At 38.8% G+C, this 143,678-nt stretch overlaps 6 protein-coding genes across 15 annotated transcripts; 3 read left to right on the top strand and 3 right to left on the bottom strand.

Moving 5' to 3' along the window:
- Positions 1–19,466: 19,466 nt before the first annotated feature.
- SLC40A1 (solute carrier family 40 member 1) lies at positions 19,467–35,899 on the bottom strand. 2 transcript variants are annotated; one of them, XM_005530333.3, is made up of 8 exons: positions 35,664–35,899; positions 35,370–35,437; positions 31,011–31,170; positions 30,061–30,176; positions 29,624–29,750; positions 26,374–26,616; positions 23,870–24,529; positions 19,467–22,780 (listed from the first exon to the last, which is right to left on the bottom strand). In XM_005530333.3, the coding sequence occupies exons 1-8, from the start codon at positions 35,701–35,703 to the stop codon at positions 22,461–22,463; spliced, it is 1,734 nt and encodes a 577-aa protein (XP_005530390.1). In that variant the 5' UTR covers positions 35,704–35,899; the 3' UTR covers positions 19,467–22,460. The 2 variants fall into 2 exon arrangements, with proteins under 2 accessions (XP_005530390.1, XP_014114541.1); XM_014259066.2 differs by lacking the exon at positions 35,664–35,899 and adding an exon at positions 33,594–33,783.
- Positions 35,900–60,719: 24,820 nt separating this feature from the next.
- On the top strand, positions 60,720–64,137 carry ASDURF (ASNSD1 upstream open reading frame). The gene is made up of 4 exons (XM_005530334.3): positions 60,720–60,882; positions 62,769–62,822; positions 63,342–63,417; positions 64,001–64,137. Exons 1-4 carry the CDS (start codon positions 60,808–60,810, stop codon positions 64,069–64,071), a joined length of 276 nt encoding a protein of 91 aa, XP_005530391.2. The 5' UTR covers positions 60,720–60,807; the 3' UTR covers positions 64,072–64,137.
- ASNSD1 (asparagine synthetase domain containing 1) lies at positions 64,094–67,802 on the top strand. Its single transcript, XM_088059259.1, has 3 exons — positions 64,094–65,566; positions 66,450–66,631; positions 67,473–67,802. Exons 1-3 carry the CDS (start codon positions 64,094–64,096, stop codon positions 67,732–67,734), a joined length of 1,917 nt encoding a protein of 638 aa, XP_087915385.1. The 3' UTR covers positions 67,735–67,802.
- A 255-nt stretch (positions 67,803–68,057) lies between these two features.
- On the bottom strand, positions 68,058–72,977 carry OSGEPL1 (O-sialoglycoprotein endopeptidase like 1). 4 transcript variants are annotated; one of them, XM_088058504.1, is made up of 8 exons: positions 72,727–72,977; positions 72,340–72,578; positions 71,318–71,705; positions 70,175–70,379; positions 69,946–70,094; positions 69,269–69,399; positions 69,052–69,123; positions 68,058–68,195 (listed from the first exon to the last, which is right to left on the bottom strand). In XM_088058504.1, the coding sequence occupies exons 2-8, from the start codon at positions 72,549–72,551 to the stop codon at positions 68,105–68,107; spliced, it is 1,248 nt and encodes a 415-aa protein (XP_087914630.1). In that variant the 5' UTR covers positions 72,552–72,578; positions 72,727–72,977; the 3' UTR covers positions 68,058–68,104. The 4 variants fall into 4 exon arrangements, with proteins under 4 accessions (XP_087914630.1, XP_005530392.1, XP_014114535.1 ...); XM_005530335.3 differs by having other exon boundaries at positions 72,340–72,589; positions 72,727–72,975; XM_014259060.2 differs by lacking the exon at positions 72,727–72,977 and having other exon boundaries at positions 71,318–71,703; positions 72,340–72,563.
- Positions 72,978–73,414: 437 nt separating this feature from the next.
- On the bottom strand, positions 73,415–79,982 carry ORMDL1 (ORMDL sphingolipid biosynthesis regulator 1). Its single transcript, XM_005530336.3, has 5 exons — positions 79,858–79,982; positions 79,579–79,635; positions 78,297–78,477; positions 75,795–75,946; positions 73,415–74,869 (listed from the first exon to the last, which is right to left on the bottom strand). The coding sequence occupies exons 3-5, from the start codon at positions 78,468–78,470 to the stop codon at positions 74,734–74,736; spliced, it is 462 nt and encodes a 153-aa protein (XP_005530393.1). The 5' UTR covers positions 78,471–78,477; positions 79,579–79,635; positions 79,858–79,982; the 3' UTR covers positions 73,415–74,733.
- On the top strand, positions 79,898–123,495 carry PMS1 (PMS1 homolog 1, mismatch repair system component). 6 transcript variants are annotated; one of them, XM_088058500.1, is made up of 13 exons: positions 79,898–80,009; positions 82,254–82,405; positions 86,086–86,268; positions 88,191–88,293; positions 89,405–89,568; positions 100,502–100,618; positions 104,304–104,426; positions 105,564–105,707; positions 106,909–107,804; positions 111,756–112,211; positions 112,766–112,893; positions 121,154–121,314; positions 123,073–123,495. In XM_088058500.1, exons 2-13 carry the CDS (start codon positions 82,259–82,261, stop codon positions 123,262–123,264), a joined length of 2,814 nt encoding a protein of 937 aa, XP_087914626.1. In that variant the 5' UTR covers positions 79,898–80,009; positions 82,254–82,258; the 3' UTR covers positions 123,265–123,495. The 6 variants fall into 6 exon arrangements, with proteins under 6 accessions (XP_087914626.1, XP_014114563.2, XP_014114562.2 ...); XM_014259088.2 differs by lacking the exon at positions 79,898–80,009 and adding an exon at positions 80,166–80,248; XM_014259087.2 differs by lacking the exon at positions 79,898–80,009 and adding an exon at positions 80,234–80,326.
- The last annotated feature ends 20,183 nt before the right edge of the window (positions 123,496–143,678 follow it).

Genomic DNA, 143,678 nt, shown 5'->3' with positions numbered 1-143,678 from the left:
CTGGATCCTTTCAGAGAGTGGAAATGAGGGTTGGAGAGGAGACAGAAATTTCATATCACGGATGTAGGCACCACAGGTTCCCAACCAGCTTCTGGTTTTCCAACACCACAAAAGGTGAAGGGGCTCCAAAAGATGAAGCACATGTTACTGCTGTAAAATTGGATGACATTATTTATCTCCCCAAAGACCTGAGCTCCTACATCTACCAAAAGGAAAGCTGGACAGCAGCTCAGCTGCCTGTGCCTACAGCCACATTCAAGACTACAAACAAACACTGCTGAAGCCCATGATGTCAACCAGATGGAGAAGCTGGGCAGAGAGGACCTTTCTGATGAGCTAAAGTCTCAGCTGAGCAAACAGTGACTTGATCTTGCTCGGTTCATGCCTGTAGCACAAAGCAACAATTGAAGGTAATCAGGCATGTAGTTATATTTGTACTTTGTGTTTGCTAAGGTTGAGTTGGCTTAGAAGAATTTACGGCTTTGGAATACCAATGCATATCTATAGATGCTTTTTCACATTTTCCATGATAAAAATACTTCTCTATCTCCAAGCATATGGAATGAAGCCTTTCTCAGAATCATGACAGAATAGGTTACTTCATGTCCCTGGGCTCCAAGTACCACACACATTACCTGACACAGCAGGAGCTGTTATCTACTGCAGGAGCTCCTGACAAGGAGCTAAGGCTTGTAAAGGCAGCCTTTACAACCCTTGAGGGAAGCTCCAACCATTTCATTCTAAAAGAAAAATTATATCACACACCCACAGACCTGAAAGTGAGGCTGCCACCAAAAGGATGGGGACTCCCGCTTCATGGCACTGAAATCATGTGTAGTTTGATCTAAACTTTCTGCATCCTTAAGGAATCTGGCACAAGGTGTCACTGCAATATTTCAGCACTCAAGGAATTTATGAATCATAAATTATGAACAATTGGGAAGAAAACCCCAAGTCCTTGAAAAGCCTTAGACTGTGTCAGGGAGTTAGTAAAGACTTGTTTCTTGGGATATTTTGGGTAACTACCGGCATTAATGCACAAACTGGGGATTCTCTGCTGGAGAATTAAGGATCCCACTGAGAAACTTGTTCCATGTATCCTATGGTTGAAAGGCTTATAAACCTATACCCTTTTAAAAAAAGATGAGAAAAAAAGCTGTTCTGTATTTATGTAAAGGATTAGAGAAATCTTGTACTGGGTGACAAAGGCCTCTTATTGCATATCCAGCTGGAGGCACCAGTGCTTGAATGAGCAGCAATGCCTCTAAGCACACTGGTGGTGTTTAAATACATAAGGTTTGCATTTCTGGAGAAACTAAAGCAATCCGAATTTATAATCACAAACTTACATAGTAGACAAATAGTGCTAGATTCAAATTTCATATGAAATCAGACAATTTTGAGGCCATATATCCCAAAGGCTAAAGCTAAAATCATGATCCATAACTACTTACACTACTGAGAATGCTGACCTTGCATGGGACAATAATGTTGCTCCGGACAGTATGCCAAAGCAGTTTGGTGTAATCTTTTCTAGATTTTAATTTCTCACACATGGTTTTGAAATTCATATTCTGCCACATGAAATATCTTGTCTTTTAATAAATGAAAGGTGAAAAACATGCCAAACTTTGCCTTAATTCTAAGAACATATTCATCCAGATCAAAATCATATGATTTGAGGGTCATTTTTATTCCTTAACCATTACTCGTGGTCATTGAACCAGTCACAAGTCACAGCAGTTCTCACAGTACCTAAAGTGGTAAGAAAGCTGACACAGCACATAAGCTGTGGCTTGGACTGCTTACAAAAGGGGATCTTTCATGCTTAGCAATCCTTGCTTGTGCAGGGAAAGGACAGTTTGACTGACCACAGAAAACAAAACAACTATTGAGTAATACACAGTCTTCATTTTAGTGCTCCCCTGTCCCATTTTAACATGGATTTTTTTTTTCCAGTTTTTCCAATAATTTTTCTTACCTCCCTTATTTAATTCTTCTGCTAAAGAATGGATTACACAGTAGATTAAGTAAGGGATTGTTCTGTTATTTAAGTGGAATATATTCCCACAAAGGCCTCTGGATCCACAGAAACTGCCATAACAAGAAACATAGACAATCCTTAATAGTTTTCTTCCTACAAAGTACACCTTGTGCCATGTGGCCTCATCCTGCAGAACTGTCTATAAAAGCAACTTTTGTCCAGGATAAAATCTACTTTTTGAAAAAAAAACCCCACTCAAAAATAACTGAAAGAAAGCATGAAGTGGGCCTTTTACTGAGTGTTTTTATCTTCAACTTGTGATCTCTGATAACTGTATGACTAAGAAGAAAATATACCTTTTTTATTTAAAACATGTACCTGTACCAAGGATTTTATAGCATGTTTGAGTTCCAAAGAGGAAAGACATTCAGAGATTAACAACATATACATCTCTCAAACTGCATTTGGCTAAATTAATCACAAAAGTAGCTTTAGAGTGTCTGGGGCTAATACAAAACAGGAAAAGTATTTCCTTCCTCCAGCTCCCCAGAGCTGGCTTCCTTCATGGGACGACATGTATTTAATGGGGCTGGGTGTGGAGGCAGCTCTCTTGCCCTCAGCAACACCACGTAGCCAGCCTGACCCAAAATCCATTGTGAAGGAGAAAAAAAAAACCCAAAAAAGCCCAACAAATAAAACAAAACAACAAAAAACAAACAAAAAACCAAACAAAAAAAATGCAGAACATGCAAATTCACCCCATCCACCACTGAAGGAGAATAAGGAAATTATGACTTTCACTAGGTTCTAGTTGCTAGAAACAATTTAAATTTTCAAGTTTTTCTGTCCCTTACTATGGAAATTAGCCCTCAGATAGAGCTGCTGAGGGGTGAGGAGTGGGAGAACTGGAATATACAATGGGGTTAATGGAATATATGTTATTCCCCTTGGATTTGACTCCAGCAAGTCTCTCAGCCTGAACAAACAAGTCAGTCTGAAGGCAGGCAGAGATGTCTAAGGCAACTGAAGACATAAGAAGAAAGCACACTCTTTCAACTGGACTTCTTAGAGACTCCACTTTTATTTCTCTTCCCTAACACCACTCTTGGCCTGGAAAGAAATGCATCTTGCTAAAGAATCAAGAGTCTGTAAGTAGAAAAAGATAACATGGAGGTTTAAAGTAAAATTATAAAATAGAAATGTTAACAGAACTGAATTGCAAAGAAGTAAATACTAAAAAGAAATATTTATTTGTTGGTCCTGATTGGGATTTTACCTGAGATGAAGGTTTGGGGCTGAGGAGAGAGGATTCCCTGTCCCTTTGCCCATGTCAGTCACACAAGCAGGAAGACACAGTTATTTATCTGCAAGAGCTGACATCCTTGATCTGGCTGTCACTGGTGCAACAGCAGCCTAGAAAGCAAAATATTTCTGCTGCCTCAGCTCCTGACCACGAGGCACTAGAGTATAATAGAAAACAATTTTTGCCTTAGTTTTGTTCTTGGACATAATCAGAGCCTAATTACATATAAAAACCATCAAGTCTAAAGAGCCCTTTATAAAGGGCTGTGAGGCAAATGTAACACTGAAAACCAACAGCACTCACCTCTTGTCCTAGGGAGGCACCCAGCTTCTTGAAAGAACTACAGACATAATAGCTCAAATGGGAAGTTTAGTGTAAATTCATTATAGAAGTGAAGCCATTTTAACCTTTCCAGAAAACAGAAACAGTCATTTCATATGAGTTTTGGACTGAGCATAAATTTCAAAAGTGAAATGTTCACAACCAGCATTCTGCAAATAATGTGCAGAAACAGCAATTTCATGGACAGAACTAAGAGTCCCACAGTACAGGAGGGCCACTGTCACCATGGTGACAAACTGTACACAGTTACACCAAATGATCCCTGACAAAGTTTCAAGCTGTTCTACAATCCAATCAGCACAAATAAAATAATATTACAGTTCCCATTTTTTCACTAGTTAACTAACTGAACTATCCTTTTGAGGAAGAAGTAAATTGGCTAACGTGGATCAAAAAATTTGGGTTATTTATGTTCAACAGTTGTCTCTGTTGATAGAGTCTTAGAGTAAAAATATTAATTTTTTTAGTATGAGTAATCCCATTTCTGCTTTTAATTAATTTTCCAAGTATTCTAGTTGTATCATAAGGGGGATAGCAAACAACCTGTTTGGAAAGTTTAATCTATTAAATAAAAGACAACAGGCCTGTTTTTTCAAAACTCTGACCCAGAGGAACAATACAAGCTGCAAAAAGGGTCCTGAGAGACAAAATTATAAAATACAGGATTAGATCACCCAGACACTTCAGCTGAAACACTTGGAGATACATCAGACCACAATCACACTGCAATTACACAGCTGTTAAGGTGTAAAGATGACTGCTTTTACAATTCTCTGCAAAAGAAGAAGGAATTGGTAATCATTCTTCTTTTGAGACAGCAAACCATATTTTCTTTCTGGCAAGCAGCTGAATTATTAATGTTTGTAAAGTATGTCAAGATCTATCAATAGAAAGTGTACCAGGAGCGGAAAACACATCACCACCCATGTGTTACAGAGACCTCCGTTAACTTCACTCCTTTGAAATCCAGTTTGAATTGAGAGCTACATAAAACTTTGATGTAAAGCAAATAATTGTTCTGCTTAAAATACAAGCTGGTTTTGTGCTTTGAAGATGTGTGGCAGTAAAGAGAGGGAAGTCACAAATGATTTCCATGGGAAACATATGACTCCACTGCACTCCTATCATTGCTCAGACATCTACTCCTGGGTCTTCTGATTACACTGTGAAAGGATGTGAAACCTCAGAAGTATTATTTTTGTATATTTTTACATGTCATGAGCACAATGAATTTGCTTGCTCCCAGGGGCAAATCATAGAGCATGCTTATTGCTGGAATCAGAACGCACTAAACTCAGGTTTTGATCTATTAAAATAGGCTATTTACACCAAAGGTTTCCTTTTTGAAGAAACTTCCCTTCTAAATTATCAAAATCTTTTGCACTTATAGAGTTTGATGGTACCTATATGCTTAGATGAGGTTGCACTACTATGCATGGTGCACATACTGTGGTTTTGGTACTAAAGTGCAAAAGCTGATCTAGCATAACCCATTTTCCTTTGAACATGTAAGTCTTCACCAGAGACATCCACCAAACTCTTCACAGAAATCCACATTCCCTGTTTGCAGAGGCAAAAGTATTTTCGAGAGTTACAAAAAAAATGCATTTCTGATGCTGTAGTAAAATAAATTGAGCAAAAAATAACTTTCATTCACCAAAAGGCAGAGAAAATGCCTAAATTTAGCAGATGACAGGTAAGCAAATTTATTCCTACAGCTCTGTATGCAGACAGAATAGGATTTTGCATACCACACTGGATTTTGTCCCGTTCATTTTACACCACCCACCTGTCAAGGTGTCTGAAGAGAGATCTTTGCAACATTTTTTTGCTCAGAGCCTCTTACATAGCCATTCCACAGCTGCTGCCTGCCATCCCTGCCTTTCTGGCAAGTGTCTGCATCATGTAAAAATTACTTTTGGCCCAAAACACTATTTCTACAAAACCAATTTTTAATCAAAATTTCATTTGAGAATCCCTTCTTATCCTAGAATCTGAAGTTACTTGAAACTAATATCATGCACATATTTATGACTCATTAAATATTCCCTCATTAAACCTTCCCTTTTAAGTTGGTCTGGTTTGATTTTAAGCCTCTCTTAGGGGAAAAAAGCGACTTCTCTGAAACAGTGCAAACAAGAGGTAGGGGTTCATTCTAGACCACATGCAAGGTGAAAGAGTGCATTAGCTCTTTTCAAGGACAAAAATAGAGATCATGTGAGGAATTTGCCAACTTTCCATAGATAGCCAATGGACAGTGATTTAAGTTCCTAATTGCATTTCTGTTTTGCCAAGGACAGGGGAAAGAGAAGGACTTCAAGGAAATGAAACTCTGAATGAAATCACAAGTATCAGCATTACATTGGCAATATCTGTGTTGAAAAACATGAGTCTTTCTTTCTAAACACAGAAAGAACAGCAATATTCTAACATGTGACCCTGAGGTAAAGGGCACCACATGAATTTTCCGGTTCATACAGAATTAATGTTCTGGAGTTGACAGATGCCCATATTAGAAGGCACAGTAAGCCCTCCTGATGCTGGATAGGCACTGGAGCAGGCCGTTCAGTGGCTAATGCATCACAACCTTGGAAAAAGCAGGTGAATCTGCTCTCCAGCACTATTTTCTTATCAGTGTCTCTATGGAAGACATTTATTTCATGGCTGAGGTGAAGTTCATTACGTAAATTAAGCACAGACCTGGTAGACTGCAGATGGTGTTTTACATTGCTGACCTCATAACCACATATTTCCAATGTGCATAGAAATGTTCTACTGTACCCTGCATCTCTCTTCAAGGAAAAATTTCCACTATTTTGTCAGTAAATTAGTATCCAAAGCCTAACAAAATATAATCAAGACTACTGATTTTCCTTTAAAATTAGCTTAACATTTTCCAGTTATAGATACACTATGACAGGACTGTGGCCCAGGAACTGAGCCTATGTCACACTGTGTTTAGAGATGCAATGTGCCAGGGAGGATAGAGGGGAAAGTGGGGATGGTGTGGGCAGGAGCTCTGAGACATTTCTTAATAAACCCCTTTAAAGTGCTACTACTTATGTCAAAGTCCAGGGGAGGAAAAAGCACAAGCTTGGATATCAAGCTGAAGATGTCCAGCAGGTCTGAATTTCAAAGTAACCTTTAAAGGTGGCTGACTCCCAGTGCATAGAGAGCTTTTGTATTCACTCTGTTTGAGGGCAAGACAGCTGAAATTTCTACCTTGTCAGTAGTTTTCAGGTAGAAGTTACCAGAATCCAACAATTTTCTGTTGTTTTTCTGCAAAGGGTGACAAACAACAATAATCTGTTCTCAAAACATGAGACCTTCTTTTACAGTGCTGGTTATTGCAGAAAATTTTTCTCGTGTCCACTCCTGTACCTCAGCCAGTCTGGACCCAGACTGTCTGGAAAACTTAGATTTTTCACTAGCAGTCTCTCAACTTAAACTGTGCAGTTTTCCTGGCTTTTGTTTAACTCGGGAAACAGAGCCAATAAAGAGCACTGTTACAGGCAAAGGGAGAACTCATTATTTGAGTAGGAGTGCCACAAAGCTTAAATCATTCTAGTGATTGTTTCCTATCATTCCTTGTGTGTGAAGCCTAACTTAGAAAAGAAACTTGAACCTGCAAAAAATTTTAAAATCCTAGCAAGCAGATTATAACTATTTTACCTCAAAGCAACAAATTGCTTCCTACTTAAGGTTATACATTATTGTGTTCTGCAAGAGCAGTTTTGTGACTTGATAATCAAAATTCAGGTTTGTGATATTTAATGCAATTCAAAATATGTATTATAGTAATAAACCTGTCTGACAGTAGAAAACATACATTTCCTGACCCTGTGAGAACTTGTAGTCTGCAGTCAGAAAAGTGGACTGTTACTCTGTGATCAGATCTGTAATTGTGATTCTGATATACTTTACCAGTAAGACAAGCAAGGATTTTAGTTCCTTCTCATTACTAAAGGTCCATGCAGGGAATGTGTGTAAAGTGCTTGATGCAATATTTAATTTTAAAAATTATTATAAATTAATATTTATATTTAAATAAATTAATTATAAATTGAATTAATTAAATTATTATAAATTAATATTTAAATTTGAAATTAATGTTTAAAATTAAAGCTTACCTGAAAGAAATAAATAATTAGACCTCAAAGAAACAGACTTAGCACATTTGTGGCATTCAACCTTTAAGTTTATATCCTTCTCATTCTAATAATAAACATTTTCAGAATCCAAAAATGAAGTTGAGTGGTAAAGGCATTTTTTTTTTTAACTTTGAAATGCTGGAAGATCCTGTACAGATTTTTCCCCATTTTTATTAAACACTATTTAATGCGTTTACATCACATCCAAGTGAAGTGATTTCAGTGCTTACACCAAAGGGTGTTTGATTTTCCAGGCAGCCAGAACCACTGGCATGTAACAGTTTGAGTAACAGGATGCTTCACACAGAAGAATAAAGCTAAAGCAAGTAAAAGCAAGGCACATCTCCCTCCAGAAGCAGTGTGTGTTGGTAAGAGACTTCCTTACAAGGAGGTAAAAAGGCTGTCACCACCTAGGAATTTCATGAACGACTTTGCTAAAATAATCTGAAACAACTGCAAGATACTGTAAAATAATTACCTTTACCAGTGTTTCTGTCTAACAGAAGGACCTGTTTGTAGTGTTGGAAGTTTCCAACCAAATTTCAATGCTTAAAGAATTTCTCAAGGAACAAACACAGCAGTTCCAAGAGCATAGTTGTAGTTTTTTCTCTATTAAAAAAAGATACAGGTACAATGTCAAACGTCCTCCATCAGCTTCTCAGAGCTAAAGCAGGGAGATGTTCAGCACAGCTGTGGCAAGGCTCCAGCAGTGGTAGGAGGAAAGCTTTGTCCTGCCTGCCAAGAATGTCAGTGATGGAGAGCAGTGAGCTGAACTTTGCCTTACATAGTGGCTGACAAGGCCAGAGGTCTGCACAGCTTTCATATTTTCATTTGGCTTTACTTGCTTACAGAACTGTTAACTCTGTGGGAATCCAGGGGAAAAAAAGCTTTCATTGTAAGTAACTAATTCACACTGTGCTAAGCCTGTAGTCAGAGGTTGGCTTTCATTCTGGTACCCAGCTACTACAGGATTCTTTTAACATACCTTCTCCAAAAGACTACCCACACACACCACTTATTGCCTGATAAGGTGGATTTATTCACCTCATAACCTAAAGAACCCTGATTTGTCAGAAATACAGAAAACTCACATGATATGTCCCACATTTGTATTTCACTGCTGAAGTTTTTAATTTTGTTCATGAACAACTGAGGGAACATGGGAGCCCCCAAACCTTCAACAGCCATTTTCTTGTTACCTTTACCAAAGAACAACTTCTGGATTCTTGGAAGAGTTTTATTTTGCTAATTTCTTGGCTTGATGCTATCTTGGTGCCTTGATGTGACATAACATTCTTTCCATTTCATTTTCATAAAACTTTTACACCTCTAAAATACAAATGGGTGTGCTGGGGCTATTGCAGTAAGGAAGTTTTGTTATAAATTTGGTTTAAATCACAGAACAGTTTCAAACAAAATACACAGATTTTCTTCACTGTAATAAAGAAAAACAAGCAAGTAAGTTGTTTGGGATCTGACATTTCGTAACATTTTAATGTTCTACTTTGCAGAGTTACTTTGTTTAGAGATAAGTTTGTATAAGGCTCAGTATTTTGTCTTTCCCAAAATATATTTTGGAGTGCCTGTTCTTTCGTTCTTAAATTTTTGTTGTTTTTGCCAAGAACATCCAAGCACTTGAGGCTGAGTGAGACCTACATGTTTGGGATGTTTTTCACCTACCCAAGAGTCTCTTTTCCCCCAGCTCAGTCACTGAATTAATATCTAGTTCCACTGACTAATGGACACTTCTAGATCATGGACTGAAGCTGCAATGGCATTTTGGTGCCTGACTCCCACATGAACAACAGGAATAACTCCCTCCACTGAGAACTGTGCTGATTATTTTTCACTTCTTCAGTGAGCACTGCACTATCGAGTCAGATTCCTTACACCTCTCATTCCCAGCTCCTCCCTGCAAAGGAAATACCATGAAGTTTTTTCCAGAGGAACATGTTTGATTTCACAGATACTGGAATTGCCCGCACAGGCTCTTTTCCTCTCCATGCAAGGAACGCGGTGAACATGCCAAGGGGCATCAGATGTGTTTTACCCTTATTTTCTGCCTGAAAATTGTGAAGGAACCACAGAAGCTGAGTTAGGGAACAAGCAGGCTATTGTAGCAAGAAGGACAAAGTCTTTTCCCACAGTACACCACCAAAACAGGATTCTTCCCAGGGAAGGTCCTTCACATGCTAGGAGCCAGCTACCCACTGAGGACAGTAGGGAGAGGGGATCTGTGCAGCATTCAGTGTGAATAAAGAAAGGGGATTTAAACTGCTCAAGTTTCTATCATGTCAGTTTTGTTTCCTTTTTAGTTCTAATCATGATACTTATGGCAAAGGCAACAAGAACACTGCTTGCTGTTCATGAAGCTGTTTTTCTCCTGTACAGAGTGAACATGAGTGGTGCACACCTGAATGCAGATTAAACAAGAGCTTCTCACACACACCCTGTATTTTAAGGTAGTTGAATCCTACCTTTGTCATTTTACTTATGTCCACACACTGTCAGTTCAAATTTCTAGTCTTACAGCTGACCTCTGACCATTGTATCTTTTTCTTGACAATGCCAAATGAGTAACCGCAACCAGAACCCCAATCCTAAAAATACATACAAATTGGTAGTAGCCTTGAGAAGATTGCTAACCCTCCTACCTACACGCAAAGTTAGTAAAATGAATATGGTTCATGGTTTTATTTCATGGATTTCAGCTATCTTTAATTCAAATTAACTGCCTCACAAGAATTAAAGTTTGTTAAAGAGTGCCACAGATAATTCTATTCAGCAGCAACACCTTTAGCAATCGCTGTATCCATTTGACTGAGTTCTCACTATATTGTATAACCCAACGTTTTCCCATACTTACTAATGAGTGATGCATTAATGGAATTACTATATAATCACAGATAAAGGTAGAAAGGAAAACTATTACTAAGAAACATGTGATACCACAAGTCTTAAAATACTCTTGAGATAGGTCTGAACTACTTGCTGGCTAAGAAACTGCTGAATCATGCCTGCAGACTCATACTAAAAATAGCATTGGATTTGGCAAAACACATACAAGCTATTAATGTTCCCTATTGTTCCAACCTGCTGATTAGCTGCTGGTCACAAAGGATGAAAAAGCATTCTTCTACCTTTTCTGTCTCCTAGAGAAAGAGAATAGCAAATATGTTTTCTCCTACGGCAATTTTCCCTTTCACAATATCAGCTTTTAACAGAAAGTTCCCCAAACCATTTCAAAGCATTCTGTGAGCTCTCTGCATTTAACACACCTCAGCAAATGTGTACCTTTTTACACACCTAGAATTGATGGGTAGCAGATGTTACTCATCTCCCAGTTGTATTCCTCCCTGGTGAGACTGATTTTCTCAGTAAAATCTGTAATCTGTAAGTTATTTCTTAGCACTAAGGGGAGAAAAGAACATTTCTTGGTCATTTAAAGACTGTGTTAATATGAGGAAAATGGTTCTTTCTGAGGTCTAGGAAAAAGTGACTGCTTAATGCCCTTAATGAGGAGGGAAAGGTTTTAAAAATCTGAGTTGAAAAGCTCCAGCTGGAGTTAATTATGTTCTCTAAGTGGCTTTGTAATTACTGTGTTTCCTGGCCTTCAGCATCACGTAGGTGGAAGGACAGACAAGAGCTGCCTTCTGAGTTTCTCTGTGTGCCTCATTACCCTCTCCCTTATTCCTTGTGGCCTGGTGTGACTGAGCCCTAGACTGAAGTCCTGGGTTTATCAGCAGCAAGGATGCCATGCAGGCTGCTGGGCTGAACTTGGACACATCTGTCTGAGGTGGCTGGACACCCCTCTTCCAGCAGCACAAGTCCCACACTCCTTCCAGCCCTGGGCCAGTGTGCAGGGCCTCTTGCTTTGACCTCGTTGTACCACAGCTGCTGCCAGCCTTACCCTGGGAGTGTTAAGGATAGGATAGAGATGAGGAAAGGAATAAGTCAGGCAGAGCAGCCCCTCATCAGAACTGCCAGGGGACAGGCAATGCAAAATTGTAGAGGGAAGACTAAGAGGGGAAGACCTATCTTCTCTGCTTAGTGAGGGAGTGCTACTTCCCACCTCTCTGGCTGACTTTACCTCTCTACAGTGGCTGACTGCCATGCTTAAAACATCTTGGTGTTTTTAAGAAAAACAGAAAGTGTTATCTGCTCTGTTACCTTTACCCAAGAATTTGGGTATCCCATGAAGAAATGTTCTCATAACATTTTTAATATAAGAGGGGTAAGAAAAAGGTCTGTGGTGTCACAGCAACTTGAAGTTGCAGCTCTTGCATTTTATCTGTAAATTCCCTATCATTATGTAAATTTTCTTCCAAATAAAATCCATTTTCGAAAAGCAAAATAATCTCTGGGCAGGAACAGTGCGCGGCTCAGCTCCCCAGTCTCTGCGGAGGGCAGTTCACTCAGAAAGCAGAGGGTGGTGTTTCCAGAGTTTCCTTTATGGACCTGTAACTTGTGGGAGGCTGGGCACACGGGGTCTGCTGAAGAGACAGGCTGAGTTAATTTGTTGCTTTAGCAAAGCTGCTGAACCCACAAGGCATAGGGGGTTATAGGTACTTTGTGCCACATATTTCTGCTATACAGAATGAACCCTCATCACATGATAATTGCAGTTAACTTTGTGCTATGTATTTCACACAAGTTCATGAGTAACTCATTGAACTTTTCAGCACAGCTCTAATTAGGTAATTCCTCTTGGTCTCTACTTGATAGGCTGCTCTTTTTCCTGAAATCCACAAAGACGTTTTGCTTTATGCTCCTAGTCTTTTAGATTTCAGCAGCAAGTGTCTAAGATGTTCAGAATCCAGAAATGGTGATCCCATGCAGTCACTGAGCCTGTAATAATTAGCTTTCAGTCAGTGTCAGTAGCATAGTACACAAATGTCTTAGTCCAGGTGACTTCAGAGGCAGCAGGAGGATCTAGAGGAAATTTACTGCAGGGGACCAAGTGATGCTTCAGAGTAAGGGACCAGGGAAAGGTGGGAATGTCCATGGAATAAACTGGAGGTTTGAAGAGTGCAGCTATTTAAATTACTAGAAGAAAAGTAATTCCATGAAACCAGTAATCCTCATTCTGCAGCATGCCCTGTGTCACACAGTCCTGCTGGGCTGCTGCAATTCCTTCTTCCTTTTATCACCCCAGTTTCCCATGCCTCTCTTTTTATCAGTCTTTGCTTCTCTGTGAAACACAGTCAAAACTGTCTTGATCACTTCAAACTAATGCTTGTACTTCAGCCTCCAGAACTGGGTTACTTTCCCCATTCTGTTGTTTTGTGATTGAAGCCAAACTTCTGGCATGATTTATTTAGCATGATGTAACTTAAGAATCCCTGAGTCATCCTCAAACACATCTAATAATGCCTTGTATCACTTCCTCAGAATGGTCTTGAGAAACTGGTCTTTCCCCTTTTACTAACAGTGTCAATTGTAGATGTAACTAAAGTCAGCTGAATAAAAAAGCACTGTAGGAATTGATACAGTCAGTACTACTGAAGTGAGATATTCCTCACTATTTTATTGCTTAAACTTTTACTCAGTAACAGTTTTCACAAGCAGTGATATATAATGACTAAATAGTTTATTATGTATCTAACAAGTAGGAAAACATACTAATATCCTCCTATTCTGAAGTATTAGCAAGGAGGATTAGAAGTGTTATTTTTTGTTCCTGATTCTGTCTTTTAATAAAGAGAATTAGAAGACCAAAATGGTAATAATCATCCACTGAATATTTATTTTTGTTAGTTCAGTACAACATTTGCTTGTTGTCCTCTCCCAATGTAAAGGTTCTCAGAATTTATAATAGCATATGGAGATCTCCACAGAATTATCTCAGGTAATTCACTTCAGTGCTGAAGTGTGATCCCAAGAAATGCTGCACACATTCACTGAACTACAGAAATAAAAGTTGCTATTGTCTGGACCATCATGTTTGGCACCAGGTCACAAAGGTAGTCCATGAAAACCACTGAGAACCCTGCTGGGTGCCCCCAGTTGGCTGTCCTCTTTATCCCTCTTTTCTGGTGTTAAATTTGTCAATGCATACAAAGTTATCTTCAGCAAATATGTGACGCACTGGAAATGTATAGACTCAGAAATCAGCACCCACCCTAAACACACAGGCACAACTTCCATGGTGTGGAGCTCTGTGGATGTGGAGGAATGTGGCAAGGGTTGAGGAGAATGCTGACCTGTGCTTCAATTCCTTTGTGACATTTGAGAGGATTTGCCACAAAGTGCTGAGGTTACTCACATGATCTTCTAGCACTTCTGTTTCCATGCTCTGATACTGATCTAATCTCTATCCTCTGTGACCAAGTGGGAAATGCCTACTAGATGGTAGAGGCAACATGAAAAAGAAGTACAAAATCAGCCTGAAGTTACAGCTTTCTGCTGAACATCCAGCTATCAGCTTTGGTCTCTTCTGTTTGCTCTGTTCCATTTAGATAATGCAACATATTTTAGCACAGCTAAGCAGATAAAATGAAACTGTACATGTCTATATAGCCTTGAACTTCGACTGGTAACCTGTACTAAAATTCCAAGTAAATAAGCAAGTTACTATTTTCTTACTGAAAATTTTCTCTCTGTTAGCAAAGCAGAACTGGGTAAGAATTCATTATTTGTGGAGGGAGAACATACCTAAGCAATCACATTAAGAAAAGGAAAATCTCTTTTCTAATCAGGTTGCCTTTGGTGTGAAACCAAAGACTAGGACTCCTCAGGTCTGATTCTGCTATTCACAATGTCTGTTCCTCCTTGTGTCCACAGTCACAAAAAAATTAAAGAAAATAGAGGAAAAAAACAGTGTGAGAAGAGCTTCTTTTCCCTCTTTTGTCTGTGATAAGCCTTATGATACAGATTCAGAAGAAGAAATGAAAGGTGATGAGATGTATTTTGTTCTTTTGTAGCTACTGCGACTTGTGCGTGGAGGCTGTTGGGATCTGCCAGCACTAGGCACTAATCAGGGTAAGAAAGAAGAAAACAAAGCCAAAGCATGACTGTACTTCTCTGACAACTGGAAATGCCTAACAAGGCTATCCTCGGATAGTAAAGGCATTAAAGGTATAGTTAAAGCTCCTTGATGTGTTCAAGACAAAAATAGCTTTATAATAAGATATAAGAGAAACATTGTCTTAAAGTAAATAAACGCTTCCCAACACATACAAAGTTTCTTGGTATTCAGGAGGGAGAAGAAACTTTTCAAAAGACATTCAGGAGACATTCTTGTACAAAACCTTTTTCCCTGGAGAAGCCTTTTTATTTTCCTTTGATAGGCAAACTGCTATTTTGTGCATTTCTCTCCAAGAGCTGTCTGTATTTCGAGTGCCCCACTGTGTGCAGTGGTTGTAGCAGAGTTTCATACCATCCATTCAGTCCACTGATACCCCTGATGAGACTAAGCTACTGAAATTTGCAGGGGGTTTGCACAAAGCTGCTGTGTCTGTGCTTAGACAGCCACCAAGGGAGCACCACAGCCTGGATGGGCTGCTTGGTGTCTCTTTGGTCCCCAGCCATGTCACAGTTTGCTCCCATCAGGCATGGCTAGACAATGCCAAGGCCAGTACAGGATGACAGGGAATACTATATTGCAGTCAAGCAAATAAAGCCAAAACTGTCCCAAAGAATGGATTCTTTATCTTATTTGGTTATCTTTAGAAGACAAATGGACTGCAGCACACTTCATACTGTAAACAGTAACATTGACTGGCCTTACTCCAGTAGCAGCTGAACAAATATTTCTAATGTGGACATCTCCTACTCCCTTTTTTCCAGTTGGACAGACCACATATTTGTACAACTCCCTGTCAGTTCTTTTATGTGATGTGGTCAGCCAGGGGAAGGAAGCTCCCAGAAATTAAGGAATTCACACATGGCATGTACTTTTTCAGCATCCTGAGAACCAAACTGTGCCTTTCAAGAAGCAGGCCAAGGAAATACACAGTCCCAATTCTCCAAGTTAAGAGTTGCAGCTCTTACCTAAATCAGCAGGGTATCAACAGCTAAAGGAGCTCAAGGAAGGAGGCTGGATACATAAAATGGAGATACATAAATGGAGACATAAAATGCAGGAAGGCTCTGCACAGGAATATTATGTGAGCATTCTGAAAAACAGTGAAGATCTGCTATATTAGTGCTTGTGGTAATTGTGAAGTTTTGAGAGTACTAAAAAGAATACCCTTAAATTCTTAAAAAAACTTACTGAACACTACTAATCCTGTAGAACTACTTTTAAAAGCAAATCCAGAGATTGCTTATAAACTCAAGGCAAACAATAAGACTAGTCCACTGCCTCAACAGCAGTTCCAGAGGAAATATTGAACTGGAAGAACTGCAGAAACACATTACATGCAATTGGAGAAAAACAGAGCTGGAAAAAATGGTACCAGCTCTTGAAGATTCAGGATTGGAAACTCCACAACTTCCAGAGTTTCAAGCATGCTGTGAACTAATTTGGCTAATTCTTGTCTTCTCGAGCAAGATTACACATTATTTCCATCCCCTTTTATACAGGCAGGTATAGTTAGCATGTCACCTCTAAATGTCCTGAATTTTTTCACTCACTTAACAGAATTTCAGAATGGGTAAGGGTAGAAGGGACCCCTGGAAGTAATCTAACTAGCCCAACATCCCTGCTCAAGTAGGGTTCCCTAGAGCGCTTTACTCAGCACTTCCTAGAGCTCTGGCTGCAGCTGTTACACTGTTCTGACTTCTCTCTGGTTATCACTGCTGTTCAAGACAGACACAAAGAAAAACTTGGATGAAAGTCCCCATTTTTTTCAATTTCAAACAGAACAGCATCCTGTATGATACAGTTAATGAAGCATACATGCTATAGATCCCATTTATATTTATTTTTTCACATTTACTTATGTTTTTGGGGTTTTTTTTGTTATGCTATAACCTCACAATTACTTTCTACAACAGTGGATAAGCATTCCCTACCCAATATTTGAGGAGTCACTTGGTTGTGCCTTGCACTGAATTTAATGTTATTTTTTTTCTGGACTACTTCATCAGTGCTGTTGGCAGTGGACATGTTGACATTTCAGACATGACATATTTTCACCCACTTCTTTCCAAGGATACAGAACTTACTCAATCACATTGCTCTCTGCCACCTCCTTCACTTCCTGACAAACAGCTTTTGAACCACTCGGTTAATTCCATCTAAATATGGTGAAAGAGAAAGGTCACAAAAAAGTTTCGCATGAAAGTTTGACTTCAGCAGGTGGGCAGAGGAGCAGCCTGCAGCTGTTTCTGCTGGCTTTGGCAGGGCACAGGCTGCCGGGCGCTGTTTGTGCCGGCAGCCGGTTCGCCCCTCCCGCGGAGCGCTCCCGGGCACCGCAGCTCGGGCTCTGCTTTGCTGTGCCCATGCACCAGGGGAGGGGCAGCGCTGCGGGAGCACCTCGAGAAAGAGACGGGATTACCCGGGACACAACTCGAGCTACGGCTACTGCAGCTGCTATGGGCCGGGCACACGCACACAGAGAAAGGCACGCTTCCTTCGCTGCTGTGCTGCTCAGGGCAGAGCTCGCCTTCAGACTGGAGTAGGGTGGCTCTGGGGTGAGGATATCCTGTTACAGTGTCTCCCTCCCGACTGACATGAACAATAACTCACAATAACACTGGGGTGTTTTCTGAGCCACTCTTTTGCTGCTGTGGGTGAGGTTTCTTGATCTTAATGAATTACGCTTAGGTATCTAGTGTACCTTCTCTTTCCCTTATCTGCCAAAGGAAGGGACTCATTTTCTGAACATAACTCCCCTTGCATTTTACAAAAGGATTAAGAGCTCAACTCTGCATGTGTGAAAACAGATTGCTCCATCACCCTATACCAAGAGTAAAAAGCACACAGTTGCATGCTTCCTTTGTGACCACAAGGGAAATAAAATTTAACTAGAAAGAAATATTGACCCACACAAGGACAAGCTGAAGTATTTGAAAAAGCATTATTGAGCAGCATGCACTTTGTCCATACTCCCTGCAAGCCTTTAAGCAAATCTCCTTGTTCAGTTTTTTCTGCCCTTCAGAGGGGCAGAATAGTGTCTGTTTTAAAGCAGAAGCCAAAGGCATAGTCTTATTCCAGAAATAAAATAATTTTTCTTACACTATGCAGTTAAAGCACTGACAGGCAGGAAAGAGAATGTGTAACTGCAGAGGGCAAGACAAAAAAGGACTATAACACTTGCTACTAAGTTCTCTAGTACTAAGTGCTTGAGAAAGACATGAATGTGGTGTACAGCACAATACATCCCTGGAGAATCTAAAAGTAAGCCAGCCTTGAAGCAGATAGAAAGGCATTACCACCTCCAGAGTTCCAGATTCAGAAAAGCTACACCCACTAATTGCATTCTTCCCTAGCAGAAACAATCTTTACTCTGATTCCTAGGCCATCCACCACTACTTTACAGAAGCAAATATGGAAGTGACTGTAGTATTTTAAAATTACTAGATATGAACTTACTCCTTTGGAATTTGTGAATTAGATTTCTCTCTGAAGAAACAAAACAGTTTAAAGTGAAGGGTCTGAGTTCACCAGTTTTCCTTTAAGAAGATTCAACTTTCATACCCCATTACCAGTGCTCGCATTATGAAAATGCTTTTGAAAACAAAAGTGGTTAAATATTTCAGAGGAGAAGTATACAATAAAAAATATACAATATGCCTTGCCCTCCACAGGCAGGGCTGATAACTACCTGGTAAGCCAAGTAGTGCAACAAGCAAACAAACAGTGGTAGATATCTCCAATCATTTTACCTTTGGTTGCTGAGCAGTGAATTCCTCAGGGGCTTAAAAAACTCAGAACTTTGCAAAATGTTTACAGCTGAGTACAAAAACCCCAAAAACATTGAAACAGTCAAATAGTAAATTGTGAAGGGACTTCTTCAGTTTAAAGAAGTATTCTTTACCTATTAAGTACACAATACCATTCACAAATATTTTTCTCTGTACTTTTATATTTACAGGGGTGGAAATGTGTATCTACATTTTTCAAGTCAGTATTCTAACACTTGTCACAATTAGTAAGTGGCAGTGAAGAAAACAAACATTAACAACTGGGGACAAACCATAAAGGTCTGTTTCTAGGGAAATCTTAGTTGAAAGAGGAATCAGCTCAGACAGCTCCCAGTGAATCAATGCAACATCCTTCTAAAGATCAGTCCTTTGTGCAAACATATCCTAAATCCTAAATATCCTAAAGCCAGAAGCAGTCCTATATGAAACATTCTGGATTTAGTCTTGAAAAGTAGTTGACTACTAAAATTTGACCACTCCTATCCCTAGAGTTCTCACCTACAGGTTGCTGCTACAGGAGGCCATCATCTCAAATTCAGTATGGTAAAGATACATGGAAGGTAAAATAATTTACTTTCTGTGGCTCAGCAGCCAAGACACAAAACTGTTCTATAGCCAATGCAAGTCCCAGGCTGAGGTTGCAAGACTTTCATCTATTTTGTCTAAACTTACCACTGTACATGGTAAATAAAAAGCAATTCACCAAAGAGTCACAAGGTCATTGAAAGATCTTGACTACATTTGTCATTTGCTTCCTCCTCAATGCTATTTGTTTGTGCTTCATGGTAGTTCCAACCCTTCATACAAAAAAGCCTTCTGCACAAGACCCATGCTAAGATACCAGATACCCACAAACTGAAAGATACAGGACAAATAAGTTTTTATGCAAATTTATTAATTAGCTTTAACAATAGTAATACATAAATCAATACTATGTCCAGCATAAGGTTGTATAATAAAATATTCTGGTAAGATTCATTTCTAGTGCGTACATTTTTAAGGGCAGTTTTCATCCAATTTTTTTTTAAAAAAATAAATAAATACAAGGCCAAAAATGCTCACTTAATGAAAGTCCTGCTAAGTAAGACTGCTTCAGGCTCCACACTGCTTCAAAGCACTACTGAATACAGGTGTCTGCACACATCTTGGACTCGCACACAAATGGGCTGTGCTCAAGCAGCATACATTTTATGACATCCAACGCAGACTGATACACACACATTTTCCATTTTAAACCTCCTTATTCCTCTTCAAACTAGCATTCACATTTCTATTTTAGGATTGTCTTGCCTTCCAGCTGCGATGTGCACATAAGAATCCTAACCACATCATGTTTACCAAATACGAAGCTCCAGTCCTCTTCTAATAGTACTGTAATATCTAGTGGAACTATTTATGAAACAAATTGCTACTCAAATTAAACAAGACTAAATTGTTCTTGGAGAAAGGAGAAAAAACAAAAAAAAAAGCCTTAGGGAACAGGCAGGAACATGGCATGCTCCCAGCTCTATTTGTCACATTTTTGGAGCTCTCTAGACTTCAGGAATACATCCTCTCTGGGATGTCTGGTGCTTAGTGCTACAGCATTAAATTTTAGGCATCCTGGGTTCTGTGCACTGTAGACAGCGCAAAAAAAGCTGCATTTTCAGCTTTGTTTCCCTGATGGCCAGTGAGTCCAAGATATACAGTGGCATTCAGATGTTTTTCAAAGTGCAGTATAGAGGCGTTCACTGACATTTGGACTAGCTTTATTTATATTTAACAATATTAAAATCTGGTCCCAACTTAAATTAGATACACATGAGAAAATATATTTGGCAAATCAGAGCTATTTTATTTACTAATGTACTTATATCACATAAGGCTATCCTTTGGGCATATTTACCCTACAAATCTAGATAAGCTTGTTTTATTTGTCTTCTGACAAATTCTGCTGATGGCAAAATTCCCTTTTCCTTAAGTTACACTCAGGATTGAGTCACAAATTTTAAACCTACACTAAATTACATATTTTACTTTATTATATCGAAACAAAACCCAAATGCTTGGTCAAAGTATAAACACTTATAAACCTAGTGAAAACATCCCTGAGAAGCTTTCAGCAACAGAGTAATTATTAGGTTTGGTCCATTAGAGAAAAATTGTTACATCCAGTTATTGAAAACTATGGGCTACAGTGTCCATTGATTGTACATCGGATTCCCATTCATTCCATTTCACATCTCTTACAAAACATTGCATCTGGGACAAAAGCCACTAGAGGTTCTTTACATTCTTTGATAGATAATGTAATTGTTACAAAATTTGTGATGACTGGCCAAGATTCAGCCCTGGTTGTAACGCCTTTAATTTAATGGAGTTCACACACTTACATTCCAGGGTTGAGTCTGGCAGCACATATGACTGTGAAGGACAGTACCTAAAATTTAAAAAAACCCTTAAAAGTTACAGAGGATACTTTTCACAAGTTGCTGACATTATGTTTTCACATACTACTTATTTTGCAAACAAACATTTTACCAGTATTTAAATTTAGAAGTCAGACTGCCAAGCCATAGGAAAACTCAGAACACCACCAGGTTCAACTCTACTGAGAAAGCAAAGTGCGTAGTTTTCACAAAAGTGCACATAGGGTTAATGAGTATGGAAAGTACTGTGTTAGTACACATGCAGGGTGAAAAAAACCCAAACCAAACAAAAAAAAAAAAAAGGCAAGAACTTATTGAACAGAGGGGACATCTTTTCATTGCACTGAAGTTGCTTTAGAGGGCCTCTCAGTCCATCATCTTGTTGGTTTAGCAGTATTTTAGAACTAAGTTAAAATTCACATACACACCAGATAAATGCAAGTAATCTACCTTTTGCATGAAATATTAACTATTCTCAAATGCAGATGTTTTCAGAAACCCTATTAAAGCCTGATATATTGGGAAATTAACTAAAGCTGCTTGTACTCTAAGGCAAAAATTAAGTTAGCACTAGAATTTCTTTCTGTACCAGTATTCCTGACCTTAGCACTTTCTGCTACATCAAACCCGAGCAAACCTGCCATTTGCAATTTAAAAGCCATGCTTTGTAATATTACATCAATAGCTTCTGCTAAATGAGGCTGTTTTACTCTATGAAGTGCAACAAAAGTGTAATACAATATCTTGTACCTAACAGCTGTCTAATTTTTAAGGAAACATGCAAAAAAACCTGCAAAGGTGTTTCCATAAAGTTAAACCAAAACATAAAATACTATAAAGGTTTTGAAAAAAAACCAGAAAAAAAGAGTTTACTAGAAGAATCCAAGAAGGAGCATAGAATATTGTGAGTTAGAAGGGACCCACAAGGACCGTCAAAGCCCAATGTTTAGAGAAGATGTTTATACCAGTTTAAGAATATAGGTGAGCAGAACTGTTCATTGTAAAGGAATATTGGAGAAAAACTCCAAACAACCAAATACTATATAAAAAGTTATTCTGAAGTAATTAAAAGGAAGGATAAGACCTCATTTTACTCAATGAACACAAGAATTATTCAGAATTCATGGTAAATTGAGTAGGTAAAACCACTTAACCACAGTATCACTGTGGGGTCAGCAGTGGAACTTGAACAGTATTTTTGTGATCAAATACCAGACTTGAGACTTGTGGGAAACCTTTGATACTGCAGCTGTCAAGATCAAACCAGGCTGTCCTCTGCCAAACATGAAACATTTACAGGGTCACTGTAAAATGCGTTTTTCTCTCTTGGGACAGCTTCCCCAAACAGCTAAGTTATGTATTCAACTCTAGAGAAACACCTCAAACAGGATCATAAAAGGAAGTATATGTGCTTAACCATGGTATTTGTGAAGCAAAGTTAGTAAGAGAAGTGGATCCTTTCAGACAGTAGATGTATTACCAGGTGGTGAACTGTCAGAGTCTGCTTTGGGGTCAGGAGTGTGACAAACAAAAAGTTGTTTTCCCAAGCTTTTTTGGGCAAATCTGAAGTACATTATGTGGCCCATTGCAACAAAAGACACAGAAATAAGCACCAATAAGCCAAAAGCTTCAGGGTTTGGGGCCAAGATGACCATGATGAAGTGCAGCAAGTCAAGAAGATAATTCATGGAGTTTTGGACACCGTTTATGATGCCTCTTTCAGATTCTATGACGTTTTCTTGGAGTAACTGTGTGACAGTCAAATCAAAGGACCAAAGGCCTATGGAGAGAAAAAACCAGTTAGCCATTCTGCTGGGCTTCTCATGGCAGACTCATCACTGGCACAATCCAATTCATCCTTCCAAGCACTCTCTTCTGCCAAAAATGCACAGGATAAGATATCCTCTTGTTGACTAGACTCACAGTCAAGAGTAATTTACTTTCCTTTTACAAAAATTTCCTGAAATAATACATAAACTTGACACATTAAGTTGCCTGTCACATCCTGTTTCATCATGACTATCGAGCCAATGTTTTACTCATCCTTTCCTTGTTTAAATAGCTGGCTTACAGTTATTTACAGTGTATCCTGCCAGGTGCAATCACTGAAGTTCTGCATAAAAAAAATCAAACATCTTTTAAAGTATGCAGAATACACAATTTCAAATGGTGGACATTAGCTTCCATACTGGTTTAGTCTGTTCATGATTAAGCTTTAGAAGCTTATCTTGCAAACAAACTTAATAGATATTAATCAAGGATTTATTCCTCCAGAATCCAGCAAAAACAGCAGAAACTGAAGATAATGATTCGACAGATGATCTTTACTGTTCATTACATTTATATATTTGACTGCCTATTCTGTTGACAGATACTAATACTATGCTAATCAGCAATGCCTCAAAAGATTAAGCTGTCATCCAAATCAAATAAATAGTCTTGGCATTTAGAAGGGAAATTGTAGTAAATGGATTAATTTAGTAAACTGAAATCTGAAGGTTTTCATAGCAGATGCATTTAGTGCTGTTTCCTAGTAACAAGTGGTTTCATTTGGTTGTGAACAAAAATAATTTAGAGATAAGCTTTCCAAAACATACATTACAATTGCTTCCAAATGTGGTAACTTTTCTCCTATTAGTGACGTACACTATACATGGAATTAGTACTGCAGTCCTTGCCCTAGTGATATACTATAGCAGGATCATTTCATTTTTATGTGAAGTATAATCAACTAGCCCCAGAAACAAGACCTAACACATCAATTATTGCCTCTAATTCTAAAATTAATTGTATTTAGTTGACAGGCATTGTAATTTTTAGAATTAAAAGCAGATAATAAACCAAATTGTAATAGAGACATAATACTTACCAACTCTAGCAGCAATGACTCCTGCAAACAGGAGACTAACAGAGATTAAAGGCACAGGCTCAGGACTCATCTCTGGGTCACTGTTAGCAGGAGCAATAGACCCGTTTAACAAATTGGGCATTCCAGTTGCAAAAATAATTTCAGGTTCTGGAGATGCTATAGTAGGCAATGGTTCATTTTCAAACAGCCTGGCACTGATGTCAGCAAATGGGGAAACACTCAAATCCATTGGACTTCCAGGCATAAATACAGAGATGGCACATAAGATCAGACAAGCAAACTGAGCAGCTCCAGAAATAAGGCCTGTGCGAATGAGGCCACATTTGCGCCGAAGCCAGGTGAAAGCTACTGTTCCCATGATTCCAGTGACTGCAGAGGCACCCATGAGGAGGCTTAGCACGGAGCCACTCAGCCCCTGAGTGTATGCATAGCCTGTAGTGATACAGTCGAATCCCAGAACAGTCATATAGAGAAATGCAAGGCCCATGCCTGCAAGGAACACCGGCTGGTTGTAGTACGCAACCCATCCGTCCCGGAACGTTATGAAAGGTTCGGCAATCCGGGCAGCGCAGCCGACTTCCTTCTCCTGCTGGGGCTCAAAGCCAGTTACATCTTTCTCAACAATTAACTGCACTCCTTCAGCAGGTTTCACGTCACTCTCTGTAAACAGAAATGGAGCTGTCAGATACACTCCTGCCTGCAAAGCACACAGTGCAAAGCAATAGATGATTGTTTGCAGTAAATCACTACTGCAGAAGTGCATCAGTCGAACTCCACTACCAAGCTTTCTCTTAATTACCTAAATTAAATTCATTAAAAGTGTTCTTAAATCCTGCCTGGGGAGTAAGATCGAGTGAAGTTCATTCCTATCAATTTAATTCATTAAACAGTGATAGGACAAAGCACTGCCTGCCTCTAGACTTGTGACTGAATGCTCCAGATCCACAGAGAAATTATTTCCCTGATGAATGCCAATGTCAGTTGGCATTTTAACACAGCTTTGTATGCTTTAAAGCACTGACTGAAAAAAGAAGGGAATACTTAAACATCTGTCAGCATCTCATGCAAGGGCTGATGAACCAAGGCTCAAGCCTGTCCAGAGCCAAAAGCTCTCAAAGCTTGACTTAAAAAAACCAAACAAACCAAAAACCTATGCATTTCTACAATTCCATTCTCACTGTAGTAAAGGACAAAGGCACTTCCAACTGATCACAAATAAAAATCCAAAAACTCACAGGAGTATTTACACTAGTAAGGAGGATAGAAATTCTACAAATGTCTGGATGCCTGAGCAGTGTTTTTACACTATCAAGTTCAAAACTAACTCCACATACAGCGAGACACATGAAGTACTTCAGCAACTTTTAAAAACACAAGTCTTCTAATGAAATCAGAATACTGCAACGGCAAAGATTAAGAAGTGTTTCCTACATATTGACATTTGCTAAATGCTTCATTCTCCAGAAGTATTTAAGAACAAGTTCCAAAGCTATGGAGCCTTCTACGCTCTCTTGTCCTCTAATACTCGACTGCCACCAGCCTGGTGCAACAGCCTACTGGACCAGCTATTACCACCATGGATCTGATGGCTGGGAAGATAGATCTCATCAGTACTTTTAACAGCAGCTTTCTAGCTCACTATATTGAGACAAGATTGTTAGTTAGCATTTAAACAAAACCCAGGAATTCTTCATATTTTGAACAAAACCCAAACAACAAGTCACAACCTGTTGTAGCTGCGAGGCCGTAACATGAGCTTGCAGTAGTATTCATATACTGCTACCTTAAAAATGGGGAAACACTTTAGTATTTCAGTGTCTGTCATTTGTACTACTTCATAATAAAAGGTTTGCTTCTGAATTTAAATTTCTGATATTGAGCCTATCTAAATTAACATTAATATCAATTTTAGTGTTACTTATGGGTAATACCCATAGTCATCTACACTGCAAATACCACTTGTACTGTTTGGCCAAGGAAGCAGAGCTGAAGGCCAAAAGAGTTTATTTTTTTTTCTCCACCATTTCCTGGAGCACATAAAATCATACAGTAATGCCAGAATAGAAATATGACCATCTTTACAACCTCCTGAAAGCCTGTTAGTACTATGTGTAAGCAAGATGAGTTAGCAAGGAGCAGTCTTACAGAGGCTGTAGACACTACAGAACCAAGGGCCTAGTCCAGCTTATCAGCTATATTATAGATGGACAGGAGTATTCCTTATGATCAGCCTGAAGTTACAGGGCAGACTTACTCTAAGGGGTTAATGAAGAGAATTCATTCTTTGGCTGCATTTTATGAAATTCCTTAAAAAGCTGCACAAAGTACTGTTGCTTGGATTAGAGTCTCTGGTATCTAGACTCCAAACCTGAAATCTACAAGCTAGGAGTAGAAAGCTATCTAACCTCAAAGCAGGGCCTGTGGAAGACAAAAGTCAACACTTGGCTTGACTGATGAAATGAGTACACAGTGAGTTAGAACAGTTACTTTTGTGGTTTTAATACCTTTCTTTACATTCAGCTGTTTCAGTTCCGATGCTTCAACTTTTGCAGATTTGCGAGCCAGAGTGGGGGTTTTCTGATAAACCTTCCAAAGCAGCAGATACTCCACACACATTGACATCAGGTTCCAGCCAGAAATGAATCCACAGCCAATCATCGGGGAGCCAAATGTCATTATCTGACCAACAGCCATTGGGGCCAAGATATTGGTCAGCTGATCAATTCTTCTTATTGTGGCATTCATATCTGTCAGAAATGATTTGATGATATGAAATGACTGGTGACCACTTACAGTGAAATATTCACTAACATAATTGTGAATTGCACAAGAATAAAGGCTACAAGTCTTGCTCCAACTGTAACTGGTTACAGGAATAACCAGAGGCACCTTCAGACTGTTTCAATGTTTAAGTTCACTGCAATCAACCAAGGTGTTTGTAAGCAAAATTCCTACTCCTCCCAGTTTTGCCTGCATGAGGTCTTCCAGGTTTAGTATGCTGAGTTTACAGTGGCAGCATGGTCCTGTTCATCATGAGATCAGGTAAAACTGCTCATCACGAGATCAGATCACTTTTACACAGCACTGATACTGTGGACTCTGAGCTCTATATCCCTGTAACACTCAAACCTAGCATGCACAGCTCCAGGAATCTCATAAGGTGGAATTGTTTCTTGGGACGACAGTAATCTATCTCCCAACACTGGAACACGTATTTCTTAGCCTCCTCCATTTACTTCCAATAACTGGTGGCCACAGAACCACCATGATAGCAGCAGAACTTTGAAATGTCTTTTACATTTCCTTGTTAAGTCACATTGGTTGATAGCAGCTGTAGGCATCCTTAGATCTTACTGAGCAAAGTCCTCACTCCTTTCTGGTTCTTTGATGTTTCAAAACAAGCAACCCATTCTCAGCACAAATGCATCTTTTGTTTGCTGCTAGGGAATGCCTCACCCTCCTCAATCTTATCTACTTTACTGTCATTAAACTGCCTGGGCTCCTGTGAGTTTTCAATTAATAGTCCCATTCTTCCACTCCTAAAAGTTGCTAGACAGTGATTTCCCACATGCAGCCCCTTTTAGAGTCCTACTGTAAAATTACAACTTTTAAAGTTTGAATGAAATTCTACATCAGTACGAAGCTGCCTTATTGAATCTGTAGAGAATTACTCCCTGCCATTCAAAGAAACATTCAGATTACTCTATTTCAAAGTCAATTCAATCTTAATATGAATAACCCTCAGTCAAATAGTTAAGTTAGATACTTGCATAATATTTGGCTTTTAAAATTCCAACCAACTAACCTTTGTTTTTTGAGTTATGTGAGGAAGACAAATTATTCCACTCCGAAAAGGTACAAAGAGTGAATAGGAAAACTAATCAAGGGCAACAAAAGAGAAGGTAATTTTTTATTTCCCTATTCCACTAGCTTGCATAACTAAGATGTCTCTTTGAGCAAAGGTAACAATGCAGAGATGGACAACAGTATTTGCTGCAAAGTCAGCAACAGCACTTAATTTTAAGTTAAGGAATTTCAACAGTCTCCAGGTTACATCATTGTTAAACAGAAAACAAACCTGTTCAGCCTGGAGGGGATGTTTCAGATAAATCTGTTGAGCTAAGATGCTTAATCCAGTGGTTGTTTTCATTCTCAATCAAGTCATAAGAGAACTTACAGTAATCTCTTGCCTGATTTCTCAGTACAAAATGTAAGTGGTCATACAATTGTGCCTGAGCTCATGAAGCAGTAAAGAGGCAGGACTAACTCTGACAGAAGTTCTCTGCAGGTGTGGTCTGTACTTTATCTCATACGTGCTATGTGGGACAGGGATGGGAGAGAGGATTTGCTGAATAAGATCTAACACAAGAAGAGTTTTAATAGTTGTCATTAACCTAAGACTTTTACAGATAGCTGCTCTTTTTCTACCTGTGATTCATATGTGTGAAGGAAGTTTACCTGTATTGCTGCTCTACAAAAGGCATGACCTAGTAAAGGTATTGCAAGGTCAAAATAAAAGACTAGGGAGGATAATTTGTAGACTGGGAAATAAAAAGTATGACACTTAATGCATCTAAGAATTAGCCTTTCCTGAATGAAATGGGTAGATAATATTCCTTCATTGGAGATAAACATCAAGTGAAAATCTGGAATACAGGATTGAAATTCCCAAAAGGACTCTGAACTTTGTGGGCAATTTAGGCAGCTTTATACAAAATTAGAGTCCAGAAGGTGAAATGCTGTCTAACCCTGAAGGTATCTAAACTGTGTCAAACTTTAGTTCCAGAGTTAGTGAGCTAGTGAGGTCTGGGTAATGTTAAACTGCTCTATGCCTTGTTTGCAGTTCAGTATCTGTTCCTCTGTCTGAAAAGGCTTAAGTCCTCTTATGGGTTTGATTCAGAGCCCATACAGTCTGACCAAATCCATCACAAAAAATGCTGCTTCCCACACCATGTTACAATCAGAGGAGCAGCACAGCCAAGATTGTTATACAGCCTTTGGTGTAATTTGCCTTGTGCATCCTTGGTGACAGTCCCAATCTCTCCCATGCTAGAAGCGTCATGACTACCAAGCTACAATAGGATATGAATGGGAATGAACTCTCTCTTCTAGTAGCATCAGTGTCACTCACTGCAAGTGTAGGGCACAGGGGGAGAAGCAAACAAAAATATTTTCTGGGCAAAAGATGATTTAGTCTGTAGTTTATGCTCAAAAGCACCAGATGTCAAAGGAAAGCAGAGCTTCCGATTCCAACTGAAGGAAAGAATGAAGAGAAATGCAGGGTTTCAAATGTGCCTGCATGCACAGTATTACCTACTGGCAATTTCCTAATATACCTACTTAACTGTTCTGGACTTCATTCTCATGCATCTTTCTTTGATCCCTATGAGATGAGCCCAGTTACGCAAGAGTTCTCGGTTTCATTCCAGGGACCTAAAAATAAAGTATTGCAACACTTGGCTTGTTCAGCAAGACTCGTTTTCCTACCAGAGCTGCAGCACGACTAAGAAGAGGGCAAAACAAGTTTGGGGATGCCTAGCTGAATTGTCATCACAACAGTAATATGTGATCTCAGTGGCCGTAGTCCAGAGCAGGGAGGAGCAAAATAAAGGCTGCCCTTTTACCTGATGTTTTCTCATAATATCTGGAACTCAAAGATGCACTCATCTCTGTAAAACTCTAGTCTTACAACAAAAATAAAATCAAATTTGGAAAGTAAGACATGCAAGGTATTATAAAGGCAATATATTTCACCTGCCAGTTTGCTTCTGTCTTCCCCTGCAACCACAACAATCCAGTCCCTCTGAATTGTGATCGCTGTGGCAGTGCTGGCCAAATTGGCAATATTTGCTATTGTGATAACCAGGATATAGCACAGTGTCTAGAGAGATAAGGGGAAAGAGTGAGAAATGTGAGAAAACTAATGGAGATCTCCACTTTCTACACAAGCAGAAAATACTTTTATATTTGATTCCATACATTTGAGCAATATTCTTCACACAAAACGAGATCAAGTCTACAACTCCTGGCAGAAAACAATCATCATCTCTGTTTATCTAATAAGCGCAGTTTCATTTGCAAGTTTTGGCTCCCAGAAATGTCTATACAGATCAGAGAAAAAGAAAAATTCATCCATTTCCCATGCTTCCCAAAGTTTCTTCATAAATTAATTTCTAAGTTGAAGCACTCACAAGAAGCCATCCGTGGTATAATGTCAAGAGCTGTGTCTTAAACAAGAAGATAATCATCAGGATAACACCACACAGGATGACAGATGAATTCTGCACAACCAAGGATGTCTGGGCCACTGTTTTAAACCAAACAGAGAGCAACAGTTATGAACATAAGAATGAGCTAACTATATAGCCTTAAGGTGGACATAATTAAGGAGCACACACAGATTTATTAAATAATCTTATTTTCCTAGTCTCCCCGGCAAAGGTATACTTCATTCTATTCAGTACATTCTAAATCTCCCACTGCCTTATAGAAACAAACTGACATCTAATGTAACTTTGTAGCTCTTTATTTACACTCAAAGTAGGTCTTCTCTCAAAGCAAGGCTCTGTTCAAATGCTGACAGTATGTTTCAAGCACTAAAAACTTAGCTCAAGCCCCTAAAATTCATTGTCAACCTGCCATGGAAGGAATAATATTTTGAAAATTTTTGGAAAGTAAAAATTAATTTGAAGAACTTGATCCCATTTTATTTATAAAACAGACTAGAGCATATATACAATCTGCATAATACAAATACAGCGTGTTTACACTCCAAGTGAAAGATGTTTGTATCCAGACAAAAGATAACAAATAATACAAGTGTAGGTTAGTGTTTTAATGTAAAAATAATTCAGTCTGTAGCCCTTAAAGTCACATATTTTTTACCTTTTGTGTTTCCATACATCTCTATACATCACATGGGTTTAGCCTGAGTAACAGACGCACCACGACTTAAAACTGTTTTCCTCCTGTCTTTGAGAGTATCTCTGTATAACCATCACCACACTCTGAAACCACCCTGCCCTTCTTAGAAGAGATGAGCATTCTCATATTTGACTTGAGGAATTAACTCTGCCAGCTTCACCTTTTTAACATGAATTTGATCCATCCTTAAGTAAATAACCTGCTCTAGGCATCTAACCTTTGAGCCTGGAGTTCTTGTCCACCCAGTCTCCAATTAGGGCTCCCAGGAGAAGAACTGATCCAGCCACAACCAGGCCATAGACTGCAGTCAGGAGTAAGCTGTTTCCATAAAGTTCAACCAGGAATACAGACACAGCAAAATGCCACATACGATCTCCCTTTAAGAGTAAGAGAACATATACAACATTACTGGTTGCTCTTTAGAAGTACACAGGTTCACCATTGTACTAAAGCTCTGTCAAAGGTCTGTACAGAGGTTTGTTACACTTACAGAGGTGGCACAGGGTTTTTTGTGGTTGTTGGTTTCTTAGGAGGTTTTTTGATTGCTACATCCTGTCACATTGATTTTATTCCAGTATTTTTAAGATCATATGTCCTAATCAAGTGGATCATTACAGCGTGTAATGCCACAAATCCAAAAATCCCACATATTTTCTATTAGTATATTACTGGACAAAGTCTGTCACCAGCCACATCCAACAAGTCTCAAAAAGCTTGCACAAATTCTCTGGCACAGATCAAATATTAACAAAAGATTTACCGATCACTGTTTAAATAACTTCTCAAGGCAGCAGTTTGTTCTTAGGTGATCAAAGCTTAAGTGCTGCTCTATAACACAAGAATGAGTCAAGTGGAAACAAGTCATCATACAATTCAGGATAGATATAGGTAAATGTTAACTGAAGTTTCTGAAATCAGTGGATTTGAGCTGTTTTTAGTGTTCAGCTCTGGCATATTACTCAAAGGAGGTAGAATAGCAGAGTTTATTTAACCTGTTGTAAACTCACTGCAAGTTCAGCCTGTTTAGCCTATTGCTAATTTAACCTTGTGCCAAGAATAAAATACATTTATGTTCTGATACCATTTGCTACAGGTACAAAAAGGACACCCAAATTGTTAAACACATCCAATTGAAGTAAGTTTCATTCTATTCAAAACATTTTTAGGTTTGCTAATAAATACATGGATGTTTTTGTTGTCGCATCTCACTTTACTTTTAAACATATTGCAGCAATACATGATGGAAAATGCTTTATGTAATCAGTAACAAAGCAGATGAATAGAAATCATTCATACCATTCTAGGGCACACAGGTTGTTTAATAAGGGTACCTACCATTAGGTAAATGAAGCTTTTCTTCTGCTGCCTTATCTTAAATAAACAATTGTTATGTGATACAGCAAAAAGTACAAGTTTTTAAGTTCCTCAAATATTCGGAAGGGCTGGGGGAAGCGTAACATAAAAGTACTTTTAAAAATCAAAGCCAGCTAAATCTAATTTACCATGTAACACAGCAATCAAGAGATGCATAAAAAGCATATTATTTTGAGGGTCAAAATAATTGCAAAGTGTGATTAGTCTTCAGTATAGTACAGACATAAAAAGCACTTGCCTTTTAATGTTATTATTTGAGTTCACTGAAGGAGATTTCTGTAAACATTGTAACATGTAAACTTTGATACTTGTTTCCTTAAACACAGGCTGAAAAAAATTATATTCCAATCGTGGGAAGAAAAATTTCATCTGTTCAAATAAAAACACCAGGGTATTTTGTATGCTTTTTTTTAACTAAATCAAATGGCAGATGCTATTATAAGCATGATCATCCTGTATGTCTCCTCTCATATATTATAAACCATTTTTCACTCACGAGACGCCTAAAGCCTTTGTAAGTATGTTCCACTTACATTCCATGGTTCGTTAGTAGAAGCATATAGAAAATATCCCAGCAATGAATCCACAGGCATATAATCTCCCAATTCCAGTTTTCACTTAAACTTAGTATGATCTGAGGTGGTACTTTATAGAATTTCACTTAAAATACATGCAGGTGAATTAACCTGGATAACTGTTTATTGAGCTAGAAAAACGAGCCAAAAAATACTTTCATATTAAGTTTGGGTGTTTTCTTTACACAGAGATGTTTCAGTTACTGGATTCTGACAAAATGAACAAGGTATTAAAAAAAAAAATCTAAGCATGTGCAAGTCAGTGCCAGTCATTACTGTCAGAGTGAAAAACTGAATCTCACTTCAAACTCATGGAAAGGTTCCTTTGAATCCAGACACATCATGATTTTGCTGTACACTTCATCTAAGAGCCTGTGAACGCTGTTCAACTCTATCCAACACATTTACCCAGACTATTTTGATCAGGTCAACCCAGAGAGATAATTTTTGGGGAAACCACAGCTGTTAAAACCTGGAAGTATGATTTTCTTTCAAGAATTAAAAACCATAAAGAATAGGCAAAGATAAACAAGAAAAATATTTGTGAATTGCAGAGCTTTGTAGCAAGTATGTAATTTCAAGCTAAGATCTGTTGAAATTTGAACAGCAAATATTATCTTCATAAACAGGCAGATCCTTGATTACATACGCTTAGTCCCAGCTTAAAATGTCTCAAAAGGTGGCTATTTGATAACTTTTAAATAGTTACAGCTGTTCAGCATCACCATCCTTTTAAAGACAGCTCCTCCTCTTTTATACTTATAATTACTCTTATAATCACCATATACTGAATGTATACAATCCCATGTCAAAACTGAAGCCAACAAGTTGAGGAATAGCCAGGCTACCACCTACTGAGGGCCTCCTGAGGCCTGAGGCACACAGATAAGGCTGGGAAGTTGCAATCAGCTGATCTCCTGGGAAACACTGGGCCTGAAATCAACAAGGTGAACCCAGTTCCACGCTGTTCCTTCTTTATTGCTGAGGGATAGACAGCAACAGCATAAGGTCTGAGACTCCGGTTCAGCATTGTTGTTCATCCTATTAAGATACCAGAGGCCAGGCACACATTCAATACTTTACTGAGCAAGGGCCCAACAGAGTCTAGACTTCGTTCAAGTCTGAACATTTCTGGAGATGTGACATGTTTAATCATTTACAGCTTCTCTTTGCATTTAGGAATGGCATAGTAACACAGAAACCCAATTAGATCTCTCAATTACAGCAAAACCCCATTTCTCTCAGGTTTTGTATTTTGGACAGAGCTATTCGAAAACAAAGATGATCTATTACTTGGTGTTCTGAAGATTCAGGTATTTGTTTATTGTTCCTAGTAGCAAAAACCTTCACACTACAGGAACACTAAAGCTTAAGAGATACAAGAGTTGAAGTCCTACACCCAGTTCTGTCAAAATAAGCTGTTGTAGAATAACATCGGTTGTTTGAGCAGATTTGGTTGGGGGTTTTTTGAGTCAAGATTTTCAGCACAAAACCCACCAGGACATGACTATGACTATCCCATTAATATTGCTAAGCAGACATCTTATAGTCTACCATTTCTTACTGTGTGCAAGACTGTTTTCTAACTCTGCTTTGTCACCTTGACTCAGAGCAAGCCCACCACAGAGCTGTGAAGCACTGGTCAGAGAGGAGTTATCAGGGTTGGCCAAATTGCCAGTGAGACATTTTGTGGGCATGACTGACAAAAAACTTGCAGGCAACAGCCCTGACCTCTGAAGGAGCTGCTTGGCTCACTTCTTTTTAATATTAACAACTGCCAAAATATTGCACTTGTTTAAACAAACACTTGATACAACTCAAAGACTTTTTTCACTAAGAAAAACATCAGTATGACCTTTCAGGTTAGCAAAAGCAAGAAGCTCTAGAGTTAGACATGCAGTGTTTTAACTGTAGATCACCCATTTGTTCGACACATACATCAAACCAATCCAAATGCAGGACCAAAACACAAAACAAGGAAAATGGGGGAACAGTCCATTTATTTTTGAACCAAGCCATTGTATGGAGATTTAAGATTGTGTTAAAATACACACATATACTTAATTTTATTCTGTGGAACAGAACCAGACTGTCTATTTTTAGTGCATATCTTAAGGTAGCTTTTTTTTAGCATTGTTCAAGTGAGTAAAAGCTGGTATAGTGAGTTATATTAGCACAGAAGGAAAGCATTTCAGGAGGCAAACGATTTTACAGAGGGCAACTCCTGATGCTTTCAATAAGTTAGTAAGTGGCAGTACTGAGTCCATTGTAAACACTGAGCATTTCCCATTAGTAAGTATACGAATCCTTTACATATAATGCTGCAATAGGCTGCCTCTCACTCTGCTCCTCTAGAAGAGGTTTCACTGGTTCTATAGTTATTTAGAAACATTAAAAGGAACAGAGCCAGTCCTTCCAAAAATTGAGTACTGCAGTACTCTGCATTAAAATTAAACCTACTGCAACATATCTTGCGAAGATTATGAAGACTTTTAACTCCAAGGTGTTGTAACAAGACCTCTGTGGTGGTGTGCTAGTTTGTGAAGATTTTTGGAAAGCTCCAAGCTCAGGTAAATCATAGCCAGATTAATAAAATCCTACTTCTACCAGGCCAGTATTTTACTTACCCAAGTGGACAGTGCATGTCCGAGATAAAGAAGAAACTTTGCGGACGTAAAATAGGCAATCACAGACCCTAAATGAGAAACAAGAAACAGAGGCTAAAGCAGATGCGGGCACATCCACCGCATTTCGCTAGAGCGGGCACAGTTCGCTGCCGTGGACACCGCTGTGAGAGCGGAGGCGCCTCCGGGACACGCTGCGATTGGGTGCCCCCCACCCGCGGGCAACCCCGCCCGGTCACCCGCGCCCGCTCCGCTCCGCTCCCGGGGAGGCTCCGGAGGCGGCCCGTCCGCACTGACCGCCGCGCCGCCGGCCCTCCGGCTCCGCTGCCCGCGCCATGCCGGCCCGCTCCGCCGCTGCCGAGAGAAGGGGGGGGGACGCGCGGCTTCGCTCCGTTGTTGCCTTCCCCGACTTAGCTAGCACTGTAGCTGAAGTCGGAAAGCCTTGGCCTTATGCGCCGCGGGCGGCGGGGACGCTCCGCCGCGGAGGGGCCGAGCGCCGCTCGACACCCGGCTCGGTGCTCAGGGCTGCCGAAAGCGTCGGACTGGGATTCGGCGGCTCCCCGCCTTTTGTAGGCGGCGGCGGCACCGCCCCGGCCGGCCCGCCCCGGGGCGGCCCCGGCAGTGCCCGGCGGAGCGGCAGGGGCGCCCCGAGCGGCTCCGGGCAGGCAGCGCCTGATGCCGCAGCCTCGGTCCCGGGCACCGCGGGGGGGACCGCAGCAGCCATGGGCCCCTCAGTCCTGCCTTTGGCTCGGCTCTCTGCGGCTGCCTTTTTGTTTTCTGGCATTTTAAAAAACGTAACGTCCTTGAATATGCAGATTTAAGAAGCTTGGGTTGTAAGAGAAGCACCAAGGCTGTGGTTAAAACACTGCCAAAGGACAGTGCTCTCAATTCTGAGCTTCCGAGAAAGAAACAAAAACCTAAACAGGGTATCAAAATTTAAGATATTTCATTGAAATAACACTTTTATTCCAATGATGAAGATGGTGTAGAATTGACCCAGTTGCTGCTGGCTCAAGCTCTCTGCTTCAGATGAAGCATCCCTGTTCCTACCATAAATGCTGTTTTTGCACACTATGGGACCTACTTTTGGTATTGACCACCACAATAAACTGCATGTTTATAGAACTTTAAAAACGGTCAAAATGTAAATAAGCTAAGTCTTTTTCAGGATATTATGATGAAAATATTTAAGAATTATCTGTCCTTGTGTGGTTGAAAACACAATGATTGTTCTTGTCTGCCAGAGCTGAGATTATCTTTTCATTCTATAATACTGTGAAGTTCCCTCCTCTGTGTGTAAAATTGCTTTTGGTTTGGGTTGTGGGGGTTTTTGTTTGATTTTTTTTTTTTTTTTTTGACTGGTTGGGTTTTTTTCCCCCCAAGTATATAGGCCACCCCAGAAGCAAATACCTGACATAACAGACCAATAACCTGTTCTAGTGTTGTCACTCCTGTGATCTTGTTCAAAGTATTTTTGCACTAATTAGATGACTTTCTATGCATGAATCATGGATTATACTTTGCATAATGGGAACTATACCTTGGGAAAAAATAATTCAGAAATAAAATTTCATATAAACCTAGGAAGCCTAGAATTGCAATTTTAATGGGTTATCCTAGGTGAGTTAAGTATTTCTTCTTATAGTATATTCCTTTAAAAATTGCAGAAAATCTTTTCTCAGACTGGCATCAAAAGCAGAGTAAATTTTCTTGATGGTTTTTCTTACAAAGCCTTACTTCTTAAACTGTACTCTTCTTTACTAACAGCTAAAAAGATAATTTTCCTAAACCTTAACAATTTTCATATTATTAGCCCCATTAAATAAAAACCCTACAGCATATCCAAAGTGATATTTAGTGGTTTTAAGTCTCTTAACTTGACCAGAATTGTCAGCTCTTGCACTTCTACTAACAAGTGCAGCGTATTCCACAAGAATGCACACAGATGAACCCGTGTGTAACCCCTGGCTGTTGTATCTCAGCAGGAAGGCAACACAGCCTGGAGGAGCTGTGTGTGACAGATGCTTGCTGTGCTCCATTGCACACAATCCCATTGGACTCGCATCTTTTCCAGCCCTGTCCCTGGTGCCACTTGTGGCTGCTGCTATGGTTTGGTTACTGGATTGAAGGGGTCTGATCTGGTCTGTCAGGTACACAATGCACACATACATATATGTGATACAGCAGCATGAACATCCAGTAACACCAGGAACATTTTACTGCTGGCTAGACCTTTTTTTGTTACTAGAGAATGATGTGGATGAATTAGAGTTTAAATAATCATTTCTGATTAAGTGTTCACTGAACTTATACAAGTGTGTTAGATTATAGAGGTGAAAAATAATCATCTCTGCTATTTTTTCTACTGGTAATGCATTGGCTTTGGGTGATATTTAAGCTATGACAAGAGGCAAAGGGAACACGGAAAACATCTCTTGAAATCTGAAAAGCAATGGTTGCTCTGTCTCTCTGGGATTTCTCGCATGGAGGAATGTGTGCTGTGTCCAGTATGGCACAGAGAGCCCACGGTGTGTCTGGAACGCTGCTCTATGGGATGTTGGGGGGATGTATCGTGTGCATACAGTGAGGTCGGCCTGTCCTCAGTGCACAGTGTGTGATGCACAGTGCAGATAAACCATGCAGTTTGTCCACTGCAGGCCACACATACCCCAGCCACACCAGAGTCACTGCACACAATGACACAGGGTATTTACTGCCAGCAGGTACCAGCTGGAATTTCTTACATCCAAAGGCATTTATGTTGCATCCTTTTCTAACAATTTCCCTGCCAAATATCCAGAGGTCTTAGACGTATAGCTAAAAGGCCATAGCTGATTTGTGAGGCATTTCTAAAAGCAGGGAGTTGGCAGGAAGGGGAAATTCATATTTTTTCTCCTAAATTTGCCACCACTTTGCTGATGATCTTCCCAACTTGCTTATTAAAGTAAGTCTGTGCTCAGGTTTTTTTCCTTTACAATGTGATGTCCAACATAATACAGTAGCTTGAGCACTTTGATTTTTACATCTAAGATGCTACTAAAAAAAGCCTCAAATATTTTTATAAATACTCCACTAAGCCCAAATTTTATTAGATTGCTTTGTGAAGCCCTTGTAAATATATTTTTAAAGATGCAGGTCTTTTTTCAGGTTGACTGGCTCACCAGAGTCTTTTCACAACATTTACAGATTTCTGATATATTTAGGGAGGCATTTAATAGCTGGAAGTTGTATGAAAGGAGTTACCAGTTTTACTTGGTACACCCCCAACTTAGCAGTCTTGCAGCAACAATTTAGACAGTGGCACAGCACACCTACCATGGATTTGAGACCAGGCCTGACTAATGGCCACTGGCAGAATGGATTTGAATTAACAAGACATATATTTATGTTATAGTCTTCCTAGCTAAAGTTTTTTCAGTGGATAAATTTCCATATGGTTTCTTAAAAATATATTACTAATATATTTTCTCTAGTTATTATTTGAACAAAGAAACATAAATACTAAATTAGTTTTTAGATTTTTTAAAGTTTTTGATTAAAATATAAAAGTAATTTTATTCAAAAGATATTCTTCAAAGTATTTCTAATAAGACAGCTGTCTAGAACAAAAAAACCTTTATATTTAATTTTTCTGGCAACAAGGGCAACAATTAAACTATAAGATGTAAACAACTGAAAATGTTTTCATTATTGGTTAGTGCATAACTATGATGTCAGTAATAGTCAAAGATACACTTCCAGGAAAGACACAGCTTAAAAAATAAGAGACGATACATTTTGGCTTTAAACAACTGCCCACATCAGTGGCAGCTTCTTTAGGCACTGTGCCTGTAATAGAGCTGCTGAACCTAGAACAATAGCAATTTTAACAAATTATATTTGCAATTGTCATCATGGTTTAACCAAAGAGGCATGAATCACAGTGAGAGAGCTCATGCACACTTGGATCTTACACAGCTGAGAGGTTTCATGAAGTTTAATTATCATGCTGTTGCCATTCTTCATTAAGACACTCCTCTTGGTGTGCAAAGTGGGATTTTATTCATTTAGCTCACACAAGGCCTAGTAAAAATGGAAAAAATATATATAATCTGTGTCTTTTGAAGGGTGAAGCTCAGAAGCCTTTACTGCACTGTCCCCTGCTATGACTTAGGCATGGGAAGCTGTGGCTCTGCTGCTCATAACCCCACACGTTCAACTCCCAGAACTACCATCTCTGTATCAGCTGACACAAGTTTGCAATGCTCTTGCACAGGGAAACAGGCAGAGGTGGGGTAGAAAAGTCCCCCAGGTTTTACTCCAGACCTGTTCATGTCACTTACTTGTTAGCAATTTGAACATCTATATCTACTAATGGTCATTAACTATACATCTACTCCCTCCCACTTTCTCTAAGATCCACAGTGGATGCTCTTATGGATTTGTTTCATTCAGACTTCAAAGTGACAGCTCCTGTCACTCAGGGCTAGATGACAGATCATCATTTTAACCTGAAACAATCATTATTTTCAGGACCAGAGCTAGGCTTCTGTGACAAACTCTTGTGAGAAAAGCATCCAGAACCTCTAGGAAATTCAGAACTGAGAGGGTTTTTTGGAGAAGCTAGAACTATCTAGCTTATACACAAGTCCAGCTCAGGGAGATGAACCATCTCTGTGTTCACATGAGCAAGCCAAACGTTTGTAACTGATAAGTCAAAGTCTGACTAGTGACTGAAACAACTTAAAATCATATGTTATATGTTATGCCATTTGTTATATGACAACTGGTTTCAAGAAGAGACTCCTTTTGTCCAATCTTTCTCAGTCATAAGAAAACATGGTACCCTAAACTCAAATAAAGAAAACATCTGTACCAAATGAGAAAAAAGTAATTAAAAGAAGACACCACACCTACTTAGGGACAAGAGGATGTTTTGCACCCAAATGTCAGGAGTAACATTTTTGCAAACTGCCTATATCATACTGCACATTCATTCTCAAGAGAGGGAATTATTTACTTGAACTGGAACACTGTGTTGAGGAAGAGACTGAAATGAGTCTGGAGGGTAAGATAACAGCCTATCTGCAATTTAAGCTCATTTGGTTTGTTTTCTTCATTAGAACTTACTGCAGTTTGTCTCCTATTGGGTGTCATTGTTCTGTTACTAAACAATAAAATAATACTTAATAAACAGTATTTTGTTTCCTGTGTGTATTTTAGTATGCAATTTGAAAAAAACTGGGATTTGTTATTTTTCCCACAGCCTTCTAATACCTATGAATTTTTTGCCTTTATTCCTTAATTCATTGTTAAGGAATTCTGATACATACAACAAAATCAAATATGAAAGTAAGTCAGACTATTTGTATCCCTTAAAAAAAAAAGCTTTTAAAAGTAAAAGGTATCGTTCTTTCAAATAACTCCTGTTGAAGGTTATGGTTGACCTCTTTAAGACAGCCAGATTTTGATATCCCTGTTCACCTTTCTGCAATGTTTTATTCTGATTCTATGCCAAGAAAATACTCTAAAACACATTTTTAACTACAAGCACATGTTTAGAGTCCGTTGATTTCAATGAAGTAAAGAACAAACAAATAAAAACATAGATTTAAGACAATGTTGGAAATCTTCTTGGAATAGAAGTCAATCAGGGAATACAAGTTTCTTTTGACCTGCCACAAGCTTGAACTGAACAACCTGTAGTATCAGTGATCCCACAGCAGGAAAAGGGAAGAACTTCAGTTACACTATCAATTTTTGTTTCTGGGTGTCTCCAGAAAAGTCTTTATAAAAACATGTTTGTCTTTGGAGACCAAGATACAGTTATGTTCAAACCAGCCACAACTTGAAAGCGATTTTTTGGAAGGCAAAGCATAAAGTACAAGATAAACTTAGAATCACATGATGGAGTAAGCATATGGCAGCAAATAAAATCATTGATTTGAACTGTTCTGCGGTTATACAAATAACATGTACCTCAACAGCCATCAATTATGTAGCCATCAATCTCACAGGGAGAGCCCTTCACCCATATACAGCACCTTGTGTGATCAGGGCCCTGCTCTGGGGCATGACACTGAGCCAAATACATCTTTAGCAAAACCTGCAGAGATGAGTCTGACACACAGTTCTGAGTACAAGAAAAACCTCATACTACCACCTACCTGTCTGTATTTGATCTTAGACAGTGATTAACTAAGTTGCCATATCTTATTAAGAATAATAAGCCAGTCTTTTTCCCTTTGCAATGCCATTACCATAACCCTTTGGTGTTAGTGCTATATTGATTATTTACATTAATAATGACAACATAATAATCTAGTAATTAGTCATCATTGTACAATTACTTAGCTTTCAATTCTCATAAATCCTAACATTAGCTTTCAAAGAACAGTTTACCCATCAGGCTCAATTAGACACCTTCTTGTCACTGATGGTATATGCCTTCACTAACACAGCAAACTTCAACTAACTCTTGTTTCATACAGGGAAAGCTGTTCCCATAGAAAGCTTTGTCCATCTTCAGGCTATTTTCTTTAAGGGTGGCAAACATAATAACCAATTTAAAAATTAAAAAAAAAAACAAACAAAAAACAAAATCTGAAAATTTAAGTTTGTTCTGAAATTTCTTTTATAAGGGCTCTAATAAGAACATACATATTAATATTGCTTTGTTAATTTCCTAACTACTCTGAAGTGAAAGTTAAGATAATACCATGAAAAGCATTCTCTCTGTTTCATTAATGACACTCAGGGCCTGAATCGTATTCCAGAGATACCGCCAGGAAGACCCTGTAATGTCCAAAATGGAATGTGGAATCTGCTGGCAGCAGTATATTTATGTAGTGTGGTCAGGGACAGCACACAAACTCCTCTACCTCAGAAAGCTTTTCAAAGCCTTTGGCCCCAGAGGTGGTCTAAGTCCTACAGTTTCAGCTCGGTGCAAACACTGTTCTATTAGAACATGGAAACATGGCTTACCTGTTTCTGCAGAGCTCTTATTTTTTTAAATATCTTAAGCACAAATCTACTCAGTACCTTTAATCAGCTAACAAGAAAACACAAATATAACTGATAGCTTGCTGTTATCTAATACTTCTCCACCCTATTATTATGGCTAGCACTCCCAAATGGATGAAATGATCATTAATAAATTAAGGGAACTGATATGGAAAGTTAGCAACATCATGGGGTCCCAGTCATAACAAGCCTGGCACATGAGTCTTGAGGTAACAAGAATCCTTTCCTGACATATTAATGTCAGGAAAAAGGGAAAATATTTTCAAACTACTTAAAGCAGCTATGAGAAGGAAAAAAATATGAAGAAGTCTGTATATTACTGGTACTGCAAAGAACAGATTTATAATAGCTAAATTCTTAAACTATACCACATGGGTTCACACACAGAAAACGTAAAACAATGGCAAGATCAAAGGATTTCAAATTGCTTCAATACAGTACATTGACTATTTTTTTCTGACCTCAGCTGAGGCTGAGGGAGGGCTCTTGCTTCACTGCAGAAGAGGCTGACTTAAGTTGCTTTTCAAGGTAAATTTCAAATAGTCTTTTAAATCTATGGGCTGCTCACTAATTATATCTTCAGTCCTTTAAAACACATAACTGCCCATTATTCTATTCAGTAGAAATACTCAAACATTAATTATGCACGTGCTTCCAAGTGTTTTCAGGATGAGAATCCATGCCAAAGTCAATTAAGTATAGGGCTCCAAACTGGTTGGGAAATTATAAAGGATAAACAGGCAGAGGATGTTTCTTAAGTGAAGGTGCAATTCTGGGTGTCAGACATGGTCAGAAGCATTGTTGTGATGTGTTTAACCTTGCGAACAAACATAAGAGTCGTTGTAACCTATAATTATGAGAGACAACGTTGTCACAATTAAACCTGTAACTAATGTCTATTTACACAATATTCACATCCATCCTGAGGAGCACAGGTTTTTCATTTGTAAATTCCTTTCTTCTGTAGTCTTTCTGTTTTGACCACGTTCTTATTGCCAGCAATTGATTTCATACCTCCCCTTGCAAAACAAGTGTTTTGTTTATGCTTTGTCCATAACAAGTTTTAAGACAGTGATTAATTTAGATTAAAAACTTCACAGTGACTACATGTTATGTAGGGTCAAAATAAGTTGCCAAACACAGGCATTTAGCTCAAGAGACCCTGTGAAAGTGAAACACCCAAATAGCAACTACAACATAGGTCCTGTAAGAGACCTGAGCTCTCCAGGTATATTAATTAAGTGGCAGACAGGATAGTCTCTGTCATCTCAGATGGTAATAGATGTCTAAATTTAGAAAAACAGATCAAATTCCTACTCTATAGTAACTTTACTGGGCTGTTGTATCTTTAGGACAGCATATGTTTATTAGTATCACAAATTTTTCTCCTTTCTCAGAGTACTTTGTCAATCTTTCTATGTTGAGACTCAGCAGCACTCCTGCACTAGGTTTTACAGCAACACTGGGGAAGAACGTAGGTTCAGAGAGATTGAGAGCCACCTTTAATTTTCCCAGCTCTACCTCAGTCTTTGAGTCCAGCGTTTTCCACTGGAAAACCCTACACACAAACAATTGAAACGCTATCACTTAGCTGCCATTTGTATGGTCTGAGTTAGGCCAGCTTTCTTCAGGATGATTCCTTGGAAGCAAGAGAACCCTTGGAAGGAGTCTTAGTGGGGAACCTGACAGGTTTTTAGGAGGCAGTCTGAAAGGAGAAAATGAGGCCTCTACAATATATGAGCTTCTGCTCTTGTAGTGAATTGTAGTTGTAACCGGATAAAGTACTAACTAGGAAGGTGAGAGTCATCCTAAATTGTCCAAGGGAACATGCCTGTCTTCACAATCACTAGTCCTTAGACAGTTAAATACATGGATATAGGCTGTAGGAATCACTGTTTGGAATAAAATAGTTCCAATCCTTAACATTTTGTACAGGAACATAGACTTGGAGATTTATAGGAAACCATCAAAAGAAGTATTTCATTAACTGATTCAAGACATGAGATCCATTCTTGCAATTTTTTAGGTACAGCCATTTAATTAGAAAAATTTCATCATTATGCTCTGATATGTCAAATTGAGGAATGTAAGATTCGGTCAATTCAAGGTTTATTACTTTCCCTAAAACACACGGTCCAAGGATAGGACATAAGGGGACAAGCAGGCTGGGCATTTACTTAAGTAGGAAGGATGAAGGAAGAAAGAAAAATGAAACTGTACCTGCCAGTTTGCACATGATCTGATCTCCAGTGTGGCTTGCAGGAAGTAGAAGGCAAATGGGAAGAAAGTAAGAAAAACAAAAAAATCAAGTCTTTGGCACACAGGAAGACAAGAGTGAGAAAGAGACTAAATCCAGTGACTGACCAAGAGAGCGGGTGCCAGGCCCTTCTGGATTTTGATCTTAGATTCTGTGCTGACTCACCATGTGGCTGCCAACCAATGGCTCCACCTTTATGTTTCAGTTTCTCCTAAGCAGGCTGGTATTTATCTATTAGCCTTACGGACTGTTGTAAAGATAATTAATAAATGTTTAGAAAGTACTTTGAAGATGAAAGGCCAAATTCACAGTAGGACGGCATTGAACTGATTTGTTCATTCCTTTGCAGCAAAAACAACCTATACTTAGAGAAAGCAAGCAAGAAATTGCCATTTGTTATCGCCATCTACTCCCTTCTCTACCTATTTTCAGCTATTATTATACTCTGTGTTTAGCTAATGTTTGATTCAAGTAAATCATATGTGTACAACTATTCATCAGCTAAAGTTTATCATGTGCCCAATTGATTGTCAGATTAGATGCCAAGTGTAAATGGTATACAGAGGACTGTCGATTATCATATATATCACAAATATATTTAGCATTAGTCATCAGCTCTCTGAAGTTGGGACCATTTTTAAGGTTTTTTTTCTACCTTAGCATCAAAGTAAACTGTTAATGACAGGTGTTTCTTAAACTTTTGTATTATTAAATATATTTATAAAAATCACCACATACTGACTTTCCTTAAGGATTCCTCTGCTCAAGACTGAAGTCTTTCAGGAAGGCAAAACAGTCTTATCTGTTAGGCCATTAATGTTTTATGAGTGCCATAAATCAACTGCAATTTCTCTCCAACTTAATATGCCTGTCTTTTCTATAAGTCTACTTAAAGCTTTGTGTGTCAGGTTTTATAGATTCAGCTATCTGTGAAACCACAACTTGACCTAATTTAGTAGTATTGTGTAACAGAAGAAGAAAGCTCACTTGAGAAAACTCACTAGCCATCCTGAAATAAAGTTTATTTCTAAACTATTCAAACAAATTATTTCATAAATATTTTGAACTACACTTTTAGTTTGTTAACAATTAAGAGCTGCTGTGTCCAGTCAGGTACTGACACTGACTAGAGTAAATTATCATGACCTAATATAGGCATAGAAAAGTCAGTTATTCAGTGTGAATTGGTACACAAAATACCAGATATGCCGCACTAATCAAGTGACTAGTCCACTTCTGTTTCTACTCTACATAATCAGTGAATTAGCCATATTTTTAATTCTAAGAAGATCCACAAAACCTGATTAAAGGCCAAAATATTATTAAATTCTGAGACAAAATTTACTTGTATAGCTTAATACATTTCTAGTTCAAGGCAACCCAGTGAAAAATAATTTGCCATCTCTGCAAGATGTTCAAATGAGAACACCACCAAGCACACATACAGGTTTTGTAAAAAAACGACAGCAAGCTGTACTTATTTAACAAACAAAATAACAGCCAGTTTAAAAAATACAGGCTGCATCTCCAAATTATAGAACACAATTGCTACATTTCAAGAACACCACATATAACATGAATTGAGAAGCTGCAGAAGGTGGTATTACATCTAAATCTTTACATGTGAATATGAAAGAAAAATAAGAATAAAAATTTCTGAAAGTTGGATGGAAGCATTGATAATTCACTGCTTGCTTTCTCCCTACTGATACAAAAATGAAATTACATATCAGTGTGCTAACTGCCTGGGGGCATCTTGTCACTGATGCAGGGGGCACCCACAATGCAGTGTCTCCCTCTAATCTTGTTCTGGCACCATGGAGTTGAGCAGCAGCTACAGGACCTGGGAAGGGAAATAGGGTAATGCTCAGAAAGCTCACGGTAAGATTTATGTTGTCAAACCTCCTGGTACCAATGCTGAACTCATGCTGCACAAGCTACCATCTCCAGGAAAAGTATATCAATAGCTTGTCATACTTTCCTTTAGGTTTTATCAGCAGCTCAGTGTCTGCAGAGTGAGAATCCACTGGTCAGCCTACTTTTTGTTTGATCACAGGGGGTTTTTGTGTCTTTCCAAATAAGTGTATTTTTTGTCTTAATTTCCTGTGCTGTAAAAAGAGAGAGACTTTCTAAAGTCTTCTAAAATTTGTGGATGAATAGTGTCCTGCACAGTAAATTCAGAGTGCTGTCATATGCAGGCATGTCTAATTTTATGTCCTCTATTTTCTCATCTTCAGAATGAGGATTATTCAATGTATCACTAAGAGGTTGAACTAGAGAGTGTCAGTCAAGTGTTCTGAAAACTTGAAAATGGAGACAGCATTCAATTAGTTTTCTAGTTAGTTTCACCACATGCATACTTCATGAAGTTTAACTCTGCAGAGAGGCCAGGGAGCAGGAGACAGAGAACACTGATGTTATGGTGAGCAGGCTGATATTAAATTAATGATCATTATAAGCAGATGATACTTTATCAACTGACTAATGTTGTTGACTATTAGCTGAGAATTTGTTTTATAGAAAATATGTAATTCAGTTTACAGATCTACTGTACTAAAAACGAGTTCCTCCCACAGTGGTACCAGTGAAGTTCCCTTGTGGCAAGATGCTGAGGCCTTCTGAAAATCCAAGAAAAAAAAAAAAGTTTGCAGGCACCTTGGGCAGTTTGCAGGATTACCATGTCATGATTTGTCACACTTTTAACAACTAAAACATATGTTTGCACACTCTCCAAAGTACTGGGTGCTCCTCAGGACACAGAGCACATGGACAAAGTATTAGGGCTACTACTGTATTTTTCCTGACCTACTTGGTTATTTTTTATATATATATATATATTGTAACCAAAAAACTACTGACCACCTAATATCCAGCGTGTCTGACCTTACAGTAGTTCCCCAAGGAAAGGAGATCCCTGTGTAATGAGTAAAGAGGTATTAAGTTTAGTCAGACATCACTTTCCCTGAGGGTTCTTCAGAGCCCTCTCCCCACTGCATCCCTTGCAGGTGTTTGCTGTGTGCTTTCTGATATGCAACAGCTTTTTGGTAGGCAATCTGCACAGGAATTGTGGGATGAAGTGCAGCTGATAGAGCAGTGACTGTGCAGCCATAAAGCAAAGCTCACAGCTGCAGGATCAGAGTAGATAGTAGGGAATGTGGAGTGAGTAACAGTAACATCTGAAATGCAAGGCGCGAGACATTTATTATGGGTTTTAGAAAAACATGGAAATTAAAGAATGGCTGGAGTAGAACAATGGAAGTGGCTTCACTGGCCAGGTCAAAGTAGAGAGTGTGACAAAAGGAAGAAAAACAGATTAATTGATCTCAGTAGTATTGTCAGCATGGAAGAAGGACTTGAATTTTAATAGTTAAGCATGCAGAAGAAAATAAGGCTTACTGCAAATAAAATGAATACAGTAGACACTGTCCTTGTTCTCTCTCTCCACTATAACTTCACAAAAGTTAAACAGAATTCTTGTTGCAGCCACAGGGCCAACTGATAAGTGTAATCTTTGCACTGGAGTCTGTGGCAAATCAGTAAATAAGGGAAATGGGGTTTAAGTAGCATTTCACACAGGTCATCTCGCAGAAGCAGGAGATGTAAGCAGGCTCATTGGAAAGAAGGGTCATGGATTCAAGGAAGATCTTGCTGCTAAAAATTAGGCTATATTGTGGCAGGTTTTATGAACCTTGTAAGATGTTAGACACTTTCAATATTTTCTTGATCTCAAAAATTTTCAGTACTAGGACAATTCATATTGGAAAAGAGCTCAGAAGGTCTCTTCCCTATTTTCCTGCACCAAGCAAAGTCAGCTACGAGATCAGGTTACTCAAAGCTTTATCCAGTTCCAAGTCTGGAGACTGCAAAATCTCCCTGAACAACCTGTTCCACGGCTTCTCTTTCATCATCTGCATCTTCTTTTATCTCATTTGAGAAATTAATTAATGCTTCCAGTTGCCAATTATTGCCTATATCTGTTCCTGATTCATCCGATAGTGGCACCTTAGAATTTTTTATTCTGCTAAGGAGGCATTATTAGCTGAATTTTTTATTTCTTTTTTTTTACACAGTTCATACAGTATGGGCTCTGGCACTGTGAAGAGAATAAGAGCTGAGGAAGATGATGCTGTGCTATAAACTTAACCCCCCACCTTGTTCAGGGGATCATAAAGCTGTAGAGGATGGCCATGTTATGAACAGTCTCACAGTTGGTGTATTTAAATTCTGTAGGCTAAAATGCTCTAGTGTAGTGCTTATAGGAGAACCACCTGACTTCTGTACAAGCTGAAACTATTCTCACTGTCATCAGAACAAAGATTTCAGTCCCCAGGGAAGTTTTAGGAAAGAAAAGAAGCAGCTGTACAAGCATTCCTGCCAAAATAATCAACAAAACATAACTATCAGTAATTGGAGTACATGGCTGTATATTTTGCACCCTGAGAACTGCAGGGAGTCAAAATAAGAGCAACAGCTGTGGAAGAGGCAGTTAAATCAAAAGGGAAATAGAAAAGGACAGCAAGATACTCCATGATAAAGGTTTTTATTAATTTTGAGGTATGCCTTTGAGCCCTCTGAGACAGAGGTCAGGCTGCTCATCATCTCAGCAAATTAAAAATCGGCAACATCATTTGGGTACCAAACCAAACAATGGTAAATGTTCTTCCCACACCTGTGCACAAGGTGTGGCACTCTGATCTTTCATCAAATCTCTGTTTGAAGGAAAACAGCTTGCTAGATAAAGCTATTGCCTAGTAAGAGCCTTTCATAATATCCACTGGCCTCACAAACCTGGCTGGGTTACCCAGGAAATTTCCTCCAATGAATAATCCTTCCTGTTTGAAATCAGCATGTTTTGTGTAATTTTGTAGACACTGCAGGGTGCTCAAGGACACAATATTGGCCTGATTACACCATACTCCCTCCTCAGACATAATGCAGAATTTTCAGTCAGGATGTTGCAGCTGTTCTACCACTGTGCAGTGTTATGCAACAATTAAGGCCAGGAAATGGAGATTACTTCATACCTAGTGCAGAGTGTGTGATGACTTTTAAATATCCTCAGAGGTAAAGTTATATTTTACAATTAAACAATAAGCAAACAAACACATGAAGCAGTGGCACTGAAATCAAGCAGGAAGGCTGCTTAATGACTTTGAAATATGAAGAACTGAAAGTAGTCTAACATCAAATCACAGTAACATATGGAACATGAATTTACCAGAGCTAACCAGAAATATTTCACCTATTGGGTCATATAGAAGATGCTCCACAGGCAGTGAGGGCTACTTGATCCAAACACACAGCACACTGATGAGAAACAAGCCATAAAGAATTAAACAATAAAATGCTGCTAAATAATTTTGCTATGCATGAGGTCTGTTCTGAAAATCAGAAATTGACAGATATATAATAAACTCTTGCAAAAAGACCTATTTACTAACTACAGATATATTGCAAAATCTTACTTTTAAATATGAACTAGTTAGAAAAATGAAAATCTAGTTAGAAAAACATGAAAAATCAATTGTGTTAATGTCTAAGCAGAATTCCCTGTAGTTGTATCTCAGTAAAAAATCTAGTAAATACTTCAGTGGAAAAGTAATGTTCTAATGCTAAAAAGCAAATGCAACAAATGTCAGGGAATCCAGTAATTTTTAATTAGTCATGCTAATTAGCACAGTGAAAGCCTCAAAAGTAAAGATGATAACGAAAGCTCAGCCTTGCCAACTGCCTATCTTCTGATACAAGACACTGGCATTTGTGCAATTGTTTGAATACTGAACAGTCAGCAGTAGTTACTATAGTGCAAGATGCCTTTTGTTGTTGCTGTTCACTTCTTAAAAGGAACATTTGACCCTGAAGTATAAGATCTTTCAGATTCACCTAAGTTCCTGACATTATGGCCAGCCCTACAACAGCCAGTACTACAAAGCAGATTTCAGTAGCTGTGCAACTCACTGTTTCTTTTGCACACACAACTACAGGAGACTTAGGGGCTAAAATTAATTCCCTTTCAACAACTCTTGAAGCATGATGTTTCAATCTCATTATTTAACTGTACTCTATGATAAAAAATATCATTAGTGATCAGAAAACTAGTCTATTTTTAAAAAATCAGCATTTTTAAACTAGGACTTTCTGTGGCAGTACATTTCACTTACCAATCATGGGCAACATATATACTTTCATTTCTAAATATATTAAAACCCCACCACTCAGTGCTCTTTCAGTTATAAAATTAAATTTAAAAGAGGCAACAATCTCTACTATTTGGATGCCTCTTTCAACCATTTTTCTAGATCTGATAGAGTTGTAAATAATCCCACATCTATATACCATATGTGTATGAAACACACAGTATCATTGAAGTGTCAGATCAGAAAGATAAGTTCTGTCAACACTGCTAGAAAACATCTTACCAATCATCTAGCAGGTATTTCCTCATTTTTGTTCTGCATAGGGCAAGATATGTAGGCAGAATAGATGGTGCAACTTGTCACTAGAAGCTCTGCTGGGAAGAAGCTGAATACTATAAACCTTCTCTTCCTCCACTCCCCTATATCACTTCCCTATCTATATGTTAGAACACAAAACCTTTACCCTCAGTCTCCTCAGCTTTGTCCTCAGCATCAGAATATGAGACACACTAAAACTCTGCAATGGCTGGAAACTGAATTGTAACTGGAGTCAAATGTTCAGCTTTCTTCATCTGCTACGTGTATGATGCAGCCTGGTCAAAGGAAAATACCTTCAGTTTTGAAAATCTAAAAGCAGCTTGAACACTGACTATACTGTCAAGATAATATATTGAGGTATACATTTAATACTGAATATGCTTGCCAAGATAAATACTAAGATACCCTGCATGGTTTTGGAATGGAGTAGTGCCTGAAAGAAAATAGCAAACTGCAGTGGTATCAGATGCATATTTAGGTCTGATTCATTACATGTGAGATTTCCCCCTTTGCTGTTCTGTTTGTATGAATTTTAATTGTGTCCAAGTATTAATTAACTGAGTTTGTTTTAATGACTTCTGTAAGCTTGAAAAAATATTATTTGAGTTATCCATGATGACTTAAATATCCTTTTCAAAACAGCATCTGGCATCCTCAGAGGTCATCAAGCACAAGACAAAATTGTGTATCAGTAGGCAAGACAGATCAGATGTGGAGCAAGAAAAGCGTCTCTTAAGGTATAAAGCTATTTAAAATTATTTCTGTTCTCCCTAAGTGGCTTTATTATTATTATTATTTGTTTGCAGGGGTTTTTAAGTGCTTAGTATCATCTAACTTCCTTATTTTTCCTTATTTGACAGCATAAATACATATGAAACATAGAATTCCAGAATATAAAAAAAGCTACTAACAATAAATAGAAAATCTAGGATTATTATCTAATAGAGTAGGCTTATGTGCATATATATAAACTTGTATTTCTGTATTCACAAACTTCCACACAGTTAAATTTATACAGATTAGACCTGAAGTTTGAGTAAATCTAATGAAAATCCTCCAGCAGGAAGATGTTCAAGACTGTGCTGCTTGAATTCCCTGCAAGAAGAATGCAATAACACAAATAGTTCTTCACCAGCTAAACCTTGCTCATCTTGCTTTGTAGTCAAGTCATTTGATTCAAATTATCTACAAGAGAAAAGAAGCAGAATTTGGCTTTGCAGTGTACTATTAATTTAAACAAGCAAGGTGCAGATCACATATCCAAGTTTTTCTATAATAAGATGATAATGACTTTATTACAGTTTAAAATACTAAATATGAGAGTAAACATAAATTAAATCCTTTTACAGTTCTTACTCAGAAAAAGAAATGCATTTCATTTTCCAGTGTCATTTCTGAACAAAATTTTCCAGTTTTTCAGTCATTCAAATAATATATTTTATTCTCCAAAGTGTTAGGTGTTTCATTAAAAAGATAAAGGTAGAGCACTAATGGAGGAAGCACACAGTCTGCTGGAGTCTAGTTTAGTGCATGATTGAAAATAAGCCTGACAAAGTCTCCTGGCAACACTTTGTGGAAAACACAGTAAACAAGTAAGTGTAAGTTACACGAACAGTAACTGAATGCTAGAGCCTTCATTTCTTAGCCAAAAATACTTCCAATGGCTCTATGTGCAGCTGAGGAGCTATTGCATCCATTTCAGTAGCAAACAATATATGTTAGGCTGTATACAGTAGACTTACTTAAGAGAGGATTAAAAGTCAATTAAATACTTCAGATAAAAAGTAAAATTTAAAAAAGAGAGAGAAATTATTGTCTTCCTCTGATTTTTAAAGAGATCATGACCTCCTTCTAGTTAATACAATTTTTAATCAGATACCTTAGTGTAATCTCTGCAGTAGCTGTGTAAGTAATAGTGTAAATCTGATAGTTGCAAGGACTATGAGGCCTTTTCAGCAGGTGTTGGCTAAACCTGCTCTGCTTTAATTGTGCTGATTACTGTATAAATTTTGGAACAGTTGTGATAGATTTAGTACCTTAACTCTGCTTACCATTAAGCCAAGCACAGCCTGTGACACCACTGTTCAGGGGCTCAGACATAGGGGTTTTTCCTGCTGGGACAGAGAACTCCTGAATCCCTGTAGTCAAACCTTGACCATACTCTGTCTAAGAGTGGCTTTATATTTTGAATTGTGTTTTGAGCTCTGGACACTGTCTATAAGAGGATTTTGACCAATTAATTATCTCCTGGATAATCATTTTTCAAGATTTCATTGAAGGTGGAAACAGTGAAGGCTAAGAAAATACAAAGAAAGTAAAAAATAGTTGCCCATTTTCCCTTCTTTGGAGAGAACTTTCATCCCTTTGGACTGGAATAATTCCAGAAATGTATGTTCCATCATTACAATTTATTGTATGCCTCTCTGTTTGTTCTGGTCTGGAGAGAATCAAATGTAGTCACATCTTGTCCATGTTGCTTGCAATTTAACCATTTTACTAATGGCTACTCTGAATTTTCCTCCTTTATGCACTGATGCTGAAAGGACTGTCACTTCAACCTACTGAGAACTATAAGCAACCTATAAGCAAAATCTGGCAAAGCTTGTTTAGTTTAAATTCAGTATTTTTATTTCTGACTTTCACTGCTAACCAGGGTCACTACTTCTCAGTAATTCTGTCAAGTTACACTGATACTGTTGTATTTATAAACTTGTAAAAAGGTTTTAAAAGTTTGCTTTAACAATATTAACTACACTTACATTGTGTGTAGGCTAAGATATTAACTTACAGGTATCTAGTGCTATTTTGGGTTTGTTTTGTTTTCTAGACAGCTACTATACTGATTTCTAAAATGCTAAATACCAGTACCTTTCCTTAAAGAAATGTCAGAATATTAATAAAAAGGATGTTACTCAAATGTTCAGTGTTACAAAACTGTATGATTCATCTTGGCTACCTCTCTCACATGTGATAACATATTTCAGTGGCAGAAAGACTTTAATTCTATTACCTAAATTACTTTTAAATTCAGAGCCATGGGCAAAGCTTTGCTAAATATTCAACAATTAAAATACATACCAGGAATTATGCAATGATACCTCTCTCTCCCTTGTGGTTATTCTTGCTCCAAATGATGAACTCACATTTTAAAAATCAGCACTGAAAATACCAGGAATGGAGACAGCGTTACTGCATTTTAAGTAACTGCATCAGATACAGCAAACATTAAAAACCTATCAGCATTTTCATTGCTGGTTTCTCAGTTCTAGTGGTTCTGCCTTGAAAGAGAAGGAAATACTTTGAGGGCTATTACACTATGTAAAACAAAAGATTATTACACCTCACAGTAGTTACAGCCTGCCATAGGCCCCTCTTCCTTAATTGCAACAGCTGTAGTTACTACAAAAACTGTGGTAAAGTAGGGAAGAGTATAGGATCAGTGATGGTGTTTCACAGGAGATTATTGGTGAAAACAGCTAAATCTAAGTGATGTTTAGACTTTAAATAAGATGACAATCATAGTAAGGCTTAAGGCACAGCAACTTGCAGCCAGGGAATTTTGCCTTTTTAAATGTTATGTCAACATGACAAATAGAAATGTTTTGTTCTGTGATAACACAAAATAATTGTTTCATGAACTCTTTTCTGTGAGCTGCTCTGTCAGAGGTCACCTAGCTGTGGAATGCTTAGTCTGCTGTTCCATGAGAACTTGACCAGAATATTTTCTTTCCAGCTACTGAGATGAAGGGTCTAGGTTTCCAAGCAAGCATGAAGGTTTAAAACAGTCAACATAAAAACTGTGATAAAATTAAAATACATACACATTTGCCATTCAGTGCAGTGAATATTTCTGTAATGCGTAGTTTTCTGACTGTGACTTCATAAAGCAAAAATACCCCAATTTTAAATATGGAAACAGTAATTTAAACATGGAATACTAATGCTCATAGGTGGAATGTGAATAAAAGCCAGGACCTTCAAGTTCTGTTCCTCACCCTGCCAACTCACACAGCTGTGGCTTAGATTTCCTATCTGTATTCACCCATCTCAGGCATTTCGAGTTCTGTGGACCCAAAAGCACTAAGCATCACATTCAGCATAAAAGGATGGTGAACAAGTATAACCCTCAAGACTGAAAGTTCTACAGTGGGTTGTTTTTTTGGGTCCCTGGTTGTTTTGCCATGTGTGCAGGCTGATTTGTACCAAAACTTTGAATAGAGAGAAGAAAAATAAAATTGGACGGGAATAAGGACAGTGGGTAATGGCATAAATGCGAAGGTCTCAGCACAGCCTAAGACAGAAAGAATGAAGTTTAAAATAAATGAAGTCTAACAAACTGTTTGGTAACATGGCCACTGGCACATTAGAATTCGATAACCTTAGTGTTTCCCTTCAAATTACTCCTATCTCCAAACTTGGGAAAATATCTCTCTAGTGGCTCTACTTGCCCAGTAGCAGGAGATAAGCCCAAATGTATGTGACAGTGAGAACAAAGGCACAAAAAGCACATGACAGCAAGACATCTAATAAAACAACCTAGGCAAGATCCTAATCCAGCTGGGCATCTTCGACCAGACAGCTTTACCTTCACTCTTGCCTCAGAGAGCCTTGCAAAGGTACTATGTATTTCCCCCTTTCTCCAGTCTGCTCAGACATGTTCTGTTCTGCCCAAGCTCTCACTTAGGTGCCTGTTGTGTGCCTATGGAATGTGCTTTATGGGGCTGTAACCTATCTCCGCTGAAATTACCAAACCCCTGATTCTAAGAGACCCATATCATGGGAGCAAAAGCAGGCTGCCACTTCCATACCTTCAGCCTATCCTGCTCAGGCCTGCCTACTCCTCCAAAACCATCTAATCTCTGAGTCTTATCTTCCAGAAAGTATCAGCTGTACATAGTATTAAACACAGTACTTACTGTCATGGAGGCACTCCCAACAGGAAAGAGAAGCAAGCCCATAATTATCCTCCAGTCTTCTCCAGACTTCCTAACTCAACTTCCAAAAAGCAGACTTACTGGGCAGGTTGACTCTTCACTCAGAGTGTTTTTGCTGCAGTTCTCTTTTCCTTTTCTCATTAGGCAGAAGTATTAGCACTGATCTGATTTTATATCAAAATGGCCAATCCAAGATATTCCAAATGAGGCATCTGTTTGGTTCCAATGTTCCTGAGCAGTTCTAAGCCTCTCATATGCTTGCTCTTTGGTTGCACCAACAGAAGAGCTTCATCTTCATACTGTAAACAAAATGTTTGTTTTGTAAGACAGAGCACTTGAATTTTTAAGATCCCTGAACATTCACTGCTCAAAACGAGTATCTGGAATTCTGATCCCAAATTCAAAACAGTTACTGCAGTAAACCTGTGCATTGGTTATTCAGAGCATGTGCGGGACTGCCCTGCAACAGACAAACCTAAATCTTTTAGTTCTGCATTTCTAAGTGAAATTTAGCACTAACATGAACTTAGCTCCCTTTTAAAGTTTAACAAAGTGCAACAACAAATTGTTCTGCACTAAGGAAGGAAAAATTATGAAAATGAAAGATCAAGCTGTCTTTTCAACTACAGCAAAAAAAGACCTGGAGAAAGGCTCTTGTATTCATTAGAGTCACTTCAATTTTACATTGAAGAACAGAGTGGACTTGGAAAAGTCTATTTTTATATCCTCTCTTACTTAAATCACCAGATGAAAGACTGCTGGGAGTACTTTAAAAATAAGCTGTTTGTTTCCACACTTCTAGAAGCTTTGAGGTATGCAATCGATCAGATTGTAAAAACTAATGAAAGACTGATTGTAGTTCTCAGCTATTCCGACAACAGCCTTAAAATCCTCCATGTGAAAGTGATGAAACTCTGCTTTTAATTAGAAAATTAATAATTTTATCCTTGTGAACTACACAGAATTTTTGTGCAAATGAGTTCTCAGATTGCTTTAACAGTGTATCAGAAGTAAGGTGCTGAAAAAACTGACTGTACTTCAAGACCATAAAAGTGCTCAGACTTCTTTTACTTGCAGTGACAGGACTGTTAAAGTATGATTATAGGTTTTGTAAGGTTTCTTGTGTAATTGACAATCTAGGTACTTAACCTAAGGAAACAAACCACAACTTTGCCTAGATTCCAGTGCATATATCCAGATCCCTGGCTGTGTAAGTTGACCAAACTCCCTTCACATCCTGATGCCTCAAATTAGCAGAAGGATTACCATAAAGCAAACCCAACTAATTTCAACAATTTGAATTGTCATAGACTGGTATAAATTAGCAAATTATTAAAATACAGGTTCAGCTGTGAAATTAACACAGAGATTGATGTTACATCTCAGAATCTACTCAGGTGAATTATGATGATACAATGTCTGAATACAAAGTAACCCATGATCAGAACTGTGCATGTTCCAAAACAGACAAAAATCTACATAAATGCAGTATCCTCTGACTATGCTCTCCCGTTTTAGAGACCTCATCCACCTGTCTTTCATGGCTGGCCCTACTCTCACTTTGATTGTCTCTTTGCAGCCAGCACAGTTTCAGCTTGCTCTCTTGTGGCCAACATTAGAGCTACAATTATCCTGATGCCATTCCTCTCCAAAGGCCTCTGTGACCGGTTCTTCTAAAGCATGACCAGTTTCCTGAGATTACAGTCACTTACAGCTGAACCTCATAAACCACTCAGACTTGAACCCACAACCGATTATGGTGGCTTAACATGTTACCAAGCATCATCTGAGAGATACAGAACTGAGTACACACGGATTTTCAGCCTGCAGCAAAAAACATGGAAACTTTGAGGCTGCTAAGCCTCCAAAGCAGTATCAGTCCTACCCTGTGCCTCTCACAGCTGTAAAATCCCCCAACACAAATGTACTGCCAAGATCATGAACAGAGGTCTTCAAGACATGGCAGTGCTGTCACAAGAATGGTCTCACCTCTTCAACATGGTTTTAACAGCAGCTTTTTGGAGCTTGATTATTTAAAGGTTACTGCTTTGGCCATGCATTTGCTAACAGGTGATAGCAACTTCAAAGACTTTCTGGCATCAGTAAGTACTTCTGTTTTTTAGCTGTCCACATGACTTGTTGAGTAATTTGTGTCATTTTTTATAAAGATTCCAGATACTGAAAAGGTGAGGGCTTTAAAAGACTGAACTATTCCTTGATACTTTATTAACCTTGTGTCAGGCATTATTAACCTCCAGAAACAGTTTCATGCTAGTAAAAACCAAAAATAGTATAGAACACCAAAGCTGGCACAAGTGCACAGACACAAGCAGAACGACCAGAGATGTGTCACTGAATGACATTGCCCACTTAGCTGTCAGCCAGATGAGCTCTAAGTGCCCTCCCCAGCTCTCAGGAATAACAGTGCAGGCACATCACTACACCAGAACTGCAGCAGCCCTGAAATGAATGGAGATGACACTGCTCTGCACAGGGAGTGAAAAGGTGCCAACCTTTCCCTTTGCTGAGTTGCAAACATTATTGTGCAAATGCTGCTCTTATTGTGGGTATGACTGTAATTTCAGGAGTGATCCTGTCAGAGGAATTCATTCATTTTTAAAAGGACCTATCAAAAGCCAACTCTTTATCAGTAGAAGAATCATCAATTTGTGGTAAGACCAGAAGCTAAAACCACTCCACATTTGCTATTATGCCTCATGATAAGATAAGAGTCATGGTAATTCATGACTCTTCTGAAACAATCAATAACACTGAGTGATGGATTTTTGATTAATAATCATTAACTGCATTTATTACTGAACATAAAAAGGATAATCAGTACAGAAATTATACTTTGACTACTGGGTTACTTGATCATCAACCTTTGTAACATATGAACAACAAATAAAACACTTGGCCAGCAGAGGGTTGAGAGTTATTTAAATTGAACAAATTACTCAACAGAACACTGACAAGCCACAAAGCACGCTGAGCAACAGCACCAAAACTGATCTATGCGGCCCAGATATGTCTATTTCTACTAGAATTCAAATGACAAGCCCCAGAACCACTCCAACCCCTGGGCAATGACTCCCCAGCAGCTTCAGCTGCTCTGCTTTGGGACTGCCAGAATCACAGCAGCACTGTGCACTGCAGAGAAAAACAGATCAGTTCCCTCACCTGTCCCACCACACAGCCCCACACGCAGCCAGCAAGGCTGGAGGCACAAGTGTGTGCTTAAAGGTGGAGGGAAGAGCAAGACTGACTTTTTAGGAAAGTGTAACCTCAGTTTCTCTTTCTGTTAAAAGCAATAAGCACAACTTTTGCAAGTTAGTGTATTGCCAAATATTCTTACAGCCAAATTGTCTTTCTTCATCCTTCTACTAGAAGCCAAAATCCTTATTCTTCCTATACCACTGCCAAAAATATTGTTCAACATTACAGACATTCCAACTAAGCTCATGGACACAACCAAGGTGCAATGTTGTTCACAAACTCTAACTATTATCAAATAATACTATGTATTACTATAATATGTATGATTATGTGAGATTAAAACAAAAAAAGTAAACTCCTATCTCTTACTAAAGTTGCAAGTATTTCAAATGGTTCATGAAGATTTGAACTATATTTGCACTGCACTCAGTACCACAAGGACCACAAATAAGAAAGAAATCTCATAAAATCCTAAAACTGAGCAATTGGTAGCAGTCTGTAAGCTTGGATTGCTCTTGAGTGTTTACAATAATTATACAATGTTTAAAAAAAGAGAGAGGGATAAAAATGAGACAATAATGTATTTATAAAGACAGGTAGGCATATGACATATCTATAGTACAATGGAAGAGACAGAAATGTTGAGATCATCTTAGGTGGATGATCTTAAACATCTATCATGTATAATAATAATAAAAATATTATTATTATAAAAATAATAAAATATTATTTATAATAATGAAATCATAAAACCCTAGAATGAGTTGGATTGGAAAGGACCTTAAAAATTATCTCATTTCAAGCCCCTCTCATGGGCAGAGACTAGACCACTGTGCAACCTGGCCTTGAACACTTGCAAGGATGGAGCTGCCACAGCTTCTCTGGGCTCTGCGAGTGTCTCACATCCTCCGTGTAAATAATTTCCATAAAGTATCTAATCTAAACCTGCCCTCTGTTAGTTTCAGTCTATTCCCCCTTGTCATGCCCCTCTAAAAAGTCCCTTTCTTGTAGAAATATATCCTAATAATGAATGTAATGAAACATATGATCCTAGTATCTGTAAACAGTGTATGATTCATATTTCTCCTGGAATACCTTTAAGCAAACTGCTTAAAGGGGTTTGAGAGTCCGCTGCCCGACAGCAGCCCGGGGTCACACCACACCAAACCACTCCTTTCTTTTTCCGGGTGTTCCGACACACTCCCAAGGAGCACAATTTCCAAGCCTCATTCCAAACATCGTCTCCGCCTTGGGCCTGTCCCGACGCCCTCCCGGACACGGCTCCCAGGAACTCCGTCCCTCTCGGAACAAACCGGCGCAGCCCCGGCTTCCCCCGGGCAGAGGCGCCAGCGCCCTCAGGATTCGCGCCATCCGGCCCGCGCCCCTGCGCGTGCTCTGCCGCGCCTGCTCACTGCTGTCCTGGCAGGCGCGCGCAGGGCCGCGCTCGCTGATTGGTGGTGTGCTGCGCGGCTCCGCTGCGCGCATGCGCTCTGCTGCGACTGGCTTCGGTGCCGTGCGTGGGAAGGTGCGGGGCTGTCGCCGCCGTCGGGTGGGAGCGCCCGGTGCCCGCCGGGGCGATGTCGGGCCGCCCGCCGCGGCAGGAGGATGGAGAGAGCGCGGCGCTGCGCCACAAGGAGGAGCTGAGCCGGCGGGTGAGCGGAGGCGGCCTCGCGGGGCCCTGTGCCGGGATCCGGACCGAGGCGCGGGCGCCCTCCGGAGCCTGTCGCCTCGGGTGCGAACAGCGTGAGGAAGAGGAGGGCGGGTGCTGTCAGGGCCCTCGGGCCCCGAGAACGTCCTGCATTTAGCCTGTGTTGCCTCGCTAATAGCTCGCTTGTTGGATTGGTATTTTGGCTTCAGGCTGAGCTTGAAATGTCAAGTGAGGCTTGTGAAGATTTTCTCATAAAATCACAGAATACCTTGAGTTTCAAGAGACTCCCAATGATCGAGTCTAACTCCTGCGCTGTACAGGAGACCCCAAAAATCACACCATGTTCCTGAGCACGTTATCCAAAAGTTATTTGAACTCTGTAAGGCTGGTGCTGTGACCTCTTTCCCTGGAGAGTTCAGTGCGCAACCATTGTGTGGGTGAAGAACCCTTTCCTGGTATTCAACCTAAACATCTCCTGACCCAGCTGCAGGCTGCTCCGTCTGCCCAACATGTTCCAAGAGATTTCAGCCACAGAGGCTGATGCTCCTCATGTATCTGCTTCCTCTTCCCTGGTGCCCACAGCTTTCTTCAGTATGCAACCTGCCAAGCCCTGTGGAATTTTCACTCCAAGAAACCCCATCACAACCTTCCAGTATCCCAGTGGGGCCTACAGGGAAGCCGGAGAAGGGGCTCTTCATCAGGAACTGTAGTGATAAGACAAGGAGTAATGTGTACAAATTGAAAGGGGGAAAATTTGGGTATTAGGCAGAAATTCTTTGCTGTGAGAATGGTGAGGCACTGGCACAGATTTCCCCGAGAAGCTGTGGATGCCCCAACCCTGGAAGTGTTCAAGGCCAGGTTGGATAAAGCCTGGAGCAACCAGTTCTAGTGGGATGTGTCCCTGCCCATGATCTTTAAAGTCCTTTCCAACCCCTTAACATTATGTGATTATATGAAAAAGTTACTGCTACATGGCCATGTTGTATAGAGATGTGATGAGATACGTTTTTGATTGCCTGGAAGCTGCAAAGCTGGGACATCACAGAGCTACAGGTTGTCACTTTTGTTGTGCCTAAGTGGCTGGTTTCTGCTCTTTGCCTTGTTGGTGTTGTAGATACATGAGATTCATGTAGCTACTGGAAAAGTTGTACTTTGAGTGCGCCATATTCAGTTTGGCTGACCTCACTCTGTGGCAGCTTCCTACTTTGCACCAGTTCCAGGAGACACAAAGGAAGAGCAGTGAGACCTGTATTGTTTGCTTCTAACAAAAAGCATTGTGTCCTCTGAACAGATTTTGTTTCAGTTTTTGGCTTTTGTAACAGTCTGGTTACTCTTTAGCATTCACAGCTGCCATTGTAAAATAAAATGTGAGTATCTGTCACATCTATCAGTGCAGAACAGAGTGGTAAATCCCACTAAGGAAGTTAATGTAAAAATCCAGAGCAATAGAAAGGCTCCCATTGCTCCTAATACAGTTCTAGAGTATTTGAATTTTCATTAATTTCATTTTGAATGTGGAGCATACCTGTGATTGTAAAGTGTATTCTTGATAATATGCAATTTTTTTTTTTAAGCTATTTGATGTATTAGTTGTGTGCATGTTCTTTTCTGAGGGGGAAAAATGTGCTCTCTGATTATAAATAGCTATAGGTACTCTGGCTTCCCAAAGGCTTTTGAGGGTAGGAGAAATACCAATGCATGCAAAATAGCCTGTTTCTAGAGGAATTAAGAATGTAATTTTTATACTTTGTCTTCAGTGATTCATTTGGAGAACAGCAGCTATACATGCGTGTTGCTGTCTTAAAGTACCAGTAGACATGCTCACCACTAGAATTATAATACAATGTCTTGTTTTTATCATTAAATTCAAATGCATCTTTTGCCTTTCAGATTAAAGAGCAGAAGATTGTAGTCGATGAACTTTCTAATTTGAAGAAGAACCGGGTAAGGTTTTACAAATTTGCTCTTACCTATTTAATTTGAACAGAGAAATAAACATAGAGACAAGAGGGGCAACAAAATCTGAGCATGCTGTCTTTAATTTGTTGCAATACAGATTTTAATAAACAAGTGGTCTGCTGTGCTCAGAATAATTTGTCCTGCAAATGATTTGATTATGTATACTTGTGCAGTGTTGGAGTTTTTTGCCTTTTTTAAGTTTCATTTATTTCATTAGGATGTTTGAGTTGATCACAAGGATTCATGAGGTATTCTTACTTTTTCTGTGCTTTTGTTTAAAATAGAATGTGATTCCTTGTGGATGAGGAAACTTGGAATTGTCTTACGTTGAGCATTAAATGCTTTTGATGGTACAGCATTAGAATGTAATAGTGTTGGCAGGGCAGAACTTACCCCTTCACTTTTATACCAAGAGTGTCTCTTTGAATCCATACCAGCTTCTGCTGCAGTGTGGTTCCAGAATCTGCTGCTTTGACTTAATACAGTATGGGTTTTGTTTTACAGAAAGTTTATAAGCAGCAACCCAATAGCAACATATTCTTCCTTGCAGACCGGACAGAAATGCTGTCTCAGTGCAAAAGTAAGTTTGCAGTGTAAAACTATCTCAAATAGTTTATGTTTAAAAGCTGTATTTGTAGCTGATTTCAAAGATGTATTAAAATGAGAAAATTGCAGCTGTGTCAAATGCGAAGTAATTGGAGAATGGATAATAGAGGTGATGATGGAACAAGGATTAAAAGAATATAAATTTAGGACTATAAATTTAATTTTCTGGAGTGAACAATTGCTATTTCTCTTTGCTTTGATTTGGGTTAATAGCGTTGCCATTTTAATTCTCAGTTCCCTTTTCTCACTACAAATGTTGAAGTCATACTGATTATATAGGCAGGAGTTGGCCGTTCCCCTATCGTACTGTGGCTTTCTATGGAAAAAAAAATCATTATCTTCGTATAATTAAAGAGGAATATGCTACAGCAAGCTTATATAGCTTGTGTTAGTAATGATAGAACATAGCACTTTGCTTAATTAGTGTTTTATGTTTATCACTTTAATTGAACAAGTGGCTGGAATTATTAATTTTGTAGATACACTCTTAAACTTATCTATGCATATACTTTCCTGTTTATGAAACTGATTATTTGCGTGATTTTTCTCTCACACAGATACGTTAGATGAATTAAAGAAGGCACATCAGGAGCTGGAAAATTCAGAAAAGGCTAAAATCAAGAAGTAGTTCATGTGAATTCCCCATTGCAATGTGTGGTATTTGCTGTGTTGTTACCTTTTGCAGCCAGCGTGTGATTCATGATTTCCTCAGTGAAGACATCCTCTGCCTTCTGAGAAGAAGAGGACCGGACAGTAGCCAACAGTTGATAAAAACTGTGTCTGATTTCTCTTATGAATGTCTGTTTTCAGGCCACGTACTTCACTTGAGGGGGCTGCTGACTCCTCAGCCTCTGGAAGATGCCAATAACAATATTTTCCTTTGGAATGGAGAAATTTTCAGTGGAATTCATGTAGGAAATCTAGAGAATGATACTGAAGTAGTATTTCATCATCTGGCTTCATGCAGCAGTGAAATGGACATTTTGTCACTCTTCTCATCACTTCAGGGTCCCTGGTCTTTTGTCTATTATGAAGCACCCAGACACAATTTATGGTTTGGCAGAGATTACTTTGGTCGTCGTAGTTTGCTTTGGCAGTTCAGTAATGAGGTTGACAGCGCTTTCTGTCTCACATCTGTAAGTGGTTGTTCTGAATCAGGCAACCAATGGCGAGAAGTCCCAGCATCTGGAATTTTCAAAATTGATCTCAAAGCTTGTGCAGCAAGTAAATCTTTGTCTTTAACATTGTTTCCATGGAAGTACGGCTGCAGAGAGAAAGCTGTAGAAGAAACATGCATTGATCAAGTGTCAAAAGACTTACCAAATCACGTACGTCTTGTGCTGAATGAATCAAAGCTGTGTCTTGGAGCACCAGTTATCCCTTTAAATAAAGTAGTTTCTAAATCTTCAGGTGCATGTCCAGGCTCTAGTTTTAGCAACATTAACTGTGTGGTTTCTGTAGAAACCCTTCAAGAATTTCTTGCAGAGGAACACAAGAAAAAATTAGCATGTCGATTTATTGATGTTTTAAATGAAGCAGTCAAGAGACGAGTCCTGTGTCTCTTTAGAGATCCAGATCAGAAAACAAGAGCAGTTCCAAGCATGTCTCATAAGAAAGCACATGTTGCGGTGCTCTTTTCTGGTGGCATTGATTCCATGGTTATTGCAGCCCTGGCTGATAAACATGTGCCTTTGGAGGAGCCAATTGATCTTCTCAATGTAGCTTTCATGATGAAAGAGCAAGCTAAGCACAGGGCTGCCACTAAAAGACATACCAGCCATGAAGTACAGCTCGATTTGCTTTGTCCTCAAGAGAGTTGTCAAGATCTTGATACTGACACTGGTACTCATTTATCTTGCTTTGATGTTCCTGACAGAATCACTGGTAGGGCAGGACTGAAGGAATTAGAAGCCATTAACCCTTCAAGAACCTGGAACTTTGTGGAAATTAATGTTACACTAGAGGAATTGAAAAAAATGAGAAAACAGTGTATTAATTACTTAATCTATCCTCTGGATACAGTCCTAGATGACAGTATTGGCTGTGCAATTTGGTTTGCTGCCAGAGGAGAGGGTTTCATTAGTAACCAAGGAGAACTGAAACTGTATAAAAGTCCTGCAAAGGTACTGTTTTGTTTTGTATTCTGCCTTATGTTTGACTTCAGAATGTAAAAACAGTTTTGTTGATTCAGAAATCAGCTGGGATCTTTGTTGTTCATAAGGCTTCTGAAATTCAGTGTCAGAATGTAGAATATTCTATAATTCTAAAATTTGTGTAATTCTAGAGTTAAAAATCACGTTCAGTTCTTTTGCCATATAATGTACATGTCTTTTCAGTGAACTTGGATATGCAATATTATGAGTAGGAAAAAAATAACCACCATAATTTTTGATTCTGATTTCTCACTTCTCTGTTCCTGTGGTTAATGCTGGGAAGAAGGAACTGTTTAATTTCAGCTGTTGAAGGCACAGTAATGGGCCTGATGTAATCATGTTTTTCTCTTGATAAAACATTTTACCCTTCTTACTGAGTAGTGTAAACCATTTTTACTTTGTGTAACATAGTTAATACTAACCCAGTAGCTGGTAAATGAATAATATTGTGTGTGTATGTTCAGGTAACTACAGCATATGATGTGATCTTTGGCAATAATTTTTAAAGGCTGGTGTTTAACAAATGCTGTGTATTATCATAGAAACTAACAAAGACATTCTTCAAATATACTGGTGTATTTGTGATACATATGGCATTATGTTGATGTTTTTAGTTTGTTCTGTGTTTGCATGTACTTTAAGGTCTGATTGTGAACATAATTCAAGTTACCAGTGACTTTACTTGGAATTGTTTCAGGCTTTGTAAATGTGTAAGGCACAGCCCATCCTGATAGGTAATATCTTTAAAAAATGTGTATTCAAATTTTTCTCCTTAAGATGAAGTTAAACATTTAAGGTCTGTTACATACTAACTTGCATAGATACTAAGGTTTCTTATATTCTGTTTCCTCAGGTTGTGCTTACAGGAATTGGAGCTGATGAGCAGCTTGCTGGGTATGCTCGACATCGTGTGTGTTTCAGAAAAGATGGCTTAGAGGGTCTTAATAAAGAACTTGAAATGGAGTTAGGCCGCATTTCTTCTCGAAATCTTGGTAGAGATGACAGGATCATCGGTGATCACGGAAAAGAAGCCAGGTATTACTGTTTTAACATGGAGCAAAACTGGTTTTGCTGGTTAGATTCAGTTTTTAACGCCCCTAACAAAATCGTAATTGAAACTTGTGTGTTTTATTGTCTCTAGTTCTGTTGCAATTTTGTTAATGTGTACTGTGTTGGGCAGTTTTTGGTTTTGTTTTTTAAAAAAGTGGACTGTAGTATATTGTGGAAGAGTTTACTTAAGGAAATTTAGCACTTGATTTCCATCTAGAAGTTTTAAAATGTAGCAACAGATGTTGAAATAGGCAAATTCAAGCTGGTTTTATCATTTTAAGCTAAACACAAAGTTTTGCTTTGTTCCAGTGTGGACCTTTGGGGAGTGTCTCTGGAGAATGACTTTGTAACAGAAGCTGTGTATTCCTATCCATGCAGTAAAGGCATAGTCAACATTCACCATGTTTCCTGGCTGTTAAATCTGTAAAGTAGAATAATAATTTTATTTGTGTCTACTTCCTCCATGCTACTGTCAAATTGAAACAAATTCCTTAGGTGTTGTCCAGGAGCAGAGGCCATTCAGGTGCATGAAAGGTTTTTTCATGCGATCTTTGTGTCAGTGTTTTTCCAAATCTGTTTTTACTTGCACATTTTGACTTCAACACAAGAACAGTTTCAGTGGTGGATGTGCAGTGCTCTTAACCACGCACATGATTAGGTATGAATGCCTGAAATTCAGAATGATACCAGCATTTGTTGTGGAAATCTTTTCATTTCAAAGTTACAGCGTAGTTTCATGTGGTCTTTACATGTGGTAAAGGGGAAAACCAAGACTATTCCTATGGAATTTTTAAAGGGTCTTTCCCCATTTAAATCTCTCTTTCAGGTTTCCTTTTCTTGATGAAGATGTTGTTTCATTCCTTAATTCTCTGCCTGTCTCAGAAAAAGCTGATTTGACTTTACCTCGAGGAATTGGTGAGAAACTGATTCTGCGCCTTGCAGCCAAAGAGCTGGGCCTGACAGCCTCAACTGTTCTGCCAAAAAGGGCAGTACAGTTTGGATCTAGAATTGCAAAACTGGAGAGCAACAGTGAAAAAGCATCTGACACATGCAGCAGACTGAAGTTACCTGCAGTAGATGAATCATAGAGCTGTATCTTGTGATGTTGTACTTACTCTATGCACAAAGTCAGTAAATCTTTCAAGTTTTCTAAGAATGTTTGGTTTGTGTTTTTTACACACTTGGACATAATTATTAATAATCAGAGTTGTACAGGTGTACGTGTATGAGGAACTCACTATGAATGCATCCTCACTTTTAAATTTTTTTTGGTTTAATACTGAGAATGCTTCATTTGGAATAGTAACTAGAATCACTTCGGTGACAGCAACACAGCATTTGTTTCTCTGACAGGTGATTTTCAACACTTGTAATCCAGGCCTTGCCACTAAACATAACAGCATTGACACACTTTTCATTGAACGATTTATAGATGCATTTATTTTATTAAGTTACTTTTTAAGATGCCAACCATCGTATTGTTTTTAATTTTGGCACTTTGATGGAATCTTCTTCAACTCTTTTTGAAATATCAGTTCCCAGGGGAGCTCTAGAAAACAAAATCATGTATTTGTTAAAAATTAACATCATCATTGCCATATCACACAGATGTACAGCTTCAAAGACCTTTTTTACAATTAGCATGAGAGTCAAAGTATTTTGGTACATTCCCTGCACTTCTAAGACTGTGACTATTAAAATAGACTATCTGATGCTGTACCTGGAAACATCTTTACAATGAAGAAATATTTGTTTGTAGCCATTTCAAACTCTAGAAACACAATTGTGATTTCAAAGCTATATTCTGGGGCTGTTGTTTTATTTAGATTCTGATTTTAGTTGATAATTCATTTTATGTCTTGCTGATGAATGCAAAACGCACTAGAGATTCACAGGTATCTCCTATGATAATCTTAAATAATGTATTGACTACAGGAAGTAAAACTTAGTTTTTTACTCACTGAAATACATACAGCAAATTATTTTTGAAGTAGAGTTTAATTTTTCATGTGAAAAATGAAATACAATTTTTTTTTTGTATTGAGACCATCCAAGTGTGTTTTTCTGAAAAGGAAAAGGGAAAAAAGCCTAAAAAAAAAAAAAGACCAGCTGGTACTTTTGAAATATCCGCATTTTGTTTGGCCTTAAGCCTAACATCTACACAGTCATAGTAGGAAAACACATAGAACTGTTACAGTGTATGTTAAATTAAATTTCTGAGCCAAAACGAACATAAATGCATGCCACGATCATCTGTATTTAAAACTGCCTTGGAAAGTAACTTTTAAAATTTGTATGTGCTGCAGAGAGACTCCTCAGCAGCTTGTGCCTCTTTTTCAAGTGACCTCATCCCCTTTCAGTGCCCACAGTGAGCAGTAAGGAAGGAGGCTGGGAATGTCACTTACCTTGGCTCATAGCGGATGCCAGCAGTACTGTGTAGAACACCCAGTCCTGCACGTAACCTTTCAATGCCATTCCTGAGCAACAAAACAATTACACAAAAATGGATGTCACAACTCTGCATACGAGCACATCGTTCAGTCAGCACAAAAAGAGGTTCTTGACTCTCATGTCAACTTCACATTGCTCTTGTAATGTTGTTTAAAGAGAAAAAACTCTTACCATGCAATCATAACACCATTATCAGTGCAGAGTCTCGGGGGAGGACACAGTAAAGCAAAATCATTTGCATCTGCCAGGTTCTGTAGACCTTTTCGAATATACTGATTACTTGCAACTCCTCCTGATACAACCTGACAACATTTCAAAAAGAAAAAAAGGCATTAACTCAAAAGTACTGATTCGTCACACACAACTAGCACCGTGTTTAAAAAATGGTTATTAGTTGAAGTTCTAAAGACAACAATATATACTGCATTTGAAGATTAAAACATACCAGAAAAGAGTATGCTAAGTAAGCTTATTATGCAAAAAGACATTCCTGAAGCATGTCAGTCTAATGGAAGGTGTCACTGCTCATGGCAGGAGGGTTGGAACTGGATCATCTTGAAGGTCCTTTCCAAGCTAAATGAGTCTATGATTCTACTGTAACTAGAACAGCCATCAAGTATTGGGGAGCACAAGGTTAAGTTGTTATGTGAGGTTAGGTTAGGTGATAAGAAAATCTTTCTACTTTAATTTATACCTTTATTTATATTTACTTAAATATTGTTGGTATTTTAACAATATAATACATACTGAGAACTTCCTCATATATCAAGTTAGAATGTACAAGGCATCTGCATCTTCAAATGATGCTACAGAGTCAGGTATAAAAAGGGGAAAAAAAGCATACCCACCAAAGTGGCATTTTTGGATGGTAATATGCCATTTTTGATGCAGAAGAGCATGGCTCGATATGTCCTCTGGATAATATGAACAGTCACTGCGTGCTGTACGGCAGCAGCAACATCCTTAACACAGGACAGGATCTCACCTTCCTGAATACCTATAAAAGTATATCATCAAAGGGGATTCCTGAGTGTAGGTCATCAAAAGCTCAGTTTGTATCTGACTGCCTAAAACTACCTTCTTCTTTTTCTTTTTGTACAATGGCATTATGGACAAGGTTTTGAAGTCCGGAGAAAGAGAAGTCGCAGTTCCGATACTGCTGCATGGGCAGTCGGAAGGTGAGCAGTTCCTGGTTCCCAGTCTGAGCCAAGTGCTCTATGGCCTTCCCCCCCGCCATGCTGAGGCACTCCGGGTGCTTTCTTAGAGACAGTCTTCGTGCCACCTGAGGAGATGACAAACAGAACAGGAATGAGTTCCTCCTGGACTTGGACTTCCTTCTGCAACGGCATCACTGGACTATAGTCCATGGAGTAAAATGTGACACCAAAAAATCCAATCCAATGTGAAATTACAAACAGGGCATGGTAAGGGTAAGACATAACACCAACCCAGCAGGATTTTTTTTGTTTCTTGAAGCATTTAGAAATGCAATTCTAGAATAATCTGGACAAACAAGGATCAACAAATTTTGCAGAAAATATGACTTACTCTGTTTTTGAGACATAGGAAACACATACACACACTCTGACATACTGTATTACCAGATACACAAGAACAAGGTTGGTTTCAACTTTTGAAAATCCCCTTTCTGATTCCATGCACTCCCCCAATTTTTTAAATAACATGCACAAATACTGTTTAAAAACAGAACAATGCCATAAATGGCCAATTTTACAGACTGTACTCAGGGACCCAGAGAAAACTTAAGATCCTGAAGGCCAAACCATGCTTTTCAAACTCTAAAATCTAAAATTAGTATGAAATGTTTTAACATGCATTGTTTTAAACCTGGTAGCACAATAACATCTCTATAAAATACCTCTATAAATCTTCTCTAATTAGTACAAATGGTTTGGATAATCCATGTCAATGAAATATCCAACATGAATTTTGGTTATGTTGCCTGTTTGCTAGAATACAATTAATATTCATTAATATTAATATAATTAATATACATATGTTACAATTGATGCTTTCTGTACATTTTAAACAGTCTTTCATATCTTAAATCTATGGCATTTCAAAATAGAAAAAAGTGACATAAAACTTGTATTGCATTGAATTGCTGTCTTCAGGCTGATGATAATACTACCCCTATGTAGTATAAATGCAATAAAAAGAAGAGAACAGCTAAGGAAAGGTAAGGAAAGGAAATATTACCTTATCCAGCATGTCACCCGGTGCAATGTCGATGGACTGTCCAAGCAGGAGGAAATCTGAAACTCCTTGTGCTACTGCCAAGAGACAGTGGCCTCCAGAGATTAGAAGAACTAAGAAGGGAAATTCCAGGTGATGTGTGAGCCTGATGGTCAGTGCATGAGCCTCCATGTGATGGATGGGGATGAAGGGCTTCTGGTGCCTGTTGACCAAGCTCAGGCTGTACTGCAGCCCCACACCCAGGCTCAGAGCGAGCCCAGGTTTCACTGTGGTTGCCACAGCCGCAAGCTCGGCCACAGAAACGCCGCTGGCACAAAGGGCCTCTTGAACCACTCGCTCAATGTTTTCTCTGTGAAGCTGCTGTGCCACCACGGGAATTATTCCACCTGCTCTAGTGAAACCAAGGAATTACAATGCATTGGTAGTTCATAACAGATAGAATGGCATAAAAATAGTTGTCAGGCACCTCTCAACCTTGGTATATCGGTATATCCTGCCTGTTTCCTCACTGCATTCTCAAATGCCTTGTTTAGTGTCAAGGGCACTGAAGAGAGCATAATTATCAGTGGAAGGCCAGAAAAGGATGTAACTTTCCCTTTTTTGGTACAGATGCTTTTTAAAGGTATCTCAACACTTCCAAAATTAATATTCACAATCCCTCACTTGTCAGCTCACATTCTTAACCACCAATGCTTATATTTGATTATTTTTTCCTTTAAAAAGTCATGACATTTGCTGATTTTAACAGTAGCAATGATTTCAACTTTTATTCACAAGCTAGAGAAGTAATCTGTCTCTCTTTGAAAGAAAATACTGAAGGAAACTTGTTAAATGCATGGCATTTCTTCCCTCCCCCTCATTACTATCTCAGGCAGTTATTTGTCATGGCCCAAGCAATACATCTTCACACCTACCCACCACTTACAGAGTTTTATGGGGCAGGGATGACATTTTTATGAATGATAAGTAACAATAACAATAAAATCCTTATTAAGGCAGAAGCCTTGAGAGAAGTCTGTTCTTACTGTAAATGAACTTCCTTCTGACAGTGCAGTGCTTCTCCCAGAACACAGCCAGCTTCATCCACCACAGCAGCGCCGGTGTCATCACAGCTCGTCTCTATTCCCAAAACCAGTCTGCCAAAACGCTGCTTTCCAGAGCGAGCAGAGCTGTTCCGCAGCCACGCAGCTCGGCCGTGCTTAACTGACCGCGAAACGCTTTTGGCAATGCAGTTCATTGTTTATAATCTACCTGGTGGTTATGTCTAGAAGAGAACTGTAAAGTTTATTATTACTGGAGGGTTTTCAAGCACGTGTTCTGCTCTGATTTTCTGAAGAGTTTTTAAAGTCATGAATGGCCACACATGACATTTCAGACCCTTGAGAAAAAGCCGCTGGGAGGTAACGCTTTACCTGAATTACGTGTGAAGAGAGTTCCTCACTACGCTTGCTGGTGGCGCCTCTTGCAGCCCTAACGGAGGTCACACACAGCCCGCCTGAGGCCCGCAGCAGAAGCGCCCGCGGGTGAGCGCTGCTGTGCGTGCAGGGCAGGGTGACTCTGGCCGCTCTGCCGCTTCACGGGCTCGGCCCCATCTCCGCCGATCCTCGTCCCGCCCCGCCGAGGGCAGCGGCGGCCGGAACCCCCCGGCTCCGCCCCGCCCGAGTCGCGGCGCACCCGCGATGTGGCCGAGTCGCGACCTGTCGCTTCCCCGCCCCGCTCCAAGCCCGGCTCCGCCCGCCGGGGCCACGGGGCGGCGCTCCGGGCCGGCGCAGCCGCTGTGCGGGACAGCGGCGGGAGCCGCCGCTCCTCCCCAGACCTCCGCACGGCACCGGCTGTGTGCGGACACCCCCGCCGACACCAAATTCGGGCCCCGTCTCGCAGTCCCTGCCCCGGATCATCGACTGTCAAAGGTCGCATTGTGATGGCCATTATTTAAAAATCAGCCAGTTACCACTTTCTGTGCAAACAACAAACATATCTAATTACTTCCAATTGCTAAAGAAAGTGTGTAACTCATTGCCCTTATTTAACAGCATCTCTATCGATAAAGTAAGTAGCCGGAAAATTATGTAACAAAACAATAAGTACACCACTGTGGGCTTGTCTTTTTGTATTTTTAATTTATTTTTTTCCAGCTCACTGGCTGTCACTGCAACCAAAATGTAAATCAAGTCTTAAATGGAGTCTTCTGTTAAATCTGAGCTGGTTTTGGCTGGCAAACACACAGCAGACTTTAGAATTCATCCTTTTTCCACAACAGAGAAATAAGTGCTCATAGCAGTAGATGTACCTCCTTCACTCTAATTCCAGAGCTTAATATACAGTATTACCCCGTACTACACAGTACCCCTAAAACACAGCAGTCCTCCACATTTCCAAGACATGCAAGTTATCTATACCTTTTTCTGCAAAAGCATAGTTAGTCCATGTGATTTGCCTACTCACCTACTTCTAGTTCAGCTTCTATTCTAGCTCACAACCTACACAGCTTCCCTTACGTGTTCGGACACTTGCTCTGTAACAGAGCAGCCTCTGTTATGACAGCAGCAACCTTTTGTCCACCATTTCACAGGCCTCTCAGCTACTGAAAAATAACCCATCAATGAGTATCAGAGAAAGCAGTCAAAAATCCACACCTAAAAAGAAATTGCAATTTTTCAGGATGTCCCATTTACACATAGAATATTCAGTACCCTGGTAAGCAAAATTAAATAAACGCAACAGTGGCAACCTGTAAAAGCATACATAAAGTGAGCTAGAGTTGATATGGAAATCCCCTGAGCTGGCAGTCAAGGTATTTCTTCAATCATTGTGACCAAAAAAAAAAAAATTTAAAAAATCACAAGAACAGTGAAGGCAGGAATTATACCATCAATTTATGCTTGCTGTCACAGTACTTACTGTGGGACAAACTTACAATGCATAAACAAGCACAACCACTTACAATCCATTACAGCAGAAACTACTTAATTTCTCTTAGTCTAACAATGTGGCCTCACCAGTCCTTGGCATTGAGGATTCTGCATTTATATGTAAATTTACCACCTGCATTATGGTTGATGGGTATTTGTGATACTCTGCTCTCCATTTCAGCTGTTACATGTACCTTCCTTACGAGCCACTTGCATCAGCCACACGTACAGTCTTAGTGGGGATTAGGCTTTAGAGCTGGGCCTGCCCAGTTCTTCATGGAAATCTTTCTTCTATGCGTTTCCAATACACATTGAAGTATCTGAAGGCATCTTCATATAGAGTTGATTTTCATCCCAGACAATGCTGCAGGAAGCAGGAATTATATCTCAGACGTAAAAGCATCTCTCCCTGACTAGGGCGAGATACTCAGCACAGCAGACTACTCGTTTCCTACACCCAGGGAGCAGCAGTAGCCATGTCGGGGCAGCCAGTGTCGAACTTTCTGCTCAGTATTTATTGATGCCAAAGATTCGAACTCCATGCAACTGTGGGAGCTTGGGGATAAGCACTGTCAGGAGAGAGGCTGTGTTGAGGATAAAGTGTGTTGGATCATACTTTGTATAGAAACTCGTCAGGAAGTACCTGCAGGAGAAAAGGGAGCAAGCTTAGCTGATGGCAGTCTTGCCTAAAACACATACAAAGCATAGGTGAAAGAAGTGTTTTAGTGATAAGTAAGATTTTATTGGTGAACATCTTTATCTGCATTAAATATCTCACCTGAGGTTCAATAGTATCTACAGCAAAATTATGGTCTAAGTCTCTTCTTCCCATACCTCTCAAGGTGCTAAAAATAAACTCTTAGTCTACTATTTTCTTCCAGCACTTCTCTCCACCTTAAGGAGTTACCTTATTTTCTCAGTTTCTGTCCTTTATGAGCCAACTCTCTAAACATCATACAGGATCTTCCCTCCCCTCCCACTCTGCCATGTAAGTGGACATGTAAATATTCTTCAGGGGCAAACAGAAAGACTTTTAGAGTCAAATATTAAATGTGTATCTGATTTTTCTTAGTTACACAATCACACTTTTGTCAACAGACAGGTGTCTAGAATTCCTAAGCCATTTTCATAGTGTAAGTAGAAGACAATATGTACAAAGAAAACTGACACCAGATCCCATTCACTGAGGACTGACACACTTCTAGCTCACAAGTTCCAAAATGGTTAATAAATGCATTTAGTATAATTTTCAATATTTATGACTTCACAATCTCTTAAAGAACTTCAAGAGTTAACAGTAAGTTTTCCTCACAACATTTCTAATCTTTAAAACTTGTCCCATTAATAACCGTTTACAAATTTTGACTTCAGTATGTGGTGTCAAAAGTAGAAGAAAGATCATTGATTACATGGCCTGGAAATAAATACTCCCTACAGCTGTGATGTAGAAATAAACAAACAAGAAAAAAGAAAATGCTTTTAGACTGTAAACTGCAATCCATTATGTTGCAGCTTTTGAAATAATGGCTTTATGTGTCAGTTGATCTATAATACAGTTTTGAACTCACAGAATTATAGGAGAGATTGTGAAGAACTTCCTTGAAGATGTGAATTGTACTCCATAATCCAGTTGTTCCCAGTGTGTTAGTAGCCTAGCTTTGCCCTGATCAGGTGTTTCAAAAGGAGTTCCCTTTACTGCATGCAAAAACACATACATTCCCTGGGGATAAAAAGCGAATACAGAGGCACTTTTAGTAGCATTTTTAAATACTTGTTACATTGTTCAATGCATTATAAAATTTTCAAAAATAAACAAGAGAGTGGGTGAATTCTCACCCAGAAGAGCTGCTAGCCTGTAATGACAAATTATTGAAGAGGAAGGAAGAGAGAAGAAGTGATTTGCCTGAGACTGTGCAGTCATAGGCAGGGTCAGAATTAAAGCCCAGATCTGTGTGACATCCAATCCCCTCCCTTGCCTTCTACACTAATAGGCAAAAGTTCCATGAATTCAACAGAATTTTAACAAGCCCTGTAACAAGTGTGGGGCTGCTGATTTGCATCACCACTTTCCTAGCACCGTGTTAACAGAGTGATGAGTAGAGTGTGCACAAAGCAAAAATCTAACTACAAACACTGGCAATATCACACAAACTCCTGAAAGCTTTCTCAGCCCCTTACCAGTTCAAATCGTTAGAAGTTGACTAAGCATTGTGCTGAATACCATCTGTCCACCTCTTTGCTGCTTCTCCTTAAACTTACTGGACTTTCCTTGTGACTGTTCCTGTTTGATGGGAACATGGCACGTCCGGTTTGTTCTGAAAGACCAATTTGGGTAGTACACCCTCTTCCAGTTTTAAAAAACACTTATTTTCTATCAAAGAGAGAACACCAACTGCAAGGAAGGGTCTCTATGAGACAATATCAAAGATTTCCTTCTCTTATGCACATATAAAAACTTTCATAGAAAGCTTTATATAGAAAAAAATCACATTTCTTCCAGATTTTTATAATGAAGGTGAATTCTCAGCAAATCACTTCAAGTCTCCTTCTACCTTTTTTTGGAACAGCCTCCAGACCAGAGCCCTGTGAATCTAGCACAATTGATTAGTTTAATTAATTTTTTGATTCATGATGTTTGTGTCTCAGTTTTAATAACCAAAAAATACACTTTTATGATAGATCCAACTGCTTACTCTACATTTTATTTCCCAATGGTATAAAGAACCACCAAAAATGCTTTCAAGGTTATCTAAGAGTTTTCCGTTAGTGGAAATCCAAGATTTTTTTTTTTGTCAAGCCATTTGAGGATTTGTTTCCAGAAGAAGTGCCATTTAAATTCTGAAATATCCAACAGTGCAGTTTATACTCATCTTCTAGTGTTCCACTACAAAACTACTTGCCAGTGCATGCTCTCATCCCTGTTGTCATTACAGCTACTTGCAATGAGTTCAGTAAGGCATGTGGGAAATATTTAGTAATACTTGTCTCTGCCAACATCTTCTGAAGTCAGACATGTCTGATGCTGTCAAAGATAACACACAAAATGCTCTAATGACAGTTACAATTCCACCAGTAGTTTAAAACCCAGCTACAAAACCAAAAAGCTCAAATAAAAATTAAAACTTTACATTCAAGAGGATATCACCCATCCTCAGTGAACTATCATTTTCCTAAATAAGGAAGGAGCTATCTTTTTGTCAAGTCTTCTTTGCTGGTAATGTTAGAAAGCCGAGCTAGCAAACCTCAAGTATGATGTAAATTGCTGGGTTACAGCCCTCTTTTCTCTAAGCATGACAAGACCAATATAGATAGCTGCACTACTTTAAGTAATTACAAGAAAATGATAGCATTCTGGGGAAAGGAGCAGAAAGCAGCTCACAAAATCTTCTGCATACAGAAGTCATCATGCAAATCACAACCCTCTGAATAACAAATAGTTTCAGGGCTGGGGTCAGAGTAGCTCAGTTTTTCCCACTCACACTTAGAGAAATTAAGCCAGAGTTCTCTAATGTCGTGTATGGTGACAACATTGTGTGCTGAAGTCATTCTAAGTTATGTAGCTTGGCCAGAAATCAAAACTAGAAGAAATAGAATACAAATATTTCTCTTAAAGAAAACAGGCAAGGTGCTAAAATTAAACATTTTGGGATACTAACAGATTTATGTGGAAAAATTAGTAGATAGTGTCCAAGAAGTAAAAATGTGATAGCTTATGGATTCAGCACAGCTCTCCAATAATATACAGAGCACTGAAAGCTCATTGGCATGATGATTTTATGTCTGCAACCTTCCAGCCTAATTAAATGCCGTTTAAAAGAATGCATAACACATACATAAAGAATACATACATAAAGGGTATTTCATGTCTTTCATGTTTAAACTGAAAGTGGTTGTGTACCACTCCTCCTCCCCAAAATGGTCAATCATTTGCAGATAGGCCAAGGAGACGTGATGTTTTGGATAGCAGGATTTCATTGTCCACACAAACTGCCTACTTTCCTCTTTCCTTACTACTGAAAATACATATGAACAACAACTATTCAAATTCTGTTCCAAGAGAGGGTACTCACCAGGTTGTGAATGACATTTGTTAAAGTCCAGGCGACAGGGACACTAAAGAAGGGAATGCTGAGCAGGACAATGTGCAGCATGCCGACTCCGAGCGCGTATGTCAGCCACATTCCACGGCTGTTCATCACCCGAGTGTTTGGATTTACCTCGCTGTGGGCAACTCCCACGTTCATTTTTACCCTATAAAACAGATCTGTTTGAAGACTGAGACTACTGTTACAGAAGAGTATTTAACATATGCAATTTTCAAATGTGGGAAAAAGCTGCTTTAAAGAAGCAGGTCTGGAGAGAACACAGCGCATAAACCAGGATGTACCTCAAGAACCAAAGTACCATAAACCAGGATAACTCTCTACAGTTTATGGAGAAATCAGTTCAAAGGGATAGTTGTGAACCGTTTGCTTAAAACAAGTCCAAACAAATAAAACTCACAAGCCTGCTACAGAAGGGATGTTAAAATCGTGTGATCTCAAGCTAAAGCTGCAAAGCTGTAAGAAACCAAGCCAGTAACTTTTATACTCTGAATTAAGTTTCTCCATCCAAGAGAATATCCAGAGCTCTTTTCCACTTCCCACAACAGACAATCTTCCTCCTCTTTCTTGTGCACGCAATGGCTAGTGAAGAATTCTGCGTGTACTAACTGCCCAGCCACCTACTTCTAGAAAGAGCAATGAAAGAGTAATCTACACCTCTTTTTCTTGAAACAAAGTTCAGATTTCCTCCCCTCATCATCTGTTAGTTTCCAGACAGACATTTCCATCTTTCAAATCAAGCTGAAATTAGATAACAGGTTCAAAAGTTTTCTAAGCAACAGACACATGCAGAGATATACAGGGTAATTTCAAATGCTGATATAGCCAGGAAACTGACAGAACTTACCTACAGTGCCACTCCAGTCCTATTGCAGTAAAATTTGTAATGATAATTAAAAAAAAAAAATCCTGAAGTATTCCTTACTTCAAACTCACGTGATCTCTGGGACTATGGATATTCATTTATAGGAGCGGGATTAAAATTTTTTTTAGCAATCATCTGAATCAGAATACAAAAGCACTGTTTAACCGGCAAAAGCAAGCTTGCTTTTGGTAGGAAGTTTGTTTCTGACACTTAGTGAGGTATAGAGTGTAAAATAAATATAAAGTACCCGAATATTTTGCAATATGAACAACAGTAGACTAAAAATAGATACGCTGAACCTGAACCCGAAGCGGGGCACTGCCGATCTTAAGCAGTACCTGTCGCAAAGCATTCCAAACCGTGCACTTGCAGGGAACACATTACCTGGGATGGGCGACGCGAGGCTGTTCCTCTCTCCCTGGGATGCAGCCGAGCCAGTACCTAGACAGACATCTTAACGTGACCCACAATCCCTTCCCATTCCACCCCACGATTCCAGCCCGATCCGAGCTCGCTGCACCGCCGCGTTTCCTCTGCCATCCCTCCCTTGCCGGCCCCGCTCCACTGCCGCCGCCCCGGCCCGGAGCTGCCCCAGGCCGTGCTGCCCGTGGCCTTCTCTCCGGCCCCGGCCGCCCGTCCCTCCGCCCCCCGCCGCGGCCCCACCTTTCCGCAGCCCCGCGGCCGCCGAGGAGCCGGAGCGGAGAGCCGGCCGCAGGAAGAGCCCGCAGTGCCCGTGGGCAGGGCCGGGCGGGAGAGGAGCGGAGGGGCTGGGCCGGGCCGGCCGCACCGCCCACGGGCGCGGGGCGGGCACGCAGGTAGCGCAGCCGCGGGGAGGGAGCGGGAGCGGGGAGGAAGCGTTGCCGCCGCCTCACTGAGCCCGCTCGGGGGCCGGGGCACCGCTTCCCGAGGGCGGCTGGGCCAGGGCGGCCCTGGGCCCTGGGCAGAGGCCGGGCAGGCCCCGGGGAGCCCCGAGCGCCTCACAGAGCGGGAGCGGCGCCCCGCCCCGGCGCTCGCAGCGAGAATCGAGAACTGCGCACGGCTCCTGTGGTTTGGGGTAAACTCGAGGGCCCGCAGGGTTTATCTGCAGCTTTTCGCCCGTTTTTTCGTCTCATGAACCGAAGAATTGCCTTCAGTGCGTGCTGGGGAGGGCCCCTGAGAAAGGCGGTACTCGGAGGGGGCTGACTCTTGGTGTGGCTCCAGGCGTCTGTGGAGGCCGGAGCTATGAAGTTAAGGGAGATTTTATTCCTGGTTTAACTGAGGGAGTGTAGAATCGCAGTTGCTGGCATGTCGGACTTGATATAGAGGGGTACAAGGGTTAAATCACTGAAGGGACTCCCGCGCAGAAAATGCTGCGCTTTCCCACAGAGCGCAGTTGTAGCGTGTCTGGTCCGTCAAGAGTTACTGTAGTAAGGTGGCTTGAACTGAGACACGTGTCTTTTAGCTAAAAGGAGTCATAGGTCGGATGCCTTTCCGTGGGTAGGACGTCCCAGAGGCCTTTCTCTGCCTCCCAACAGGTGTTCCCTGAGATGTGGTCAGTGTTGCATCCCTCACTTTGGGTCCAGTGCAGGGGAGGGCACAAGAGGAACCGATTCTTCTCCCAAACTGCTTGCATCAGTCACACCTCATAGAAAATTTGTCTTTGAGGTCTGCGGTGTTTCTGTTTTAAGACCCTCCCGTATCTTAGTCAGTGTCTTTTGATGGAGAAGCATCCAGCTCCTGTCTGATTTATTCCCATGAGTAAATAATGAGGCACTTGACACAGGAGTCCTATACAGTGCATGAATGCCTCAAAACCCGTCTCTCTGAATATGTGTGCATGATGTTAACATTGGTTCATCTTCAGCAGCCTGCCTTTTCTCTTGCTCCTCTTGTTTTCCAGTTGGTGGAAAAACAATTTGTCAGATCCTTTGACCACATTTGAAAGGCAAACTCCCTTTGCAATGTAAATAGCGATAATAAAGAGAAAACCCTTTGTAGCTGTTCCTAGAAAAGTTTCAGTGCGGCTTGTACTTCATAACACTACTTCCTCCACCCTCAACCCAAGTAACCACATTTTTAGTTTGTCTTTTATGTTTAAAGAGTAGCTGTCTTTAGAAGGATGTTGAGGCAGAGAAATGTCCTGTAATAGTTGTATCAGCTGCATATACCCTGCAGTGTAGTGATGCTTAGGGGTGTTGGCTGCAATCCCTCACCAGGTCCTGGCTGTGTCAGGAGGAAATCTGGGTTTGTTCCATTCCTCCACGTGTGCTCATATCCTTGGGACAGGTGCTGAGTGTGCAGTCTGTGTTCTTCAGCAGATATCTTGGACTGAGTCAATGGGGAAGCCAGGACTGTCAGGATTGTTTGCCTTTCAGTGTAAATAGTGTTATATAACATAACCCAAGAAGAGAAGAAGCCTGTCTGAACCATTTTTGAGGTGCAAAGTGCTGCCTAGCACTGCTTTTTCCCCTGCCTCTCTCATATTCATATAAAACTGTGGTTGAATTCTTTCATGGCGGGCTAAAATGATCACCAAAATAATTTTCCTGGGGCTTGGCTGTTTGTGTCAACGTAGGTACTTAAACAGAAATGCATGCTAAATTTCACAGATCTGTGTACAGTCTCTTCATGGGAGAGTGTCTCTATAATATAGCAAGAATTTTATAGCCCATTGTATTTCCAATAATTAAATCTCCAGTGATTTATAAGGCATCCTCATTTTCAAGTGAGAGACAGAGTGATACAGAAATAAAACAACCTGCCTGAGGGCATACAGTACATCAGATCAGAGAGGCAAGACTGTAATGGAGAACTTTTATGGGTTTGGTTTTAACTTTTGCCAGTAGATCCCATTGCCATTAAATATGGCTTTTCCTCAGCACCACTGTGTTGTCTCCCGATTTTGCTCCCTACACCTGTTGACTGCAGAGGAAGCTGGGTTCTACTGTAATTTGAAAATTTCACTTTCCAGCCATAATGTTGTATTTTTCTACATTTCAAAGTTCCTGTGAAACAGTTTCTGAGAAATGTGTAATTGTAGTGTTCCTTTTACTTTCTTTTTCTGTTATTTTTCTATTCAGCTTCCATGAATCTTTCCACCATGAAACAGCTGCCTGGAGAGACAATTAGACTCCTTTCAAGTTCTCAGGTGATTACTTCAGTTGTCAGTGTGGTGAAGGAGCTGATAGAAAATTCCTTGGATGCCAGTGCTACAGGCATTGATATTAAACTTGTAAGTCTTTATCTCAAAAAGAATTGGATATAAAATAAGATGCCAGGAAAATCGTTCCACTGCAAATGTGGTTTTTAGCCTATTGTGGTTTGGGGAATGGCAATGATTATTATATATTTGTAAGTATATATTTTTACCTCAAGTAAAAATGGTACAAAATTAGCTTCAGTTTGTGTTTTTGAGGCCCTGCTCTGAAACAGTATGGCATATTTGTATTTCTGAGTGTATTGTGGGGAAAAATCTGTCAGCTTTCTTAATCCTTCTTTTCCTACTTTATGTTTTCTGACTAATAGCCTGTTTTGTTGGATTTAGGTTTGCTGTTAGGCTGACATATTTATTGCTCATTACAAAGTATTTTAAGAAAGGTGAAAATCGAGACAGTGGAAAAGCTTGATGGCCATTCAAAACCAAAGATGTTTTTGTAATACAAATCACTACCCTGTCTCTAATTAACATGGTGAACTCTGGCTGCTTCTAACTCTATTTTTATAAGCTGTTCAAAAAAGTTGACATGTCTCTCAAGGATAGTTTCCGACAATAGAAAATGCTATTTTTAATAAAGATTTTGAGCTGTTTTTCCCAACAAATTGGGTAAAATGGGTAACTGGTCAGCTTCTCTTGCTGTCCTATGTCTGGTTTTGCATTGTTTTGTCAGCAGCTGTAGCAGTATCTCCTGCTTAGTAAGAAAGAAGTGTTGTTATATTCTGTATAAATGTATGTATTCAGAATTGTGTCCAGTTTCCCTTCTGCAAATAACAGTGAATGTATAGGATATTCTTGAATTAAGTATTAGACAAATGCTCGTAACTAGAAGGGCAATTCAGTTTCTCTTGTTTCTTTGTCCATGTCTGCTATATTTTCTGTCTAGAGTTTTTCCATCTGAGAATGCTTTCCTGTAAATCCCAAGGAACATGCTTGTTACTGTTTTGAGTGAGCTGAAGATGTTCTGTCTTTGCTATGGTCTCTCATAATCTCTGTCTTCTCAATGTTTAGATTGCAGAGTATTGTTTCATGAGTGACTCCAAAGTGAGTAGCGCATGCACAGTTGTGGGGTTGTGGCAGTAAAGGCTATTTGGATCAGAGCCTGGGAGCTGATCAGTAGCTGCAAGAAGTGAACAGAAAGGTTTTGGAGTGTTCCACAATGGTTGGAACAAACCTTGCAGAGGAGAGAGCCCTCTAACCAGTGTGGGTTTCACAGCACAGTAACCAGCTGTGTGCCAAATAAATTAAAAAGAGCATTTTTATCCCTTTTCAGTGCATGAGTCATCTACACCACTCTTACATTCTTGTGTCAGTCCAGCCCAATCCAAAACACTATAGCTCCAAACAAACAAACCTGGCTCTACTGAAGTTGTCAGTGTTTAAAAGAGATATGATGATTATTCTTCTCTGGGTATTAGGAGAGAAAACCTGCGCTCTGCACAACTCTAGACAGTAGTACTGTTAAACAATGGATTTTTTTCTGGTATTTTTTAATGGGAAATTAAAATAACTCTGACCATTTAATAGAGGTCAGTGACCACATTAATTCTGCATTAGTTCAAAAGCATAACAGAGAAGAGAAGAGAAACTTTGAAATTCCATTTTACAGCTTGATGGGTTTTGCCTGAAACGGTAGCATTTTCATTTTTACAATCTTTTTCAGATGGAATAGGAGGGCATAGTTTATCCAATTTTCCTGAACAAAGATAACAATTACCTTTTGACAGACAGACAGGAATTAATCTGAAGATGGAATGGGTCTCAGATAAGAGTCATGGCAATGGTGAGATGTAGTGGGAAGCTTTGGCTGGTGCTTGTCTTGGTTGACCAAATGCCCATAGGTGATGTTATTTGGCATCTTTGCACTGCGTATCAAAGCTGAATCATACTGATTGGCATCAGTGACCTGGCAGAGCAATTTAAACATTTCATGGGTTCATAACCTTGGTAAGATTCAGCTTATGGAGGATGGTGTTACAAAATACAAAGTTTAAGTACTGTAATATTTACATAAAACACGCACAAGTAAAAATTAATAAGATTAGAAGAGAAATAGAGAATTGTTTATGTTACATTTTGATTCAAGATAAATCTCACTTTTTTTAAGCAGCTAACTAGTCTGAAAATAAAAATTAGAATGGAAAATAGAGGCTCATTGTAAAGTTCTCAAACCATTCATTAGCACATACAGAAGCAGGGTAGAGGGTTTTCTGCCTCTATTTCCTTATGTGTTGTTGTGCTCAGTTGAGATGTATTGCTTAATTCTGTTTTGCTGCCCAGTAGGAGGTTGACTCAAACATAAGCAAAAGCATTTTTTTTCACCTGAAGACAGCTTTTGCACCATTCATTACAACAGAAAGTGAAATGTACCCATATTTCTGTTGTGTTTTGTGTATTGTGGTTCTGAGCCTACCTCAGAGCTTTTGATGTTCCATAAAGCAGGTTATTTGTGAATACAGATGGTTTCTTTAGATACCTTTCTTTTCTTTTTGATTGCATAATTTTTTACTTCAAGAAGTAACCTTGTGAGTACATTATAATTTTTCATAACTGTTTTCAGGATAGAACCAAGTAGGACAGGAAAGTTTGTTCTCTTTAACCAACCTGCTTTCAGTGATCAACCATCACATGCTCTGTCCAGCATTAGTGGTGGCAGCCGTTGTTTTAAGATACTCTTCCTAAGCAAAACTAGTTTTAAGGTCACCTAGGTGTATTACACACTATAGCACATTTTTTGTGTGTTGCATCATAATCTTTTCGAGGATCCAGTCTTGCTTCTGTGAAAGAAGCTTAGTTAGTGATCCTGCAGCTCTGATTACTTTCTCCTCCTGGGTTGTGGTTCTTCCGGGTGCTGCTCACTTGTGCAGACTGTAACGTAGCTGGAAAGAAGAATTTTTTGCTGTACTTGTTTGAGATATTACAGAATCTAAATTTAATCTTTTATTTGGCTGTTGTAAATATCTGGTTTTCAGAGTTTTTCCCTATTTATGCTGGTGCTCACCGGAATGACCTATTTAAACCGTAATTAAGTAAAATATAAATTGCATGTATGAAAAGGTAAATAACAAAGATTGAACTTTGCTTTCATGAAGGCTATTTTAAATGATCCTCTAGGAACCTTTACTTCTTTTTGTAAAGTACTGTATCTCTCTACAAAATTTTTATTACTCTCACCATTCATGCTATGCCCTCCATTAGAATTTCAATTTCTGTGTATTGAACTTGGAAAACAGAACTTGGAAAATGTGGTGGAATCACATCAATCAAAATTGAAACTGAAAATGGCATGAAGTGAGGGTCTAGTGAATTTAATGGATGCAGAGCTGCATTCAAGTGGTTTCAAAAAAACTGATGCCAAGTGGGTAGGAGAGGTGAAAAGAGGTGAAAAATCTTCAGCTTTCCAGCTATAGGTCCTCTTTAGAGCTTAGGTCTCCTTTGGTTTTGCTGTTTCCAAATCACAGGATATGTGATGTTATCTGTTATTTAATTGGAGAAACCATCACTATTACCCTAACATGGTATATTTTTCCTTCTATTTTTTTTCCTTAAACAGAGACATTTAATGGTTGCTCTGTTCCTCCAAACAAGCAAAACTTCCGCTTCTGTATGGATAGTTAGCAGCTGTAACCTTAGCTGCTTCAAACTTGCGTCTTAATTAATTTAGTTGTTTCACTGCTCCTGTTTTGTTCTTTGTTTAGGAAAATTATGGGTTTAGCAAAATAGAGGTAAGAGACAATGGCAGTGGAATCAAGGTTGATGATGTTCCAGTTATGGCAGTTAAACACTATACCTCAAAAATCAGCTCTTCTGAGGACCTTGAAAGGCTGACAACGTATGGTTTCCGTGGGGAAGCTTTAGGATCGATTTGCAGCATATCAGAGGTGAGCACTTGCTATAAATGTGTAGCCTTTGTGTTACGATTTTTGTTGTCTGTATGTTCGGGAAAGTTTTGTTCTGTGCAGAGTTTAAATGTTGCAGCAGCCTGCCAGCATATGCTGCCTTTCTCCCCAGCCCCAGAAGCCATGTCATATGAATTTATTGTCTGTATCAGTCCTGCCTTTCTGTCACACAGGTCACAACAGTGCTCTGTTTATTTTGCTCAATCAGAACAGGTAACAGACAGATTGTGTTGTATTCTCCTTCCTTTTGTATCAGGGAGTATCTTGGAGTATCAGGGAGTCAAAGATGATAGTTGGCTTTGCTACATGAATTAGGCTAAACCAAGAGAGGAGCAGCAGGTGATGGCCAAGAGAAGTAATTTCAGGGAAATGATGGCCCACGTAGCCACCATTCCAGTAACAATTTCTGCATTGTTATCTAGGTGATCAGCAGTCATGGGATCTTGCTGGGCTCCTTATTGCCCTTTGACATGTATGTGACTGCAATTGCACAAACTTTGTCCCTGTGTGTAAACAGGAACCTGCTACCTGACCTGAGTCTGAGCCATATGTTTGTGTTAAGAGGATTGGCAGTGTACTGACATTTGCGACTTGTTGGCTAAAAGTAAATATGTTTGTTCAAACCATCTGAAAAGCGTTCAGCCTGCTAAAGGCACAGCATCTGCCTGTTCTCTTGTGCTCTCCCATTCTGAATTCATGCTGCACCAAGGTCAAGTTTTGGATTCAAGTCTGTCGAGGATTAGATTGTGGAGGAAGATATACCAATGTCTGTGTCTGGCTGGAACCATCAACTGTTGAGGGCAGGAGAGATCATCTTACAGCTTCACTCCTTGGTACCTTGCACTGAATTCACATTGCGCTAAGCAGGAGTGGGTTGTGTATTTGAATGGAGATTTCCAAAGATGCTTACAAAGGTGTTGGTGTTTTGATAGATGATGACAGACCTCAATCATTGGTTCCTTCTAATGAGCTCTCAGAGCAGAATGCCATCTGTTCAGAGCTTCTAATCAGCTCTATGGTATGTTTCATAAGAGATGGGAGGTGGCCTGAGTGTATGAAGTGCTTTAATAGGTATTACTCCATGTGTCAGTAATTATATTAATTAACACTCCTGGCATTAATTGTGTTCTGCCTACCTAAACTGCCCTCTGAAATTTCAGTTTGGAGGTACTTTGCTATTGGCCCTTAAGTAGGTCTGCAATACTGTAATTTACAGTTAATCAGTTATTGTTTTTCTCTCCAGGGGCATGACTGAATGCTGAATTATTCATGTGAGACACTAAAATAAACCAAAATATCCTGAAACATGTGTGTTGAACTTTGTCTTCCAGGTGGTTAAAGGGCAGTGTTTCTGTTATTCACAATGTTGCTACCTGAACTCTGATTTATGACTGCTCTTGCTAAAGCAATCTGTGCATTACCTTAATGGCTTACAAAACTTTCTGTGACTGATTGCCAGACATGTTTAGGTGTGGAAAGATAATATATTGTTTGTTTGAGAGTAGTCTTTAAGTTTGTGGAATCTCACATGAATTTAAGTTGTCATAGTGTGTTTGCCTCACAGAGCGTAAAAATATAGACCTGTCAATTGATAAAGTTTATTTAATCTGTGCTAGAATAGAAAATAGAGCAGTGTGTGTTGTAGATAATAGGAATTGCTGTGCTTTTTGAAGCAGTGTGTAGAAATGTTTTTAGTTAAATGGCAGGAAACATGCAGAATAATGCGGAATGTTTCTGTGCCTGTAAGAAATACGTGTATAAGAAAAATTTTATAAACTAATTAAATGTAGTTACGGTGACTAAAGTAGCAGAGTGGTGAGTGTGGTAGCAAAGCTTATCTAAGCTCATTCTGAACTTTGTCTATCCCTGATTAATGTAGGGTTTTTTTCAATCACTCTCTTCAGGTTTTGGTCACAACAAAGACAGCTGCAGATGATTTCAGCATTCAGTATGCTTTGGATAGCAACGGGCATGTAACCTCTAAAAAGCCTTCCCATCTTGGGCAAGGTAGGCTATCACTGTTCTGGTGTTGCAAGGTGACAGATGTATTTTGTGTTCCTCTGAGGCTCTATCTGATGTTGAAATACTTGCTGGGTATTTAAAGGCTGAGTATGAAATCTTTGCAGCTGTAAACGTTTCTTGCCTTGTGTCTGTCAGCTGAGAATGTGTTGTCATAGCGTAAGAAGTGGTATGTCTTGGAAGTTGTTCTAGATTGTAATTATAAACTAGTTTCTCCTTCTCTGACTCACTTCTTCAAGCTGACAGTGGAAATAAAACCTGTAAAAATTAAATGATCCAAGTCTGTATAAGTACATGAAAGATTTCTTCAGGATCAAAGTAATGTTTCTGTACATAGCAAAATCCTTGCGTAAAGGAGGAAGAGTTGTCCTGCTGCCATGCATAGGAATTGCTGGAAGCAGCATGGCTGTAGGACCTGGCAAAGTCACAGTTCTTTCTAACCTGCAAGAAGGGCGTGTACCTAATTTTTACTAAAGATTCTTTTTAAGATTTAGCCTGTATAGTGTTTTCCACAGCTGGAAAGCCTGCGGGTTGCAGTGTCTTGTCTTTCATAGAAATCGTTGAATTCTCTGATATTTAATGCTTTGCAAGGTCTTTATGGGCTAGGAATTTATGTAGTTGTGTTGGTAGATGAATATTCCTCCTCCTATTGTGTAGTGTACCTTGAGCAGAAGTATTTGGCACTTCAGATACTACCCTAAAGCAAGTGCTTGTGAAGGCCCATAATGACACACGGTGTTCCTTTGCCTCCAGATATGTGTGATTAGATTCTAGTTAATTAATCATTTTGCTAATGAAAGCTAACTTAAGCATTGAGAGAGTCTTCAACTTTATTTAGTGCTGATTCTTGCTATTGTTAGTGTGTATGAAAGAAAGCTTAATGCTGCAGTCATAACTAAATAAAGGAGAAGAATCAAAATTCTTGAGATACCTTTTGTGGGGGGATGGCAGATAATTTGGTGTATTTCTTCTCATGCTAATAACCTGATTTAGTGCAGCAGTATGCAAACCTGTCTAAATAAAAATAGTTTTTGTAATATCCAGTCAGTGATTTGCTTTCAGAGTAATTTCTACTTTATTTTTTATTACCTGCTTGCAGGTACCACAGTAACAGTCCTAAATTTGTTTAAGAATCTTCCTGTAAGAAAGCAGTTTTACTCAACAAGTAGAAAATGTAAGGAAGAACTGAAAAAAGTCCAAGATCTACTGACAGCATATGGTATTATAAAACCAGACCTGAGGATAACATTAACACATAATAAGGTAATAATGAGGTTTTTTTCTGTCAGCTGTCTTAAGGATTGGTTTCTAATGAATCCATGCAGTTCATGTAGTACTTATATAAAATCTTTCATTCCTAACATTTTTTCTTGGATCATAGCTTTGTTTTGGATGTCCACTTACTTTTTTTCCTTTCATAAGTGTATATTTATAATGGCTACAGATTTTGATGTTAAACCCCTAAACATTCAGGCTCAGGTATTTTTGGTCTCTTGCAACAGATGCCTGGTTAGAGATATGAAGTATAAAAATTATTTTACATGCTAGTGGTTAGTAAAGAAGGTGGTGTTTTGCAAACAAAATGAGAACTTACTAATCATGGCGCCTGATAAAGTGTTAACCAAAGCCTTTTGAAAAAACTTGCAAAACTTACTATTTTAGGCTGTCTACCTGGATAGAAGCTATAGTTCATACAGGCAGCTTGCTGTATTCTGAGTCATAAGAGCTCAGTACATAACAATGGTTTTATTTTAAAAGGCTAGAATTTAACATAACAAATTTCATTGGCTGTATCCTGGCTTTTTACCCCTCTGAGGAGGAAGCTGTGCTAATGAACTTCCAAGTTTCCACAAAGTAGACAGTGACATCTCGTGGCCAGATCCCTCAGCAATTCTGATCTGTTCTGAAATGATGCTGTTTGTTGGTATTTGTCATGCTCATTGAGACTTGATCAGTTACCCCATCAATCAAACATTCACGCTTCAGTTCCTTTTCAGTGGGAGTAGGAGAAGGCACTGTGTGCTTTTCTGAAATGACAACAGATCGCCCTTCCTTTTCTGGGCTTGTTTAATATGCTTTGATTGTATTTATGTATGTATTTTTAGATATCACTGTGTAGATACTGTGAAAAACTAAAGCTGGCTACAGAATTAGTATTTCAAGGCTGAAAAAGAGTAGCTACTTGCAGTCTTATTTCATTGCAATCACTGAGAATTTGAAACCAGATATCTGGGGGGGTGTCTGCTTCCAAGATTGTACTGAGCTCCTCGACGTATCAACCAGTGGTTGACAATACTGGTCTTAAATGTTGGTTAATAAAATTAATTTTGTCTTCTTGGTGGTTTGTTTTTTCCCTCTCCAACAAGTCACAATGTTGTTTTCTTGATGGTATTTTGATTTCATCCTTTTGATCTATGAGTATCTTAGGGTAGTTTTTTCTCTGCTTATTTTAATCCAGTGGCAGTAAGGTACAAGAAGATGATCACTCGTATGTTTCCCAATACTTCCTGCAAAAATGGTTTGAAGAGTGGCATGATAGTTGCCATTGCACATTGGGAGGTTTTTTTGCACCTCTCTTATTAGCTTCAGAGGTACATTCTTTAATACTCAGCTTGAGGGGTTATATGAACGGCTAAAAAGTTTCAGTCATTGTAATGAGGAGATAGTGCTGGTTTTTTGTACTCTTTATTTTGTACTGGTAGCCTTTTGTTAATTTTTAAAAAGAGGAAAAGAAGTGAGAAAGTGCTCAAACATTTCATCACAAGAGGTCGCTCAGTAGCTATTGCTGAGATGGGGAAATTAAAGGCTTGAGTAGAGTCTGTCTCTGTGTGTGTGGAGATGCTTTAAAACAGTCTTAAAGTTAAAAACTGAATGGAATTTTAAAAAATTTGAATTCAGATTCCTGTCTTTCTACTGACATTGGCATTCTGTGCAAAATGAAAAGTCGCATGTTGTATCACACCTTTTAAAAAATTTGAAATTCTGGCTTTCCAGTGTGTAGCAACTTGCAGTAGGTCAATGGTTCATTTGTTTTACCTTATCACAGAACATGAATATTCTTTATTTCTTTTGCCTTTATATGCTAAATATTGTTGTCATTACAATTATTAATTTGGATCAGGAAGGTGTTTTTTCTATACAGACACTATAGCCTATCTGTGCTATAGTAATACTGTGCTGAATAGTGTTGTTGGTGATTTTTTTTTTTATGTGTGGCTGTTATATTTTTGTTAGAAATGTACTACTATTCTTAGAATACCTTTATTTTTTATGTAGCTCATAGATTATATGTTCATTTAAAAGACAAATTGTATATGCAGTTATTCAGAGGACTTCTTAGAATCCCAAATTCTTGAGGCTGAGCCAGTACTTTCTGTTGCAATGGAAGAAGAAACATGTTGGGAGTATGATCAGGTTCCAAGGCTTAAAAGAGCAAGAAGATAGCAGAGATGAGCTATTACAGAAGAAGACCAGGAAAGATGGATTGAAAGACTAGAAAAAGTAGTAAGTGAAAAAAGTGTAAATGAAAATGTATTTCAAGGAAGTTTTCTAAATAAATTACAAAACCAGTACTTAATAGCCACACCAGAAAACAAAACCAAAAACAACCCTCCCCCAGGAAAACCATATCCCCCCAGTTTTTAAAGTCCCATCTTTTATAGGAAATTGAAAGCGAATGGTGGGTTGGATGGGGTTTGAGCAACTGGTCTTGAGAAAGGTGCCCATGGCTGGGGAGTTGGAAGTTGGTCTGCATGGTCCCTTTCAAGCCAAACTATTCTGTGAAAGGCTTTGCTGGGGAAGAATGAAATAAGGCTGAAGCAAAGTATGTGAGGTTAGGCATCTGAAAATGGTTGCCTGATTGATTCCAGCAGAAACTTACTTGGGCAAGTCAAGCCTCTTATTGAGCTGTTGAAGTATAGATGGTTTTAGGATGCATGCTACACTGCATGTTGAATTTCCACCAGGTTTGATTGGGTTTTTTCAAAAGGTGTGTGTTTTATGTTTTTGAATGAAATTTCCAGAAATTTTTTCTTCTTCCTACATTTCATGTCTGTGTTAATTTGGAAAATATTGATTGCCATAAAGTGTGGTTCTTCACAGAAAAGAAGTCAGAAAAGGTCTTCCAGCCTTTGGTTGATTTTTAGTGGGTAAGAAAATAGATAATCTCTCTTCCTCCTCAGATTTAATTATTGTGGACTCTCCATCAGTGACTTTCCAAGATTGGAAACACTCAATTCCTCTTTCTGCTCAGAATGTTTTGTTTGCATTAGCAATAAATAATGAATCACTTTGCAGATCAACCCTTGAAGTACTATTGCTATTTTGACAACTTGGATTAGCTAGTGCTCCTTCTTTTTATGAAGGTTTATCCTGCCAAGACATTCTTTGAATACTGATAATGTTGATCCTCTTGCCAGTATGGTTATGTTAGAAAGAGGTATTTTTCTTCTTTCATCACCATGTTCCTTGAAAGCATATTGAATAATGAGACAGCCAAATGGAAATAATTTACATGAGTATTCAGCAAGTTTATTTAAAGTTAATGTTATCTGAAGGCGTGTTAAGAACATTTCAAAGTCAGCTACTGCTTAAACTGCCTCAAATCCTTCAGCCCCAAATGCTGTATTCTAGCAACCTGTGAGCTCTGGCTGTGTTTTACCTAAGGTGGTAAAACACAGCTTTTAGTAGTTCCAGCACTTCTCTGGAACTGCAGTTTTCACACTCTTCTCTGTTTAATACCGCTAGCCCTTGGCTCAGTCTCTACAAACCACTGATGTTGAAGAAATATCCGTCTGTTTTGTAAGACTGATGGTATGGAATGCTTTAATTCTGTTTCAATTGCCTTTATTCCACAAATGCCAAAATGACCAAGGACACCCAGTAACTATACCTATTTTAACAATATCAGATATTATAGAATCAAAAAATTTTCAGCAACAGATGGTTTAGATGGTGCCTATCAGCAGGTCATACTGTGTACAACTGGCCCCATGTCTTGTGCAAAGTACAGATGAGCCATAAGTAGGCTCTGTAAATTTTCCAGTTCCTGTTGGGGAAAACTTGGCATAAGTGAATATTTTTTTTCACACATAACATTTTGAAGCTTGGTCACATGCAGTTCTGCCTAGAACTGTTTCTTGTTTGTTTCTCAAGAGAGTCACAAGTCAATTTTTTTGATGCAAAGTCCATTTAAAAAATCTTGTAATAACTGTGGGTAGTATTCTTCCCCAAAACCCCTTTTGTTGGTGGTGCTGACTTAAAGGATGCCATCTTTATGTTTTCTTTACAGTAGGTCTCCTCTATTTTCCAAAGTTGCATAATTTTAACCAACATTTTGTTTGAAATAATCCAAATCCAGGGTTTTTTTTTTGTGTCCCTGCCCTCTGTAATAAGTGTGGGTTTTTTGAGATTGAGTGTGTTAGGGTAAATTTACTATTTTTAATAATGTCAGTATACTTTGCAATCATTCATTGTGCTTCCAAGCTCCGCTGTAGCTGCATGTTGAAAAGAAATCTGAATTATGCAGAAATAGCAGCACATAAACTCTATCTTGAGTTGGAAAGGCTACTCTGTTTAATGTAATGATGATGAATGAAATCCCCCCTTAATCTGCGTGTCTTAAAATATAAAGAGGAATTATGATTAAGAATCTACAGCCAACATGCTTCCATGCTAACCTGGATTACAGCTCAGTCTTTGCTTCTATTCGTTGTTCAGTGGCTTTGCTGAGAAAGCCAAACAGAGAGTTAATTATGGTGGTTTTTTTGTGCTGAGGACACCTGTCCACTAGGAAATGCGCTGAGACCCTCAACTCAATTTACATCAGCCAGAGAACAGCTGCCAGATGGTAACTACTTTTGGTCACTACCAACCTGGTTGAATTTGAACTGGTGACCCAGAGGTGAAATGCTTTATATCCTATTACTAATTCCTTGAGGTTTCCAGTTTCTCATCCATCACTTTTTTCAAATGGCAGCACAGTATATGTCTAAAATCTCAAAACAATTACTGTTTCACATATGCAGTGTGTATTGCAGAATCTGAGATGTGCCTTTGCAAGGCTTTTGGACCTACACTGTCAGCTTAAAAAGGTTAGTGGAAAAAAAGGTATTTCCAAAACCACGTGGGAACTTTCCCTCTTCTTTAGCAATGTACTTTGTCACTGTTATATGTTATTTTTGTTAACTGCTGGTTTACAAAAGGCTTTTGAACCTCCCTTTATTTAAATAGAATTCACTGGGATGTTGTACATTTTCTGAATCACAGTTTTGGATTGGAAACTGAGTTTTGACAGCAGTTTGGTTGTTTAGGAGGCTTTATTTATTTATTTTTTCCTCCAGCTAGGGAAGAGGAATTTAATAGAATCTTAGAATGTCTTGAGTTGGAAGGGACCCACAGGGATCATTGGGTCCAACTGTTGGCTCTGCACAGGATAGCCCAAGAGTCCCACCATGTGCCTGAGAGCATCGTCCAAATGCTTCTGGAACTCTGTCATACTTGGTGCTGTGACCACAGGCCTGGGGAGTCTGTTTCAGTCCACCCTCTAGGGGAAAGAAGCTTTTCATAGAATCAGAGAATTTTTAAGGTTGGAAAAGACCTCCAAGAGCATCAGGCTCAACCTTTGACCAAATACCACCATGCCCACTAAGCCGCATTGTGAAGTGCCACGTCTGCTCAGTGTTTGAACACTCCCAGGGATGGTGGCTCCACCACTTCCCAAGGGAGCCTGTTCCAATACCCAACCACTCTCGCAGTGTAGAAATTTTTCCTAACACCTAACCTGGAATCTCCCTGGTGCACCAGGGGAGGCCATGTCCCCTTGTCCTGTTGGTGGTTGCCTGGGAGAAGAGTCTGACCCCTATCTGCCTATGACCTCCTGTGAGGTAGGGAGTGATAAGAATGCCTCTGAGCCTTCAGGCTAAACACCCCCAGCTCCCTTGGGCTCTCCTCATCACACTTGTGTTCTAGCTTTACTGCCCTTCTCTGGACACACTCCAGCACCTCCACGTCTTTTTTGTAGTGAGGAGCCTAGGACTGCACATAGGACTTGGGGTGTGGCCTCAGCAGTGATGAGTACAGAAAGACAATCACTGCCCTGGTCCTGCTGGTTACGCTATTACTGGTAGAGAGCAGGATTCCAGTGGTCTTCTTGTCCACCTGGGTACACACTGGCTCATTTTCAGCTGCAGTCAACCAGCACCCCTAAGTCATTTTCTAGTGGACACCTTAATAGCCACTCTTCCCCCAGCCTATAGTGCTGCAGGGGATTGTTGTGATCCAAGTTCAGGACCTGGCAATTCATCCTTTTGAACTTCACGCCACTGGCTTTGGCCCATTGATTCAGCCTGTCCAGATCCCTCTGCAGAGCCTTCCTGCCCTCCAGCAGATCAGCACTCCCATCCAACGTGATGTTGCCTGTAAACTGACTGAGGGTGCACTCAGTCCCCTTCTCCAGATCATTGGGAAAGATGTTAAACCGGCCTGGCCCTGCTACTGAGCCCTGGAGAGCACCAGTAGTGACCAGCTGCCAACTGCATTTCATTCTATTCACCACCACTCTCTGGGCTTGGCTATCCAGACAGAGTGCATCCAAAAAGAGTGTGCCTGTCCAAGCCATGGGCTTTCAGTTTCTCCAGGAGAATGCTGTGGGAGACAGTGTCCAGGACTTTAATGAAGTTTAGGTTACATCCACAGCGTCACCTGGTCACCTGGTCACAAGAGGAGATCAGGTTTTCTGAACACCCTTGGCTGAACATGTGTGATTAAAGCAATCAAAAAAGCACATGACTCTCAATGGTCTTTGGAATTCTTTAAAGGCTTTGAAGACAGGTGTTACCAGATAAAGATCCTTGGCTCCTTCTAATGTGTTAGCTCCTCTCCTGACTTACCTCCTAACTCCCAAATCCAAGCATTTCTCCACTGTGTCATGCTCAAGAAAGTCTTTTCGTTGAGAGGGTGCTCTCGTGTCATGAAAGGGAAATCTGAGTAAGGAATACACTAGAATTTGTAGAATGAACAGTCCCGTGGAACATGACTGTCTTTCAACAAATCCCCTTGACAGCTCTAATATCCAATGCCCATGGGATAGACAGGTGTGTAGCTGCATCTGATGAGGGGAAAAATGGTGCCTTGAGTTTCTCTACTGCGTATCTCCACTGGTAATTGTCCCAGCATCACATCCAAAATGGAGGGGGCAACTGATTCCTTAGGGGGTGAATATAAAATATCTAGGAAAATAAATCATTGGTTGCTTAATTTTTTTATAAGCTAAATTGAAAAGTTGTTGTGATTTCTGTTTTCAAGGGCAGTTTATATATGGGTTCCCTTTTAGTAAGGTAACTTACCATTGGTTTAAAACAATTCACCAGTTAAGGTGTGGAGCTGAAAAACAGCAGTGCTTTTCAAGGCTGGCATTCTAAAGAATGTGGTAAAAACTTTATATTGATCCATTTTGATCTTAGCAGATAGATTTTCTTCCACTGCAGAGAATGTGCCAGCCCTTGGATCTAGGTGTCTGTGCATCTTTAAGCTGAAGAGGTTATAGGCATTTTACCGGATGATGTGGTTTTGTTTCCCTTGGGCTCAATTCAAACTTGGGATATTGCTGCCTAGTTTTGTTCCTGTTTGTGTACTCCTTTAACAGGTAGGCAGCAGTGCTTTCAGTTGAAGCCTAATAAGCTATTAGGTTTTTAGTCAAGAAGCTAAGAAACCTACTTGCCCAAAGAGTTATCTTCAGTGAGATCTCACATGCCAGGATGACTGGATTTTTGAAACATGTAGTACAAAACTAGAGAGACTGCGAAATGCAGTTCTCTTTTAAAGATCTAACTCACGTTACCAGCCTACAGCTCATGTATAACTGCTTGTTCAACTAGACTTTTACACCCTCAGGCTTTATTACAGGGTGAATAATATGACTGTCATGAAATAAAGAAAATAGGTGGGATTTGGGTACTGAAAGTTTACTTTAAGTGCACTACCATTATGTAGTAAGAAGGTAAATGGAATGAGGCAATTTAACTCATAGCATCATAATTGCACCGAAGTAGCCACAGTTGGAAGCAGCAACTGATCCCAGCTCTGAGACCTTCCTTTTATCTGGGACTGCAAATCACTGTAGCTGCTGGTAGAAATTCTAAAATATGAAGGATAGTTAGGGATGCAGAGCAACTGCTTTTTTTTTCCTCTGTTCTTCTTTGGGGTCTTTTAAGAAACAAATACTGAGCAACTCTTAATTCTTCCTAGTGCTGTATAGTAGGGACAAGAGGTTGCACACTCTTTTACCACACTTTACACATTTTTCAAGGAATCCTTCTGTGCTGTATGCATTCATCCTGAAATAACATGCCTAGTCTGTGTGTGCATGGAGTCATAGAATCATTTAGGTTGGAATGTACGTTGTCATCCTCCACAAAAGTATGCCTGTATCCTAGGGCTGCATGGGGTGGAGAAATAGGTACACCCAGAGACACACATGATTATCTTCTGCATACATGCAATAGATTTTATATGCGTTGATCTGGATCGTGCAATCCCCTTCAATGAAACAGAGAGGTGGAATATATTTGGCTCGCTCTTGCAGAACCTAAGATGGGCCATATGTAATAATATATCTTTGAGTAGGCTGTTTCTGCAGCGTCATCATACTGACTAGAGTCAGATTCTTCCTTGGCTCAGCCTAGACACCCGCTTTATATGACCTAGAAAAAAAATATGGGGGGTGTGTGAGGGGTGTATTTTTAGCTAAACTAAAGGGTATAAGCAAGGTTAAAAAAATAGGATATTGCAGAAACCTCATGGCAACACTTCCCAAAATAAATGAAATGGAACAGGCATTGTTTCTCAGATTTTTTTAATGCCTGTTGATACATCTGGGCAACCTAGAAAAATAATTTTCTGTAAATTGCCATCTCTTCCCATGTTGTTGCTTCATAATGTGCAGTCAGGGCTAAAAATGAATACACGCTTTATTCTGTCTTTATGTAGTGTAGAAATTTAGGAGTTGCATGGCCTCTTTAGTTTGTGGCTTTAATTTAACCTACAGTGATAACTATTTCCTAAAATTCTGTTCGTAGTACTGGGTATAAATACCTGATGAGTATATGACTATTTAAAAAACTAATCTGAACCTATTACAGTATCCACTTTTAGCAAGTGTGAATATAGTACATTCTCTTTTTCTACAGCTTTCTTAAAACCACCTTACACAAGTGATCTTTTCACAGTTCTGAGTATCAGCCATTCTAGCAGGTCAAGCTGTGTAATAACCTCGCATTAATCAGCAGCTAAGATTTATATCTGTACCTGCAGCATCACACTAGGATACCCTAAAATAAACAGCATGATGTTTATATTAGTCATGTAACAAGTGTCTTTCTCAGTTTGGTCACATGCATTTAATTTAAAATATATCCAGTAAAGAAAAAAATCACTTGGCACTTTCTGTTTCCATTTTAAGTAATCAATTTTAAAATAGAAGCAGTACAGGATATGTTTTATAAGAGGAGCTATAAAGAACAGGACAGATTCTTTCATCACTCCAGAATGTCTTTGAGGAGGCTGAGAGCAGGTGTAGAGGAGAGAGGCTGAGGGACAGCCCTGGGCTGTCCTTCACCTCTGCCTGCACTGGAGCACGGGGGGACTCCCTGCCAGAGCTGTGGATACACAGCCCATAGCTCTGTTTACTTGTTTCTCCTTCTCCCCTATTTCTGTTTACTGCCCTCCGATATAAATTGTGTTTCATGTTTGAGAGATTCACCTCACTGTAGAATAACCGAGCTGTGATCCAGCATGTGCAAAGGGCTGTCAGGCTGCTCTGTAGGAGATGAATTACATTCAGGCAGGACTAAGAAGCATTCACAAATGCTGCAGAATGTACGTGGAACTGGAAAATTAAAGATTCGAGAAATAGTTTAGGGTCAACAGTCTCAAAGCTTTACAATTCCACCTGTCCTGTAGGAAAGGAATATCATGTTCCAGGAGAACCATGTTCTTCTGTGGAATTCACCCCTGAAGGCCAGCAAATATCCCACTGGACAGGTGGAATTTTAAGGCTATGTATAGCATTTCTTGAGATGGGTGCATGTGCATTTTTCGCTTTATCACCATCCTTTCACTTAATAGCCTGTACTTGAATACTGTGAGCTCATTTTGAATTTATTGAACACCTAGTACCTGCTGAAAGTATAAATTTTAACAGCACTGTAACATCCAATCTAAAATGCAACATTCTGCATTATTTTTCCTTTTGTGTTTAAAGGTTGCATATTGAATACACTCAGACAGCTAACAGTGGCAAAAATGAAGTGGTCCTGAGTGTAGCAGTCTCAGTTGCCTAGAAGCAGAAAACCAACCAAGGATAACATTTTTATTGTTGATACACAGCAATGAAAGTCAGCAAATTCAGAATTAAATATCATTAGTGATAGACAAAATTTCACCTCCCAAAGTAGCTAATACCTTCTGTATGCCTAAGTGGACTTGCTGTTGCAAGTTGCAGTTCATATTGCCTTACTGTACTTACTAAGTCTTTGTAATAATATTTCAAGACATGTAGCTAATACAGCAAATGATCCCTCACCCTTCTAACTTGAACATCAAATTTTCATTAGACAAATAACTGCTTTTCTAGTACATACAGTTCCTTAGAAACCTCTTTTCTTTCTAAATGGCAGGCTTATCATAGACCTAGAGTATCCAGGTGAGAGCTGGACAGCTAATAGCCTGATCTCTACCAAAACAACCTCTTTGGTATAAGTAACTTAAGCAGTGCAGTGCCCACCTTCAAATATTGACCAGCTTGTGAGAGACATGTCATAAACCCTCACTTCAACTTCTCAGGAAAAGCGCAAAGCCCACTGCTGTACCTATAAGAGGAGAAGTACTATTTGTAATGATTTGGTTTTAACAGTTGCCCTCAGGTACAGAAGTCCAGAATAGCCACAAACCATGGATGAAGACAAGCTTTGCTTAGTTTTCCAGTTGATGTGTGTCTAAATTAGTAATACAATATGAGAAGACGTGTCAAAAGGTACCATATCAAATCTGTTAACACTGAAAGTTGTGATTTTCACAGGGTCAAGGTACAGAATGTTACATATACAGTGTGTGTGCAGTTGCATATGCATGTTCATAGACATGACATGAGTTCAACAAATATAATGTCAAAAATTTGACTCTGTGCCATTTGTTTCAGGCAGTTATTTGGCAGAAGACCAGGGTATCAGATCACAAAATGGCCTGTATGTCAGTTCTGGGAACAGCCATTATGAGCAGTATGGTACCTTTTCAACACTGCTGGGAATATCCTGAGGTGAGTTTAAACTTCTTTCTCCCAAATTCACTTCAGGTCTGTCAATGAAGAGAGCTAAACAAATATTCAAAAAATAAGGAGGCTTTGAAAAAGAAGATGCGTCTCCAGACTGACATCTGATTAATGCATCTGCTTCTATTACTGTCCTCTCCATAAAATTAATTGGTTTGGTGGTTGAAAATCCACTCCAAGAATCATCTCATCAGGACTCATGTGGCACTGATCAGATGGCAGTAAAAACAGTTGTGATGACAAATGCAGAATTGCTGATTGCTCAGAGATGTCTCAGTTGGGATTCCTGGCCCACAGGCAGGTTGTGCTCTGATTAATATCTAAGCATTTAGATGGTTCTCATCTTTGTGGCCTCTTAGCCTTGTACTCTAAAGAGTATCCCCTCAATTTCAGTGGGGGCACCTGAGCAGCAGAAGGAATGCATACTTAGAAGGGCAAGTTATGCAAATTTCCACTAAACACGTATTTCAACAAAATACTTTCTAGTTTTCAAAAAATTCAGTATTCTTGGCTTCTTTTGCCATGTCTGAAAATGAGGGAATTCCCCATGATACCTCCCTTTGTCTAATGTTTTCAAAAATGTTTCACTCTGCTTCCATTTTTGTTGGAGACATTTTTATTAAAGGGGAATCTTGCTACCTTGGAACCTTCTAGGCTGCATTTTCATGTATCACGTAGTAATAAACCTTGACAGGATGAGGTGAATCACTGTAGAGTCACAATGGCTCTTAGACACAACTTAGCAATGCTGCATTCAGCATGGTGCTTAATAATATTATTCAAAGTCTCACTGTTTATATGTACAGCTTAATAGCATTATTCAAACTTAATTGTTGAGTTTGCCAGAATGCTTTTATACATGCAGTGAAATGAGGGGAAACAAAGCAAAGCCACTTCTTGTACTTTACAAAGTTTTAGTTGTTTATGTCTGAACAGAACATCCAGACTTACTCTTCCGTGAATGTAGCTTGGATGTGCCCCCAGGACAAGTGCAGGGGGCTCCGAAGGGAAGATAAGGGGGTATTTAGAAGGGACTAACTTGGAGGAGGCACTTAGGTTCTCACATTACTTCTCTGCTATATCATGAGGCATCCATATTCCTTGAATAGAAGTTGGGGAACATTCCATCTCTCTCTCCGTCTCTAAATAGTGTGTAAAATACCATGTGCATCATTTATAGGTGTATAAGTGATCCATGCATAATGTCGACGTTCAGAAACTGTGGACATTTATAAACTAGGCAGCCAAACATTACGGAGTGACAGAGTTAAGTTGCCTGTGTAACCATTTTTTCCCCCTTTCAGTGCAGGTATTGGAACAGGTATTTAAGGGCAGGCATATACTGCTTATTTCCCTGCCCATGTGGTCTGTGTCTCATTTGCTATACAGACCAGAAGGCAGCTCTTTAATTCTTTTAAGTCCTATTTGTTAATTGTGTACCTTCATGCTCCTTTGCTGCAAAGATTACTCTGAAGACAAAACTAATCTTGCTGTTCCTTACTGCAGAGGTAAAACTTCTTCAACAAGTCATCCAGGGATTTTAAAGACTTCTTGAAAGAAGAATGAATGAAACTGAATGAAACAGGAACACATTTCAAATTAGATTTGAAGCTAATCAGGAACTACTTGTAAAATAAAAAGAAAACCAAGAAAATAAAGAACTAAACTACTTTTTTCAAGTACAAGACAGTATTTACACTTTTCAGATCCCCAGTCTTGTAAGTTTAATTGGGCTGAAAACTTTCACACAGGAAGTTTCCCTAGTGTCTTCTTTTCCTATGAAAGTTAAGTTTAGCAGCTACAAATGCCACTGGGAGAAAGATAAGTATAAAAAAAGGCATTCTGCTGTCCACCCATCATGGATATATTTTAATGTATATGTAAGTTGTGGTTTTTATTATTTTGGAAACAGTTGATCTAGTATGAAATCAAAGTTTCATTAATATTTTCCAGTCTCTGTAATTTTGTCTTCATACTTCATATACTTTCATATATGAAAATTCTATTACAACTAGTATTATAAATTGTAGGTAACTTTTAATGAGCATACTGGTATTCTGCATGGCTGTAAATAGTAACAGCAGTCAGCCATTTCTAAATCGGGCAACTTGTTAAATGAGTTATTTAGAGATTTTCAGTTTTGCTTTAATGTTTTCTGTATATAAAGATATTGTTGAAGAGAAAGAGTTGTACAGATATTTGTGAATTAGAAAAAGAGCTTGAAGTGTAGAGGAGGAATATTGAGGGAGGATGGGCTAAAGTTGCAGAATAAAATCTAGAAGTGGTGCATGTTGTTTTCTGATAATCATCCAACAGATACTTGACACCTCTTTAATTTGACCAGTGGTGTTTGGTTCTGTGCGACGTTGCTGACCAGAACACGCCAGCTTTAGCACAGAATGCTTGGTACAAGGTCAGGAGGGAATAAGGGAGCACATGAGCAGATAGCTGTGTGACGTAGATGAATGGGAAGGGTAGGCCAAATCCCATGGATCTTAAATTCCATTTCAAATGCATGATAATTTGGATTTTAGTAAATACAAGGGGTTCTGCCAAAAGCAGAGCTTATGAGGACTCGTTTCTGTGTTCAGTAATCCACCCTGCTACCAGAACATTCTCCAGACTTTCTCACATCTCCAAAATCTCCATACTCATGCTGTCCCAGTGTTCCTTCACCTGTTAGTTTGGCCAAGTGGAGAAGGGCAGTGTGTGGGGCAGGATGAGGGCTGTGCAGGATGTCAGTTCTTGCATGTTACTGGCTCCTGGCTTTTGAAAAGTTACAATTGCCTTTTCTTTAGTAAAGTCATTATCTTGAGGCTGTTCTCTCCAAACAGCTGTCAGTTATCACGGGACTTGTGGAAATACATCTTTGGGATTTCTGCTTCTTTATCAGATTGATTTGAAATCCATCCAATAGTTTCAAAGTTGCCTTGTGGGGGAGAGGTGGAAGAAATGGGACAAGCAGCACGAGTCATCAGCCTTATTTTGACCTGAAAAACCTGTTAAAGAATCTCAACAGAAAAATCTTAAAACTTGGAGTTCATGTTAGGTACACAAATCATGTGCTGTTTCCAAGGCTCCCTGGCAGTGCTGTGCTCACAGGTTCTGCTGCAGCCTGTGAATCGTGGGTGCTCAGCACTCTTGAGAGTCAGATGATTTGGATACAGGTGGCGTAGGTAAATTTAGGTGCCCTGAATAAATGCCCTATGACAAGCTATTTAAGGTGCTCTGTATGTAGAAAGGAAGGGATTGTGTGTTTTGGGCTTTCCCTGTAGGGGTGGTTCACTGCTGCCCTGGCCAGGTTGGGCAGCACTCTGTGCCTTTTTGGCTTGGACAGGGCTTAGGTGGCAACCCCGTAGTCAGCAAACCAAGAACTGCTGGCCTGGCTCTCCACAGCCTCAGCTCCAGCTAGCATCCTGCTGCAACTGGCAGTCCAGATGGGAAATATGTCAATAAATTGATCAAGGGAAATAAATACAAACCCATCTTTCTCTGCCTCTTTTTTTTTTCCTAACTGCCTTTATCTTTGTATATTGTACAAAGATAAAGAAGCAGTGTATGCATTTGAATTAATTGGACTCCTGTACAGTTTTGTTTTACTATCTCACCTCTATAAAAAAACATTTTGGGTTCTTTAAAAGACTTTTGCACTGTATTTGTTTTATCATTGCAGATAAATCTTTCTGGATTTCTCCCAAAAGCTGAGTCAGACAGTTCTTTGACAAGCCTTTCAAGTTCAGAAAGGAGTTTCATTTTTATAAATAATCGTCCAGTTCTTCAGAAGGAAATACTGAAGGTAACATCCTCTAGCTTTTAATTCAAGGAGAAGAAATGTGATTTCTTTGAGGACAGAGACACCTAAGCAATCTGCAACTTTTTTCCCCTCATGAAATAATTAAGAGTATTACAGGTGAAAATACGAGCATTCACAACAGAAACCGCTTCCAGAAGTCTGACGCTGCTGGTGCCTCAGTTCTATTGCATTTGCTGCAGTCAGACCACAGAGCTGGAGGCTGTGGTTTTGGCTATTTAACAGAATTAATTTCAGATGCTCTATGCAAGATAACAGAATAGTTGATTCATTGTATTAGCCTGTAGAAATCACCTGTGCAATTTCCTATAGGGGAACTTTATGTAGTTTCTTATACGAGAATTCTTCTGTAAAACAGTTTTGATTTTGTCCACTTCCAGCTGTGGGCTTATCAAGCAAACACCCATGATTTCCCTTTAAATTTGTGTGTGCATTGGGTAGAAATGAAAGTGATAGTGCAGCAGCATTGGCTACAGCTAGGCATTGTGTAGGCAGAATTTGATACTCTTGGGTTTCTCTCACTACTGAACCTTGCAGCACTTCACTTGGAGCAGCCTTGCTGTCCTAATCCTTGTCATCGCCAGGGAAGAAAATCATGCTCATGTCAAAGTGTTCCTGCAGGTTTTAAAGTGGACAGGACACAATGGTAGTTTTCAATTGACAGGCAAAGCTTTGTAGATGTAAACTCTGAACTTATGTTGGTATGTTAAATACTGAATGAGGGTAATCCATCTCCATGCATGATTTTATGTGCCTGGCTCTTCTGGGAGTTCAAAGCTTAGCTTGAATCCCATGATAGAGATGGCTCCTTAACATGAGCAAGGAAGCCTGTATTCAAAGTGGGATTCAGCATTCAAAGTAAAAATACAGTGCCCTACTTGGAAAATAGGCTATATATCACTTTTGCCTCCATGCTATGAAGGCATGGAAACCACCAGGAACTGCCCTTTTGGAGATGATTCTGGCATGCATGTGTATGAGGACCTTCTAAGCTTTTCTTTAACTTGAAAAACCGACAAAACTAGCAAATCAGTTATGCTTTATAATGTCAGATTTTGTTTCTATGCATTTTTGTCTATTTTATTGCCTTTACTGACATCTCTTTATTAAATCAATCTCTAGTTAATTCGACAGTACTACAGTCAGGTGACACAAAAGGACTGTACTCGTTTATATCCTGTTTTCTTTTTGAGTATTACTGTACCTGCCTCTGCTGTGGATGTGAATATAACACCTGATAAAACACAAGTTTTGCTGCATTATAAGGTAATTAAGGTTTTACTCTAGTTTTGAGTTCTGAATCTTTATATAAGCATAATAAGGGCCTTGGGACTACCAGAATGTTCAAACATAAACACTGTTACTGTTACTGGATTTTTGGGGGTTTTTTTAGTTACAGGACAGCTTGCCTTTGTCAGAGCACTGTATTGATCAAAAAGTACTGAACAGGCTAACTAGGGGATTCTTCAAAATTAGTTTCCCAGTTCATTTAAAAGATTTTGATGCTGTCACATATATGCATGTACCACTTTGGTTTCAAATGGCTTTACAGTGAGAGAAGCTAAGTGGAATTGATCCTGTATAAATCTCATGCTTAACTTTATACTGAAACCAAGTAATCACTATTTAAACACCACCATTAAGGTGAGTGTCGGCAGGAGGGGAGTTCATTTCTCATCAAAGCACTATTTTGTCATTATGTGTATAGATTATTGACAACATCAATTAACTGCCACAGAAATTAGAAAGATTGCATTAGTGGTTATTAATGTGCTTACTCAAAGTGAATATAGGTAGTGACACCACTATTTTAATCCTCTCCTTCATAAAAACCTTTTGTATTTGTCTGTGTTACTCTTGTAAATGTACTGCCTGTTAAGGGTCACTTGTATGAAAATTAATACAGCATTTTTACGTTTGATCTAGTTTTCCTTTGGCATAAGAAAGAAGGTTGGAGTTTCTTTTCTCTCTTTTTTTCTTTTTTAAATTTATTTCTATTTTTTAGGGGTTTGGGTTTTTTATCTTGCTCATTTCCATCAGTTGGTGCAAAGTTGATTTGGAAACATGCACCATAAAAGCACCTACACAAGCACATTCACGTGAAATTGGATGTTGCTGGTGCACCAGCTTTGGCTGTAAACTTCTAGCTCCTTATTAGGTAGGAATAACTTTACCTAATACTGGTTTAGGAAGTTAAAACCCTGTTACAAAGAAATCATTTAATTGGTTTTGTGATATCAGAGTAAACTAAAGAAGCAGAATACATGTCACAAAATATTTGAGGCTGAAAGTGTCCAGTTCAGAGTCTTTTGAAATGTGTGAACAACTGAAATGCAATAATCTGTCCAGATTTGTCTAAAAATTATTCCTAATAAGAGCACTTTGCATAATGTTCTGTATTCTTGGTATCTGGGAGTTGCATTTTCAGGTGCACTCCTGTGTGTGTATTTTCTTCCTTTTTTTCCAGGAATCCGTCTTACTTGCAGTTGAAAATGTGTTGAAATCACTGTATGGGCCACTACCTGCTGCAGTCCCTGGTGAAAGTAATAAAACAGATGTTACCTCAGAAGACATGTTTGTTCATAGAACAGACCAAACAGATGTGGCTGTTAATGAAATGGGACCATCTGGAAATGATGAGCTACATGCTCATACTTCATTCCTTTCACTCAGCAGTGATGTGCAAAACTGTCAAGCAGGAAAAAACGCAGAGATCTGCTTAAATCATCAGACATTTAGTGGTGATAATGTACACAGTCGCCTAGACAAAAGCGAGGTTTCTAAGAGTGATGCCTTTCCAGACAGTTCCTTAAATTTATTGCGTGAGGAGGAACAGAATGGACAGAATATGGCTGATATTCAAAGTAATAGTGTTCCTGTGGACCCTGAGTCTAAAAAAGCCAACGAGCAGCTTTTGATTTCTGATAATATTGACAAAATAGATAAAAATGAGGAAGCCTTAGTCCCTAAGGACCTACCTGAAATCTCTGCTGATAGCCGGAGTATGGGAAATGCATTTAAAGACTGTCTGGGAGATAAGCTGGAACCTGTTAAGATCTTGATTCCTGAAGTTGGAGGGACAACTAATGAGCGAAAGGAATATACTGTTGAAAAAAGCTATGATCCACAAAGCTCTAATCAAAGCATAAAGAAAAAAAATTTGATAAGTGAAAAATTTGGACGTGTGACAGCTTATGACTTAATTAATAGCAGAATAATAAAGAAACCAAAGTCTGCATTTGAATTTTTCACACATGAATGTCGTCCAAAATTGATAAATGATAATCCAAAGACCAGCATGAATGACATCCTGCTGACAATTGAAGAGCAGTGGAAGAATTTGAATGAAGAAGAAAAACAGAAGTAAGTTTGGTCTGTGTCTTGCTTCTGAATCTGGAAACTACCAGAAAGTCACTTGTAATGAATTTAAAAAATTGTAACATTCCAGTTATTTATGAAAAAATAGATAATATTTTTTGGCTTCTCAGGATCAGAATCACTCTTGTGAATTGTGTTTTGCTGTGTGCAGTTGTGCACTCATGATTGGAATTATTAGTTTTGCCACTGTGCTGTGCAGCAGTTAGATTAAGGACAGCAGTAGTTAGGAACAGTTCTGCTGAACTCTTTGAATCCTACAAACTTGTAAGGGCAGCCTTTACTGTAGCACTCCCAATGCACTGTCCTTGAAAACCAGCCGAGTGATGGATGAGGCACTGTAGAGTTCTTCAGAGATTTTTCAACTTTATTGCTATAAAGTGAGAATTATTTTTTAGGAACTTTGGTACTTGAACATTGGCTAAATTCCATTCCACTAAATTTCATTTGTTCATTTAGGCTGCCTCACAATTGTATTTGCAAAACCCAATCAAATGACACAAGGAATTACTTTTTCCCTTAAACAGCTATTCCAGAGCTGGTTCAGGGACTGTAGCACAGTCTGAATTTTAATCTGTTTCAAACAAGACCAAGTCTTCCTGGGTTGCAGTCTGAATAACTAAATTCCATATTTTTCTAAAGTGAATTGTCACTGAGTTTTTGAAATCTGCAAGAAAAGGAAATACTTTAATAAGCCATCTGCATTGTTCTGAATGTCAGCTATGTCAGTGTTAAGTGGAACCTTTTTACTTATCTTCTGGTTTGCCTAATTTAAAGTTTACTTTGCAAACAACATGCCATGGTCAGAAACCCATATATGTGAGAAAGTGGTTTGTCCATCTCTGCATAAGCAGAAATATTAATGTAATAGTAGAAATCTACTCCAATTATATTCATGGTTTTGATGAAATGAAACAAAAGGTTCTGCCAGCTGCTTCAGAAAATTTTAATTTGCTCTGCTTTAGCTTTTGAGATTTCATGGTTGCTTTCCTGGTACAACTGTTATGTTAAAGAGTGTGCCTACAGATTAACTTTGCATTAGTTCAGGAAAGAGACCTCTCTGGTAATCAAATTTTCCTTATATGTAGGATTGAATGCAATATATTATACACAGTGTATATGTATTTTCCTTATATGTAGGATTGAATCCCATGGCTGTTGAAGGAAATGAAGAATTCACCACTACTTGTATCTATAGATACCAGCTTTATATCTGTAGATACCTTTCTACATTTATGATCTTAAAATTGCCTCAGAGGATAGCAAATAGGAATTGTAACATAGACATATAAAACAGAAACACGGGCAACTTTTCCTGCAGAGCAGCAGCCCAGAAGGACTTGTGGCAGAGAACATAAGTCTTGCCTCCAGGTACTCTGGATAAATTGGGCCACCTAGAGGTAAAAACATACGTAAATCCATCAGGGCAGCCGAGTGCCACAGCTCTACTTCATGCATCCTTGCTGGCACAACCCCACATTTTCTGAGCTCCAGTCCTCCATCCTTCTGTGATAAAGTCCTGCCTTGTGCAATGAGTGTGCATGGTTTCAGCATCTCTGTTTCTCTCTGTGGCCCCTCCATCAGGTCTAAATTAATTTAAATCCCTTTTGGGAGTAGTACAAGCACCAGATGTCTTGTAGTGACACAGGATGGCCTTTTCAAAACAAGCCAGCATTTATTACACAACCGGAATGTCAAATGTTACGGTCTTTAGGTTATAATAGAGGAGGAAAGCTCTGTGCATGTCCATGCTGGCAGCATCACATATCCCCCTGCTTTGCAAAGGGTTTCATTCCTTGCAGTCACTCGGTTCTTACTTAATACAGTTTGCATGTGTTGCTGGCCTTAATGTTTCCTGCATATCAGGCTCAGGTGGGAGTGGGAGAAATCCCTCCAAGTGCCATAACAGTGGCAGGAGTAGTTACCCTGAAGGTGTAGGAAAGGTTCAAAGCTACATACGTTGTCATGGGACTAACAAATCACCTTGTCAGCACTCTGCAGTAATTCTTCATGAGTAGATTTGTACCTTGGGAGAAACTTTTTCAGGTAGCGTGGTCTTTGCTGTCAGAGTTTGCAACAAATACTCACATTCAGATTATTTGTCTTATAAGGGCTGAGAGACAAATATTGAAAGGATTTTTTTAGTATGCAGTTATTTTGTTTGGATTTATATTGCAAAGGGGAAAGAATATATCATGGGTCCATTTTTCTAGTTAAACCAAAGCTGCCTTTGAAAGTAGTCTTCATTCTAGTCTTCCACTCTCTGCTTACATCCATTTCTGCAAGTTTTCTTGGCTTTACGTTTTGTAGCATCAGAAAAGGATCCTGAATTTGCAGTTTTAATTCACAAAGCAGAGAAATGCTGTTCTTGTAGCACTTGTTAATTATATGTTCCTCTTTGGAAGGATTTTCAGAAAGGCAAAGTTGTTCTCTCATGGTTTGTAAATATGCAGTTTTTCTTTGGTTCTGGGCAAATCACTGATATTGATGTGTATGAATTTGGAAGATGCTCACAGTCAAAGTTTGTAAGACTAGAATTTTTCTGGTGGTAGCTTGACAAGCAAGCAGGACTTGCATTTTGGATTATCAGTGATCACTGAAGGCTTAGTTCTCTTACACTTAAGTATTTTTCTACATTACAGATAGGTCTATTCAAAACAAAGTATTTATTGATCTGGTCAAAGCTGTAAATGAATTTGGGATTAAAAAAAAATTCTGTTCAAGTGATGTCGTCCATTCATTTTAAAAGCAGCAGATGTTTTTTATCTTAATGTTTGCTCCATATTTTCTAGGACGTGATTTATTGCAAGAAACTATTTAAGCTGACTTTTTTAGTTAACTAAATATTGGTACCATATGTGAATGCTAGCACATCATAATTAATTGCAAATGGTGACCCTTTTGTTGACCTTAATTTTCCAGCGTGCATACACATAATTGAATCAAACTGTTCCAGCAAGTAGCAATAAATAAATATGACCAGCTAAAATACTTATTTCCAATACTAACATATGATAGTACTACTTTTTTTTGGTTTTGTTTTAATTGAAGATTAGACTGGTTTGAATTACCTTCTAGAATTCAGAATATCAAGTAAGGGCAAAAATAGGGAGTTCAGCAAATCATACCCTTTGCTTTCAGAAAAGTAAAATTCATATGCAGTAGACAAGCATAAACTTGGGACCTATAAAAGTTTAGTTATCTCCCTGACATTTATAAACTCATTAAGAATCCATTCATGTTGTAGAGGTTTAGTATGTAGTAATGTTTTAACCATTTAGACAGCATTTAGGAGTAGTTTTTTATTGACTGTTTTTGGAAAACTGGTAAGATTGATTATTACTTACAGAATTCTGTGATAATCATACATATTCTGTATTTTTAACACTTTATATGGCTAATTTTAGGCCATTTGAAATCAGATATGCTTTTATTAAGTAAGGCCTGGTGCTTGGGAAATTAATCAAGCTCCAAAGTCCTGCCACCCCCATGGCCTCCCCTAGAAGGCTGTAGAGCTCTAGAAGTTTAAATTACTTTGTGAATTGAGCTGGATGTGCCTTTGACAAAAAACTCCTTCCAAAACTCTGTATTTGATTGCAAATTAAACAACAGACTGAGGTGAAAAGAATCTTGCTGTAGATCTTTATATGATGCACTGTATTCCTTACAGTAATAGTTCCTCCCCCTAACAGTAATTGAGGTTTTGCTGGCTGTCTTGATGAAGGAAAATCTCCAGCTTTTGTTCAAGGTGTGATGTAATAGAGGCACAGTGACCATCTCCATGGCAGTGGGCAGCATATTGATGTGGGTACCTGAATGGACCGTGGATGTGGTTCTTGGCTGTTGAAATGGTTACCTTTCCTTCTGCTTTAGTGTGTTAGTGGCTGGGATTTGGAGATTTTTGTCTGCTGATGCTACTGGTTTGTTTTCTCCTCTAAGTTATAAAATGAAAGCCACTAAGGACCAGGAACGGTACAACAGAGAGGTCAAGAAAGCCAATGCACAGCCAATGCACCGACCGGCAAAGGAGGCAGAAAAACACAAATCCAAGCTAAAGAATGCTGCATCTGACCAGCAGAAGCTTGACAAGATATTTCATGACCAGATTGAAAAGAAGGGGAAAATGGAACAGCCTGTGAAAATTGTGAGAGTGCCTTTTTCTCTGAGTTTGTGTAGACGTCACCTTCAGAGACAAGAGAGAAATGCTTCAGATGAACACGAGCTTTTCCTGATCCGTCGTCAGAGTTTTCCTGATGTCTGGATATTTGCTACTGAAAAAAATGTAAAGTTGCTGAATCCATATAGATTGGAAGAGGCCCTGCTATGTAAGAGATTATTGGTGAACCATAAGCTTCCAGCACAGAAACTGGACAATCCAATTGTGTTAACAGACAGGTATAGTACTATTGAGGAAAAATGTGTATGTTACTTAAAACATCATTTGATAATTATTTATCAAATAAACTCTGAACTCTGGCAAGGCCCTGTTTGCTAATGCTGTGCTCATTTGTGCGCTCACTTAGCTATTAAAACAGATTTTTGGTTCTTATTCTTTTTATTCTTGAAGTAATGAGCACGCTTCGTCTTATTCTAATTTAAATAACTATGATTTTTGACCAGTTTAATTGGTAGTGCACCAAATACAAATTTCCTCCCCCAGAAGAAAATTAAATGCTCCACATTTTCACAATTTCACTGTAGCTGACTTTCCCCCAAGAATTAGGGAATGGCTGATAGAATTATTGTTACTGTATGCCTAAGCTCAGTCCCTCACTAAGATAAGAGAATAGTTCTCATTTTGTTTCTTTAAACAAATTGCTTTTCCAAAATGCTTTTAAAAATCTCGATCACTCCTTATCATTTGCTACCTTTTTCTGTGGTTTTTACATACTTGTAATTTTCACATAAGGGATGTTGTTTTTTTAACACTTTGAGGATTTTTTTTCCAGTCTTATTGGTGGATCTCAGTATATGGCTGCTCTTTATAAAATGCAGAAGAACCAGAGTTTCCATGGATCATGTTATTTGTCAGATCCAAGGCTTGTGGCAAATGGATTCCAGATAAAAGTGATAGAAGGTATGATGGTTTTAAAATCTATTAGTTACATTGGAGTATGTTTCTTATGATTTAGTTATTTAAATTATATTTAACGTGGATCATGTTATTTTGCATCACCTTGTCTTTTAAAGCACTAGCATTCTGCTTTCCTTAACATTGAGATTTTATTTCTTGGCAAAGAATGTAATCTTTCACACAGAACATTGAGTAATGGAAACTGATGCCTGAACAGAAAACTTTAATAGTATTTCAAAGAATGCTCTGAAATCCATGTTTTCCTCACTGCTTTCTTCTTTTCTCAAAATGCTCAATGGCCATATCCTTAATTGCAGTTCTAACATAATTTAGATTAAACTGGTAAGAATTCCTTAGCCCAGGCACCTTCTGCAGGTATGTGCTTTAGCTGATTACTCCTGTACTGCTGAGCAGTTAAGGAGGTCCAGTAAGGAGCTGGGTCCTGGTTAATGTCATTCTTTTCTATTAAAATTGTAACCCAGAGCCCAAAGGGGCCAGCAAGGAGATGGTCAGAGGATTGCCGTACCTTTTGTCAGGAAATGAAGGAGGTTTTGAAGGAATATGCTTTCCAGTATTTCAGTATAATGTCTGTTGATCACAGAATAAATGCATTTCATCTAAGATTCTTCTACTTTATCAAGAAAGCTCAAATATTTTTACATCTTTCTGAAAAACAATTTCCAGGGATGTGTTGGAAACACAGAGGTGACCCACTATTGGTTCTGCAGATCACGAATTCTGTAGCAGAATTCTAAGAAAAGCAAGCGTCTTTGGGGGTAGCACCTAGCTGACAGCTCAGGGAAAAGATTGGCCATAAGAGCTGTTAGAAATGCTATAGCTTCATGTGTTACAGATCCCCACATATGTACAGTGATGACAGATGTACTGTAACATATGGGATCTTTTAAGGGTAGGTACAAAAAAGGGATGTAGACCAACTCCTTCACTCAGAGCCTGGCTCTTGTGAAGAACAGAGCCAAAGCTGTTTTCCTTACTAAATCATGCACAGCAAAAACAAGGAAACTTCTTTCTGACAGACTAATAAATACATAAATATCAACACCTTAGTAGAAGAGGTGTTGGTATTAATCATAATAATAATCGTGGAGTGAATAATTGGGGAAATAATGCATGTACTGTAAGAGGCAGCTCTTACATTTTTTATTCAGACAAGCAGATCAAAAGCTGAGGAGTTCTATGATATGTCCCTAGGAAAATATGGGAGAGGGGGATTGTGGCTTAACAGTTTTGCTCACCAACTTTTTTTTTTTTTTACCTGCTGAAATTCTAAGTTTGTTCAAAATCTAGTTAAATGTAAACTTGATGTGAATAAATCAAATGTGAAAATTTGAAGACAATTCATTTTTCATCCTGAGTGAAGAGTTTAATTTCTAGTTTATTTCAGCAACAGAGAGTTTGCTGACCAGTCTTGTAGTACTGCAGATGTGTCAGGTTTAACCCCAGCCAGCAGCTCAGTCCTGCACAGCCACTCATTCACTCCTGACTCAGCAGGATGGGGGATAGAATTGAAAGGGTAAAAGTGAGAAAACTTCTGGGCTGAGATATAAAGACAGTTTAACAGGTAAAGCAGAAGTTGTGTACAGAAATGAAACAAAAAAAGGAAAATTCACTGTTTCACATGAGCAGGCAGGTGTTCAGCTCTCTCCAGAAAAGCTGGGCTCCATCCCATGTAATGGTGATTTGGGAGGACAAACATCATCACACCACCCCGCTTCCTTCTCCATCCCCCAGCTCTATGTGTGGAGCTTGATGCCACATGGTCTGGAATGTCCCTTTGGTCAGCTGGGGTCAGCTGCCCAGCTGTGTCCCCTCCCAGCTCCTTGTGCACCCCCAGCCTCCTCACTGGTGGGGTGGGGTGAAGAGCAGAAAGAACCTTGATGCTGTGTTAGCCCTGCTCAGCTACAACAAAAACTTCCCTGTATTACCAACACTGTTGCCTGCACGAATCCAAAACAGCCCCATACTAGCAACTCTGAACAAAATTGGCTGTCTTGGCCAAAACCAAATTGGAAACTACTTTCAAGATGGCTTGTTTAGTTTAAGAGCAGCATTGTAACACTATAATAGCAAAAGACTTGACACAGTAACTGGGAAGTAGTCTTCTCATCCTATGTTCCTCAGATGTAAATTCAAGGAAATGAAATCTCAAGGAAACTGTTCACCTTTCATTTACAGTTAGTGAAAGTGCTTTGTATGCACTGTGGAGGTTGATGAACCTTAGGAATAGCCTGGTAAAGAATGGGAATCTAATTCAGTTCTTTGTCCCACTCTTCTATTTTAACTACTTGAGTGAAAATTTAATAACATCTGAGTCTTGTCAGTCATGTTTATAAGCTTCTGCTGATGACATTACAGCAGTTACAACCTCTTTTATTAAAAGAGCATACCTCTGCAGATGAAGATAGAAATACCAGCAAGCAAATGGAATTTCTCCCAGCTTTTTTCCAGTTGACCCAAGGATTTCTACTTATGACTTAATCAATTTTTCTCCTCTATTTCTTAAACTTGTCCCTGAAATCTTCTACAAATACTTATTAGAGTTGATTTTTTAGACATGGGTATTATTTTTTAACATTCTTAATGTGTCCTTCTGTGGAATTTCACTATGAAGTTTAAGGTTATTTAATTCATAGGTTCTTGTATAATCTTTACAGAAAGGAACCTGCATACCTGGAGTGATTTGTCCCACTTAGACCTGAGTATTCTGTAGAATTTCTCAGATCTGAGAAAACCAGTTTGTTTGACTTTAGAAAGTTTGTTTCATAAACGTCTTTCACAATCCTTATAGAACCATTACTTTTTTTCACTGTCTATATTCAGTGTTTCTTTTTGTGGGATTTTTGAAATTCAGACACATCCTGAAAGAGAGGCATTCTGATGTTTTTGAACTAGAATTTTCTTCAGAAAAGTTTTGTTTCTTCAAGATATATCGTTAATTTTTGGGGCCAGAGGTTCCTACTTTGCATGGTGGATGGTAAAGTGACAGCTTGCTGTGAAGTGGTCCTAGAATGGAAATGTGCCATTAACCTGTGGTAATTGTAGAGTTTCTCCTTAGCAGCATCCATAGGAGCACACCACAACCCCATTCTCTGTGCACACCACCTTTGTAACTATTTTTTTCCTAACTTTTTGGGTTAATTAGATCAGTCCTAATATTTGCTGTTTTTAACTAAACTGAACTATCAACTCTTTCTCTCTGTCAGGGTCCACTGCAACACATTCAGAAGTCTGTGTTTTCCTCTGGGACTTCAGCCCTAATATGGTCATAATAGATAACTCCTTTCTGACTGCTGATTGATTTCTCATTAATAGACACTTATTAGCACTTGTTAGTATGCATGGCTTCCTTTTTCATCCTGAGTGAAGAGCTTTATTTTCTGTAATAGAAAGTTTTTCTGACGGAGAGATCCTCTTACATCACAAGCAGATTGATTGGTTGATTGATTTCTTAAGATTTTAATTTCAACGTGCATTTCTGGTAATTTCTTCCTGCAAAGGAGTGATATTTCTGGTAATTTCTTCTTGCAAAATAACAAGCCTTTCTGTTGATCCATGCAAATAAGTCTGTGATGCCGTCATTAGCTCTAAGGTACCTCCCAAAACATGTGCAAAGGAAATTTAGCTGCTCCAATTCAACATTCAGCAGTTTTAGTCATAGGAGAGGCTTTCCTTGACCCATAGCGGTCTCTGAAGAGGTCAGTCAGTCCAGTAGTTTGCATTGATTATTTGTTTAAATCTCTACAGATATTCTTCTACCAAAGAAGAAGAGGACCCAGAGTATTACTGCTCATTACCATATATTAAGTCTACTCATTATACCGATACTAATTTGGAACATCGGACCTCTTGCCTTTGGTATTGTGCACCCCACTAGGACAGTTTCCTAGATGACTGTAACAATTTAAATTTAAATATAGGACCATAGGTTTATTCCTTATTTTCTTATGGAGTTGGGGTGTTTTACAGAACTGACTGCTTATTTATTAAAGAAACCCCATAGCAGCTGCCTTGATTTGGAATGTGACCAGTAATTCCTCTGTTGCATTAGGCTTGCATCTCAACTTATCTTTTTTTAAAATGCTTCTTTGCAGTTCAGAATCTTAGCTTCTGTCAACTTGTGGCACAGAGGGGCTTTTTATGAAGATTTTCATTCTTGTGGTTTCTTACTTGAAAAACAACCCATCCATGAAGTATTAAATTTTCCTTATTTGGATGACATGCTAGGGGCAGTGTCATTCATAGGATAAAAAATGAGGCATTCATTAATCTTGCATTAATCTTGGGATTAATACTCAGAAATTGAATCTTATTCCCTTGCAGTGCTTGGAATTCATAGAAATACAACTCTGTTCTTTAATGACCAATACCTTTTAATTAGTGGGGTGGTTCTGAGCTTTAATTTACCAGGAGTCTTTCTCGCAGGCCTTCCTCTGAACCCCATGGCACCATTTGGCACTGGATACTCTACTCTTGGTAGATTTTTGAAAGGTCTAATTAGCTGTTTTCCTCCTGACAAGAATTCAGTTCCACACGGAGTTTTATTCTTGTTCTGCCATTTTGGTGGGAAAACTGTTTAAACATCTGTATTTTCACAAATGTACCTTTGGATGTTAATTTTTGCAAAAGTGTGGGAGTTAGAGGTCTTACTTGCAAATTGTTTCATTTAAAGATAAGTCTGCCTTTTGAATGTGCTCATGCTAGAAGACAGAAAGGCAATCTACCTTTACTCTCTTCAGAGACTCTCTATGACTGCAACCAAAGTTGTTCCAAGCATCCTACACTTTGGAAGTGCCCCCTCTGCTTCATGTTTTTGGTAGGCTAAGATCTTTGTATTGTCTTCCTGATTCCCTTAATATTAACTGCTCATCAGTCTAAGGAGTTTTCAACTAGATTTTTCTCTGGATAGCTCACAGTGAAAAACATGTTGTGAAATAGCCAAGAAAACACTTCTTGCTGTCAGTGTGTCAGTTAGGCAAAATCAATGGTTTCTTTGTGGAATGTGCCAGTTGTTGTAATTTGCAAAGCTGTGACGCTGAGCTCCAGTCTGTCTTCCACTGCCCTCCCACCCCCTCATGTTCTGGCCTTACTGAGGCTCCAAGTGATGCTACCTTTGGGAGAGCAGTCTGTTTGCTTTTACTTAATAAAGCAAATTACTTAATACTCAGTGTTCTGGGACCTGCCAGGCATTTGTTTGCTCACAGTGACCCCTATGTGCAGGGAACATTTCAAGAAGTAAGATGGATTACTTTCTGTCCAATTCTTCTTAAGATGTGTTTATTATATGTGCCTTCACTGCACATCTGTCTGTTTGCCTTTGGGAAAGGCCTAGAGGGAGATGGAATTCTTGACTGGAGAGGGACTGACACCAAGGAGCACACCTTAGCTGGTATTGTATCAATGCTGGGTCTTAGGCTATGCTCTAAGGCAGGCTTTTAGGGTAGAATTGTCTGCCTCATGTAGTCAACATGAGTATGTACAAAGGTGCTTATAAGGCCTCAAAGAGCAGTAGTAGGTAAATAACCCATTGTTCTTGGCGATATAAAGTGCCTTAGCTCTTGTAACCCACCAGTGGAAAACCATGCTGCAATTTTATTTCTGTTTGATTTTGACCATAGTCTGGGAGATAGACAGTGTTATGGTGTCACGTAATCTAGGTGGCAGCTGGAAGGGAACAGATTTTCCTGGCCATCAAGAAGGAGTTATCCAAAGATGATTGTAAGTGCTTTGTTTGGAAGGGAGAAAGAGGAAATTTGTAACAATGAGAAATCCACATTTTTACTCATTTGAAAGCTAGTTTATTTGTTCATGGAAATACTTCCCTTGGAAGTTGCAAAGTATTTCAGAGAAGCTACCATGGCAACTGTTTCAGGTCTGCTGTTTGAATACTCAAAAATCTTAATATATATTTTGTCAAAAATTTACAAGTACACTGAGGCCTGGACATCTGCTTATATCATCAAGTGTTGCCAATACCAGAGTTCCTGCAGAGACCTGCAGATAAATACTTGTTAATCAGCATGCAAATGGGCTGCATTGCAGTTTAAAGAATGTTAAAAGGATAATGTCCACAAACAGAAATACTAGAGAAATAAACCTCCCTTAGCCAGGGTTTGTATTGTTTGTTCTTACATTAAACTCTTTCAAGCCTGCTTTGACTTTCAGATGAAAGAGAAAAATGGTGAAGTCAAATCTGGCTGTCAAAATTTGAAGATGGAACAATGGCTAGTGGTGAAGCTGAAGAGTATATGAAAAAATGTTTTGCAAATCCAGAACCTCACTTGTTCATAAAATTTTAAAAGGAGGAACAGGAAATAAAAGTTTCTAAACATAATGTCTAAATACTTGAAACTTAAAAAAAATTTGTGTCCTGTCTTTGGTAGCAAATAGAGGGGTATTGAAAGGTTTTCAAATAGACTGTGTTCTAATTTTAGAGAGAAAGCAGCATAATCAAATGGTCTGGAATAGTTCCTCAAATCTAATCTGTAATTAAATCTAATATAGGACAAAAATTAAGAGAAAAGAGCTGAAGGAGATTTTAAAAAGAGCCTTTATCTTTTCCTCCTGTCCCTTACTGACAGGCTTGCCCATGGGGAAATATTAGCATAGTATATAATCTTTTCTTACCTTTATATCTGACAAACTTTCATATAATTTAACATTTTGCCTTAAGCTGAATCCTAACACGGGTTTGCAGTATTATATAAAAATATGTCTCTGCTTGCTGGCCGTGATTAGGGGAAGGCAGCTTGAAAAAGAGAAGGAAGACAAAGCTGGGTGAAAAATGAAATAAAGTTTCAGATGTTTAATACATTGCTGGAAGGTTATGTGATTTTTGGGGGGTGGGGGATGAGGGGCTGTTTCCTATATTGAATTCCCACTGGTCAAAGTATCTCATACCATGAAACTTAAAAAGGCCCAAGAGCATTATGTACCTAGTGACACACCCATATTTAGGAAAAGTTTCAACCTGCACAGTTATCCTGTTCATCTCTGCTCTTGTTTAATGACTGTCAAATAAACAGTGCCTGGACATGGATAATTCAGCTTCATTCTGCCAGCTAATGAAAGTATGTTTTGTTGACTCATGTTGCATATGTATTTTCTGTCACTTCTGAAATATTTCATATTGTTGTTTGGATTAGGAACAGGAATTGTCCCTTGTGACAGTTCGTTAGTTTAATCCACCTTGAAGCTATCTATTTGTCTCCAAGTCTTTTGACTTTACAAAAGCCATTTGTGACTTGAGCTGAAGGTAATTTATCCTACCTGGAGCCATTACACAAGAGTGGATTTATTTTCATTAGTAATAGAATTTTTCTGTGCTGTCTGTGTCAAAGTTTGTACTTATTAGACTTGTAGTGTAAGAAAAGGGAAGCTAGCTGTGCAGGTTGAGCTGAGGTTTCTGTGCTCCCAACATGAATGAGTAGGTAGTCTGAAGGACTGAATGAGAATGTGTGAGCTTGACCACCAGAGAACTTGCTTCTAACTGGGAATGGAAAAAAAAATTGCTGTACAGGAAAAACTTCAATCAATTTTTTTTCCTGTAATGTGAATAAGATGGGAAATAGTATTGACCTTAATGCTTGAATAGATACTCGGTTAGAAAGGCTGTTTAATTTTTTATTCATAATTCTTACTCAGAGTGTTACCTGCTCCAGCAGTGATAACATATGAATGATAATATGAAGTCAGTCACAGAGCCTCTAGTTCTATGGGTTTGAGTTTTTCTTCAGATGTGGTAGGAGAAAAAACTGCTTTTTATTTCAGTAGAATCTGAATTTGTTATGATAACATTTGAACTCTACAGATGTTTAAACCTGTTATGTAGGAAATAGTGCCAACACAGTTTTAATTTTTTTCAAATGAAACTGTGTCTTATTGCTAGCTTCAACTTCAATTTTATGTATGTTTAATTAAAGGCACAGAAGCTTTAATTAAACATACATAAAGTTGAGCTGCACTCAAGACTGGGAATGCTGCAAATGTTTTAAGCATTAAACAGTGCCAGCTAGGATTTGGATTAATGTAAGCTGAGACATTTGTGATGTGAATAAACACACATCATCATAATGAAACATTGTGCAAATAAATGCTTTTCATTCCAAGGGAGGAACAAAATAGTTTCCTAATTGTATTGGACTAAAGCACTAAATGACTTTGCAGCAGTTTAATTTTCTGTGAATTGCTATAGAATAGAAACTAAAGCAGTGCATGAATTTCTGTTTTGTTTTTGTATTTTCAGGTGTTACGGCTGCAGAAAGTCATCTGGAAATAGAAGGGATGGCAAATTGTCTGCCATATTACGGAATTTCTGATTTGAAAGAAATTCTGAATGCAGTTGTTAACAGAAATGCAAAGGAAGTATATGAATGTAGGCCTCTCAAAGTGATAAATTACTTGGAGGTGAGACAGAAGCTTTCTTTTAGTACTAGCCAGCTAAACTTGTAATAATTCCTGAAACAGCTTGAAAATCTTTCTTCAGCTTTGTGTTTTAATTAATTTCATTGTATTCTAAACAGAAGTTGTTCTCTTTTCTTGAAAAAGGGAGTATCATATCCTCTCCAAGTTGTGCGTTCCTTACCAAAATACTTCCATCAGACATACCCAAAAGTAGTCACTCAGTGTGTTACAGCACATGCCAAAAGCTGATGTTCACAAAGTGTTTCCTCTGTAAGGCACTTTTCAGACTAGAAAGGCATTTCTGCATGTTAGGATACAAAACTGCCAGAGAATGGCAGTGACTCATGTTAATATTTTTTTGTGCAAATAAATAAATTGTCCATCCAGAGACAGTAACGGCATGACATTTCAGAGACAGCTAATAGATGTGATACCAGTTAAAACTGGAGTAACCAAGAGTAATAGTAATCACTTCTTGTCTAGCTGTTTCACTAATGCTCTTTAATACCAATTCTCTTCAAAAAGGTTACCAAAATATATGTAAAGTCTCTTCTTATTTAAGCATTTATAACATGCCTTCCTGAATCAGGTTACTTCAAACTGGGACATAGGCACATACTTACACAGTTATGTGTTTTATCTTTTAAGCATTATTACACAAATCTTTCCCTTTTGGGGGTAGTAAGCTGCCTCTGCAGCAAGTGATTCTGTTGTGTACAGTAGAACCACTCTCATGCACTAAGGAAAAAAGCTTAAAGAAGGGGTAAATTGAGTGTTGAGACAGGAATGGTTTGTAAAAAAGCCCAGACAGCTATAAAAGTTGTTACTCAGAAATAAGTGCTGAATTCTTTGACCATTCTGGGAGGTAAACACTGGAAGTGCCATTCACTGTCATGTTCAGAATCACAACTTCAGTCATTCATTTCATGTTTGAGCAGGCAGCATGTCTGCAGCTTTTGCTGTCAGTTGATAGATGCAGAAGAAAGAATAGGGTAAAGGTTGAAGCAGCAGCCTTCCAGGGTATAAAACAGACCACAGTGATCTTTTTCTCACTTGGAGGAGTGGGAGAAAATCTCAGACAAAGAACATGAGATAATTTAGATGAAATCATTATGAATGGTGCTCAGGTTTATACAGGAGGGAGGTTGTGTGCCACATACATTTCTGTCTAGGCAACATGACTTAAGTCCAGAAGAGAAGGCAGTGGCAGGAAAGCCCATCTTGGAGGAGGAAACAAAACTTCTTTTTGAAGTTCCTTAGTTCTTTGAGGGTGGGTGCTTTAATAGTCCTTCCTGCCTTCTAAGTGAATACAGCAGGCCATAGTAAAAAAAATGAATCTATGAAGTTTTGCTAATTTTGAAGTTTTTCAAATTTTACTTACTGACTGCTGAATTAATTTATGATATTTCTAAAGTTTGTGGTGTGAAATTTGTCTTGTGAACTGGTAAACATGTACAGCTGATGCTGGTGACAACAGGAAGTAAGAAACATAAAGCATCTTGCAAAAGTTAAAAGGGTGCAAACATAACCGGGGGACTGATCATACATGCCTCCATTGTAGAAATGTCATGAACTGACCAGTAAGAAGATATGTTTAAAGTTATGTTTAGATTTCTGAGGTTTGGAATATTTAGCAGCAGAAAAGAATGACCTTTAAGTAGTGAGTGCTTAATTCCTGCTTTCTGGTAGCCCCAGGATAAAGTGCTAAAAAGCGGTCCTTTAAAACTATTGGTGTTTTGGTTTTGTTCTTCCTTTCCACAGGGAGAAGCAGTACGTTTAGCTCGGCAGCTGCCCTTACATTTGTCAAAAGAAGATGTGCAAAACACAATTTACAGGATGAAGCAACAGCTTGGAAGGGAAAATAAAGGCTGTGTTCATGGTCGTCCTTTTTTTCATCACTTAACAGATATTCCAGAAGTTGACAAGCACAACTCCATGGAAATTATTCAGTAAATGGAACATTTTGTTTGGGGTCATACTTCTCTTGCTTAATTTTGATCACTGCTCTGTAATTTCAGTATGTTTTGTGCAAAGCTTTTGTAAAATGACTTTTCATTGTTACATGTTCACCTCTTAAAGACTTTATTTAAATAAAAATGCTACTTGAAAACTGGAAATAAATGCTGTAGAGAAACAACTCACCACTATTTTTTTAAAAAGAATTTATTAAAGAAATGTTCTCAACTTGTTTCCTCCTTCTCTTATTGCTGCAGGTTTAAGAAATACCAGTATGTCAGAATTTTTTAGATGTGAAGTGGTTAGAAGTTGCTTTCAACAGAGCATGGCAAAGTTTATTATACTAAGGACATCAGCTGTTAATTTTCGAAGGAATGCCAGATAGCTGTAAGTATTTAAATATGGCATTGCCATATGCAGTTATTATAGTTAGACTTCTGTGATGTTGTATTTCTATTTGAAAATTCTAATCTCATGTAAATTAGTATTGGCAGTGTCCAATCTCCAAAAATTCTACACTTACAGAAGTGTGGCTCTTAATAGTATAGTACAAAAGTTTAAAAACTTCAGATCAACAAAACCTGGCCAGTTATTTGAGATCAGAAGTGGATGTGAGTCACAGGAGCACAGGTTAGCACTGAAATCAGGTGCCCATGCATGTTGATTGGTGCAGTGCTATACACAAACTGTTTGGGGGTGGGAAACATAAACTGTCCTCCCTCAGGCAGAATGTGGCATAACTAGGGCATAGTCTGCTATATAGAGAGCTACTGATTTTGGTAAACTGGTTCATTCTCTTTCTACCAGAACACAATGTTTACTTCTCTATTTCAAGTAGTGGCCTACTTCTGTAAACCTACTCCCCTAGGCCTTCTGTGCACAGCAGATGCCTTGTCTCTGGAAGAGTATGGTTTTAAAGTTCGATGCTCACCTGAAAATTCCTGTCCATGCCCAGCTGTTGTTTGCAAACCTTGGCACTATGAAAACGTGGTGGTAGGACCTAGCTTTGTAGTGTTTCTGTGGCTGCTGGGTAAATGGTTGAAGGTTGTTAAATGGTCCGAGTGCAAGCTAGTTTGTGGACAGGAGTGTTGGACCAGAGAAACAAATGTAGTGTTGGAGTATGTAAATCACTGATGCTGAACTGGTGAACTAATTTAAGAAATCACATCATAGTCATACATCACAACATGTAAATTCTAACCTGAAAGGCAATGATTATCTCTTTCACAGAGCCTGTTGCAACAGAACAAGAGGTAATTATTTTAAACTGAAGGAGGATCGATCTAGATTAGGTATAAGAGTTTTTATTACAATGAAGGTGGTAAAACACTCGAACAGGTTACCCAGGCATGCAGTAGATGCCCCATCTGTGGAAATACTCAAGGTCAGGTCCGGTTGGATGGGGCTCTAGGCAACTTAATCTATTGAAGATGTCCCTGCTCACTGCAGGGGAGCTGTACTGGGTGACCTTTAAAAAGTCCAACTCAAACTATTCTACAATTCTGTGATTATTTCTTTATGCCATTAAAGTAAGTTTGTCCTTTTCGTAAAGAGCAAGGATGATCAGAGGGCACAAGCATGATATCTTTCCAAGCTTAATGGTAGCAAGGCACAAAATGAGAATGTCACTTGCAAACTGGACACTTGGCTCTAAATGTCACTCAGTGCAGAAGATGTGAATTTTTAGAATCGAAGTGAGAAGGTGGATGGAGATAGAGGAGGAAGGAGACATGACCCTTGGCTCTGATGGGGAAACAGGATCCCAGCCTTGCATGGGATACAGAAGGTTATAGTTTGTTTATTTTTATTCTTGTTGGAATACAAATTCTGAGAGTTTAGAGAGGTGCCATTACAGTAAGAAAAGCCAGAAGCAAGCTTCAGAATGGAAGTTTATCTCCTGACTAAGGTTGTTGGAAATTGGTGTATGCACCAATTTTAGTCAGTTTGGAGTATAATGTACAGTATTTAATGAGATTAATAATTGCTAGTTCTTTTCCAAAATGTAAAATAGCTATATCCTAATTATACTGAAGCCAGTGCTAATATCTTTGGTAACACTTGAGTCTACATCAAGCAGACAAGTTTTAATAGGTATTCAGGCTGAGGACAAAACCTGATTGGCAAATGGCATTCACAGGTGCCAGCCAGGGTAGGTTTAGTTGATTGGGAAGCAAAAGCATTTTAGCATCAGGATTTTCAGTGCAGGTGCACCAGGTTAGGCAATTGAGAGCTGTGTCTTCCCTCCTTTCCTGACTGTGTTTGCTAGACTTACACCTCAGAGAGCTGCTCTGGATTTCTTCCTTAGGTATGTGTACAGTTTGTTTTCTGTCTCTTGGGGATACTGGGGGGTGTTGTGTGGCTGGGTGCCAGCAGTGAGTGCTGGAGCACAGCCTGGGAGCTGTAAGTCTGGGTGTCTCCCCACCACAGTGCTCATGGCTAGGACTGCAGGCTGAAATTGGGAGTTCTCCTCATGTTCTGCTAATGGGAGATGGCTTTAGATAGGACAGGGTGGAGGTCTCTCCTTGCTTTATCTGGTGTGAACATAAAGAACTATTACTTTCTGTGTCTAGAGATGTTCTCACTGATGCCTCTGATGCATCAATTTTATCTTCTTTGTTTAAACAATAGAAGTACCCCAGTTCTAGGTCTACAAGTTTAAAGAAGTTAAATGGTGTGCCTGAGGTAGCAGTTCTGGAGAAGAAAGGCGCATCAGCTTCTGCCATTGTCTCAGCACGGGGTGCTGCACAGTGAACCCCACGAGGCTCTCGGGGATGCACACAAAGGCTGCCTTTGCCTGCAGTCAGTCCGTCCCCAGCTCCGTGGGCAGTTTGTTATAAAGGAAGAAGAAAACCTGAGATGTGCAAGGTTGGGTGGAGTTGGATACTGACCTCTTGCCGCGGAGGAAGAGCTGCGGGGCAGGGCGTGGTGGGTGCGTGTCCCAGCGGCCAGGAGTGGCAGCCACCTCCCTGTCCCCCACGCTGCACCCACGCAGATGCTTCCCCACGAGTGGCCGGGCTGGGGCATTCCAGAGACTTCTCGTATTTGCGCTGCCCTCTGCTGGCATTTCGGTTTTGTACAATTTGGACTTAAATTGAGGTCTGGGGCTCAATGGATGAGCATCATTCTTTCCTTCCTTTGCGTCCTCAGTGGGTCAAAGCGTTATTGCTTACCTTGCTCCTCGTGGTGTGCATGCTTGCGCTAAGGTACACCTAGTGCAGGTAGCAGGGTTCCTTAGGGGAGAGTCAGGAGCTTTGCAGACTGAAGCATGATCTCGTAGGAAAACTTCCAAAGCCTTTTGGTTGTACGTAGCTTTGCATTTTTCAGAGGATCCATCATATGTGTGCTTGGTTGGGGCAGGTTTGGTTCTGGTAGTGTGTTTGCAGCTCAGGTGTCCCTTCACCCAAATTCTGAGAAGCTGCACATTCCTTTAATGGGAAACCACTGAATATCAATTTATCTTTATAAATCTAGGAAAATCTCATTAAAAATAAACTATTTTTCCTTGCACGTAAATATGGGTATAAACAGGAAATGGAGGTAGCATCTTCTATCTACATCTGTCTTTTTGGAATGTAGCAGGAATCTTATTAATGAACTTTCCATTTCAGTTAGCCAGTGTTTGTATGAAGGAATTTGGACTATTTGTTGTTTGGTTTTTCCCCTGTATCATGAATAGTATAGTTCAGAGAACTATAACAAAACCAGAGGAACATTGAAGTTATTTCAGGAGTACCTAGCAGTCATTGTCAACAGTAAATTCTAGATGAAGGAATTTGGGATTTGTTAGAATGAATTCTTCTCTGTTTCCATATTATGATATTTAATATTTAAAATATCTATCAATAGAATGAATATTCCCAAGCACTTTATTCAGTTATACAAGCAAACATTCCCTAGTCTCAAGGATTCAATTCTGGTCTTTTCCCCCTGCAAACTTACTGGAATAATATTGAAGGATTCTTAAGAATTTTGTTTCATTTGTACCCAGCATTTAACAAGATGGGTTCGCAATTATAAGAAACTTCAGGTACATACATTTAATTTTGCAAGTGGAAGGCTACCAGATCTTGCTTTTAGTTTTTTCCCCGCTCTCCCTCTCTGTAAGTATGGAGTATCATATCTGAAATTATGGAGAGTATAAATGTGGAAATGTTAAATCTTTTGTTAATGGCTTCGAATTAAGCACACATTGTTGCAGATGATTTGGAGGACTTATTTAAAGTAAATATACAATTTCAAGCTCAATTATCATTCATAGTTTAACCGAACATAGTGAGATATTCAGTCTGTGAATTTGATACAGTGTTACTTCATAATTATGATGCTTTTTTACAGTAAATTTGATATAGAACAGTTGCTAAAGGAAAGCTGCTGAATAGTGTGACCAACCATTTTATGGGACACATCTGGTGCATTAGTTCAGGATGTGCAGTGCAGGAGAACAGAGCCTTTTGCCCAAAAGGAGAAGGAAGCTAACTCCACATGTATACGTTTTGGGGACATGCAGAGAGGTTAAACAATTACGAGTTAATTGTGTAAGCTAATAGGAGGGGTGTTTGTAATGTCATTTCAGAATAGCTAAGGAGGAAACAGAGGAGAATTATTGTTTTAAAATCTCAAATGAATGGTTTACACCTGTTAATGTTACATTTAGAACAGCTGTTTCTTTTATTATCAGTAAACAGATGCAGAAAGTAATGGAATGTTTTAAAGCAATATGTTAATCCTGTCTTCCACTACTGAATATTCTCACAATGTCATGATTAAATATTAACTGTAATGCTGCTGTCATCTGCAGTTAAAGAATATTTACTTATTATTTTAATCACTTTTTATCTGAAGTTGTAAATGTTTATCCAAAGTTATTATAGTCTTTCATCAAACCAGCCTAAGTGTTTCTTCACATCAGTAATTTTATTGATAATCTCATTGGACTGAACTACTCAGTCAAAGTAGCCCTGATTTTGGTTTCTCTCAAAGGTTATTTCTGTATTTGAAATTTCACCTGAAATGAAACAAGCTATATTTATGGGGGGCGGGGAGCAGGGGAAATGCTCTTAAGGGCCCAAGCTAGCGCACATTTTATATGAACTCCATGTGAAGTTGATTATAGGTGAAGCTTTCCCAGAGTATGCTCAGGTTGAGCACTGCGGTTGGAATAGTACCGGTCAGGTAGTACCAGAGATGGTCTTTTTTTTTTTTTTATTTGGATGAAAATAGTTTTAGTTCATTTATTTTCAAATATGTTGTGGTGCCTCAGTTTTAAAAGAAAGAGAAGCTATGAATCTGACAGTCTCTTGGAAGGAAATATCTCAAAATTGTAGACACAGTATCGTGTACTTAGAAAACCAAACCAAAACAAGTATTTCAAAATATTTACAGATTAGTGCCTAAACTGACCTGAAGTTTCCTAGAAACCCGTAGTGGTCACTCAGATGCTCAGAGGTGACAGTAAGAGTTCTTCAATTGGAAAAAAGTATGTCTTCATTTTAGAATTGCAGTATGTGTAAATGTTCTAAAGCATGTAGCATTTCAGTGACCTACCGTGCGATGGTGGAGCATTACTAACTCACCCTTGAAGAACGGAAGTGCAGAAGATTCATGGTGTATAACTTGTTTGGCAGATTAGTTTTCAGGAAATGCAGAGACCAACGAATATGGCAGCTGCATTATTAAAAATACTGTATTCAAGCCCAGGTCAAATTGTTCATTCATGCATGGAGTAACTCAGCATTAATTGAATCATTACATTTTTTACATATTTTAGATCACCAATATTTTTTGCTTCAGCACTTGAAATGCCTGATAAATTACTATGTTCACAAGGGGCAAACATTTTGACAGAGGAATGCTTTGTGAAGCATTTATATGCATTTGCTCATCAGGTCATTGCAGTAATAAAATTGCATTGGTAGAACTTAGATTCTGTCTTAATTCTAACGTCAGCCAGTCTTTTTTTGGAGTATTTCAAGATGCTTAGGTAAAACTATCTAAAATTATAAAAAATAATTTAAAGGGATTATCTTCCTTTGTTCTTAATAGCTTGATACTGCTTTTATTAGATAAATTAGAGATATTCCTGATGAAAGGAAAGAGTTTATTTTCTCAATTTAAAAAAAAAAGGGGGGGGAGGGGAGGGAGAAACCCTTTCAGGTCCAGTAAGTAGATTTAAGACTCCTTTCATCTCAGTTCAGTAGAATGGAAAGGAAAATTCTTTTTGAAATAATTTGAGTTTTTCATATAAAATAGTTTTTGGAAGGCAAATAATTCCAGCTTGTAAGGAGCAAATCTAGGTATGATTCTTGTCAGACTTTGCCAAAACAGACTAGTAGTAAATAGATTTATTTCAAAGGAATGTTCTGTTGGAGGTCTGTTCTTCCCTTAAGCAACCAGAGTAGAAATATTATTTAGTCAGTTAATGTTCCTGATGCTCCCTGACATCTTAGGTGTATGTAATTTATAACAGGGACCATTTAATAGCTACTAAGACAAGTGGAACTGTAGAACTATTCTCTCATCAGAAGAATTCACTCATTTACTTCTCCCACAAGAGAGTTACAGAACCTTTCCCTAAAGCTTTATGTTGAGCTTCAAAATGCCCTTTTCCAAAAGTTGGAATCACATTGCCATTTAGGAGAGCCATATCTTCTATGCTTTATTTACAATGACCTTTGAGCAACTGAAAATGCTGCCAGCTCCTCTAGAAATTGTTGCTTTGAAATTTCAGTTTTGATCAATGTTTGAAAATACAACTATAACAGCAATAAAATGGACACTGACCTTTTACAATAATAAGTGTTTTATACTCTTAGCTTCACTGTAGAATCTGAAAATGCTTAATAGTGCACCAGCCACTTGTAGATTATGTAAATTAAAGAAACAGCTCAGTCTGCTGTGAGAGGGATGCAGAGTTTACAAGGGTGTAAACTCCAAACACTGCAATTCAGATTTACACTTGTATTTTTGCTATGATGAGTGTGAACCTAAATGTTTAATGGGTGTGTGCAGTTCATTCTTGCCCAATTGCAAACCTCTTGTGGAGTCCTCTCTATAATTTCTTACTCTGTATTAACCCAAGTCATCAGAAGTTATGCATCTTTTTTGTTATTGTTGTGTCCTTCTTCTTCTGAGTTTATTTAAGTGCTCTATAGCAACAAAGTGTTGTGTTAAATTCCTTAATCATATTAAGTAATGAAGGTTTCAAGCACCATGAGATTAATTTTTGCTTTATTTTTTTAAGCCTGGGTGGATGCAGAACTAATTAAATCAAGTCCATCTAAAGAAAGATTTAAATGACAATATACAGTGCAGTAACTCTTGCCAGTTTTCTTCTGGTTACCAGTCTAAGTCTTTTAACTGTAGCTCAAAAATCTGGAGGAAGTATTTTGGCATAGCAGTTTGTTGTAAGGAAGATTTAATAGCTTGTTATGTCCTATTTCTATAAACAGAAGTCATTTAGAGTTCAGCAGATATATTTAGAACCAGCATTTGTGCTGGTAGTTACAAGCTGAATAAAATAATCTTTGAAAAACTCAATATGCAAAAGGGAATTTCAGGTTCAAATTTACCTCACAACTAATTCTCTTTTAGGAGACTTAGGGATTTCCACAAGTAGGAATTTACAAAATTGAGTATCATGGTTTTTACTTTATTTTAAATCTTTTTAATAATGAGGTTTTGTTGTGTGCAAATGTTAATAGTTTTAAGAAAACTATGTGGCTACTGCTGTTCAAGAGGTCAGGTCCTGTACTCTTTACTCTGGCAAAGTTCCTTAACCTTCAGCGAGGGAGATATCCCTGTCTCAGGGAGTACAGAGTTAAGGCCCGATAAAATGGACAGCCAGAAGCTTTGGGGAGGTCTTCTCTACTCTCAGCTGGTCTGGGACAGAATATTAATACAATTTTACACTGAGTGATTTGTAATCTAACCTCTGATTTGTTGACTTCAAGGTATGCATGATAACTGAGAAACATATGCAAAGTCGGTTTAAGATACAAGTTTTATAGCAAATAGTAAATTAAAACCGTAGTGACCTTTTAGTCTTGCTGATCATGTGCAGAAGGATGTTCATGTGGTGCCCTGTACTAATCACAGTAACAGGGCTCTTCTCAGGGAACAGCAAGCACAAGCAGTACTCTTCTGTATTTGTTCTTCTACTGCATTTTTAATTGAAAAAAAAATTGCTATTAAAATGTTACAATCATACCTTGATACAATTTTTACATATTTTGTTCTGGAAAAGATAGCAGTTCTTTTCTTATGAAAAAGATTTTTACTTAGTGGTACAAATAGTCATCAATGCCCCAGTTTAAATTTCAGTTGTTATTGCTGTCCTGATTGCTGGCTTTGGCCATGTTTGATGCAAAGTCTAATATTTTTTATTATATCAATTCTTGTATAGATTTTGCCAAACACTCCAGGAACTTGAAAACTACTAATTAAAAGCATATTAGGTATTTAACCTAAATATCTTTTTCCTCCTGTATTGTAACACAGTACTAATTGCTGCAATTTGTTTTATATTTATTTTATATTTGTTTTATATTTATATTGTCCATGCTTTCAGCATCACAAAAAATTGCACCCAATCATATGATAACCCCATCCTTAAAGAAGTGTTTTGTAAGGATGGTTTTGCAAACAATAAAACCTTCATTTTACTTTCTCGTATCTAGGCAAGTCTTCTTTCAGTTTTTATCATGTTTGAATTCTGATTGTTTCAGTAAGCCTCAGAGAAGCCTTCATGTAGGTGTATTTTTTTAAATGTCAGTGCTGAAGAGAGAGAAAACATTAGTGCTTTTTTTTTTTTTCATGTTTTCATTCTCTACAATGTTGGTAGCTGTTCATCTGAGTGTCAGAAGCTGAAGTTGTGTACACAAACAAAGTTGTACACACAAATGATCCTTATGATGCCCCTTTGTCCCCTCATCAAACAAGTGTTGGGAAGAGGACTGGCTGTATGGCTGGCCTTTGGCAAATCTGGGAACTGAACACACTGATAGAGTTTCCCCATTTTAACTACATGGGGACTCTACTTGAGGGGAAAATTATATGCTGGTACCATATGATCTATATGATGTGCAACACAAAAGTTTTCCTGTTTTTGGGCCTTTCTATGACATGACCTGTGGGCTAAGTGAAGAAAACATCACTGAGAAAGTGCTACATATACAGATACAAGTGCTCCTATTGATACGTTATTTTTCTAAGATTTTGCTGAGTAAAGCTCTTTCCATACATAAGCGTTTTGGCCATCTGCAACTGCTTGTCAGTGAGGCTGGTTTGAGAACACTAGCTGTAATTGTAACCTCAGGAATGTGTGACCAGCTCGCGGCCAGCTGTGCATGCCCTGACTTTTCCCAGGTGTTAAGATACATGGCCACTTTTGTTCCCCTTAACCAATGGGGCAAAATACAGTCCTTGTTTTTCTGCACCTTGTAGTAAGCCTAAAAACTGCTGGGTTTTGTTATTTTTTCAATAGGTCATAACAAATAGCTACATGAAGGTGTCCATGTTGTTTAATTATTGCGTATCTGTGACACAGCATACTGCATCTGTAGGATAGCATGTATTTTGTGAAATACAAAAAGGGTACTCAGTTTACCATGGTCTTGCTATAAATTAGCAGTACTGACCCTGCAAATCACATAAGTGCTCCTATTTTATTGCTGTTGCTTGGAAAAGATTTTATTTATGTTTTGATTCGATGGCATAGATATTTCTGCAGTTAAGTCTCTTGAGCCTGAGTGAGTTTTGATGCATTTTTCAACTGGTTTTCAATTTGTCTTATTTTAATGATCCATTTCATGTTCAAAGGAACGTTTAGCTGTTTTCTGTGTAGGAGCCTAATTGGAACTCCTCCTAAATCCAACCTGGAGTTGTCTGCATTTTGTTCTGCATTTTGTCATTGCCTGTCTAGCAGTTTCTTTGCTTGTGTAGCATTTACTACGTTCAAGGTGAGGCACAAATAGCTTGAAAGCAATGTGTATGCTCCTAGGTCTCCTCCTTAGAGATGCTGGGAGGGACAGTGTTTCTAGTAATCAGGAGGACAAAAATTGTTCCATGGCCTGTGACACTTTAGTCAAGTAAAAAGTGAAAACATGAGATTAATTTATGTACATGATAATTTGCACAGTGTGATCATTATAAAGGAATAAATCCATGTCTTAAGTCACTGCTTTTTGTTCTTATCTGCCAACAAGCTGCCATGATCTCCACACTGTAGATATGGAAAAGGAATTCGTTTTTATCTTAGACTAATTCTTTATATGGTAAAAGTTACACATATCATCAGTAAAAGTATCCTACCCATTCATATCAGTTTCTATGTCCATGGAATGAACTCAGACCTCAAGAGCAGATCTGTATTCTGTAATACATTCTGAGTTCTTGAATTACAGATTTCTGCCTTTTATGGGCTTTCTAAGCTTGCACTTTTGGGTTTGGTGCTCTTTGAACACAGGAAGGGCACACAGATTCTAAACCCATGTACTGGGGTTTTCCTAAATGCTCAGAAGTCAGGGATGAGCACATGCAAAAAGTTTCATGTGCCTAAATGCTTTTCAGAATCTAGTTCCTAGGGACTCAAAAAAGTGTAATCTTGCAACTCAGTGAAAAATATTAGGCTCCCAAACACTTAACCCTTGAGAAATACACCAGAGCTGTTTGGGGAGGAGAAGAGAAGCACACCAATCCAGTGCTGAGAGCTGTTTGAACATTAACACCTGTAGCAAGTTCTCCCTTATAGCTTCAGGGATATGGAGCAGTCTTGCATGATAGGCTTACATAAAAGACTGGAGAGTGTGCTTTTTCAAAGGTTTTTCTGTGGTTAAAAGTCCTGGTCTGTGACTCCTCTTAAAAAAGCAGGGGCTGTGAACTCTTCCCCAGAGCACACAGAGCTGGTGAGTCCTGGGATAAGACTGCATGATACAAATCACTCATGATTTGTGCCTCTGACTGACGTTTCTCCAGCGAGGACTCCCAGATATGTACCAGCATTGTGAGATTCCTGTAACCACTGGTCTTCGGTATTTCCTGTGAAACTTAAACCTAATGTTCGAAATCTGCATCAGCACTGAACTGTTCTGCCCTTTGTTTTCTGTTCGTCAAGGTGGCTTTTCTAATTAGCATAAATCACAAAGTTCCCGCAGCAATAGTGTTGTTCGTGTGATATACAGCATCTCTGCTGTGCCCAAGGAATATTTACAAGCCAAAGGGCTCTGTTTTGCTTGATTTGGAGAAGCCTCTTGTTTCTTCTTTCAGTTTCTCATTATAAGAAAAAGCAAATAAGGGGCTTTAAGAGAAAAATAGTGTAGAATACCATGATTCTTTTATTATTATGCACATCTGAAGTGAACAAAATCAGCTAAAGGTAAAGGATATGCAACTCTATCGACATTCAGAAATTTAAAAACAATGAAGTAGCAATATCTGTGCTACATTACATTAGACTACAATAAAAAAGTTAAATTACTCTGAATTGTGTGTAACCTAGTTGAATAAATAAGACACTTCTATGGGGTATGGATACATAATGTAAACAATTTCAAAGAATATTTGGCAGTCTCTTGGAATTTGCTCCAAATGCTTTTGGTTCAATGGGAGTGAAAAGCCATGCTCCATTATAGCCTCACTTGATATTTTATTTTAGAGGAAAGAAGCTTGGAAGCAAGTCAGCTTTGTTTTTTTTAAATTGCTTGAAGGTGACAGTAGCAAAAAAGTAGGATGAACTGCATGCTTATATTTCTTTTACCTACTCATCTTTCTTATTTTCATTGTTGCCTTTAATTTTCTTTCACTTGAAAATGAAAATGTACATGCATCAGACATATTAGTTAGAATAATTGGTGACTGCTCCCTTCATTTGAGAAACTAACTGATCTGTACACGTTTTAGTTTCATTCTCTTTCTCGAGGCTGATGCTGGAGAGGGAATAGGTGTTTTTGATATTCTATTCCTAACCTGTATATCTTTATAATGTCTATTTATTGCTAAACCATCTGAGATGATCTCGAGTGCTTTGTGTATGAGGAGTTAGAACTTTTTGGAGTAGGAAACATTTTTTTTCCTATATGGCTTTTGAAAGAGCAATTAAGAACACCTCTGATTCTGTGTAGCTTTCGTTCCTGTTGCCTTCTGCCCCATTTTCATGAGAAGTTGCAGCCTAAGTAGTATTAATCTGCTTAGTAGTGGAGTGGAAGCAGAGAACAGCTAGAAGTTGATTTTCCCAGTTTCCTGCAGTGCACAAACCCAGTTGAGCGGAGCAGTTAGCCTTGCTCCTGAGGGCTAATATAAATTAAAGGTCCTGAGCACTAGGGGTTGTTAAAATTCTCAGAGGGCTCTTTATAAGATGTTAACCCCCATGGTCTGGCCAGGCTCCAAACGGGGTAATTACATTCTTCCTACCTAAATTCCCCCTGCAATTGCAATTTGATGTGCTGGTATTCCTCACTTCCTCTCCTCTGCCGTGCCCCGTGGAACAGTTGTTGCATTTCATCCCAGAGGTACTTGCTTTCGGTGACTGATGGAGTGATCTGTGTGTAGAGTCTATAAAGCATTTTAAGAGCCTTTTGGATGAAATGTAATTTAGGATGCTTAATTTTTTTAAAAAAAATTATCTCCTGTTTAAAATTAACTGGGTTAATCTGAGCCCTGAATGAGTGTGAACTGTGTGCAACAGACCTGGAATGAGAAAGCATCAACAACTGTTCTCATTCCTCACTGAACTTCTTCCCAGAGTTTTTTTACATAAAAAATATAAAAGATCAAACTGAAAGTATAGGGAGCTTTTCTAAAGGGTTTGTTACAAAATGGGAAGAATATGAACTATATAAAAAGGCTAATGTGACTTTTCCCTCAACTGAAGTACAAATTGAAGTGTGTGTATATATATATATATATAAAATGTTCATATAACATTCCTCCTGCTTAGGGATTCTGTTGTAACCTTAAGAGCAGCAACTAAAAACTCATGTTCTAAAAGTTAGAAGTTAGTTAGTTACTTTCCTTCTACCTCTTTTTATACTAGAAGAGCTTTTCATTATAAGGACACTATAATTTTCATTAAGGTGTTGCATCCTAATTGTAAGTAGACTCGTGTAAATGTAAGTGTTGCTTATAAGTAGAAAAATATTTAGCACTCAGTGTTTAACAAGATATCTATATGTGTCAAATATAGAGAGACTTCAAATACAGTCTTTTCTAAATATGGGATTTGCATGTCAGGTATGTGCAATGCAAATAGGGTAAAGTGTGGCTGGGGGACATCTTTCTGTTCAGTTTAACACTGGTTCCTCTCCACTCTTTGAGTGTCTCATACGAAGCTTAACTGTATTACATAGGAAACCTTTGTACAGATGTAGCCTGAATATGCTAAACTCTCTTTCAAGAGGTCACTTAGTCTGGTCTGACAGCCTAAAAAGTTGTTTATAGCAGATATTTCTCTCCTAGAACATCGGCAGATGGAAACAAAAGAACAGTGTTGATCTGCGCTGTAATGTCCTCAGTAATTAAGGGACATGCTTGAAGGTGAACTACTCACCATGCTGCAGGGCAAGTTGAAGGTTTTGCAGGTGAGTTTTCTGGTAGCACAAGAAATGTATTTCCAGTCCCAGATGGGAAAAATCAATGTATGAGCCTACACAAGTGAATGTGATGCACTACCTGAGCTCCTGAGGGGATTCTTTGTGTTGCCTACTGAGTCAGGATGCTTGGAGATCTGCACTGACCCTGCATGAGGCATTTTCTGGTGCTGCTGAGGAAGGTTAAAAAAGTAAAAAGAGCCAATAAAGGAAAAACTCTATATAAAAAAAGTTAAAATACATGTCTAATACGATACAGATAGTTTGAAAGCCTGAAGCTTAAAATGTCCTTGCAAAGTCTTCCATTGTGCTTTAGTGAAAAACTACACTATGACAAACATATCTTTCTCTCTGATCTGTGATAAAAGCTGAAATAAATTTAAATATTAATAATTTTAGCTTTATGTGCTCTGCTGCTTGTTGCTTCAAATGGAGCCTTCACTAACTATACAGCCAGATGTTCTTTCTAGTTATACCTATGTAATCCCAGTCACTGTGGCTTTAATGGATTTTAACTTAGAATAAGAAATTTAGTTTCTTATTTAGTTGCCTGTACTCTATTCAGACATATTCTGATTTAAAAACAGATTGCCATTTAGAATGCAAATAAGCTATTTGTATGGTTTTATTTCTGTAACCAATGTGCCTTTCTAATTGCAATGTGTGATAGCAAATATCTGCATAAAATACAGCTGTGCTGTGAAGCACATTCTCTTAGGATACTTTCTAGTTGCTATTACCAGTGCACTTTAAAAATACATTTAGTTTGTAAATATATTAAAGAAGCAAATTGGTTATTTTTAGTTAGTTTGTGTAAATAAGTATAAATTCACACTGATTCATTCACACTAAGGGTCTCCTGACAGGCACAAGAGCTCTGTACTCGCTCTTCACATCAACACTCACGTGTCTTCACATCTTCTAAAATGTTTATGTTATTTTATTTGTTAGATATTTGGCAAATCAGCATCCTTTCATGTTCTGTACTAGATTCTGTTGCCACAAATTGCTGGAAACTTCCATGCAGAAAAAGAAATCGATGTATTTTAATACCTGAGGAACATTTAATTTATTGAATCATGTCTTTAGGTAATTTTAGAATAAGGTAGCAAAGACTTTATTTAGATGGAAGGAGACTCACAGCAAGATATTGCAGATATGCATAAACCATAATTTTGTGCGTCTGTGATCTTTCTAGCTCTTTAATGTTTTGTATTTTTTTCTTTTTTCCTTTCATGACATGTGCAACTGTTTTCCATTAATTTAAGTATAAAATTTAATTTTTCAGAAATTAATATCAGATTTGATAAATCTGTCTGTTTTTTAATTAATCCTGTTATTCGTTCAGCAAGTAGACTCTGCTGTTTGTGGTTTGCTCCTCAAAGCTATCACACTTAATTTTTCTCCAGTAAATTCTCTCCTTTGCTTTCTGTTGGCTGTTCCTGCTTCTTGCATTCTTTCCCCCTGTAAAGGAGGAATATGCTCTTTCTTCTCCTACTCATTCATAACTTTTTGACTTCTTTTGCTCTTTCCTTTTGTTACCCACAACTGTCTGTATGTTCTTTTTAAACTCTCCAAACTTTCCATCTACAGCTTTGTTCCCTGTAGCATTCTCTGGCCTAATTAATTTTAATTAGGAATTCCTTTTTGTTGCACTCTAAATTCAGTTTTATAGCACTCAGTAGAAGCTTTCATTGCTAAGGTTGAAAGAAAAAGGGTTATTCCTATTTCACCCAGTCTCCTACCTATTTCTTCATTCTTTTTCTTTTCTTTTCTTTTTTTTTTTTTCATTGATACCATTTTCTTCTTTCTCAACCTGTATCTTTAGTACTCCAAACTCAAACTTCCTTTTGTGGTTGCATTTAATTAAAGACACAGTCTGATAATTAAATATTCTAAAATGTGTAAAAAAAATAAGTGAATTTGCATTAAAGGTATTTGGGGTTGGTTTTTTTGTAAAATAGTTTTCACTAGTAGTGTCCTAGTCATTGCAGAAAACATATTTGAGAAATTTCAAAAAAGCATTAAAGTGAATTTTCTCACAGCCCCAACCTCCTCATATTTAGGAGATTATGTAGTCTACCCAGAATAATAGATTATTATTTCAATTCATTAGAGTGAAACTGTAGAAATATCTGTAGCTTCTCCAAAAATTCATCATCATTTTGGGATGTTGTCTTTAATGACTGCTCTAAATTCCATTTCTTTACAAGTATTTTGTTAACTTGGTTGTGGAGACAGGTGGATTTTTACACAAAAATTTTGTTGTGCTCTTGGGGAAACCAGCCATGCCAGTAATACTCACTTTAAATGAAATTGAGATAAATAATCGGAGGGTGACTTACTTAAGGTTTGAAACAGTTAACACTCTCTTAGGAGGAGATGAGGAGTAGATAAATGGTGAACAACTGGGAAGCTGGCTCTGAAGGACATGCTCGTGAATTTGGACACCGACTAATCTGTTTTGGCTGTTGCTGGCATGGCAAATAACAGCATAATGCAAAACCTTCCTGTTTCTTCCCACTCTGACGTTTTAACTTTCCACTGAGGGCAAGTAGCGGCCACGGGCCAAAGCCTTCACTGGCAGAAGTGGGAGCAGCAACCTCCCTCTGTCCCCTGTGGCTCGTCTGGCTCTTGTGCTGACCAGCGCACAGCAGAACACAGACTGGGGAGCCTGGAGTCAAGCTGGCCTCAGCTGAAGCATATGGCCTGGGAAGGGGTGTAAGCTACAGCCACGTGGCTTGAGTGTGGCCAGGAGCAAAACCAGACACCTCTAACTGTATTAGGTTGTATCATCTTCCCTGTTTGCCTTGGCAGAGCTGCTGGGCTCATAAAATCACCTAAAGAGAATTGCTAATATGGAGATGTTACCATTCAGGGTTATCTCCTGCTGTGTTCCTGTTAATTTTTCCCACTGTTGAGTGCTGTCAGTTTTAGGGGTTGCATGGATGTTATTCCTTTTGATTGTCTGTGAAGATGATAAGCTGGCTAAGTGGCTTGTTCAAAAAGCTCGTTCACTGGAAATACTATGGGCTGCCTTCCCCTCCGGTCAGATCATCTCCTTAATGGTCCTGTTCTTGCCTTACTACCACCAAATCCAATTTTAGCACTGCAAACTCTTTTTGCTTTGTCCCATAGAGCATCTAAAGGAAATGTTCACTGAACAGCTTCTCATCATCCATTCAGCCTGGTTTGGTGGTTTTCTCACCCTCTGCTCAGAGTAGGGATAGGACAGAGTCCCTGCTGTCCATGTCCTTTCCAGGTGCTCCCAATAGCAGCTCTCTGGAAAGCCACAGCTCCATCAGAGTCTGGCAGTCTCTGAGGATTCTCTCACGTGTCTGTTGTGTCACTGGACTGAGAAACCACCTACCCACTACTGGGAATTTTAGATCAGCAGGGTCTTCTGTATGGCTATTGCCTCAAATGGAAGAGATGTTAAGGAAAGGATCTTGTGGAAAATATCTCATATCCTGTGTTGTGATAAGATTTAGGTATGTTCTCTGTAAAAGACAGTTTAAGTCTTTCAATGTAATCAAATTATTTCTGTTTTTTCCCCCCCTCAAAGCCCCTGTTTTATTCTGAACCATGCTAAATTTTGTGCTTGCTGTGTGGAAAGTTTTTTGTGTTTCAATGTAGAGAAAAATTAATTTTCATTTTTTCCTAGAACTTTTTCATGCCCTCCATGTATTTTGCCTACTCCATAAAAGTAATAAGTTTTACCAATCCTGTCTTGATAAAGTCAGCCTTCATCTGTTTCTGACTCTTCTAACTATATTAAGACTAACTATCAAATAACAAGGAACGTGTTAAAGTCCTGTTCCTCTGAGGCTCAGACAGTCCATGCTGCTTCCCTTCAGCACTTCCTTGGAGTTTTTTGGGTGTTGCTGTTTAGGATCAGATCTATACAGGAAATTTTTGCCTGTTGATGCAGAACTGTAGGAAGGATTTGTAGTCTGCTCTCTTCAGTCTTCCAATTGCATTGTTTGTCTGAAGCTCAATGTAGAATGCCTTTGAATCCCATTAGATGAGAGCCTGTGGGGAATAAATTTCATTAATGTATATACATGTATATACCTTCAAAGTAAATTTGTGTATATTTGCAATGATCCTTGCTCTGTCACCCACCCTGCCCCATCATCCCAATTAGCTGAAGAAAGATAGGCTAAAAACTCTGAAGTCTAAAAAAAGTCTGTCTTGTTAAAAACAAAACAACCAGGCAGCCAACCCTCCTGATGTGCAGTTAAAGCTCTGCTGCCCTTATAAAGCAATAGAAAGGGCAAAATAGGTATAGTCAACACCCAAAGGAATATTCCTGCCAAGGAAATCTAATTGCAGGCATATTGCAAATGTGCAGTTTATACAGATCAGTGTGGGGAAAACATTTTCAAGACCTATTCTTCTATAAATTATTTAGGTTTTTTTCTTAGTACTTCCCTTAAGAACAGGCAATATTCTGACAATTTAAAGGAAAATAGATTGATCATAGTTGGTAAATGCTGACTGGAATTGATCAGAATCTTGGGGTGGTAAAATTCCTACATTTTCCTTATGGTCCAACTGGCTCCTCAAATAACCTCCCATATTTTTTTGTTTTAGCAATGATGTCAATATTTTGGACAAAGCTTGGCAAAGGACCTATATCAGTTTTAAATTTTCCCAGTAGTTCCTTACATCATATCATTGCTCTAAAATAACTAAATTTTGTCACCATGTTTGGTTTGTACTTTTGATTTCAATTCCCAAGTTGTGTAACTCTGTCAGAACAGCCCAAGCCTGATTCAAACTCCTAGAACAATTGTGATATTGAAAATGAGAAGAGGGATTGGTCGGTGTTGGCAGAAGTAAAACCATCCTTTGCTTTCATGCCTGTATTTGGAATGATGCTTGGTGTAAGTTACTGACACTGAGGAGTAATATCAGTAGCAGAAGACAATCCTCAGAGATGAGGTTTCTGTTGGAAAGGGGCAGCTAAGAGAAGTTTGCTTGTATGTGTTTGATGTAGGTCAGCAGATGGGTGGCTTCAAAGATCTTCAAGGAAATGTTAAATGAACACGTTAGGGGTTGGTTTATTAAATCACAGAAGACTGGGCTTGCATGGTAAGGTCTTGGTAGTGGGGGTGCTACAATGTCCTGCTCTGATTTGAGTGGTGATAAATTCAGCTCACTTCCTCAAGTCCTGTCTATTTTGCCTGCAATGGCGATGGGTGAGTTCTTCCTGCCTTTCAGAAAGTGAACCTTTAATTATATTTTGTATTACATTTTCTTTCCCCTGTCCAGATGAGGAGGGGAGTGATAGAGCAGATTTTGTGGGCACCTGGCATCCAGCCAGGATCAACCCACCACACTGATGCAGGAAAACAAAATGGCAAGGGCTTTTGGTGGTTCCCTGTTGTTTACAAAGTGAATGCCTAAGAATGTAAGAGGGCATTGAAGCAGACATCAAGGAAAGTGAGTCCTGCATTAATATATTTAATCAGATGTGGAGTCAAGGTAATAATGAATAATGTCTAAATACATTCATAAACAGGTGCAAAACACTCTTCCTCTGCCTGAAGAGCTGCCACTATTATGTGATAGCTTAATATTTCAGCTAAAACTACAGCTGAAAGACAATGATATCAAGTGATTTTTATTATCAGTTCAGTGAGGTTGAAATGAGCATAGCTATATAAAATAATGCTAAAACTTATCAAACAGACTTTTGTAGGTGCTGCTGCTCTCCCATGTGCCAAGTGGAGTTTGGCAGTGGATGACCCACCAGGGCAGTGTGATAGCAGCTCGTGATTGTATTCTGGTATTGCTCTTACAGCACTAGGACTCTGGTGAATATGCTGCATAAACTTGCATCAGAGGTGCTGCCCCTAATATAGGACAGATAGGGACAGTTGCTAGACTAAAGCTGATTATAAAATTAGTAATACTTTGTTTTCAAACGGAATTTCTTGGCTTCACTAGGTTCATGCTAAAGGTGTTCAGTTTTGGTGAGATCATCATGCTGACTTGGGTTTTCAGGTTTTTTGTACTTCCTTATATTCAGAGCATCTATTTTTATGGTTGAGCATGTATAAGCCTTATACAAACCTGCACAGCAGAGATTGTAATGTTCCTGAGGCTAGAAGAAAAGCAAGAAAGCAAAAACATCACTGGCTGAGGATTACTCTTGTAAATTCAGTATAACTTACATAAGCAAACTTGAACAGAACCACTTGGTTTAAATATCTAGGAGAGGTTCTTAATAATAAATATTTCTTCTAGCGTTGCACATTTGGACCTAGGAAACAGATGACGGTTCAAGTGCAAAATATATAATGTAGTTCAGCTTTCCACCCGTGTTTTTAGTTTCTCAGCTGTTTCTAAATGTTTGGTTCAACATCTAACAATGTGAACAAGTGAAATATAAACCTCATCTTTAGAGTGCAGGATATTATCTTGCCTTGTCTGAGTTGTGTTTCTGCTTGAATATTAGAATGTCAATCTGAGAAAGCAGGATATCAAAATGCAACCAACCAATTATCCAGGTATCTAGAAAGCTGTACTTAATTTTGTAAAGCTAAACTTGTAAAAAACATCTCATGTTAATAACAGATAATTTATTACCTTGGAAAGTCCATTCTGTATTTTAAATAGGATTACCACTGGATTCAGAAGGATGAAAACCACTGCTGAAATGTATCAGATTATTCATGGCCCATAGGGGAACTGTGCACTATGGAAAAGCAGGTGTCTCCTGTCACTAGGAAGGCTTGCCATTACAGGAATAGGATTCAGAAGGACACATGGATCTTTAAAGAATCTTTAAAGTTTCTGCTTCCTACCCCTCTACATGTTTTC

Source organism: Pseudopodoces humilis, chromosome 8, assembly GCF_049639895.1.
Source record: "Pseudopodoces humilis isolate 2021_Gansu_Grassland_sample_001 chromosome 8, ASM4963989v1, whole genome shotgun sequence".
Taxonomy (NCBI): Eukaryota; Metazoa; Chordata; class Aves; order Passeriformes; family Paridae; genus Pseudopodoces; species Pseudopodoces humilis.
Note: the sequence above shows the minus strand (reverse complement) of the source record. Positions and strands in the feature narration are given on the sequence as shown.

Coding starts and splice junctions, on each gene's coding strand:
- SLC40A1 (XM_005530333.3), bottom strand. CDS start 35,703: ATGGCGCGGGCAGCGGAGCCGGAGGGCCGGCGGCGCGGCG. Junction 31,171..35,369: donor GACATGCACTGTCCACTTGG/GTAAGTAAAATA, acceptor TTACTCTTAAAG/GGAGATCGTATGTGGCATTT. Junction 24,530..26,373: donor ACAGCTGAATGTAAAGAAAG/GTATTAAAACCA, acceptor TTCTGTTTACAG/AGAGTGACGTGAAACCTGCT.
- ASDURF (XM_005530334.3), top strand. CDS start 60,808: ATGTCGGGCCGCCCGCCGCGGCAGGAGGATGGAGAGAGCGCGGCGCTG. Junction 60,883..62,768: donor AGGAGGAGCTGAGCCGGCGG/GTGAGCGGAGGC, acceptor TTTGCCTTTCAG/ATTAAAGAGCAGAAGATTGT. Junction 62,823..63,341: donor CTAATTTGAAGAAGAACCGG/GTAAGGTTTTAC, acceptor TTTGTTTTACAG/AAAGTTTATAAGCAGCAACC.
- ASNSD1 (XM_088059259.1), top strand. CDS start 64,094: ATGTGTGGTATTTGCTGTGTTGTTACCTTTTGCAGCCAGCGTGTGATT. Junction 65,567..66,449: donor TGTATAAAAGTCCTGCAAAG/GTACTGTTTTGT, acceptor CTGTTTCCTCAG/GTTGTGCTTACAGGAATTGG. Junction 66,632..67,472: donor GATCACGGAAAAGAAGCCAG/GTATTACTGTTT, acceptor TCTCTCTTTCAG/GTTTCCTTTTCTTGATGAAG.
- OSGEPL1 (XM_088058504.1), bottom strand. CDS start 72,551: ATGAACTGCATTGCCAAAAGCGTTTCGCGGTCAGTTAAGCACGGCCGA. Junction 69,124..69,268: donor AATGGTGTTATGATTGCATG/GTAAGAGTTTTT, acceptor TTTGTTGCTCAG/GAATGGCATTGAAAGGTTAC. Junction 68,196..69,051: donor GGCATCCGCTATGAGCCAAG/GTAAGTGACATT, acceptor TTTGTTTTCTAG/AGCTCCCCTGGGAACTGATA.
- ORMDL1 (XM_005530336.3), bottom strand. CDS start 78,470: ATGAACGTGGGAGTTGCCCACAGCGAGGTAAATCCAAACACTCGGGTG. Junction 75,947..78,296: donor CAAATGTCATTCACAACCTG/GTGAGTACCCTC, acceptor TTTTATCCCCAG/GGAATGTATGTGTTTTTGCA. Junction 74,870..75,794: donor ACAATCTCTCCTATAATTCT/GTGAGTTCAAAA, acceptor TTTCTCCTGCAG/GTACTTCCTGACGAGTTTCT.
- PMS1 (XM_014259087.2), top strand. CDS start 80,305: ATGAACCGAAGAATTGCCTTCA. Junction 112,894..121,153: donor CCAGATAAAAGTGATAGAAG/GTATGATGGTTT, acceptor TTGTATTTTCAG/GTGTTACGGCTGCAGAAAGT. Junction 121,315..123,072: donor AAGTGATAAATTACTTGGAG/GTGAGACAGAAG, acceptor TCCTTTCCACAG/GGAGAAGCAGTACGTTTAGC.